Raw genomic sequence first — 124,892 nt, 5'->3', positions numbered from 1 at the left:
GTGCCCAGTGCTATCATCAGGCAGAACTACGAATGTGCTTTCCATCGTTTTCATACAGTGATTCCAGAACCGTTATCCACACAGCTCCACTTCTCACACATACGACGTACTTCACGGATTACACAGCATGTTCACCATGCCCCTCATCCGCTTCTCCCAGCAGCCTTGTGTGATCCCTTGGGTATGCTTCCTCATACTGAGGTTTGAAACCAAAATTTTCCCAAGAACATCCAGCTAGTGTTAGAACCAGGATATGAGGGCTTCTGATTCTAGAACCGGTATTTGTGCCACTATTCCACATGGGCCCCTCCAGGGATTTCTGGCTGATCTGAAAATGCAGACAGCAAATCCGTCTCTCTACAGTCCTGGGGTTCCCTATAGACAAGAAGTCAAACTTCTAACAGAAAGCTTATACTTATTTGGAAGGCTACCTGGGATATTTCTTTTAAGTTAGTTTGTTCATGTTTTGGAAAGATTGTTCCAATGGCAATGTGGGGCATGAAGTGTAGAAAGGATTCCATGATGAGACAGAGAAACAATTCGGTGGCTCTTACAGCCGTTCAAATGAGGCATGAGGTGCAACCATAATGGACAGAGGGAAAATGCATTGGAAAGAAATGCAAAATGAAGTCCACTCAGACCCAGGATGGAAAAAAGGGGATTAAGCATGATGGTGGTTTCTAGTTTGAAAGACTGATGAACAAGGATGTCATTAACTACTGCAGAGTGGTATCTGGGGCCTGGGTGCACCAGTTTGTTTAACCATTCACCTGCTGAGCAGTCTCTGGGCTGTTTCCAGTTCCTAGCCTTTATAAATAATGCTGCGATGAACAGATACATATAGGCTTTTGTGTGAACATAAGTCCTCATTTCTCTGGGATAACAGCCCATGAATGTGAATGCTGCCTCCTATGGCAATTGCACATTTAGCTTTTTAAGAAATTGTCAAGCTGTTTTCCAGAATGGCCCTACCATCTTCCATTCCCACCAGCCAAGTGTGAGTGATCCCGTTTCCCTGCATCCTCACCAGCATTGGTCTTGTTACTACTTTTTATTTTAGACATTCTGATAGGTGTATAGTGACGTGGCTTTAGTGTGCATTTTTCTGATGGCTCATGATGTTGCACATCTTTTCGTGTGCTTATATGTTATCTGAAATGTCTCTTCAGGTCTCCTATTCATTTTCAAACTAGATGATTTGGTTTCACTGCTGAATTTGGATAGTTCTTTATATATTATAGATATGAGTCCTTTATCAGACATGTGGTTTGCAAATAGTTTCTCCCAGTCTCTAGCTCCTCTTTTCATCTTTATTTTGTATTTCACGTTTTAATCCATGATCTATTTTGAGTTAATTTTTGTACGAGGTATGAGGTTTAGATCAGAGTTCAGGTTTTTTTTCGTATGAATAATCAGGTAGTCAGTAACTTTTTTTAAGAGACAAGGTCTCACTCTGTCACCCAGGCTGGAATGCAATGACAAGATCAGAGCTCACTGCAGCCTCGACTCCTGGGCTCAAGTTATCCTCCTGCCTCAGCCTCCTGGAGTAGCTGGCACCACAGGCAGGTGCCACGGTGACCAGTTCATTTTTTTAGTTTTTGTAGAGACAGGGTCTTGAGCCATGTTACCCAGGCTGGTCTGGAACTCCTAGGCTCAAGTCCTCATCCCACTTATATGGGGCCAGGCAGTGACACATGCCTGTAATCACAGCACTTTGGGAGGATGAAGCAGGAGAATCACTTGAACCCAGGATTCCAGACCAGCCTGAGCAACAGAGGAAGGCCCTGTCTCTGCAAACATTTTAAACATTAGCTGGGCATGGTGTTGTACACCTGTGGTCCCAGCTACTTGGGAGGCTGAGGTGGGAGGATCTCTCGAGCCTATGAGGCTGAGGCTGCAGTGAGCCATGATCGGACCACTACACTCCAGCCTGGGAGAAAGTCAGACGCTGTCTCCAAAAAAAAAAAAAAAAAAAAAAAAAAAAAAAAAAAAAAAATCCTAGGGCATCACCCATATTAAAGACAGGTATTGTCTTTTTCAAATTTAATTACTGTTATATAATGGACATGTAAAATGTCCAGTTTGAAAGTTTGAAAATATATAACTCTAAGTATTCTTACCTTAAAATTCTGATTCCTACCTAAGATATTGCATACTGTTTACATAAGTATCACAATGCCTGGACAACGACTAAAAATGTGTAAGAGTAAGAATAATGAGCATGTATGCCTATTAAGGTATATTTCCCCCTTATTACATAAAAAAGTCATCACTGCAAACCCCTATGACCGTATCGAAAGTAAACCTACAGTTTTACTTCTCTATATTATAAAATGCAAGGTTAAAACTCGAATACTAAACATTTCCTGAAGCCAAGGGTAGTTTACTTAAAATAAATGCCTAGGGTCTATATCAAAAATATGAAAAAGCTAGCTACTTCATAGCCATTCCAATCTAAGTTCAGGTTTTTTTAATTGACACATAATTGTGTACTGTACATATGTATGGAGTACACAGAGTGATGTTATAATACATGTAATGTATGTGATCAGCATAATTAGCATATCCACCATCTTAAACATTTATCATTTCTTTCTGTTGGTAACTTTCAATACCCTTCCTCCAATTATCTGGAACTATATATTCTTTTTTTTTTTTTTTTTTTTGAGACAAAGTCTTGCTCTGTTGCCCAGGCTACAGGGCAGTGGTGTGATCTCAGCTCACTGCAACATCTCCTTCCCAGGTTCAAGCTATTCTCCTGCCTCGGCCTCCCTGGTAGCTGGGATTACAGGCACCCACCACTATGCCCAGCTAATTTTTGTATTTTTAGTAGAGACGGGGTTTCACCATGTTGGCCAGACTGGTCTCAAACTCCTGACCTCAGGTGATCCACCCACCTCAGCCTCCCAAAGTGCTAGGATTACAGGCATGAGCCACCGCGCCCAGCCTGAAACTACATGTTCTTGTTGACTATAGTCATCCTATGTTATAGAACACTAGAACTTATTCCTATCCAGCTATAATTTTGTATCCTTTAACAAATTTCTCCCTATCTTCCTCTTCACCCACCCTTCTCACCCTCTAGGATCCTCTGTCTACTTTCAACTTCAATGAGATCCACTCTTTTTTGCCTTCCACATAAGAGAACATGTGCTGTGTAACTTCCTGTCCCTGGCTTATTTCATAATATCTTCCAGTTCCATCCATGTTGCTGAGAATAACAGGACTTCATCCTGTGTTATGGCTGAATAGTACTCCATTGTGTATAAACACCACATTTTCTCTATCCATCATCTGCTGTTGGACACCGAGGCTGATTCCATATCTTGGCTATGGTGAACAGTGCTGGAGGAAACATAGAGGTGCGGATGCCCCTCTGACACTGATTTCCTTTTCTTTGGGTATCTACACTGTAGTGGGACTGCTGGATCACACTGTAATTTCATTTGCAGTTTTCTGAGGAACCTCCATACTGTTTGCCATAGTGGGTGCCCTAACTTACTCTTACTCTTTTTCTTTTTTCTCTTCGAGACAGAGTCTCACTGTGGCCCAGGCTGGAATACAGTGGTGCAATCTCGGCTTGCTTGCTGTAGCAGCCGCCTCCCGGGTTCCAGTGGTTCTCATGCCTCAGCCTCCTGAGTAGCTGGGATTACGGGCACCCGCCACTACACCTGGCGAATTTTTGTATTTTTTAGTAGAGATGGGGTTTCACCACGTTGGCCAGGCTGGTCTTGAACTCCTGGGCTCAAGTGACCCGCCCACCTCAGCCGCCCAACAGTGCTGGGATTACAGGTATGATCCACCGCTCCCAGCTAATTTTTGTGTTTTTAGTAGAGACGGGGTTTCACCATGTTGGTCAGGCTGGTTTCCAACTCCTGATATCAGGTGATCTGCCCGCCTTGGCCTCCCAAAGTGCTGGGATGTCAGCGTGTGCCCCACGCCCAGCCAGCTGCTCTAGTGTACACCCCCCTACAGTGTGTAAGAGCTCCTTTGTCTCCATATCCTCGCCAGCACTTGTTACTTTTTGTCTTTTTGATAATACTCATCCTAACAGGTGAGATGATACCTCACTGCGGTTTTGATTTGCATTTCTCTGATTATAAGTGATGCTGAGCATTTTTTTCACATATTTTTTGGCCATTTGTATGTCTTCTTTAAAGAAATGTCTGCTCGATTGGGTGTGGTGACACAAACCTGTAAGCCCAGCACTTAGAACGCTAAGGCAGGAGGACAGCTTGAGCCTTGACCAGCCTGGGCAGCATAGCAAAACCCTAGCTCAAAAAAAAAAAAAAAAAAAGGAAGAAGAAAAAAGAAATATCTGTGTCTGTTCAGCTATTTGACCTCCAAAAACTAAGAGCCCATTTTGGAATCTAACAACCTGCCTGATTCAGAGACAATCTGTGTTTGGTTCTACTCTGCTACTTCTTATGTGACTTTGGGAAGTTCCCTTAGCCACTTTGAGCTCAATTTTCTCAACATTAACCAAGAATAAGTACCACCTGCCTCTGCTGGTTAACGCTGAGGACTGAAAGGAGAACCTCCACAACGCCACATGACAATGCCGCCTGGCGAAAGCCCCTCAATGCGGGACTGGTAGGATCATCTGAAGCTAAGTACAACTTTCCTTTCCACTGTCCCAGGCTCACTCTGCATACGATTAGCAAGGAATAGAGAATAAAGGAAACAGAAATAATTGCTTAATTTTTAATAAGAAATTTTTAAAAAGCTGAGGTGGTGGAAAAATAGGAGGGAGAGGAGGGGAAGGAAAAGCAGTCGGTCACAAGTTTTAGTCCAGGGCTCATACCTGGCCTCCTCACTCAGGCAATCACCAGTCCCCACCCCCTGGGGAGGGGTACTTTCTCGGCTGGCTTCACCCACATGGAAGGCACTGCCACAGGTGTTCAGAAACCAGGAGCACCTTGAAATGGGCAATGTGCTTTGGGTAGGAGACCTACGATTTCCCCAAAGAAACCACGGCATAAAAGTGACCCACATAGGAGGTTCCAAGGGCTGTAAATACTTGGTGGCAAAAACTGATGTCATACCTGCTGTACAGGAGACACACACCCAAATTAAACTTGCCAAAATACCAGAGAAAAAAATACAGCAGACATCCAGTGCCATTCTGTTACAGAAATATTTATATCCCAAAGCCAGGGACCTCTCTGAAACACTGTGTTTATTTCCACGTTTCATGGAAGATGTTTGAGTGCGCTCACGTGTGTGTCAACAAACTTCCAGTCCCTGCTCTAAACCCTGTGGCTCCTCAGCAAAACCCAAAAACAAATATCAGTTTTCCTTCCAAATGAGAAGTTTCCTGACTTAGCGAAACCAGCATCAAATCCACTTATTATGAGATAGCTGATTACAGGCGAAGCCCTCTAGTCCCAGGATGACTCCCCTCCTGCAGGAGCGGGAAGGATGGGCATAGCACTGGCCTGCCAGACCACATCTCCAGGCAGTTTGAAACCATTGCTGCTCAGGTGAACCATGATAAAAATCAAAACCAAGTATCTCTGAAAAGTGTACATGTCAAGAACCAGACCTCGGACCAGACTCAGCAGAAATGGATGTTGCAAGGTTTGTTCAGAGACCTCCTCTCCATGCCCCCTTTCCCCGGGACCTCCCTCCTTGCACTAGGGGCCCAGGGCCAATGGACCTCTCCCTTATCTCTAGCCTAGTGCATTTTCAGGAACAGCTCCCAGACTCTACCAGACCCTGAAATGTATTCACTGAATGCACTATTTCTTCAAATGATCATAAATCATTTGACTACAACAATTGTTTTAAAAGCGTTCTCTCTCTCTCTCTCTCTCTCTCTCTCTCTCTCTCTCTCTCTCTCTCGGGAATTCTGTCATGAGTTTGAGCAAGCAGCTTTGCTTGTCTCTACTGCAATTCTATCATTTGCAACATGTTAACAATTACTGTGTTCACCCATAGCATTGTTGTAAAAAGCCTTAAGACCCACTTCATGTAGCCTGCCTGGAGCACAGACGCTGTCACATAGTAAATGCCCACTGAAGGTGAGTTATCTGTAGCTATTATTACCCGCCACTCCAGCGAACAAAAGGAGTCGATCAGGTCTCATCATATCACCATGAAAGGATGTCCATGTAGACTGCGCAGTGGGAGTAGGGGGACTCAGTGTTTATCAGGTACTATTTTGTTTTTTACAAAGTGTACATATATATTTGTAGGTACACTGGAAAAGATCTGGAAGGAAATACACCCAGTGTTAATAGTGACTACCCCAAAGACACATTCATCCAAACACACAACAGAAAAACACTATCTTTCTGTCTTCCATATCATTTGAACTATTTTCAATAAGTAACTATGGCTTTTGTAAAGTTTTTGAAAGGAATTTATTGCAATTTTTTCTGGAGAAACAAGCAGGAGCATGAAAAAGGTGGAAACAGAAGGTAAAATGGAATGAGACTCAATGGAATTGAGTCCAAGCCAGGCTCAGCAGGCACACAAACCACGCGCCTCTCACTACAACTCAACACCAGCTCTCTCTTCTCTTGGTCCAATGGCCCAAGACTTAGAGATAAAATGTTTATTGTGATCACATCAATCACACCAAGGAGCTTGGAACCACCCTTTCAAACTCCTCTGGTTCTGTGTACCTGCCCGGGGCTGTTAGTTTTTCTCCTGTGTCTTTGCTGGACTGTAATCCCCTAGTGGTGGAAATGCACCCTGACACTTAGCCATCATCCCCACAACACTCAGCACCGCATAGAGACCAGGGCAGTGATGTCCACTCGGACTGTGATTCCACTTATAAAGCAAAGGACCAGGGACCAGATGCGACTTGTCTTTGGTAACTCACCAGCTGTGGCTTGAACCAGAACAAAGCCAGGTCTCCTGATGCCCAGAAAAGAGCTAGTGCCTGTCCCACTAGAAACGCGGTAAAAATGTTTTGCTTACTGTGAAAAGATGCACTACTGGAGAAGATGGGTGCAACTTCTCATGGAGGCATTCAGCCCAGATCACCAGGAAACAGAGCTGCCGGATGAGACACTCGGCCCAGATCACCAGGAAACAGGGCTGCCGGATGAGACACTCGGCCCAGATCACCAGGAAACAGGGCTGCCGGATGAGACACTCGGTCCAGGTCATTAGGAAACAGGGCTACCCGATGAGACACTCGGCCCAGGTCACCAGGAAACAGGGCTGCTGTAAGAGACACTCGGCCCAGGTCACCAGGAAACAGGGCTGCTGGATGAGACACTAAGCCAGTCCACTGGAAAGGAAATCTGGCTGGACAGTGGAGGGAAATTCACACAGCCCAGTGGCAGCAACAACATGAACAAAAAATACCTGACTGGAAAGCCATAGCCTGGCTAGCAAATTCGAAACAGAGCCACAATCCTAGCAGCACACATCACTGCAACACAGGGCTTCAGTCAGTGTGCGCACACTTTAAGTAGAAATGTAAAATGTCCATGTTTTATGGAACAAGGGGGCTATTTGTGTGTGTGTGATGTCAAAGAAAACAGCTGAGAAGAAACTGTTGGCAAGGAAATAGAAATAGGCGCCCTTACACATTGACAGTGAGATAACGGTATGGCCCTAACAGAAGGGAATCCAGTAACACCCATCAACATTTAAAATGCGCAGAACCCTGGATCCCACAATTCCATTTCTAGCAATGCATCCTATGAACATATTCACGCAAATATGCAAGAATTATGTACAACTCAGCATTGATTAATCCAAACGGTTGGGAACAACCTAAATACTTACCGGTGGACAACCGTGTTTATCTTATGCCAACATCTGTGTTTTTAAAAACAAGACACATAGGCTGGGCACAGTGGCTCACTCGTGTAATCCCAGCACTTTGAGAGGCTGAGGCAGGTGGATCACTAGGCCAAGATATCCAGACCATCCTTGTCAACATGGTGAAACACCGTCTCTACTCAAAATACAAACATTATCTGGGCATGGTGGAGCACACCTGTAGTCCCAGCTACTCAGGAGGTTGACACAGGAGAATCGCTTGAACCCGGGAGGCGGAGGTTGCAGTGAGCCGAGATCACGCCAGCCTGGTGACAGAGCAAGCCTCTGCCTTGGAAAAACAAACAAACAAAAACTGGCAAGAGTGGTCACAGAGCAGTGATGGGAGTAGGACTACCTTTCACTCTCCAGGACCTTTTGAATGTCGCTCATATTACGTATTCAAAATATATGACTATAGCAAATATTTTCAAAGTAACTATGAAAAACTGGGAGAATAATAATATCTAACACACAGGAGTGCTGTATAATTAAAGGATGAAAAACATTAAGCACTATCAGAGTTCAAAGGAAGAAGGATTAATTCTAGCTTGGATGTCACAGCGGGGATCATGTAAAGGAAGCGAGTATTTCAAGTCTTGAAGGATGGAGAAGATTTAAAGAGGCAGAAGTGTGGAGACGATGTCCCAGATGGAGATAAGAACATAGGCGAAGACGATGACCCAGATGGAGATAAGAACATAGGCGAAGACGATGAAGAGATGAGAAGGTACAAATTCTAAGTGCAGCTCTCAGGCTGGGCTTCAGAACAGGGCTTAGGAAACAAGCTGGAGTGCAAGGCTCATGGCGGGAATGGAAACACTGAAACCCAAACTTGCATATCACGACCTGATCATGAGCCTTGAATGCCAAGCCAGGGAACCCGTCCTTGATCTTAACAATGAAAAATCACTTGGCCGGGTGTGGTGGCTCAAGCCTGTAATCCGGTGCTTTGAGAGGCTGAGGCGAGAGGACTGCTTCAGGCCAGGAGTTTGAAACCACTCTGGACAACACGGCAAGACTCTATCCTTACAAAAAATTTAAAAATTAGCTAGGCAGGATAGCACACCTGTAGTCCCAGCTACTCAGGAGGCTGAGGGGGGAGGATCACTTGAGCCCAGGAATTTAGGGTTACAGTGAGCTGTCATGGCACGCCTGCATTCCAGCCTGAGCAACAGAGGAAGGGCATGTCTCAAAAATCAAATAAAATGAAATAAAATCACTACAAGTTTGTATAGACATAAAGTATAAAATCATACCCTATATGATTTAATCCAGATATATAATATAAATTAGAGGGGGAGAAGAGAAATTAGGAAGCTATTATAAGAAAACAAGACACAACTAAGACACGAGCAAAGGCCCTGGGCTCACAGCGCTGTCTTTATATAAAGGAATGAACTACCACGTTTATTTTCATGGCATCACCAACTTAGATACAGGATACAGTATTCTGGAACCATCTCTGTATCAGTCAAATCAGATGGCCATAATACCGTAGGCAAATACCATAAAAAACACCATAGGCTATGTGGTTTAAACATTAGTTTATTTCTCACAGCTCTGGAGGCTGGAAGTCCAAGATCAAAGTGTTGGCCAACTCAGTTCCCGGACAGGGACCTCTCCCTGGCTTGCAGACAGCCACCTTTCTTCTTGTTTCCTCACACCAGGGCAGTGGGAGCTCTCTGCTTTCTCCTCTATTTTTTTTTTTTTTTTTTTTTTTGAGACAGAGTCTTGCTCTGTCACCAGGCTAGAGTGCAGTGGCACAATCTCAGCTCACTGCAACCTCCAACCCTCTGGTTCAAGCAACTCTGCCTCAGCCTCCCGAGTAGCTGGGATTACAGGCACGTGCCACCACACCCAACTAATTTTTGTATTTTTAGTAGAAACACGGTTTCAGGATGGTCTCAATCTCCTGACCTCGTGATCTGCCCACTTCAGCTTCCCAAAGTGCTGGGATTACAGGTGTGAGCCACCACACCTGGCCTGGTTTCTAATCCTGTCAGACCAGGGCTCATGCTCATGACCTCATCTAACCCTAATCACCTCCCAAAGGTCCTACCCCCTAATACCATCACACTGGCAGTTAGGGCTCCAGTACAAGAATCTGGGGGAGACATAAACATTCAGTTTATAACAATGTCTTTTCAATCCTGTTGAAAAAAACAACCAAATGAGTAGGCGACAAAGTACCTTATATGTAAACAAGTCGGGACTTTTCATATTTCTGCTAACACATTAAGGTCAATTTAAAATGTCTGATAACAAGAGTCAGAAGCAGAGATAAATGAAAGTTAGTTACTCTGCATTTTAGGCCCACATTGAGCTGTCTTTCAATGACATTGTGGTACAAGGAACACTGCTTTCTATTCCTGGTTTTGTCACCAAAAAAGCTGGAACATTTCCCTGTATTTCCATTTATCTCTAAAATCACTGGGCTGACCTAGCAGACCTCCAAGGTCCCTTCCATTCATAAATTCCACAAATAACTTCCTACCAACAGATACTACACAAATAAACCACACTGACGAAGGGGAAAGCTAACACTAGCAAACAATGAGATGCACACAAGACAAAACGTATAGAGAAGTGGATCAACCACAAACTGGTGGACGATGAGCCGGCGGTGGATGAAAACACATTCCCTATCGATGGACAGACAGGCAAGGGCGCCGAGGTAGTATTGTTGAAGATTTCCTATTTTAAACCTTCAAGATAAATGGCCCAATTGTTTATATTCATTCTGATTAAATGTGAATGTGAAAACTTCCTCCAGGGGACACAGACATCTAAAAAGTTCCCAGTGTATCCAATTTGTCATTTGATATTTTTACTGACAAGAAAAATGAGGGACTGAATATACAAACAGACCATGCCTGATCATATGTAGAAAGACAGAACTCAGACCACAACCTGTAGCTGCCCACCCAGGAAACCAATCCCCTATCTACAATAAACAGCCAGGAGGCCAGCCAGGCTAGCACTTCAGACAGGAAGCCAGACTGCTCTCTCTCCACAACCCAGAAACTAAGAAACGACTCTGTCCTAGGTGGCCAGGACTTGACTCAAAACTAACAGCCACCCTAATTTTGGCCCCTGTTTCCAGTTAGGATCATTCAGAGAAAGCCAAATATGCCCCTAATCAACCAAGGACACTCCGCTTCTGCACAGCCGCCTCCAGCCCTCACAACAGCCTCCACTGGGAGCTGTTCTTTTCCATCCTGAAGCTTCCCCACTCCTCATCCGCCACTCACTTGCATATCAGTCTGTGCCACACGCAAGTGATGGTGCCAACTCCCTTGCCACAGCAGTTCTGAGAAAGTCGCCTCTGCCTGTCTCATGTGGGCAGCCTTCCTTTATTTCCCCCAAAAAACAAGTCTTAAATGAGGGGCTTCTCTCTATATGGCCACGCTATACAATTCAGAAGCCCAGCATGGCAGATTCCAAGCCTGGAAAGACCATACACCCCTCAGGTCCTCTTTCCACAAAACACAGCTTCCTTAAGTTCTTCAGTCACTCCCACCAACCAGGGAAGGAACCACGTGTTATGGAAAGATCAAGGGCCTTGACGTCAAACTTCTGGGTTCATCAAGTATTTCATCTTTCCACTTTAGAAATTACATGGCCTCGGCCAGGCGTGGTGGCTCACACCTGTAATCCCAGCACTTGGGGAGGCTGAGTCGGGTGGTTCAACCGAGGTTGGGAGTTCAAGACCAGCCTAACCAACATGGAAAAACTCCATCCCTACTAAAAATACAAAATCAGCCTGGCATGGTGGTGCATTCCTGTCATCCCAGCTACTCGGGAGACTGAGGCAGGAGAACCACTTGAACCTGGGAAGTAGAGGTTGTGGTGAACCGAGATCACGCCATTGCACTCCAGCCTGGGCAAGAGCAAAACTGAGTCTCAAAAAAATAAAAATAAAAATAAAAATAAAAAATTGACGTGACCTTGAACAATTTTCTTAACTTCTTTAAGCCTCTATCTTCATCTCCAATAAAATAATTTTACCTCCAAGATTGCATTAAATGGAATCCCACAGGAAAAACAGCTGACAAATTTAGGGGCCCAACAGCTGAGCACTCTTACTGTCGCCCCACTTTACTCCAAGAGAGAAGCGGAAGATGTCCAGAAAAAGCCTGTTGATCCCTACACCTCAGCATCCTGTGTTCACACAAGGCGCAGTGACATCCAGACTTACCGGGGTCACCCAAATACAAGACATGGTTTGATTTTTCAACTTAGGTACACATGGCTTCTAACGTTCACCATATATGATCCACAATTTAGAAGAGATTTTCCTACACTACCCCGTGGTTCTATTTTAGCAGACTTAGATGTGCCATAATAGCTCACTCTCTTAAGCCCTCTTCAGTATCAAAAACAAAACTTTAATCTGTAACACAGTTATCAGCAGTGAAAGTGGAAAAGGTACCTATGAGTCAAAATGACCCTCTGCCCCGCCCCACCCTACAAAAAGCTGTTCAGGAGGATTTGGGCTGCTTATGAGAATGCTGTCTGTATTCCCAGGGACAGACAAATGCCTACCCTGGTTAGAAGCTGCGCTGCTCAGCCTCCGGGCTAGAAAGCTCCCCACGCCCTCTACCCAAGGAGAAGAGAAACAAATGGGGTGGCCAGGCTCCAGGATGTGGACTGTTTAGTGTGGTTTCTGCAGTCCAGGTCACCGCCATGGGTGAAGGTCTTCCTTCCTTCTTTTCCACCCAAGTGGCCAAGGTCCTACGGCTGCTGTGGGGCCTCTTCCCTATGAGTCAGCCTAGCCATTGTTCTTCTTCTTTTTATTTTTGAGACGGAGTCTCACTCTGTCACCCAAGCTGGAGTGCAGTGGCGTAATCTTAGCTCACTGCCACCTCTACCAACCGTGTTCAAGCAATTCTCCTGCCTCAGCCTCCCAAGTACCTGGGATTACAGGCACCTGCCACCACGCCCAGCTAATTTTTATATTTTTAGTAGAGACGGAGTTTCAACTTGTTGGTCAGGCTGCTGTCGAACTCACGACCTCAGGTGATCCACCTGCCTCGGCCTCTCAAAGTACTGGGATTACAGGCATGAGCCACGGCATCTGGCCGAGTCAGCCCAGCCATCCTGACTTTTTGTTCTGGTAAAATTACTGTCTTCCACGTCTACCTTCCAAGTAGCTAAATCAGAGATCTGGCGCTTGGAGCAGGCTTGAAGAATCCCCGTTTTTGGTCCTCAAGGGGTCCTACCAGGGTCTGGGACAATTCCAAGACTTGTGTTCTTAAAGAGGAAAGAAACCTCACATACATGGCTCTCGCAGAGCTCAGGCAGAGCTCAGGCAAGGCTTGGGAGGCGGCCCTAAGGTTTGGGTGTGCCATCTATGATAACAGATAAGAGATCTGAAGCCAGCTGTCTGGGTTCAAACCTCAATTCCAACAGCACCGGCTGTGTGATGTTAGACGACGTCCCCAGCCTCTCTGTGGTTCAGTTTCCTCACTGTAAAAGGGCCACAATAGAGCTGCTCTAAAAATTAAGTCAATTGGTGCATATAAGGTATTCAGAACAATGCTTGGTACATGGGGGAGTTCAATAGACACGTATTGAACAGAGTAACTTAGCAATTAGTAAATATACTCATGCAGGCCAGGCGCGGTGGCTTATGCCTGTAATTCCAAAACTTTGCGAGGTTGAGGCGAGAAGGTCACTTGAGCCCAGGAGTTTGAGACTAGCATGGGCAACACAGCAATATTCCATCTCTAAAACTGTGTGTAACATACATGTCTATATACACTCAAATGTTCACAGTGTATTTATAGTATACAAAATAGCTGGAATACAGAGTTAACTATTCACAATGGTTACTTCTAGAGAAGGCGGAATGCAAATTTCAGCTTTTTACCCCACATATATATTCTTGTATCATCTGAAATATTTAAGCAAATTGTATGTATAAATTTGCCCCGAAACACATAGCAGAATAATGTAGTTTTGACTCAAAAATCTTCATATCATGATGGAATTGTCCTGTGAAAGTAAAGTTATAGAGATGAAAAGCCTGCCTCCAGCCGAAATGCTCGTTCATATGACCTATATGACACAAACCAATGCAGACGCCCCAATCCTTTCCCCACTGTCATAAGAATTTTTCAGTGAACTGCATTCCCCTTTACAAACTAGATGATAGTTCGAGTTACCAGGCAAGAACGTGGATCCAGTTCTGCTTTTTCAAAGCCCAATGTTCCTCCCATAATAGCAATGCATTCTTCAACCGGTCAACTGCCCCCAACACCTGAGCTCTCTGTTGTACACAACTCAACGAGGCCTGGGAGAAAGCAGGTGCAAATTTCACTTACTCAGTAACAAAACATCCCACCTGATTCCTCTGCTGGGCTAGTTCTCAAGTCATCTTTTTCTAAGCTTTCATTCGGCTCTACCACACGTACCTAGGCTGGGTAAAACACTTTACCAAGTTTTTTTTTTCGAGACGGAGTTTCACTCGGTCGCCCACGCTGGAGTGCAGTGACGTCATCTCGGCTCAGAAGCCAGCGCCCGGGTCCATGCAGTCCCCTCCGCGGCAGACGCGGGGAGCCGGGGAGCAGTGGGGACCGGCCCCCACCCGTAGGGCGACCGGGACCCCCGCGCAGGTCCACGCGGTATCGCAGCAGGCGCGAAGCCCCCGGTGCCACCCGAGGCCGAGACAAAGCCCAGGCGCAAGGACCTCAGATCCCGACTTCCGACCCTGCGGAATCCAACTCGGAGCCGCCACGCCCGGCGTAAAGAACCCCGCCCGGTCCGCAGACCCCGTCACCCGGTCTCACCTCAGGCCGCCGGCTCACAGCGCCCGGTCCTCGCCGCGGCGCCTGGGCCGACTGGAGCGCAGCTGAGCAGCCTACAGAGCGGAGGCAGCCTCAACAATGGAGTCCCGGGGCGGGGCCGCCGCCGCCGCTTCAGCGCGTGTTCCCCGCTCAGGATCCGGCTCGGAGCAAGGAGCTGCAGCTGGCGCGGGGCTGCGGCCGGGACACACACCCTGCAGGTGCACACGGCCCCGCCCGCCGCCCGCCACCCCGCCCCCAGCGGAGGCGGGCGCCCAGGGCCCGCCCCCCGGCCAACGGAGAGCGAGCTGCACGGAGAGGGCGGGGCCTGGGGGAACAAATGGAGGTTGGGCGGGAAGGCGCTGGGACTGGGCGTAGCGGGTCCCGCGGGAGGACTGGACCCAAGAGCTGACCGGATCCTGGCCTTCTAGAAGACCCAGCTCAACGTCCACCTGCAGTCTGCTCTACAGGACGCGCTCATCTCAAGCCCAGAACTCAGGCTTTTAGGGCAGAGAGCGAGAGACAGGCTTGCTTTACAAAAAGGGAAACTGAGGTCCAAGGAATAGGATTGCCTGCTACCGGAAGTCACGTAGTCCCATTCACTCGTTCACCTTGTCATTCAGCAAATATTTGGAAGCACGTATGGTGGGCGTTAGGACTGAAGAAGGGCCGGGCGCGGTGGCTCGCGCCTGTAATCCCAGTACTTTGTGGGGCCGAGGCAGGTGGATCACTTGAGGCCAGGAGTTCGAAACCAGCCTGGCCAACAAGATGAAACCCCATCTCTGCTAAAAATACAAAAACTTAGCCGATCGTGGTGGCGTGTACCTGTGGTCCCGCTACTGGGAAAGCTGAGGCAGGAGAATCGTTTGAACCCGGGAGGTGGAGGTTGCAGTGAGCTTAGATCGTGCCACTGCATGTGCTCCAGCCTGGGCGACAGAGTGAGACTCTGTCTCCAAAAAAAAAAATTAATAGATGGGAAGTAGAAGCGAACTTAGGCCTTCCCTGAAGGAGCTCGGCCAAGGAGTACCTGAAATATCTCTGCATCTCTTTAAGGTCTGATAAAGGAACCAGGAACAAGCACTAATCACTTCCCTTTCCTGCCTCAGAGCTTTCATGTGCTTGCTGTTCCCCACCCGAAATGCCAAGTACCAATGGTATTTATTTATTTATAGAAATGGGGTCTCCCTATGTTGCCCAGGGTGGTCTCAAACTCCTGGCCTCAAGCTATCCTCTCGTCTCAGCCTCCCCAAGTGTTGGGATTACAGGCATGCACCACTGTCCCCAGCCCTGATCGTCTTTAAAACCTCTTTCCTCATCTTATTTGAGATTCCTGCTTCATGTGCCCCCACACCCTTGGTTTTTCTGTACCTCCATAGCTGCTCTGCCCAACTTGTATATGTCTGGGCTCAGGTCAAATGCCCTTCCATTTGCAGTGGGCACTGCCACAGGAAATCTCATGCCCTTCCGGGCTTCACAAACCATCCACATGCTCTGCTGCCAGCCAGAGACATCCATCCCAGTCAGATGCCCAGCCCCGACCTTTCCCAAAGCCCCAGTTGGACACAGGGAAGCATCTCCAATTTTCCGCGGGCCAAAACAGAGTGCTTTATTAGTGCCCTAACCTGCTCATCCACATTCTTGTGATTCTCTGTAAACAGCCCCTCCATCCACCCAGCTGCTCAGGTGAAAATCTCAAATCCTCCTCCAGTCCTTCCTCCCCGAACCTCTCATGCAGCCCTCTGCCTTCCTAGGACACTGAGCACCCCTCACTCCCAGCACCAGCTGGGGTGCTGTCTGAGTCGCTGCCACCCACTTGGCATGAAGTGTGACCTCTCGCCCGGTGTGGTGGCTTACGCCTGTAGTCACAGCACTTTGGGAGGTTGTGGCGGGCAGATCGGTTGAGGCCAGGAGACTGGGACCAGCCTGGTCAATACAGTGAAACTAAAATACAACAATTAGCCAGGCATGGTAATGCGTGCCCATCGTCCCAGCTACCCTACCCAGGAGGCTGAGGCAGGAAAATTGCTTGAACCTGGGAGGCAGTGGTTGCAGTGAGCCAACATCACACCACTGCATTCCAGGCTGGGCAACAGAGTGAGACTCTGTTGCAAGTTAAAAAAAAACAAAAAACAAAAAAACCCAAAAAAACACACACCAAAAAACCACAAAAAAACAAAAAAAACAAAAAACGAAGAAGAAGGAGAAGTGTGACCTCTCTGAGGCAAGGCAGTGTCCCACTCTGATTCACTTCCATGTGCAAAACAGGACCTGCACCCTGAAGGCACTCACTCAGGGAGGCTGCTGGGATGGGTGGATGCACAGTTAAGGTCTTCATGGTGTCTGGGGCTGACCCCATCCCCATCGCTTTTCCCACAGACACCTGTACACTCATCACTCCCACACTCGCACCCACCACTGAAAGCCTGGCCCCTAATCTGATTTGCCTAACAAGCTCCCCAGATGAACAACACATGCTTCCCTACCTCTCCCCTGCTAGGACCCCACCGTGTTCTGGGATGTACTCAGGGATCAGGAGAACAGAACCTCAGGGAGTGAAAGGACATTCCAGGGTGCAGGCCTCTGCATCCCCCTCCATGCCCTCACCCCTGCCTGACACACCCTCACCCCTGTACCTGGCCAGCTCCTACCAACCCTTAAATTCTCACCAAGTTCAGTGGTGGCAGCCACACCCTAAAGTGACTGACTTCCCAATAACCTATGCCCTTGCATAGTCTTCCTGACCTTGGGTACGAGCAAAACCGGTGACTGGCTTCTAACCCATAGAGCCTGGCAAAAGCAATGCGATGTCACTGTCACAGTGCATCACCTTCGCACACTAGAGAGGAAGGTTCCGCCTGCAGGCGCTCCAGGAAGGAGATGCTGTGCTGAGAAAGGACCTTTGGAGGGGCCCCCGTAGGCAAGGAAGCAAAAAGCTGGGCCCTTGCCAAGCGGGTCTGAGGAAATGAATTCTGTCAGTAACCTCAGTGGACCTGGAAATGGATTCTGCCCTGGTGGAGCCTCAGATGAGGATGCCTCCCAGCTGCTTAGCGTGAGATCCCAAGCACAGGACCCGCTAAAATATGCTCAACTCCTAGCTTTCCAAAATTGGCTTAAAGGTGTGTGTTGTTTTAAGCTTCTCAGTTTTTAGTTATTGCCTACAAAAGTGTTAAAATGTGAGACAATAACTTAGGTCCCCTCCCCATCACACGCATTCTTCTTTCTGGCATTCATCACAATTCTACTTATTGATTTAAAATCTCCCTCTTGACTGGGTGCAGTGGCTCAGGAGTTCCAGACCAGCCTGGCCAACATGGTGAAACCCCATCTCTACTAAAAATACAAAAATTAGCTAGACGTGGTGGTGCAATCCTGTAATCCCAGCTACTCTGAAGGCTGAGGCAGGAGAATTGCTTGAATCCAGGAGGCAGAGGTTGCAGTGAGCCGAGATTACACCATTGCACTCCAGCCTGAGTGACAAGAACAAAACTCTGTCTCAAAAAAAAAAAAAAAAATTGTCTCTTGCCACTAGCATGAAGGTCCCATGAGAATAAAAATGGAAACTCTTGCTCATAACAGTGTCCCAAATGCCCAGCACGGTGTAGTTCTAGGGCAGTGGGTCGATGGTGGACACTGCTGGTTGGAGGACCCAGCTGGCCCTCCCAGCTGCCTTCTCCCTGGTCAGTTCCATTATAGAGAACAGAATAGTTTCTTGCCTTTCCAGAGTCCCTCTTAGTGGGGATCGGCCAAGTGACATTGTCTTGCCCCGGGAGACATAATTGGAAGTTGGCTGAAAGGTTTCTAGCCGTGGTGTGCTGGGGTGATTTGAACCAGGACATGAGAGCTGACCATCCATTGTTCAGGAATTCTGCAAGTTGATTGTTCAACACATTCAGTACGTAAAAATATCAAATAATATGAACTCGCAAATTAAAAAATGCATTAGACCAGATGCAGTGGCCCACGTCTAACACATTGGAAGCCTGAGGCAGGAAGATCACTTGAGCCCAGGGGTTCAAGACCAGCTTAGGCAAAAAAGGAAGACCCTGTCTCCACAAAAAATTATAAAATTAGCTACGCATGGTGGTTTGTGCATCCAATCCTAGCCACTCAGGAGGCTGACGTGGGAGGATCCCTTGAGCCATCTGTTCAAGGCTCCAATGAGCTATGATAGTGCCACTGCACTCCAGCCTGGGTGACAGAGCCAGACCCTATCTCAGAAATAAACATATTTCATATATTAATAAATTTATAATAAATGTATATTTATATACACATTTATGTATTGTAATTATATATTTAGACATAAATACATATTTCTTGCTTTATTTATTTATTTATTTATTTTGAGACGGAGTTTAACCCTTGTCGCCCAGGCTGGAGTGCAATGACGCAATCTGAGCTCACCGTAACCTCCACCTCCGGGGTTCAAGTGATTTTCCTGCCTCAGTCTCCTGAGTAGCTGGGATTACAGGCACGCACCACCACACCTGGCTAATTTTTGTATCTTTAGTAGAGATGGGGTTTCTCCATGTTCTCAGGCTAGTCTCAAACTCCTGACCTCAGGTGATCTGCCCATCTCGGCCTCCCAAATTGCTGGGACTACAGGTGTAAGCCACTGTGCCTAGTCTATATGATATATTTATATATTATAATTATGTATATTAATTTTATATAATTATATATAAATATACAAACTTCCTTGCCTTCTCTTGTTTCTACCTACAGTCAGTCCCATGACTTCAAATACTATCTACATGTAATAATTATAAATGTATATTATATATATACATATATATATTTTTTTTTTTTTTTTGAGACGGAGTCTCGCCCTGTCGCCAGGCTGGAGTACAATGGTGCAGTCTCAGATCACTGCAACCTCTGACTCCCGGGTTCAAGCGATTCTCCTGCCTCAGCCTCCCAAGTAGCTGGGCTTATAGGCACCCACTACCACGTCCAACTAATTTTTGTATTTTTAGTAGAGACAGGGTTTTGCCATGTTGGCTAGGTTGGTTTTGAACTCCTGACCTTAATTGATCTCCCGCCTCGGCCTCCTAAAGTGCTGGGAATACAGGCGTGGGCCACCTTGGCCAAAATATTTTTCTGTTTACAAGCATTTTACATGAGAGGAAAGTGGAGAATAAATCATCTGACACTTTACTGTAAAAGAAATCTTTGTGCCTCTCTTCTTTTCATCTTTCCTAAGTCTACATATTACCAAAATGTCTTTAGGTTGAGGTCCCTCCGTGAAAACTTTACAGGGTGTTGTGTCCTCAGCCACCCTCCTGTCTTTCTCTAGTCCTGGAATTTTAAAACTGTCTGGGGATGACCCAGGATACCCACAGTGGCCATGTCTATTGGAGGGTCTAGTGACTATCAGCCCCGGGGTCATCTCATCGCCAAGGACAGCCTGAGGTAGGGGGTAGAGTCACTCAGGGGAGCAGCTGGATGCTCTTGGCCTTGGAGGAATCTCTTGGTATAGTTTTATCTAAAATGGTGACCCCTTGGGATTATTAAAATTTTAGGACATTAAAATGAATGGACAATTCAACGTAATGTCATTAAAGTTAGGTCATTAAAACTGTTCCTCCAGCAGGAGCTTTTATTCCTCGGAGACACATTGATGGTCTGCCAATGGGATACTGATATTGAGAGGAAAAGGTAGAAATGATTTCTGCTCTCTAGATTGTCTCAGACTTGTGAAGAGAGAAAAACTGTCCCAAAGGACAAGGAAAACCCACCCCAGAGAGGATGTGCAACAACCTGAACATGAAAATGCACTGAAGGAGCACAGGAGGACAAAGAGCAGTGCCAGTGCCTCCTACGTGGTCACTGAGCACTTTACTGAACAGGATGGGTGTCCCGAGGGATAGAATGGCTGCCGTGACACTTAGAAAGCTCTGTGTTGGAGTCAGCACTGCCTCTCCCTGAGTTTGTTACCTTGAAAAGGCTTGTCCGCTTATTTGTGTTTCAGTTTTTCATTGACTGTAAGATACATTTTATCAGTACAGCTTGAAAGATAAACATACTATTTCCAAAGAGGCAAGGTAAAATGGTGTATTTTATTTGCTAAAAATTCGTATTTATTTCTTCCCCGGAGTGAGTGTAGTAAGTTTTAAAGGTCTGTTCTTTTTAAGGGTAATTTCAAATGGAATTGTAGGACTTAGCTTTATCAATGTTACTGGTGAAATAAAAGGGTGATAGATAAATTGATGATTTACAAAGATTCACCAAAATGTCAGTTTCCCTCTTGTAGCATGGTGAAGAATTAATGACAGTGAACACATCTGTATCCTCTTATCTGGATATTCGAGGGTTTTGTTTTGTTTTGTTTTGTTTTGTTTTTGGAGACACTGTCTTGCTCTGTAGCCCGGCTGAAGTGCAGTGGCGCCATCTGTGCTTACTGCAACCGCCGCCTCCCGGGTTCAAGTGATTCTCCTATGTCAGCCTCCCGAGTAACTGGGATTATAGGCACCCACTACCACACCCAGCTAATTTTTGTATTTTTAGTAAACAGGGGGTTTTAGGCCTGACACAGTGGCTCAGGTCTGTAATCCCAGCCCTTTGGGAGGCCAAGGTGGGCCGATCATGAGGTCAGGAGTTCCAGAGCAGCCTGACCAACATGGTGAAACCCTGTCTCTACAAAATATACAAAAAAATTAGCTGAGCCTGGTGGCAGGCATCTGTAATCCCAGCTACTCGGGAGGCTGAGGCAAGAGAATTGCTTGAACCCGGGAGGTGGAGGTTGCAGTGAGCCAAGATGTTGCCACTGCACCCCAGCCCAAGCAACAATGTGAGACTCCGTCTCAAAAAACAAACAAACAAACAACAGAAAGACGGGGTTTTGATATGTTGGCCAGGCTGATCTCAACCTCCTGACCTCAGGTGATCTCCCTCCTCAGCCTCCCAAGCTGCTGGGATTACAGGCAAGAGCCACCATGCCCTGCCCATTGTATTTTCTTTTTATTCCCTAAATTTTAATATGTTTGAGTTTGTCTGTTCCTTTATCACCGTTTTCTTACATAAAAGAAATTCTGCCTAATCCTTCATAAAAAAAATCTTCCTGTAACTTCTGAAAGTGTTCTGGTTTTATCTTTCATATTTGAATGTATAATAAGTTGATTATGGCTCACGGAATAGAGAAGAATGCAATGCATTTTCCCAAGTAGATGCCAGCCTGGTTTGCCTCATATTTTAAAGTGCATGTGATTTCTTTTTCTATTCTACGGTGCCTACTCTATCATTCCTTAACTTTCCATATAAATGCTGGGTCATTAAGACTTTCTTTTCCCTTGGTCTGCTTGCTCATCTCTCTGCTAATACTGTGCTGTCCTGAATATTTTCGTTTGAAAATCTTAGAAGTATGTTAGACAAGCCATCACTCTTTTTTTACATGGCTAAAAATCATTAGACATTTGTCATTTTTACTACGTGTGAAAAAGTAGTTTTTCTTGCCTAAAAACAACCTGATTTGGGAATTTATGTGATTTCATAGGAATAGCATCTGGAAGTGATGACATTAATGTCATTTTAAAAAACGTGTGTCGTATTTCCTCTTATTCTTTTCTGCCTTGACATTGTGCAATAGAAATTTTTAAAATTGTTCTATTAGTATTGTCAAATATCAATTATTGGTTTTATTTACTACTCAATTAAATTTAACGAGCCTACTCTGTCTTGGTGTAATCACATGGAATGGGCTCAACTCCCCAGTTAACAAGTGACAGCACGTGTAAAATATTGTCTACCAGGGAAACTCATTGAACACTTAGTGTTCAGACAGTGTTTTGGTGTCTGGTTCCCTAAGCACCACTGCAGTGACACAAAATAATAGACCTTCAGCAGAAAAAGTTTTGGCAAATACATTGCATAAGCCATTTACATGCAGTGAGTCATTCTTATTAGGGTTGGTGGAATCCCTTTCAAAATGTAAGTTACTAATACAAAGATGGAACTTTGCCAGCAGACGTTTTTAAGAATAAGTAGTCTCAGGACTGATAATATTAACTCCCTTATGCACATCAGGTAGGACTTTATTATGACAGATACTAGAAATGTACAAAGTGAAGTTAAAAGGTAACTCCTCGCAGCACATCTTACTCCCTGGATTCTCTAATAAGATGGGTGTTTCTACTTTGCTGTTGCCTTTTTGAATAGTTAGATTCTAGCATTAGTACTGCTGTATGGGAGGGAGTATGTGTGAACAGAGTAAGAGTTCTGACAATCAAGGCACAAAATAAATGCTTGGAAATTTTAGAATCATGCAAACAGCTTATGGATTGAGTACAGATTCCCAGTGCTGTCAGTCTCACCCATCCTTCTATCCCCATGTGTGGAATGTTCTAGGACTCCATGGCTTTTGAGGATGTGGCTGTGAACTGTACCCAGGAGGAATGGGCTTTGCTAGATTCTTCTCAGAAGATTCTCTGCAGAGAAGTGATGCAGGAAACCTGCAGGAACCCGGTTTCTGTAGCTGAGAATGACAAAACATTTCACTTAATTACAGAAGTATTTCCCTATCATCAGTGCTATTTGTGATTTGGAATGTGGCAAGGGAATGATTTGGTGAAGAAATCAGGCATGGGCACTGTGTACAATGAACATTAAATCTAGTAATGTTTCTATAGTTTGTAATAATTCATGATAATTTTGTGGGTCTGTATTTTAGGAAACAAATGGAAAGACCAGAATATTGAAGATCACTTCGAAAAACCTGGGAAAGAGATAAGATAACTTGCACTGAGAAGAGGAAATAAAGTCCTCTGAAGGAATCTTAGCTTGTCATGAACTTAAAAACAAGCAATCAAAACAAATGAGAGTCACTTGAAATTTATTTCTTTTTAGAAAAATTTCACCCGAAATGCAATGTACTTCAGCGTAGCAGTCAGTGTTTGGAAAACAGTTTACTTGAAAATAGTACTACAAAATTGTGTACATGAATGTTACTAATTTGGTCATAGCCATGCAAGTGATAGCTGTGTTTTCAGTAGTAACCCATTTACTTTCAAATAATTCAGTCATGGCAAAAAAAAAAAAAAAGCATTTTCCTTGGTATTGGTAGCAGTGTAAGTCCAAGACCTATTAGTAAGTAGAAAGTTATTAAACCAAGCAATAATTATGTGCTTTACATTTGTTTTTACAGAAATCATATGATACAGAGACTGTGTGAAAGCAAAGACGGTAGTCAGTATGGACTGTTGTCAGCCAAATTCCAATGCTTGATCTGAATGAGAACATTTCTGCTGGATTAAAACAATGTGAATGAAGTATTTGTGGAAAAGTCTTTGTACGTCATTCTCTCCTTAATAGGCACATCTTAGCTCACTCAGGATACAAACCATATGGAGAGAAGCACTATAAATGTGAACAGTGTGGGAAACTCTTCGTTTCTGTTCCAGGTGTTAGAAGACACATGATAATGCACAGTGGAAATCCAGTTATAAATGTACGATATGTGGGAAAGCTTTTTATTTTCTCAATTCATTTGAAAGATATCAGAGAACTCACACAGGAGAAAAACCCTATAAATGTAAACAATGTGGTAAAGCGTTCACTGTTTCCGGTTGTTGTCTAATACATGAACGAACTCACACTAGAGAGAAACCCTACGAATGTAAGGAATGTGGAAAACATTCAGATTTTCTTGTTCTTTTAAGACGCGTGAAAGGACTCACACTGGAGAAAGACCCTATAAATGTACCAAATGTGATAAAGCCTTCAGCTGTTCCACTTCCCTTCGTGACCATGGAAGCATTCATAGTGGAGAGAGACCCTATGAATGTAAACAATGTGGCAAAGTCTTTAGTCATTTGAGTTCCCTTTGTAACCATAGAAGTACTCATACTGGAGAGAAAGCCTATGAATGTAAACCATGTGACCAAGCCTTCAGTCGTATCAGTTCCCTTCACCTCCACGAAAGAATTCATACTGGAGAAAAATCCTATGAATGTAAGAGATGCGGTAAAGCCTACATTCGTTCCAGTCATCTTACTCGCCATGAAAGAAGTCATGATATAGAGGCTGGGTGTAGTGACTCAGCCTATAATCCCAGCACTTTGGGAGGCCAAGGAATGTGTATTGCTTGAGCCCAGGAGTTCATAAGCAGCCCGGATTAAAACAGCGTGAAACAACCTGGGCATCAAGGTGAAACCCTGTCTCTAGAAAAAATAAAATAATGCCAGGCACGGGGGCTAACACCAGTTACTCGGGAGACTGAGGCAGGAGAATGGCGCGAACCCAGGAGGCAGAGCTTGCAGTGAGCCGAGATCGCACCAGTGCACACCAGCTTGGGCGTCAGAGCGAGACTCCGTCTCAAAACAAATAAATAAAAATAATTAGCTGGGCATGGTGGCACATTTCAGTTGTCTTAGTTCTTTTTCAAGGACATAAAAAGCAACGTTGGGTTGGGGAAAGCCCTGTGCATGCGGATCACGAGGTCAGGAGATCGAAACCATCCTGGCCAACATGGTGAAACCTCGTCTCTACTAAAAATACAAAAAGTAGCTGGGTGTGGTAGCATATGGTTGTAATCCCAGCTTCTCAGGAGGCTGAGGCAGGAGAATCACTTGAACTCAGGAGGCGGAGGTTTCAGTGAGTCGAGACTGTGCCACTGCACTCCAGCTTGGCGACAGAGTGAGAATCCATCTCAAAATAAACAAACAAATAAATAAAGCCCCTTGAATGTAAGAAATGTGGTAAAACATTTACTCTTTCCCATTCCCTCATAAACATGAAAAGGCTAACACTGCAGAGAAACCTTAAGAATGTAGGAAATGTGGCCAAGCCTTCAGATTTTCCTGTTTTTGAAGATTTGGGAGGACTCAGAGTGGAGAAAAGCCTTTTGAATCTAAATTTATGGTAAGGCCTTCTGTTGTGTTAGTTCCATTTGAAGACATCAGCTCATTCCTGAGAAAAACCCTATGAATGTCCAGAATCTGGGAATGTTTCATTTCTCTCATCCTCACTCAAGGACAAATGAAAATGCACACTATAGCTGGCTGGACCTTGTAAATACAAGAACGTACACAGGATTAAAACTCTAATAGTTTAGAAACTGCAAGAATATTTTCAGTTTTCACATTTACTTGAAACGTCATGTGAAAACTGCCACAGGAAAGAAGTTCTATAAGTGAAGCTTTTCTAATTTGGAAAGCCTGATGCAAATTAGTTATCGTGTAGTGCTTGAAAAAATGTATGAAATGTTACACAAGTTACAAGTATATTGTTTTTTCCGTGACTCATTCTTAAAGAGTCTTGAGAATGCATTTCACCTTGTTTTGCAGGGAAACCTTGAGGTGAGAGTTTTGTAAATGCTCTTTAAGCAGTAGTACTTGAGTTTCATAGATAATGATATTAAGTTTGTTGGTAGAATTTTTGTCTATTCATTTGATAATGTGCTGGATTCATGGTTGAATTTTGATGTTTTTCTAACATGGAGGTAAGTTTAATTTTTTTGTTTCATTATTATCTTTTTTTTGAGATGGAGTCTCACTCTGTTGCCCAGGTTGGAGTGCAGTGGTGCGATCTCAGCTCACTGCAACCTCCACCTCCTGGGTTTAAGCGATTCTCCGGTCTCAGCCTCCTGAGTACCTGGGACTACAAGCGCCCACCACTACGTCCAGCTAATTCTTTGTATTTTTAGTGGAGACAGGGTTTCGCCATGTTGGCTAGGCTGGTCTTGAACTCCTGACCTCATGATTTGCCCTCCTCGGCCGCCCAACATGCTGGGATTACAAGCATGAGCCACCACACCTGGCCAGGTAAGTTTCATTTGTATGTATTGCCCTGTGATTAATGGACCAGTGAATAATGATTGTCAATTGTTGGGATAGTCTTACTAGCCTCATTTGGAAAATTTTGATTATCCCTTGTTCATTATACACATTCCACCTTTCCTTGTTAAAGGAAAAACTACTCTTGATGTAAAGATGTTTATTTTTTGCTAATACTGAGTTGGTATTAATTCCTAAGTACGTAAAGTTTACCATAGAGTATCATCTTGTGAGTTCTTTGCATCTGTTGCCCTTTATTCTTTATTATTTCTGTCTGTTATTTGGATCGTTCACTTTGAATGAAGGAGAGAGGACTGTGATAGGAGGATATGTTGTAACCAATCTGAGGGAGGAAGCATTCAGTCTCTCAGTCACATATGATAGCGTTGGGCTTTTCATCGATGCCTTTGGTATTGTAGTAGATCGTATTACACCATTAAGGTATGATGGTTTATATATTGTATTTTAGAGTATTACAGTCTTACCAGTCAGTGTCACATGATTCAGTTCCCTACCAGCCAACAGACAAACCAATCACGTACTCCTGTAGGAACAAAGGAACATCCTCGGCCTGGCGCGGTGGCTCACACCAGTAATCCCAGCACTTAGGGAGACCGAGGCGGGTGAATCACGAGGTCAGGAGATCGAGACCATCCTGGCTAACACGGTGAAACCCCGTCGCTACTAAAAATACAAAAAATTAGCCGCGCGTGGTGGTGGGTGCCTGTAGTCCCAGCTTCTAGGGAGGCTGAGGCAGGAGAAGGGCATGAACCCGGGAGACGGAGCTTGCAGCGAGCCGAGATCACACCACTGCACTCCAGCAAGGGTGATAGAGCGAGATTCTGTCTCAAAAAAAAAAAAAAAAGGAAATTCCTCACTTTTTTAATGTGATACCACTCTCTGCTCCCAAGTTAATCCCTGTTTGGGCCTGTGGGAACTTACACCATTCTCCTATATGTAATTAATAACTGATGTCTGGTTTTTCTGTTTAGTAGGAGATGTTATGTGTGTAACGGTGCCAGTAAAAGTAGGGTGCGAATTCCTTCCTCACCAGTGGGGTGCATGAGACGGTATTGAAACAATTGACAACACAAATGGAATGGACCAGCCCTCATGAAGGACACCTGCTCAACTTGACCTACCTGCTGTCGGCTGATGGTTCCGTAACACATCAGCAGTCACCTGAGTCAGAACCGTGAGCTGATGATGGGCCTTCCGTTTGGTCTGCACAGTGTTTTGTTTTCTTCAGGTGTTGTCATCTTCTCCCACACTAAAACGCTCTCATCTCCTAGACATGAATGTTTAATTCCACCCCAGCATGACATTTGACCTGTGCTTAGCAGGCGGTTTTGAGGCCCTGGCTTATTAATGCACGGAAGCACAGCACATAAGCCGACACTTATGTCCTAATTAGCAAGAATCCCGCTGTATCTCTGTAGTCCCTGCATCTACTCTGGTCACCATCTCTGTATGCTGAGGGCAGCCATGTGAACATTATTAATTATTGTACACTCCAATCAATAGTTATTATGTAGGCAGAAGTAGTGGCCTTGTTTGTTTCTTGTGCTGCTGCTCCCCTTGCCGCTGTCCCCTACACCCTCCTGATCAGGTGTACATCCATGGTGCCTCATGGTTCAGTCACTGATGAGTAATGAAAATGGGAAGAAAGAGTTTGATATTAGCCACTATCGAAGCATATGAAGAAGCATCTCAGCTGCTTGCATTGAAAAATTCCTAGCCAGTGTGTGGGCTTTTCTTATCACTGCTGCTTATCAGCATGTCAAAAGTTGAATCTTCGGACTGCAAGTCTTGCTGGCCTTAGACATAATGGCCTTACTGCATGTGGAGCTAACCCCAGGAAGATGGAGTCACAGTCTCTGGAGGATTAGGTGGTCTCCTCCAATGTGGCTTGATGGGCTCTTGAACTCTTTCCTGTAACTATACAGAGAGTCTACACTGCCAGCGATCGTGTGCCTCAACTCTGTAGATGTAGAAATTAAAAATATTCAAAATATTCTGAAACAGTTTCCATTGAAAGGAAAGAGAAAAGCAGTCAGGTGCCACGCTCTGGTCAAGAGAACTAGTAGATGGCTCACAAGAACACTCTGTCGCTACTGTCTGTGCCTCTGTCACAACAAATATCCTGATCCTTCAGTTTGAAGGGTGCAGGGCCATTTTCCTCCCTTTCCTACTGGTAGTTCTCAAGATAACTGTATGATATGCTGGGAATGCAATATCCTGATAATCAGGTGACACTGGTCAGAACAGCCCAGGCTCTGTTAGAGTCCCTGCTTGAAACAGAACGGCCTTTAACGCTTGTGTCCAGCAAACCACATCGTAGGAGAAAACCCAAGATGAGCTGCTTTCTGGGGTCCCTCAGTTGTAGTGCAAGTGAAGCATTTACAGTCAAAACTCCATCCATCTGCTCTGGATAGCCTTCCTGATCTTGTGGTAGCGGTTCATATTGAATCCTGGACTTCTGTTGTCTTTTGTTTGCTATTTGTAAGTAAAAAATTCACTTCATGGAATTTATGTATGAATGTGTTTGGTCTCATTGTACTCAGAAAAGTTGGTAGCCATTGCACAGTGAACCCGCTTCATAATTGGTGAAAACACCTATGGCCCCCTTGTGCCACAGCAAGGAGGTTAATTCAGCCAAACATAAACTTCATGTTCGAAAAACCCTGTAGCACAATTATTACCATGTGGGAGGCCTTTAACAATGGTGATGCTGATTTGAAGAACTCTGAAAGAAGAAATTTACACAAATGGATTGGGTACACAGGAGTCCCTCCTAACTTAAAGCAAATCTTGCTCCCCTCTGCCTAAAAAGAGTGGAGAGGCCAAGCACGGTGGCTCAGGCCTGTAATCCGAGTACTCTGGGAGGCTGAGGGGGGGCAGATCACAAGGTCAGGGGTTCAAGACCAGCCTGACCAACATGGGGAAGCCACATCTCTATTAAAAATACAAATATTAGCCACGCATGGTGGTGGGCACCTGTAATCCCAGTCACTTGGGAGGCTGATGCAGGAGAATTGCTGGAACTTGGGAGGTGGAGGTTGAAGTGAGTCAAGACCATGCACTGCACTCCAGCCTGGGTGACAGGGCAAGACTCCGTCTCAGGGGGAAAAAAAAAGTGGATAAGAACTGAAACAGGTTTAAAATTTCACCTAATTGGAAATACAAAGTTTACAAAAATAATATTTCAAATAAAATGCTAAATGAGTGCTCATTGAATTTTATGCCTCCACAAAGTAGGTTGTGAATTAACTTCCACATCTGTTGAAAGCCACCAAAGTTGGGCAGCCTCCGTGTCTGAAATTCACATGTGGCTCAAATAAGAATTATACCTGGGGATACCCCAAAGTTTAAATATGGTATCCACTGTGATATTATGAGGAATTACTGTACATAAAACAGATTGTCTTCCCTTAAATCTGAAAATAATATTATCTTGCCTAAATTCTCCAAAACGCATCGCTCTGTAGTATCCTATAGAGGACATAGGTTTCCTGACCAATGAGCAGTAAAAGTAAGTGTGTGCGACTCACCTATGTTCGTATCAAAATGGAAATCCCCGAATCCCACCAGTTAGAACAACATGACAGAATGTCAGATTTTTGGAATACATAGGTTTTCTGTAAGGTTATTAGGTACTGATTCCATTTTTAAAATAGATATCAATATATTTAGATGACCTATTTCTCCTGTGTTTTAATATCAATAGGTTGTGTCTTTTAATTCATTCAGTTGGTCTAAGTTATAACTTTGTGGGTTATGGAAATTGTAATATTCTTTATTATTTTATCATCCATGGGCTTTCTAATATAAAGGCCTCTTTTAATTCTTCTATTATTAGGTTGGTGCCAAAGTAATTGTGGTTTTGGACCGTGAATTTTAAATTTTTATAATTAGACTGCAACATATCTTTATTAATCAAAATAGAACCCATTACAATGGACTGGGCACAGTGGCTCACGCCTGTAATCCCAGCACTTTGGGAGGCTGAGGCGGGCGGATCAGGAGGTCAGGAGTTTGAGACCAGCCTGACCAACATGGTGAAATCCCCTCTCTACTAAAAATACAAAAAGTAGCCGGGCGCGGTGGCATGTGCCTGTAATCCCAGCTACTCAAGAGGCTGAGGCAGGAGAATCTCTTGAACCCAGGAGGCAGAGGTTACAGTGAGCTGAGATTGCACCTTTGCACTCTGGCCTGGGCGACAGAGTGAGACTAGGTCTTTAAAAAAAACAAAAACAAAAACAAAAAGAAACCATTACATTGAACACATTTTTGCCAAAGAGAAATAAACTTGTTTATTCCATGCTTTCAGGGTTCGATGAACTCTTGGAAAGCATTTTCTGCACCCTGCTGGTTGTGTAAGTGTTTTCCCTGCAAAAAGTTGTCAAGATGCTTAAAGAAGTGGTAGTTGGTTGGCGAGAGGTCAGATGAATATCGCAGATGAGACAAAACTTCACAGCCCAGTTTATTCAACTTTTGAAGTCCTGGTTGTATGACATGTGGTCACGCGTTGTGGAGAACCGGTCCCTTCATATTGACCAGTGCCAGCTCCAGGTGCTGCAGTTTTCCATGCATCGCATCGATTAACTTGGCATACTTCTCAGATGTAATGATTTTACCAGGATTCAAAAAGTGTAGTGGATCAGAAGACCGGCAGCTGACCACCAAACCGTGACCATGACCTTTTTTTGGTACAAGTTTGACTTTGGGAAGTGGTTTGGAGCTTCTTCTCAGTCCAATCAGTGAGCTGGCTGTTGGATGAAATCCACTTTTCGTGGCATGTCACAATCTGATCAAGAAATGGTTCAATGTTGTTTCATAGAACAAGAGAAGATGACACTTCAAAAGGATGATTTTTAAAATATTTGCTCAGCTCATGAGGCACCCACTTATCAAGATTTTTCAGCTTTCCAATTGGCTTCAAAAGCTGGATAACCATACAATGGTCGACATTCAGTTCTTCGCCAACTTCTCGGGTATGTGTAAGAGGATCGAATTCAGTGGTTGCTCTCAATTGGTCGTTATCAACTTCTGGCCCAGAGCCTGGGGCTGAGGCTGCCATGACCACCCTGTTCTCTTCCTTCTGGGGTCCCCAGGAAGCTCCCAGGACTGAATGATCCCCATAAAACACAGTGTACAGGATGGGAGGGCTGGAGGTCAATTACGCCCAACACCTACCACCACAACCAAGAGGCCCCCATAGAGGTTAGCCCTGAGCTGTGTGTCCCTGTGGGATGCAGGCTCCCACGGATACCTCAGGGGATGAGCATGGGTCCTCCTGGCTGACAGAACCTGGTGGGCACTGAGTGTGTGGGGCCTGTGTAGGTAGGTTGGACAGCACTGGGCCTAGCCAGGGAGCCAGGGACTGGTGTGGCCAATGTGGGCAACAATATGTTGCCAGAACCGAAACTACAGTGCAATCAGCCCAGCTGGTAGGGAGAAGGAGGCCTGCCTGCCTAGCAGGACCATCCACCCCTGTACTGGCCCCAAGTCCAGACTGCCTGCCTGTACTGGACATTGCCTGGTCCAGGAGGCCTGGGCATGATGGTCAGGTGGTGTGTCCCTGGGTTCCAGGCCTTGGTGGTCCCTTGGGAGCCGAGCATCCTCTGGGCAGGAGGAGGGCCCGCGGTCCACTGTTTGCATCGGCCCCTGGGGATATGCCCCCACCCCAGCTCCTCAGTGCACATGGGGACGTGGCCAGGGCTCCTCACCTGCTCTGTGGCTCCAGCTCTGAGCAGCTCATTGGGTGACTCTGACAGCTTCCTCCCCAAAGCTTGGGTCCTCATCTGTGGGAATGGGGTGTCCCAGGCCCCCTGCAGGCAGGAACCCACCCCCAGCGCCTCTGGTGGGCCCTCCTGGGCTTTCTTACCTACTGGCTTGTGAGACCCGGTTGTCCAAACTTGGTGTCCTATTTTTATTTTGGCCTTTTTGTTAGTGTGTGTTTTCTGTAACTACTGCTGTGTAGATCTTCTATTTGAGTTTTAGGTAGAGAATCTTGCCCACCCAGAGGTCCCCCACCCCAGAGAGCCTTCACTTCTCCCCCCACCGGGCTGGCCCTGCCTGTGCTCCACTTGGTGTGAATGTTGAGTGTGATGGATCCACACGGCTGCTTGACCCTGCATCTCCCTTCTTCTTGCTGAGGCCCGTTCTGTTCTCTCTTTCTCCACCTGAACTGCACTTGAAGCCAAGACGAAGGATGAGAAGTGGTTGCTACGAAGGACCCTCCTGCAGCGAATCTGCTGTGAGGAGGCCGCGCTGGCCCAGCCTGTCATTTTCTTCTGTAAGCTCATTCCAGAGGTCGGCAAGGGGCGGCCTGTCCCTGCCTGCTTTTGTCGCCTGTGAATCAAGAATGGATTTTACATTTCCAACTGGTTGAACAAATAAAAAAATAACACTTCATGACACTGAGAAGTTTCCATGTCTATAAGTAAAGTTTGATGGGGGTGCAGTCATGCCCATCTCTTCACAGGCCACCTGCAGAAGGCTGCTGTTGTGCAGCCATGGCAGAGTTGCATCCTTGAGGCAAAGGTCAGTTGGCAAAGCTGAAAATACTGACTCCTAGCTCTTTAGGGAAACAGTTTCCAGTCCCTGGTTTAAGGGTTGTGTGGCAGAACCCCAGGATCTTGGTCAGCTTGTTCCTCACTCAGGGCCTGCTGTGGCCTTCGCTAGTATGTCTGCAAAGTCTGTGTGTTATGGTGCCTCTCATGGGGCGTTGAGCTCTGTCGTGCTAGATTTCAGGGTATCTGCCTCATAGTCACCTGTCTCACCAACAGAGACCCTGTGGCCAGATTGAAACTAGTAGAAACTGTTGGTCTTTGGCAGCAAGGATACCTTAGAGCTGAGCTTCCACCCACCCTGAGGTGGTCCCATGGCACTCAATGTCTGGGTCAAGTTTGGGGCAGGGCTGGTGTCCTGAACTGCCCTGCGATGTAGATCGTAATAGCCAGTGGGGAGAGGGGGATGCTAGTACTCCCCATATCGTGGGGAGTGCCTCACTCCCTGCGATGTGGATCGTAATAGCCAATTACTCCCCCCTGCAATGTGTGTCCATTCTTAGCAGTCTCTTTTTTTCAGGATATTACGAACAATTTCAAAGGTTGTGTGTAAACAGCCTGCGATAGGAGAACGAATACCATCCTCTGCACCTCCGGATATTAGGAACCATATCACACAATGAGTGTACACTTTTTGGGAGATTTGGGATAATGTCGTCCTGTGTTTCCCTGAATATTTGGAGAAATATCACAGGGTGGCAGTATAGCCACTACTTCTTGGCTGGAACATCATACTTTACCTACTGGAAATTAGGAGCAGTATCACAGACTGGGTGTCAAGCCACTGTCATACTGGAAGTAATATCATGCTCTCCCCCACAAGTCATGAGGAACAATATCACAGCGGGTGTGTACCTTCTCTGGTAGTGGGAGTAGTATCATCATCTCTTCCTTTAGATGACAGGAATAATATCACAGGGTGGGTGTACAATCTGTGTGTTTTCGGAAGCAATGTCATTCTCTCTTCTTCTAGGTTTTACTACTCATATCACAGGTGGGGTGTACACTCCTTGTTATATTGGATGGAATCTCATCCTCTTTCAACCTGTAACTTTAGAACAATATTCCATGGGGTGTGTCCATCCCTTCAATATTGGTACTAATACCATCTTCTCCTTTCCTGGATATGAGAAACAATATCACAGGAGGGTGTACACCCCTTGCAATGTCGGTAGTAATATCACCTCTCCCCTGTTGTTATTGAGGACAAAATCCCAGGGTGGCTGTACGGTTCCTACTTTATTGGGAGTAATATCAACCACTCACCCCCTGGATATCAGGAACCATATCAGACAAGAGGTGTCCACCCCCTTCGATATTGTCAGCCATATCATCTTCTTCCCGTCTGCATATTAGGAATGATACCCCGGCGCTGGGGGCGGTGTACACCCTCTGCGATATTGAAAGTAAAATCAGCCTCTTTCCCGCTAGATATTAGGAACTATATCACAGGTGTGTGTGCACCTTCTGGGATATTGGTAGTACTCTCAGCCTCCACCTCGCTGCATATTAGGAACAATATACGGGGTGCAGGGTGGTTACATGTCCTGCAATGTTGAGAGTAATATTCTTCCCTTTCCCCTGTACATTAGGAACTACATAACAGGGGTCTGGATGCCTTCTGCGATATTGGGATTAATGTTATCCTCTCCCCAACTGAATGTCAAAAACAATATCACAAAAGGGTGTACACCCTCTGCGATATGGCCAGTAACATCATCGTATCTACCTTTGGATACTAGAAACAACATCACAGAGGGTGTGTATACTCCCCTGCGATATTGGGCATAATGTTATCCTCTCTTCCCCTGGATATTAGGAATGATATCCCTGGTGGTGGGATGTGGAGTACATTAAGAACAACATCACTGGGTGGGTGTACACCCCCTGCGATATTGGGTGTAGTATCATCCTCTCTTCCGGATATTAAGAACAATAACACAGGAGGGGTGTACAGCCCCAGCCCCTGCGTTATTGGGAGCAATAGCATCTTCTCCCTCTCTCGATATAAGGAACAATATCCCAAGGTTGGTGTACATCCCCTGGGATATTGGGCGTAATGTCATCATCTCCCAAAGTGGATATTGGGCGTAGTGTCACAGGGGGGTGTACGCCTTCTTCGATATTGGGAGTAATATCATCCTCTCCCCTCAGGATCATAGGCAAAATATTGAAGGGGTTTCACCACTCCTGTGATATGGTCAGTAATATCATCCTCTCCCCACCCAGATGTTAGGAACTATATTACAGGCGGTTGTACACTTCTTGTGATATTGGGAGTCATATCATCCTCTCTCACTCAGGATATAAGGAACAAGATACTGAAGGGATGGACACCCACTGTGATAGTTTCAATAATGTCATCCTCTATCCCCTGGCTATTAGGAATAACATCATAGAGGGGTGTACACTTTCTTCAATATTGGGAATAATATCATCCTCTCCCAGCTGGATATCAGGAACAAGTCTATTAATTATTAATATTAATAAATATAGTAAAAATTAATAGCAATCATCGATATTAATAATCACAATATAGTATAAATTAATACCGGTAAAAAATATTAACGATTAGTATAACCATCATAATATCACTATTAACAATAAAATGATGTCAGCAATTAATGTTACTTAAATCAACACTAAGTGATGTAGGTAATAAAATAATAATTAATATTAAGAACTAATAATATTGTTAAAAGACATTAATATTACTAATTATTTTCAAGCGTCCATAATCATATATTTAAAATAATTATCCATAATTAATAATGGTATCCTATTAATAGTGTCATTGATAGTTATTAAAATTGACATAGATGTTTAATAATTAATCATATTATTACTCCTAATACTGCAGGGGGTGTACACCTACCTGTGATGTTGTTCCTAATATCCAGGGACGGAGAGCATGATTTTAGTTTTAATATCATAGTAGGTGTGCACTCACCCTGTGCCACTGATGCTAATATCTAGGGGGTAGAATATGACATGACTCCCAACATAGCAATGAATGGAAAGCCACCCAGTGATATTGCTCTTAATATTCACGGAAGAAGCCTATGATATTACTCCCAATATCGCAGGGAGGGTACAGCTCTTCTGTAATATGGTTCCTAGTATCCAGAAGGGGAGAGGATGATAATAATTCCAGTATCGCAGGCTGTGTTCACCCGCCCTGTGATATTGTTATTTATATCCTGGAAGGGAGAGGATGATATGACTCCCCGTAGAGCAGGAGGCGTACACCCAGCCTGGGATATTGTTCCTAATATCCATGGAGAGGAGAGGCTGATATTACTTCCAATATGGCAGAGGACGTACATCCACCCTGTGATATTCTTCTTAATATTCCAAGGCCGAGAGGTTGATATTACTCCCAGTATCGCAGACACTGTACACCTCCGTGTGATACTCTTCCTGATATCCAGAACAGGAGAAGATGGTTTTAATGCCCATATCGCAGGAGGTGAACACCCACTCTGTGATATCTTTCCTAGTATGCAGGGGGAGAGAGGATAATATTATTCCCAATATTGCAGAAGATGTACACATGTCCACCCATGATATTGTCCTTAATAATCCAAGGCACAGATGATGATGTTACTCCCAATATCACAGAAAGTGTACACCCCCCAGTGATGTTGTTCCTATGATCCAGGATGGGAGAGGATGATATTACTTTGAATATCGCATGGAGTGTACACGCCCCTGGTGATACTGTTCCTAATTTCCACCAGGGAGAGGATGATACTACTCCCAATATCACAGGGATTAAAAACATGGGGGTATACAGTGTCTGTGATACTAGGAGTAATATCAACCTCTCGGCCTTGGAATATAAAGAAGAATATCACAGGGTGGATGTACACCCCCTGCCACATTGGGAGTAATATCCTCTCCCTTCCAAGATATTAATAACAATGTCACAGGGCCGGTGAACACAGCCTGCAACACTGGAATTATTATCATCCTCTCCCCCTCCGGATATTAAGAATCATAACACAGAAGAGCTGTACCCTCCCTGCGATACTGGGAGTAATATCATACGCATATTCCGTGAATATTAGGAGCTATATCACCGGGTGGCTATCTATTCATTGCTATGTTGGGAGTCATGTCATACTCTACTACACTGAATATTAGTGTAGCATCACAGGGTGAGTGTACACTTATTGCGATATTAAAACTAAAACCATGCTCTCCCTCTCTGATATTAGGAAAGACATCACAGGTAGCTGTATACACACTGCAGTATTAAGAGTAATAATATGATTAATTATTAAACATCAATGACTGATTTTAACAATTATTGATGATACTAATAATTAATAGGATACCATTACTAATTATGGATAATTATTTTAACTATATGATTATTCATGCTTAAAATTATTAATATTAATGTCACTTAGCAATGCTAGTAGTTCATAAAATTAATCATTATTTTATAACCAACATCACTTAGTATTGACTTAAGTAACATTAATTGCTGATATCATTATTTAATTACTAACAGTGATATTGCTATTAATTATTAATACTAATCGTTAACATTTTTAACCAGTATTAATTTTTACTATCTTTATTGTGATTATTATTATCGATGATTTCTATTAATTTCTATTATATTTAATAATAATAATAATAATAATTAACAGACTTGTTCCTGATATCGAGCTGCGGGAGGACGATGTCAGGTGGGGAAGCTTCGTGCAGGTTCCCCATGACAGGGGGGAAAGCAACGGAATCCAAATACTGGTCCTTACTTGGGAAGCCAAGAAGGCCACTGGGAGGATGGGAAGGTTGGCACATGAGGGAAGGTGCAGAGGCGGAAAGGGCATAAGAGTTCCATTTATTTATCACAAAACACAGAACAGGACTGGGCCAGAGACTGAATTCTTCCTGTCTGCTGGGGAAAACCGGATACACGGCCTGAACTTTTTCTCTTCTGCAGGCAACAAGACCCGCAGAGGAAGGCTCCCTTCCAGACCTTTTCTGGGAAACCTTTGGAGAAGCCGCTGCCAAATCGAAAAGAATCCATGGAATCTTGGATTTATCTGAGGGTGAGTGTCACCATGGGTCCCTGTTCTTTGCTCCACTAGGTCACTCTGGTTGATTTTCTTTCAGGTTCTCGTGTGTGTGAGGGGATCGGGGAACCCTTCTTCCCTGCCTTCTTGGGGTCAGGGACTCCACGATCCTTCCAGATCCATTTGATTCCAGGTGAAGGCATCTGAAGATGCCATATTTCCTGTTGCTTTCTCTCTGTGCAATGATGGCAAGCCTGTCAACAACATTTTCCTAGCGGCGTGAGGAAATTAGTCCCTCAGGGGCCCCAAACATGGAGGAGGCTCACCCTAGGAACATGCATGTTTTCAGAAAAGGCGTCCTGGGAACCCTTGAGCCACCAACCTGCCTTCAGAAGGGTATTAGTCCGTCCCACTTCATGGAAGGCTGAGTGGAGGCACTTTGATCCAGTGAATGCCCAAGACACAGTCTTTAGAAAAATGGTATTCTTAGATCATAGCTCAAGAGTGCATTTTTCATGGGTCTTGTCCCGATCAGCACTCACGTTAAGGATCTGTCCCTACTTCCAAGGACCGCCTGTCCATACCGTATTAAGAATTTCCTGCTGTGTGCACCTTGTCTTTGGATGTGGTAGATTTCCATATTGGCTCGATGCTGACGAACTTCTAACGTGTGTGGTCTCCTTTCTTTCAGGTTGTAAGCAGGCCAATGCCGGTCCACACAACCAATAAGAGGCCACGCGTGGACCCTGCCCTCACTGATGGCTCAGCTACGAAAATGTCTGACACGGTATCCGTCTTGGCTTCACTGTCTCCCCTCAGAAAAGCCAGTCCGAGCTCCTCGTCAAGTCTCCGACCAAAGGAACGACAGACAGGGGCTGTGGCCGACATCCCTCAGCCTGGAGTCAGGCAGCAGGGCCCGGAGCCTCTCGTCGTGGTGAAGCCGACACACAGCAGGCCTCAGGGTGGCAGTCGAGAAGTTCCCCAGGCTGCCTCCAAGCCCCATGGCCTGATCCGGGTCATCAGCCCCCAGGCACAAGACAAACGTGCTGCGGTGACCTCACAGCCCTGCCCACCAGCCGACACACACAGCTTGGGCCTCGGCTCCAATCTCAGTTTCAGGCCAGGAGCCAAGAGAGCTGCCCAGACTCCGACTCAGGCTTGCCTGAACTTCCCCAAGAAACTGAGAATGGGTTCCTTCCAGATGCCCGAAAATGCCCTCCAGGGAGGTGAGCTGGGGGTCCCGGAGACTCTCCAACCTCCGCCAGCTGCAACCGAACTCAGACAAAGTCCGTCGCCCCAGATGAGCAGGGGGACACCCGCCCAGGTGCCCAGCACCAACCGGCAGCCTCTGCACAGCAGACATTGCCTGCCTACTGCCCAGGCCTGCACCATGTCCCATCACCCAGCGGCCAGCCATGATGGGGCCCAGCCTCTCAGAATGCTCTTCTGGAGACTGGAAAACGGATGGTGGAGCTCCAGCCTCGTGACAGCTCCCTCGTTTCCCTCTCCTGAGAAGCCGGGAGCCTTCCTCGCTCACAGCCCTCATGTCTCAGAGAAGTCTGAGGCTCCCTGTGTTGCTGTCCCCCTGAGTGTCCTCTATGAGTACCTTCAGGTTTCCTCCTCCTCAGAGAACAGCGATTCTGACCTGGAGTGAGACTACAGGTGGCCAGGGCTCCATTGCATCCAGCTCCCGTGATTTGGAGGGGTCTGTGGGACTGAGGAGCACAGAGCAGAGAGCAGACTGTGTGTGGTGACTCCCGAGCTCCCCGGCTGTGGTGCTTCTGTGGATGTTGGAGCCCAGGCCAGGCAGGGACCAGATGCAGAGACTCTGCCTCATCAAATTCTGGTGAGGGACATTGCAGTTCGCCGGGATCTCCAGAAACCCGCCACCAGAAGCTTCTGTGCCAGTGATTCGTTGCCTCAGAAACTGGGTGACGGTGACGCGCGGGATTCAGACTTCCGCTTTGATGTCAGTAGGAAACCGGGGAATGACTGTGTGTTTGCTCTCTAGATGACTGAATCAGGGAACAGTTAGGGAACCCTGAGAGATGCAGGCCTTCAGCTGTGCCCCGCCCTGACAGCAGTGTTTTGGACGCTGTGAAGCGTTCTGCGCAATGCGTTCTTGGGGTGTTTCCTCAGCCTCGAAAATTGGGCTCTGGAATGCCATTAGAAATAGGTGTGTTTAATTTGTTTTGAAGTGAATAAAATTCTCAAAAAAGATGACGTACTCTCTTTTGACTTTCATTCCGTGTTTGTGTGTAACTGATTTTCCAAGGGCTTGAAAATTTCTTGACTTGTCAGCAATCGAAGTCATTATGTCTCCGAAACAGAGTTGATTGAAGGGACCACAGGTCTTCGCAGGACCTGTGACTTCTTAAACATCCACACGGGCAAGAGAACCTCAGCCCCACTCTACCAACACGCACCTAGTCAAATTCTGCCAAGTGAATCTCACGCACGCTAACACGTGGGGAGGGTTGCTTGCACCACGAGTCCCCAATTGGCTCACGGCGATGCCACGTGTCGGGTTTCACACGTGTGTGTTGCACCGCAGTCCATTTCACAGTGGTAGAATAAATGTATTGGCTTTCTGTCGGTTTGTTGGAGGCAAAAACCTGTGATGTTCTTGGTTTTTGGTGGGAGAGTTTCACTCTGGAAAAGAAAATATTCTGAAAATGGAGGTTGTCCTAGACTGTATTTCAAGGTGAGTCTACTTGATGCCAGTGAAGCATATTTTGGCATATAATACATATGGTTGTATTATATTTTGTCTATTACTATTACCTCATTTTAAAAAACCATTTTGTGAAAAATGTCAGAGTTAGATATACCAATGTTAAATTTCTGATCACGTGTCCAGAAGCACTGGAAAATGCGGCCTAGAATGCAAAATTCCCAGCCACTTCTTTGTTGAACTCTCTGCAGAGCGGCATTACATCCAGGGGTTTTCAAGGTGCACTAGTGTGGCATGAGCTGGTCTTTGGCTTCCTGTTGTAGTTGGAATCGTGCAGATTGTTTAGGGGTGGTGTCTGCTTGTCCCATCTTTCCAAGTCATCATTAACCTTTCCTCAGCACCCACGTGGACTCAGAACTTACCTAGAGTCACAGGCAGGTCTGGGAAGCTGCCCTTGATCCTTTGTGCAGTCCATGATGGTTCCATGCCTCTGATCCGCTGGGGCACATTCTGCAGAGGGATGGGCTGGCATAAGCTGTCCCTGCCTTTCTGAAAATCATGGAGATTCCTGGTACCTGAAGCCACATAGAAATATCTGTGGAGTCTCAGGCAGGCCATGGATGCCATTCACAGACTCCTGTTCTTCCACTTAATGGCAGCAAGAGTGATTCCTGAATTTTCTAATTGACGTCAAAACATTTTGGTGACTTTGTTGTGTCAATGACCACTCCTGTTTCTGTGGCATCCAGTTCACCTGTAAGGTTTTTGGGGATTATGTGGAAATTCGTGCATTTTTTCAGAGCCTCACTTCATCCTGGATGCTCTCAGGCATGCACAAGCAGATTCCTGCCTTGGTGGCATCTTGGAGCATTGCAGGAGACCCCTTAGGTCTAGGAGGCACTAGGAGGTCCATCAGGAATTGGGAGGGCATGTGTCTGCCCATCTGTAGTGTGAACTTCTATTCACCTTCAGAATGCAGATTCTTCCTGAACTAATAAATTATCTTCATCTTGGTGTAAGTAGCCACAAAAGAATAATTCATACTAAGTCCATTAATAAAAATAACTGAAAATCAACAATGAAGTTAATAATGACAATGTTAATTATTATAATATTGATAGTAATAATAAAACAAAGGCATTAGAGATTAGAGATTCCCTTAAGTGAAGGACAATGTGAAGATATAGGGATACATGAGTTGTTTGGACTCAGAGTCCAATGAAACATGTTCCTCAAAGGCAAAGACAAGAAGCATAAGGAAAATATAAAGTTCATGGATGACCACCTGGGCTACTTTGGAACCCATGTGGGAAAACTGCAGGCAAAGTGTACCTTGTCCTGGGACTGCCCACCACCCAGCCCCCACTCACCTTCATGAGGTAGGACAGCAGGATAACGGGGAAGGAGTCCATGCAAGGGATGCAAGATTTGTGTCACACCTGACTCAAAGAAGCACTGCTTATGACAGATGTTTATCTCCTAACACTGTGGCACCTCTAACTACCTGGCTGCATGTCTGCCACCTGTTCTTCTTAGGTCACAGGAGGGACAGACATTACTGTCCACCCATCTGTATGCAGCGCCATTGGAGGACGTTATCCTTGTTGCTTCCTCTTTGGAAAGGGGCAACACACATGGCAGATGCCATTCTCTGTCTCTTTGGAAAACTTTGCCAGCACATTTAAGGTTTTCTTCAGCCACAGAAAGCCACCTGCTTCAAAGTCTCACCCTCCACAAGTGGCAAGCACACAATTATTCATGGAGGCAAGGGATGCATAGACTTTGCCATTTGATTCAATTGGGACAAATAGGGGAGGCCTTCTTAGCTGAACAGCTCTGTCTGTGCGGCCAGTTGACAAAGTCAGGCTGCGTTGCCATTAGACTTGTCCCTTTGCACAGAAGGCTTCCCTCTAATCCTTTCCACAGATGTGGATCCTGACATTACTTCCTAATAAACATCCTGCACACTAAACTTCATCTATATCCAGCTCCCTGGGAACCAAACCTGTGACAAAAGTGAAAAGTTTCTAGGGAAAATATGGTTTCCTTATCAGACAGGGATCAAATTCTGCTGAGCTAGAACATAAGGTAAAGTCTGATGCCATCTCATGATTTTTTTTATTAGGACATTACCACTGCCAGCAAAAAATATGTGCATCAATTCATGGGGACAAAAATCATATTGGAGTGGGATGAGGTTGTTGTGAGTTGAGGAGAAATTTTGACGAATGAACTTTACTCTCAGTTGAGTTCAGGAGAGGAGATGAAGATGAAAACAGCTGGAAATAAAAGATGTCCAAAAATATTTTTCTGGTTTTTTAAAAATCAAATTTCAGGTTGGGAGACACTATGTTTAAATTCTAAAAGGATGTAGCATACTGAGAGGAAATAACAATAGATAAATTGTCCTTTTTGTAAATAATACACTTTATGGTACGACAGGAGACCAAGGGACACAACACAAATTTGGACTTAAAGAAACTAAGAGACATTCTCGATACTCAGCTGTTATGGCAGAGATGCCGGAATGATGGATGTCCATGTAGCAGTATTTTTTTTTTTAGACATAATCTTGATCTATAACCAGGCTGGGGTGCAATAGTGTGATCTCAGCTCACTGCAACCTCCGCCTCCTTGGTTCAAGAAATCGTCCTGCCTCAGCCTCCCAAGTAGCTGGGACTACTTGCGCACCACCACACTCAGCTAATTTTTGTATTTTTAGTAGAGATGTGGTTTCACCATGTTGGCTAGGATGGTCTCGATCTCCTGATCTTGTGATCTGCACCCCTTGGCCTCCCAAAGGGTTGGGATTAGAGGTATGAGCCACTATGCCCGGCCCATGTAGCAGTACTTTTGAACTTAATGGCTGAAAGTATCCACCTCCAAACTTATGTATTATATTCGCAAAAGAGTACAAACCATGTAATGAATTTTAAGGGGAAGACAAGCCTGTGGGAATTCAACAGCCATGGCAACGTTTTGAACTTCTTTTTATTAAACATATAAGAAGTAAGTGAAGTTCAAGACCTAACAGAATTGCCAGGAATTATTTGAAGAATTACCAAGATGACTTAGACACTATGAAATCCTTACGATGCCCTCTGGTGGAGTTTCCTCCTGGAGCCAGTGATTTTAAGCCAGAGGCAAATGTCTCTGCAGGCATAAGAATTCGACCCAAATGTACTCTTCAATTTTAAATGAGATGACAATAAAATTGTCTCCTATATAGTAACAACTTTTTTTTTTCTTTCAGACAGAGTCTTTTTCTGTTGCCTAGGCTGGAGTGGAATGGGGCACTCTTGGCTCACTGCAATCTCTGCCTCCTGGGTTCAAGTGATTTTCCCACCTCATCCTCCTAAGTAGCTGGGATTATAAGCTTGTGCCACCATGTCTGACTGATTTTTGTATCAGCAAAATTATTTCTGGGGTGGAGAGTTAGGGACCTTTATTCTCCCACATCCAAAAACGTGTTCTCCAAATGATCTGTCAATAGAAATAACTGATACATATATTTGCTAACCTATCTTTTTCTGTCTTTAAATTCAGAACTAGAGTGTGGAAAAGTTATATTAAGAAGGTTTTCTCAATTTTCAACACAAGTGATGGGCTAGGCACTATTCTAGGTGCTACAGATACACATTCACATACCCACAATGGTTTTGCCTTATTACCTCCTACATTCTAATAATGCACCAAAAGAAAAGTATAGATTAGCTTTTTGTTTTTTTGAGATGAAGGTTAATTCTATCACCCAGGATGGAATGCAGAGGCAGGATCTCAGCTCACTGCAACCTCTGCCTCCTGGGTTCAAGCGATTCTCCTGCCTCAGCCTCCTGAGTAGCTGGGATTACAGGCATGTGCCACCATGCCCAGAAAACTTTTGTATTTTTCAGAAAGACGGCTTTCATTATGTTGGCCAGGCTGGTCTCAAACCCCTGGTCTCAAGTGATCCCTGCACCTCGACCTTCCAAAGTGCTGGGATTATAAGCATGAGCCATAGTGCCCAGCCAAAGAGAATAGCTTTAAATAGAAAGCATGAAAACAAAAGAAACGTATGTCCATCAATTTTATACTGTATTTGGCCAGGTGCAGAAGACCTACTTGTAGTATTGTAAGGGAATAAGGTCAGTTCAGATCTAATTGTTTGGACAAGTCACCAGAAACCAAAAGTTGGAGGAGTTGTATCTTTTGAGGTGGGTTGCACAGGCAAGCAGCAAGTTGCTATCTCTCCAAAGTCCTAAACTGTTCTATGTCTCCTACTGTGGAAAAATGCATCTTCTACTTGATTTCAAATTATATAGGAAAACGCTTAATAAAGCTAATAAGGGCTACATTCTTGGGACACAGCTAGACCACACATATACTGAATCTTGATTCTGGAAACACATCTTGTTCAATGTAATTGGATTTTCATGACAACAAAAATGTAACCCTGACACAATATTGGAGAGTCAAAAGGAAAGGACATTTTGGATTGAATTTTTTTTATTTTAAAAAATGTCCTTGAGTTCTATTAACAATAGCTAAAATCTGGGAACAACTCAAATGTCTACTGAGAGGAAATCGATAAACAAATTATACGCATATTATAGAGTAATATTGGGCAATAAAGGGGGATGATCAACTCTATTAATCACCATCTTAGATCAATATAATCTTTCTCACCCTGAGTGGGGAAAGCTAAGCTAAAAAGTGTCCTATAATATAAATAAATGTGCACAAAATTCTAGAACAGACAAACCTAATATAAGCTAAAAAAAATTCAGAAAAGCCAGGTACAGTGGCTCATGCCTGTTATGCCAGCACTTTGTGAGGTGGGTGGATCACATGAGCTCAGGATTTTGAGACCAGACTGGCCAACATGCTGAAGCTACTCCGTCTTTACCAAAAATACAAAAATTAGCCCAGTATGGTATTGTGTGCAGGAACAGAAAACCAAATACTACATATTCACCGTTATAAGTGAGAGCTAAACATTGGGTTATACATTGCTTACCTCTCACTTATATGGAAACAATAGACACCGGAGATTCTTAGAGGAAGGAGGGAGGGTTGGGTACAAGGCCTTAAAAACTGTCTATTGGGTATTATGTTCACTACGTGTGTGATGAGATCATTCATACTCTAAACCTCAGCGTCACACAAGACATCCATGGAACAAACCTGCACATGTATCCTCTGTGTATAAAATTAAAATTAAAAAACTAAAATGAACTAACAGATATGAGTAGGAATTTCTCAAAAGAAGAGATACAAATGGACGACATATATATAAACAATTCTTACCCTCTCTAGTCATCACGGGAATGCAAATGAAAACTACCATGAAATATCACCTCACACCTGTTAGAATAACTATTATCAAAAAGATGGATGATAACAAGTGTTGGTAAGGATGTGGAGAAAAGGGAGCCTTTGTATACTGGTGGTGGGAATGTAAATTAGTATGGCCATCTTGGAAAATAGTATGGAGGTTTCTCAAAAAATTAACAATAAAAATACCATTTTGTTCCAGCAATCCCACTTATTTTTTATATATATATAACATATAATATATATATGAAGTCATTGAAATCATTATGTGAAAGAGATATCTGCACTCATATGTTCCTTTCAGCTCTGTTCACAATAATCAAGATATATGAAGAAGACACACATGTTATCATTCATTCATGGATGGATGAATTAACGTTTTATATATATATGTATGTACAATGGAATATTATTCAGTATTATATAATAATGAAACCCTGTCATTTGTGACAGCATCGGTGGATCTGAAGGGCATGAAGTCATGTGAAATAAACCAAACACAGAATGACAAATATTGTATGATTTCACTTGTATTTGAAATCTCAAATAAACTCAGAAGCAGAGAGTTGACTGGAGGTTGCCAGGAGCTGTGGTGCAGGTAAATGAGTAGGTGTGATTATAGTACGAAGTTTTAGATATACAAACATAAATAAGTTCAGGAGGTCTAATCTACAGCATAGTGCTTATAGTTATGAATGCTGTATTGCATTCTTAAAATATAATAGGAGGGTGAATTTTATGTTAATTATTCTTACTAATAGAAATAATAATTAGAATGGGAGGGAGAACTTCAGGAGGTGATGATTATGTTTATAATCTTGATGGTAGTGATGCTTTCACAATGTATCCTTATCTTCAAACTCACTGAGATATACACATTAAATAGGTACAGCTTTTTGAATGTAATCATATTTCAACAAAGTGTTTTTAAGGGAGATTGGTTAAAAAATTTAAAAAGGAAGGGTAGATGTTCCTTTGCCCTTCTCCCACACCTTTTTTCTTCCTGCTGTCTAGAATTCAGAAATAATAGTTGGGAATTTAGCAGCCAATCTAGGGTATTTTCTAAAGTATACCAGAGCAGATACCTGGAAGGGACCTGCATCCCTAATGATATTAGAAAGTATCTGTACTAACCCTGAATGGTGTAACTACAGGTTAATTTTAAGTGACAAAGAAATCAACTTCTGTCTTGTTTAAGCAACTTCATTCAGGCATTGATTTTATAAACATGTAGAGAATACATACTCCTTATGAGCAGAAACAATGTTTATAAATAAAACAATGGTGATAAATAAAAGAAAATAAAAAGCCTTGAAAAAAAGTGGTTTAATAGCTATACATAGTTATTTTGTTGAAAGATTCTGCTGCTAATATTATTCAATATTTTTGTATGCTGGTGCAAGTAAGGAAATTTACATTGTCTAATAAAAATTATTTATCAATTTATAAAACAGTAAACATTTCATAGAATGGGGCTAAGAATCTGCATTGCAAAATAACTTTCAGTTGATTTTATGCACAGTAATTATTGAGAATCCCAACAGCTCTGGACCTACATAGGTGCTATCAAGACTTAAGGAAGAACATTTTCCTGACTCTATCCACACCTCCAGTTAGTAACAGATCTAGAGATTCAGAACTCAAATCCAGACCTCCTGCTTCCATGTGCAGTGGCCTTTCACTGTCCTGTTTCGCTTCACTTGTTGAAGAGGATTTGAGAATAAATGACCACATGATTCAACTCTCTCCTCAGCTCTGAGGAATATAGCCCTGTCCTGGCAAACAAGAAGCTCACACAGTAGTAGAGGAGGCAAATAGACATTCACTAATCTAGCATACAAGCAGTAGGTACTGTACCATAAACAAGGCACTGTGGGGGTTCAGACCAGGAGCAAAGCAGGGATTAGCAGGGCTAGTAAAGTCTGGGAAGTGTTCACTAACAAAATATCTAATCATTAACTAAACCAAATGGTTTCTCAACATGGCCTAATTAATTGTAACTTAATATAAATGGTTGGTTGTTCATAAACCTTAACCTTTTGCCAAAATATTTGTAGCTTATGTTCCCATTTAACAAGGTTTTCTGGTCAAAACTGTGCACCCACATCTTTCTAATGAACTTAGTGTCCAATAAAACATGGACTTTCAGTCATCCCATGAAGGTGATTTTGCGTGCATCATACATCTCTGTCTGTGAATATGCCTAATGAGGTATGGAAGGACATTTATTATCCAAACAAAGACACTCCACTGGTGCTAGAGAGCTACAGACGGAAGTTTTTTCTGCCTACTGGAAATAAAGGCAAACTTTCTTCTTCCTTCAGCAGTGAGGATTGCTGTCCTCCTCTTTATCATTCTCTCTCTCTCTTTTTTTTGAATGGGCAAAACTCTACCAAATAACAAGATAAACTTTGTGTAAGCCTTGGTAAGAGCAGAGTGTCTGACACCTTATGGTGCTATAATGCTCAAAGCAAAAGCAAAATCACCTATGACCAGAAAAGGGAGTCACAGGAAATCTAGAAGACTTATTGGCCGAGAGACCTGAAGCCTCATAGTTCATTAGCTCTCCAGAAGAACTCTCATGTGAAATGAAGTCAGTGGTGGTTCAAGTGCTTGAAACCCTCATTACTCTACCTCTAAATGTGAATTAATTAGGCAAGTTTACTAGCAGTTACTAGATCTCAAAAGCAAGAGAATCAGGCATTATTCTACTAAATATTGGTCTCCATAACTCCTCTATTTTCTTTAGGAAAAGTTAGTTAGCCTAAGACATTTGGCATAAGGCCTATGCCAAAGCTATGTTGGAGTCAGCCAGGAAGGATTCCTGGGGGTCTCCTTGAAAATATTACAGTAATCGAAGAAATCTTCAACCTATTGCCCCTCAGTACTGTTGGTCCCTTGTACTTGATTTTTCCCCTTAAGTTTTATTCCAATTTCTAACATTACCATTCCCTCTTCCTTCTCAGCAACTAGTCCTTCAAAGTAGAACTTAAACAATGACCAGACATGGCCCTGCAACAGAGCATATCCTTCTACATTTAGCATGCAATCATGAATCACAGGTATAAGAACCCTTGAACAGACGTGGTTTTGGTGACTACATGTAGGACTTACTGCTTTTACCCAAGAAGAGGATCAGACATCCTAAGTAGCTCAGAAATTTTTCTGGAGCTCTTGAATGTGTAGAGGCAAGAAAGATTAAGCAACCTGTTGCCTTACATGAGGCATACTATCTTCTTATGTTTTCTTTTGAATTCAGGATTTCAAGGTTGGGAAGGAGTGGGAAAGTAGCCATGGACATGTGAGAATGTGGATGATCCTTTTACATAGTCAGGAATGGTCAAATTCTATGCTTTATGTTGTTTGCTAAAAGACACTTTCCAAAGCTTTCAACAGAAAATGTAATGGCACACATGCCTATTCTTGGTGAACCCAGACTTTTTGTCTAGTCTGTGATAGTCAATTTTGAAGGACTGCTTAGGGTAATGAATCCTTCAAGTTGTAAAGATGAAGAGCAGTTTTTGGACAATTCCCATTTTGCTGTAGGAAAACTAATCTGGAAGAAGTAAAAGGGAGAGATTGAAGTGGGAGAGAACGGAGGTGGAAAATGAGTTCAGTTGATCAAATATTTGTTAAGCACCCACTGTATGTCGGGCCCTTACAAGGAAGCAAGCAAAGAACAAAAGCATGTGACGGCCTTGCTCCTAAGAAGCTAGAGACCAGTAACTTGGATTGCTATAGAGCAGAAAAACGTCCACAAGCCCCTACAATACAGCACTGGCATAGGATGAAGAAGAAGTTTCTTTCTATGAGATCAATAGCATACAACCAAATAAGAAAGTCAAAAGTTACACAAAGTTCAAAAACCTAAGGCACCAACCTTTAAGAGATCTGAGTGTTGGTGGTGACTTTGGAAGGAAAGTTATTATTAGGATTATTTTAGTACTAAGAGTTTTGAGCTGTCTATCCAATATTTTCATCTGCACCTCTGCTTTGGTAATACTGTGTGTATGTGTGCGTGTGTGCGTGTGTGTGTACGTGTGCCTTTTCATGTGTTTGAAATATATTATCTATCCCACACTCCACATTGGTTTGGGGGTTAATTACATACAGGCTGATCTGAATCTATACTCTTAGGAACGGGGTTAAGCTACTCTACCACATTGTGAAGAGTTGATATGTAAGAGACTCTGAACATCTTATAAATTATCTTTAAAATGTTTCCTTTTTCGTGAAGGGAAGAATAAGTATTTGTAAACAAATGCAAAAATTTCTTTAACTAAATGAAAGAACAGTTAGTTAACCTTGTTGTGATTAGCAGAGAGGATAGCTGCAGACACTATAAAATCACTCAGCAACAAGATTTGACAAAACGTTAAAGATGGCTCTATTTTTCCTGTTTTATACAGGAAAATATTAAGGCCCTGGGAATTGAAGTACTTTTCCCAACAGTGGAGTAAATGTCAGAGTCAAGGCTGTGTTTTACATCTCGGTTTCCCCACACATCCCACCCTATGGTTCTGTTGTGCTGTTCCTTTGTGTGACTCCTCAAAGCCTGGTTAAAGGTGATACCGTATCAAATTGTATTAACTCAGTAGCACAAAACACCAGGGAATTGATTTATAAGAGTATTAGCCTTGTGGCATTACTGAAGACCCATCTGATTAGTAGTTATCGAGTAGTCACCCTGGCTAAATATATGGGTTTGATTTTTAATTTTGAAAATGAAAAATATTTTAAAATCTATGTCTTACATCCATATCCCCAGGAAATTTTAATCAAGTTTTAAAACTTCCAAATTTAGATAAACTCATGTTTTTTGTTGTTTTAATTTTCACTCAATGAAAATAGAAAAAAAACTAATTGGATAGAACAGCACAGCAGAAGCATTACTTATCGCCAAAAATGGGATGCAACAAGACTGAAGAAGAAAATGCAGGACAGTGCTTAAAAAAGCAGTCTAATGAAAAGTGGGGTCTCCTCAGGGTGTCCTTAGGTAGACATTGCAGCAGAACTGCAAAGTTTTCTTTAGAAGGCTAGGGAAGAGAGGAGGAAACAGAGAAGGGGCAAGAGTGGAAAATAGAATGAGGCTCAGAATACCAAGCGTTAGTGCTGTCCCTATCACCTTCCTCACTTGATCACTGGGTGATCTTGGGCAAGTTTCTTCCTTTCCCTCAGCTCATTTCCTCATCTGGAAGGTAAGTCACTAGACAAGATAGTCTTTGATGTTCATTGTAACTCTAACTGATCTTCCCCAGGCAAATAGCTGGGAAAGACACTGTGCCCACAATATGCAAGACACAAGGTTTACAAGCAAAGAACAAATCAAAACAAAAGATGATTTAAAACCCCTAATGTCACTTGAATTCTTACAAATAAGCAATGGTACATCATACTTTTACAAAGTCCTTCTGTGATTTCATTTTTAAAATCATTTCAAGTTTTATTTTACTTCATATTAAGATAATGGGAGATAAAGTGTTACATGGGTTCATGCAGGAATATATGTAAGAGACACAAAAATCCACAATAGGTAATTGTTATGTTAGTAGTTCCCTTTACTGAGGGGGAGCAGACAAAAGAATGTTAGAAAAAGCTTCATAAAGTGGATTATATAGAAAGTGCTTTAAAAGAATTTGGTATTTTATTGAGTGGGAAAGAGAAATACGAGGAGTTATTGTTCAAGGGTTAAAGCTATGCAAAATGAGTCAATTACAGAGATAGGCTCTAAAACATAGTACCTATAGTTATTACTGAGGTATTTTGTATTTAACAATTTGTTAAGAAGGTCGATCTTAGGGGTTCTGACAACAACAACAACAACAATAAAGGGACATAGGAAACATTTGGAGGTGATGGATATATTATTACCTGGATATTGGTTGTGGTAACAAGAGTAATATCTATGTGCAAATTTGCCAAACTGTATGCATTAATTATGTACAGTGTTTGTATAACAATTTTACTTCAGTTCCTACTATATTACCTGGCAAACAATACTTTATACTTAAAGTAAGAGCAATGATTATTGCATGTGCATGTTGAAAATAATAAAGAAAGCAGGTGACAGTAAGACATCCTGAGTCTTTTGGAAATAAATAGCATTCACCTGCTTTCTCATCCATTGAGATATCACCACATTTATGTACTTGTGTGTCCCTGGAAGTTTCTTGTGGGAGATTTAGTTATTCTCTTTTCGTTAGGCTCTACTAACCAAGAACAAATCACAGACTCAGACAGCATCATAAAAAGGCCCAGACCCACGATGTCCAGAGACTCCAGGCTCAACCCACATTGATGCTGGCCCTTCAGCCATGAGACTCCATTTGCTTCTTCTTATTCTCCTTCTTTTTTCAATTCTTTTATCCCCAGGTAAGTTGGTAGCTGATTACTACAAGGTTCTGCAGATTAGAAGGCTATATCCCTGGCCAGACAAGATCCTAGAATCAGTCCTGTGGGTTCAAGAACCTAATATTTACAGCTTCACTAGGACAATAATAGGGAAAAATAGAAAAGAGACTCATTTAGCAGTAGTTCCTGTTGATAAGATTCCATCCATGTTTTTTGATCTAGTGAGTGGATATAATAATGGATGCTGCTGAAATTCAATCCTGTCAGATCAAACTGCCTACATATAAATTTCCATGTCCCACCAAGGCATCTCAAGATACAAAGTAAGAATACAACAGAATGTGACCTCAATGAGATGTCTTTGCGGGAACTGGAAATTTATATGCAGGCAGTTAGACCTGACAGGATTGAATTTCAGCAGCATTTATTATTATATTTGCAGAGGTTGCAGTGAGACAAGATCGCGCCATTGCACTCCAGCCTAGGCGACAGAGTGAGACTCCAGAGAGAGAGAGAGAGAGAGAGAGAGAGAGAGAGAGAGAGAGAGAGAGAGAGAGAGAGAAGGAAGGAAGGGAGGGAGGGAGGGAGAGAGGAAGGAAGGAAGGAAGGAAGGAAGGAAGGAAGGAAGGAAGGAAGGAAGGAAGGAAGGAGAGAGAAAGAAAGAAAGATAAAGAAAGGAAAGAAAGAAAGAAAGAAAGAAAGAAAGAAAGAAAGAAAGAAAGAAAGAAAGAAAGAAAAAGAAAAAGAAAGAAAGAAAGGAAAGACAAGCAAGCAAGCAAGCAAGCAAGCAAGCATTAGTGAGGGAGAGCGAGTGAGAGTGAGTGTGTTTGGGCCCCTACTGATGATGCTAAACTATCACAAGCCCACACTCAGCCTTTCAACATTTGCTGGAGATTCACTTGTTTCCTTGTTATCTCCACCAAGGGCAGCTTCCTCCTGCTTCTGCTGCTGCAACTCAGCTAGGCACAAAGCATCTGTGGATCCGTTCTTTTTTCAGCAGGGCTTCATCACTCTGAATTTAAGTTAATTAGCTTTTTTTGAGACCTCAGTTCTGTGTTTTAAAATGAAATCTATGATCTATAGATTATCCAGCTTATTCTCTTTGTCAGGGCAAGAGTATTTTTCTATAACTTTCTAAATTCTAAACAAAAGTAAAAGTTCACTTCTTTTCAGAATCCCCACGTGTCAGAAAGTGTTACTATTATCATCAGTTTAGTGATATTTGTGGAATACCAAGTTGACTCTAATATCAGCTTTTGGGTTAAATTCTTTCTTTCTGATATGTAGCCTTTGAAATTTTATTTGCTGCAGATCTCTTGGTAGTGAACAATTTTCATTTTTATCTGTCAATTTCATATTGTGATTTTTGATCTGGAAAGACAGCATTACTGAGTACCCAATTCTATATTAACAGTTATTTGCTCTCAACATTTGTTGATACTAGTTTACTCATTTTTAGTTTTTGCTTTACTATAATAATCAGATAAATATTATTTCATTATAAATTATCCTTTTTTCAATGTTTGTATGGTCTGGTGTTTGGTTTTAATGTTTTATAATTTAACTAAAGTGAGTTTATTTTTATATCATCTGTTAGAAATATATTCTTTGAATCAATGGATTTATACCTTTTCTTAATTTCTTTTTGAGAATCTCTTGAAATGGTGAATCCTTTTACACTTCTCTCCCCCCATATTTGAATGAAATAAATGTTAGACCTTGTGTTTCCATGTTACATTCTGGGTATATCATTTAAACATTTTTTTCTTCACTAGTTATCCTCTTACCTGTGTGTAATATATCATTAATAACTTGCATTTATTTTTAAATTATTTTTTGTTTCAGACCTGCCTTTTTTTTTTTTTTTTTTTTTTTTTTGGAGATGGAGTCTCGTTCTGTTGTCCAGGCTGGAGTGCAGTGGTGCGATCTTGGCTCACTGCAACCTCCACCTCCCGGGTTCAAGCGATTCTTCTATCTCAGCCTCCTGAGTAGCTGGGACTACAGGCACCTGCCACCATGCTCGGCTAATTTTTATATATATATTTTTTAGTAGAGACAAGATTTCACCATCTTGGGCATGCTGGTCTTGAACTCCTGACCTCGTGATCCACCCATCTTAGCCTCCCAAAATGCTGGGATTACAGGCATGAGTCACCACGCCCAGCCAGACCTGCCTGTTTTTTCTATCATCTATATTGTTTTACTATTGTTTTTACATCTTTGTAATAGTAGATTGTTTCTTTAAACAATTGATACATACCTGCTTAATTATTTCTCCACATTGACGATTTCAATACATCTAGTTTTAAAGGGTTTAGATATGCTATTCATTTCATTAACTTTTATTCGTGGTGTCTTGCTTACCTGATCATTTTTAATACTGAACTCATTGTTCATCCTTAACCTGACATCATTTTATGGCCTGAAATGAGAATGCTATTATCCAGACTTCCTCTGTGAAGCTGACTCAATGCTTTAACTCAATATAGAAGTTTCAGCATTAACAAACTGGAACTTCTGATGGCCCAAGGGTCAGTAGTACCATCATTAGCATTACTGATCATAGCAGATCTTCCCAGAAGATCTGGGAAACCCTCACCCACCTCCATCAGCTATCCAATACAAAGTGCCCACTGCTCAAGCTCCAGTTCACAGACTATTTTTGTGTTTGAAAGAGGAGATATTTTAAGAACTTGCCTAACCATTTTCAGGGATAGAAATGTTTCAAAGAGATCCTCTACTATATATATGTTCTATAGCAGCAGTCACTTGAGAGCAGCTCACTTGCAGTCATGGCCAAAAGCCTAAATCTTTCTTTCATTCTAGTCACACCTATTTTGTATCTTTTGGGGATATCTCAGATTCAGATGCATTCATAGTATTCTATGATTTGCGACACTACTATAGATTCTTCAAAATGTTACAACATTCCAATGGTATGTTGGGAGGTATAGAAGGAGAGGAAAAACAATGGGCTCAAATGTCCTCTGACTTCTCTTCTTACAATATGTTTCATTGTTCAAAACTTTTAGAACTATATTAATACAGCATTGACAGTGGGCATTCTTCTTTTCCTTCTGACTTTAATAGGATTGAAGGAAGGGTTTTGCTATGAAATTGTTATATGGGTTGTATTCAGATAAATTTTGACTTTATAAAGCCAATATTCCCCTCATTATTTTTAAATGCTTACCAGGATTCACAGTATTATTTTCAGTTCTCCCTGTTTAAAGGCATATTTAAATAACTTGATGACTTGGGTATAGTATATATGTTACTCTGCTACAGAAACAGAAAAACCACCACCATATTATATTCTAAGATACTTGGTACACCAATTGCACCATCTTTTTTTATCTAAGACATTCAATTCTTCCACAGGTGGGAGCACATGAATTAGCATCATTTACTACTCGTAGCTTTCACTACAGACTTTCAGACTTATGGTGCCCAAAAGAAATAGAATACTTCTAGCTGGGTTTAAAAGCTACAAATAAACATAGGAAATATACACTATTTTGAAAGTATCACTTGAGTGTTATGCATGTATTTCAATATTATATTGCTAATTTTAATTGTTCAAAGTTAAAGAGCTTCAACCTCCCCCTCATGCATTCCTGAATCACCCATTATTCCCACACATACATTGTTTGATACAGCATAAACCTAAGTAAATAAAGATGTGGCAAAATGAAAAAAATAAAATAATGTTATACCATTCTCATCTGTGAATCGCATCAGTAGACAAATGTGAATAAAAGTAATGTGATTATAATTTTAAAAATCATATTTAATAGGATCCATTTATTATTAAATGAACATTAGGCTACTTAATGAATAATAAATCTTTGACACAATGAAAACTCTTAATGCAGAGTGAGACCAAAATGAAAGTAATAACTGTTTTTCTCCTAACCCTTGCTTTAGTTGGTCTTTCCACCAGACTGTCACTTTAAGGATATTATAATAGCACAAAGCCACCAGATTTACCATTAGAGAGATCTTCATTAAATTATCTTTGTTGTAATAAAGGTTATCTGGAGGAAATACTGGTCTGGACACAATAATAAATGTCAAGCTTTCTAATATTTTCCACTTTTAGACACAAATTGAAAGGATCATTTATAATGTCAAAAATATACTTTTTTCTAACTAATCTATCCTATGACTAAGACGCTATTAGCAATTAAAGTAGATAGAGCAAATCTAAATGTGGAGAGAAAAAGTAATTTCCACTTGTTTGAACAGATGAAAGCACGAATAAATTGAAAGCCTGAAATATTAGCTTGGGGGAACAAAATCACTCGGGGGAGCAAAAGCAGGATATACCAGCCTTTAACTCTACACTTTCCCCAAGAAAAAATTTATAGATAGCTATGTACAAACCAAAATAGCGCTGGGAGGGTTCAAGAGACCACTTAAGAAACTATAGCAACACAGTGAAGCCAAAAAAAAAAAAAAAAAAAAAAAAGAGAGAGAGAGTGAAAGAAAAAAAAAACCAAAAAAACCAAAAACGAATAGTCATATAGAAAAAACAACTCCTGAAATCAGCATACCTGAGACAGCAGAAACATCTTTTTTGGCTAGGAACGAAAAAAGCAGAAAGGGACTATCAGTATCAGCCACAAGGTGGAACCACTATGGCCCTCAGTAACCCTCTCTGGCAGAAGACACTGGCATTTTTGCCCTGCAGTAAGCAACAGCCATTTCTGAGAGAAAATCCAGAGGAAAAGATGAAGATGTACCATCCCCGCCCACATCCCTTTTCCCCCACCAAAAATACCGTGACTGTTGTGCCAAACCAGGATCGGAACTACTACCTTTCTTAATCTGCATGTGTCCCTGACATATGAGCAGCAACCATTTCAAAAGCTCCCACATAGAAATGCTCATACTAAATTTATTCTGTTACTTAAGAGTGTTTATGGATTTACATTCCATTTGTGGACTATCTCACTGGATCTTCTTTCCTGCAGTAAGAGGTGGTTTGGGTGCTGCTGAAGGTCATTGTCTCAATTTGTCTGGTGTTTGCAGAAGAGATGTCTGCAAAGTAGTAGAAGATCAAATTGGTGCCTGCCGAAGAAGGATGAAGTGCTGTAGAGCATGGTGGATTCTAATGCCAATTCCAACACCACTTATCATGTCAGATTATCAAGAACCCCTTAAACCTAAGTTGAAATGAAACTGATGTAAAATAAAAATACATCAAAAGTGAAGTTATTTGCATCTAAGAATATTGAAATATACATATTAAGTACTTCCATCTTGATAACCATCTTGTGTTTTCACTTATCAACATAAATGAATAAATACTAATTTCAAATATACCCAATACTATTCCTTTGTGAGTCATTAACAGATCTTAACAAAACCTTTAAAAATGAGAAAACTGTTACTTTTGTTTTCCAAGATGGTGGATTGAAGGCATTGTTAGCCTGCCTCTTGCACTTGGAAAGACAAAATGGTGTGTAGAGATTCACACTGAACTTTCTTTCAAGAAGCAACACAGGAACTTAACAGGAAAATTGAAATAAGCCACAGACCATTTGAAAGAAGCAGCAGGATGCAGCTTACACCATAAGCTAGGCAGAAAATTTTGAGTTTCCAGGGTGTGAGAGGGGGATAAACTGACTGTAAGATATACACTTCCATTGGGAAACCTATCAATCTAGGCCATGGGGGAAGGCCTTAATCGTACTCAGGGCTGGAGTTGATTCAGTGAAGAGTGACGAGTATATGAGGAGTGGCATTGGGATGTGCTTTGAGTCTCCAGCACGTTCCCAGTTTCTGGCAGGATGGAGGGAAGCCATTTCTGATTCTACCTCAGAGAGGACCTCCCAGAAGTCTGCCAGCTAACTCAAATGGTGGTCACAGGTTGAGAGAACCTCCCAACTGAAATGTTTGATATAATTTTCTGTGGGGACAAACTCCCCAGGCCAGAACTGAGAGGTGAGTGGGACGTGTGATGCAGCAGCAAGCACAGGAGCTGGATGCCCCTGCTCTGCAGGTGGATCAGGAGGGGTTTGGCCTGAAGGCTGCAGTTACTGTCTCAATAGGAGAGGCTTATGGTATGGGTCAGTTTTGAGCTCTGAGTTTAGACTTCTTGAAACTTAGCTAACTACTCCCAGTGGAACACTGTGGGTGTGAGACCTGCCTCGCCAAGGATGTGGGAGCTGGATGGGGCTTACTGCCAAGCTGCTACTCCCCATTCTTCATATGGACTCTCCTTGTACAGAGGCAGAGGCAGCTTCACTTCTCTCTGGAAAATTACCCCAGTGGCCTAAGAACTGCCTTCCAATTCCCACTGGAGCCACTGCTTGTCCCACACGTAGAGAGCCAGAGCATCACTTTACCTGACCTAGTTTCCACTTGGTTTTGCTCAACCACCTACCCTGGTAGATTAACACAAATAACAGAAGAAACTTTTAGAAGCCCTTTGGCTCTACCCGTTCCCTGAGACACCAGAGTACCTCCCATGGGTAACATAAGGCAAGTCCAAATCTCACCACTACCACCACAGCTGGCAGTCTTTTGCAAGCACCACCTCCTGGCTGAAGGCCAACTGACACAGTCCATTAGAGCATCTTGAATTCAGAACATACAATGTCATGACAGGCCGGGGAGCCTCCTCTGCCCTAATTTGGCTCTCTATCACACATTCACACACACACACACACACACGTCACACACACACATCAACCTACTGGCAAACCGAGGTAAACACACACACACACACACACACACACACCTGCTCAATTCAGGCCATTATCCCTGATGAACATCGATGCAAAAATTCTCAGTAAAATACTGGCAAACCGAATCCAGCAGCACATCAAAAAGCTTATCCACCACGATCAAGTGGGCTGCATCTTTGGGGTGAAAGGCTGATTCAACATACACAAATCAATAAATGTAATTGATCACATAAACAGAACCAAAGGCAAACACCAGACAATTATTTTGATACACGCAAAAATGCCTCTGATAAAATTCAACATCCCTTCCTGTTAAAAACTCTCAATAAACTACGTATTGATGGAACATACCTTAAAATAATAAGAGCTATTTCATACAGCCAATATCATAAAGAATAGGCAAAAGCTGGAAGCATTCCATTTGAAAACCGGTACAAGACAAGGAAGCCCTCTGTAACCACTTCTATTCAACATAGTATTGGAAGTTCTTGCCAGGGCAATCAGGCAATAGAAAGAAATAAAGGGTATTCCAATAGGAAGAGAGAAAGTCAACTTGTCTCTGTTTGCAGATGGCATGACTTCCTATTTAGAAAACCCCATCATCTCAACTGAAAAACTTCTTGAACTGATAAGCAACTTCACCAAGGTCTCAAGATACAAAATCATTGTGCAAAAATCACAAGCATTCCATTACACCAACAATAGTCAAGCAGAGAGCCAAATCAACAATGAACTCCCGTTCACAATTGCTACAAAGAGAGTAAAATACCTAGGAATACAACTAGGAGTACAACGGATGTGAAGGACCTCTTCAAGGACAAATGCAAACCACTGCTCAAGGTAATAAGAGAGGACACAGACGAATGGAAAAACATTCCATCCTCATGAATAGGAAGAATCAATATTGTGAAAATGGCCATACTGCCCAAACATTATAGATTCAATGCTATACCCATCAAAATACCGTTGACATTTTTCACAGAATTAGAAAGAACTATTTGAAATGTCATATGGAATCAAAGAATACCCCATATAGCCAAGACAATCATAAACAAAAATCACAAAGCTGGAGGCATTACGCTAACTTCAAACTGTACTAGAAGGCTACGGTACCAAAACAGCAGGCTACTGTTGCCAAAACAGACATATAGACCAATGGAGCAGAGCAAAGACCTCAGAAATAACACCACACATCTATGACCACCTGATCTTTGACAAACCTGACAAAAACAAGCAAGGGAGAAAGGATCTCCTATTCAGTAAATGATGCTGGGAAAACTGGCTTGCCATATACAGAAAACCAAAACTTGACCCCTTCCTTACACCTTATACAATAATTAACTCAAGCTGGATTAAAGATTTAAATGTAAAATCCAAAACCATAAAAACCCTAGAAGAAAACCTAGGCAATATCATTCAGGACACAGGCAAGGACAAAGATTTCATGACAAAAATGTCAAAAGCAATTGCAACAAAAGCCAAAATTGGCAAATGAGATCTAATTAAACTAAAGACCTTCTGCACAGCAAAGAAACTATCATCAGCATGAGCAATCAACCTAAAGGATGGGAGAAAATTATTGCAACCTACCCATCTGACAAAGGTCTAATAATAAAAATTGACAAGGAACTTAAACATATTTACAAGCAAAAAAAAAACAAACAACCCCATCAAAAGTGAGCAAAGGATATGAACAGAAACTTATCAAAAGAAGACATTTATCTAACCAACAAATATATTTTTTAACAGCTCAACAATACTGATCATCAGAGAAGTGAAAATCAAAACTACAATGAGATACCATCTCACACCCATCAGAATGGTGATTATTAAAAAGTTAAGAAACAATAGATGCTGGTGAGGCTGAGAAGAAAGAGGAATGCTTTTACACTGTTGGGGAAACTGTAAATTCGTTCAACCATTGTGGAAGACAGTATGGTGATTCCTCAAGGATCTAGAACCAGAAACACCATTTGACCCAGTAATCCCATTAGTGGCTATATGCCCAAAGGAATAGAAATCATTCCACTATAAAGACACATGCACATGTAAGTTTATTGCAGCACTATATACAATAGCAAAGACATGAAACCAACCCAAATGCGCTTCAGTGCTAGACTGGATAAAGAACATGTGGTACCTATACACCATAAAATACTATGCAGTCATAAAAAGGAATGAGATCATGTCTTTTGCAGGCACATGGATGAAGCCATCATACTGAGCAAACTAACACAGTAACCAAAAAATCAAACACCGCATGTTCTCACTAATAACTGAAAGTTGAACATTGAGAAAACAAGGACACAGTGAGGGGAACAACACACAACACGGCCCGCTGGGGACTGGGGGTGAGGGAAGAGAACTTAGAGGATGAGTCAATAGGTGCAACAAACCATCATGGCAAAGGATACCTATATAACAAACCTGTACGTCCTGCACATGTATCCCGTATTTTTTAAATTTAAAAACAGGAAATACTTATGTACATACATACATACATACATACATACACACACACTTTCTTCCCGGATCTTCATTCCTGGTAAGCCAAGGAACCTGGAGAAACACCAGAATTCTGTCCCTCTGAAAATGCAGGACAGGTCTACCTTCATCAGCATAAAATTTTGGACCAAATGTGGTAACTGCAGGTCCACCCCACAATGAGTAACTGAAAATTGAGGCAGTATTTCAGATCCAAAAAAACTGATGAAGCAATTCGTGACACATTTGGGTTGTTTTTGCCTTTTCCTACTATGAAGAATGCTAGTAGGAAGAAGGAAGAACGGTGTACAAATATCTGTTTGATTCTCTGCTTTCAGAATCCTTTGTTTGTTTGTGTGTTTGTTTGTTCTTTCTTGAGACAGGACATCCCTCCAGTCAGCCAGGCTTTTCCAGTCTGTAATTTTTGTTCTTTCCTTTTGTCAAGTTTTAGAAGATTTTATTTAATTTCTATTGAATTTTAAGGCATTTTTAGATGTGTATTAAAACATTATCTCACATGCTGTGTGTTACATTTCATTTATTTTCATCGTCCCTTTTTTATTTTATTATTTTATTTTATTATAGTTTATATCCTAGGGAATATATGCACAAAGTGCAGGTTTGTTACATATGTATACATGTGCCATGTTGGTGTGCTGCACCCATTAACTCGTCATATACATTAGGCGTATCTCCTAATGCTATCCTTCCCTCCTCCCCGCACCCCACAACAGGCCCTGGTGTGTGATATTCCCCTTCCTGTGTCCAGGTGTTCTCATTGTTCAATTCCCATCCATGAGTGAGAACATGTGGTGTTTGGTTTTCTGTTCTTGCAGTAGTTTGCTGAGAATGATGGTTTCCAGCTGCATCCATGTCCCTACAAAGGACATGAACTCATCCTTTTTTATGGCTGCATAGTACTCCCTGGTGTATATGCGCCACATTTTCTTAATCCAGTCTATCATTGATGAACATTTGGGATGGTTCCAAGTCTTTACTGTTGTGAATAGTGACGCAATAAACATATGTGTGCATGTCTTTATAGCAGCATGATTTATAATCCTTTGGGGATATAGCCAGTAATGGGATGTCTGGGTCAAATGGTATTTCTAGTTCTAGATCCTTAAGGAATTGCCATGCTGTTTTCCACAATGGTTGAACTAGTTGATAGTTGACAGTTCCACCAACGGTGTAAAAGTGTTCCTATTTCTCCACATCCTCTCCAGCACCTGTTGTTTCCTGACTTTTTAGGATCACCATTCTAACTGGTGTGAGACGGTATCTCATTATGGTCTTGATTTGCATTTCTTTGATGGCTAGTGATGATGAGCATTTTTTCATGTGTCTGTTGACTGCATAAATGTCTTCTTTTGAGAAGTGTCTGTTCATATCCTTTGCCCACTTTTTGATGGGATTTTTTTTTTTTTTTTTTCTTGTAAATTTCTTTGAGTTCTTTGTAGGTTCTGGATATTAGCCCTTTGTCAGATGAGTAGATTGCAAAAATTTTCTCCCATTCTGTAGGTTGCCTGTTTATTCTGATGGTAGTTTCTTCTGCTGTGCAGAAGCTCTTTAGTTTAATTAGATCCCATTTGTCAATTTTGGCTTTTGTTGCCATTGCTTTTGTTATTTTAGACATGAAGTCCTTGCCCATGCTTGTGTCCTGAATGGTATCGCCTAGGTTTTCTTCTAGGGTTTTTATGGTTTTAGGTCTAACATTTAAGTCTCTAATGCATCTTGAATTAATTTTTGTATAAGGTGTAAGGAAAGGATACAGTTTCAGCTTTCTACTTATGGCTAGCCACTTTTCCCAGCAGTATTTATTAAATAGGGAATCCTTTCTCCATTTCTTGTTTTTGTCAGATTTGTCAAAGATCAGATAGTTGTAGAAGTGTGGTATTATTTCTGAGGGCTCTGTTCTGTTCCATTGGTCTATAGCTCTGTTTTGGTACCAGTACCATGCTGTTTTGGTTACTGTAGACTTGTAGTATAGTTTGAAGTCAGGTAGTGTGATGACTCCAGCTTTGTTCTTTTGACTTAGGATTGTCTTGGCAATGTGGACTCTTTTTTGGTTCCATATGAACTTTAAAGTAGTTTTTTCCAATTCTGTGAAGAAAGTCACTGGTAGCTTAATGGGGATGGCATTGAATCTATAAATTACCTTGCACAGTATGGCCATTTTCACTATATTGATTCTTGATTCTTCCTATCCATGAGCATGGAATGTATGGAATGTTCTCCCATTTGTTTCTGTCCTCTTTTATTTCATTCAGCAGTGGTTTGTAGTTCTCCTTGAAGAGGTCCTTCACATCCCTTGTAAGTTAGATTCCTAGATATTTTATTCTCTTTGAAGCAATTGTGAATGGGAGTTCACTTATGATTTGGTTCTCTGTTTGTCTGTCATTGGTGTATAAGAATGCTTGTGATTTTTGCAAATTGATTTTGTATCCTGAGACTTTGCTGAAGTTGCTTATCAGCTTAAGGAGATTTTGGGCTGAGAGGATGAGGTTTTCTAAATATACAATCATGTCATCTGCAAACAGGGACAATTTGACTTCCTCTTTTCCTAATTGAATACCCTTTATTTCTTTCTCTTGCCTGGTTGCCCTGGCCAGAAGTTCAACACTATGTTGAATAGGAGTGGTGAAAGAGGGCATCCCTGTCTTGTGCTAGCTTTCAAGGGGAATGCTTCCAGTTTTTGCTTATTCAATATGATATAGGCTGTGGGTTTGTCATAAATAGCTCTTATTATTTTGAGATATGTTCCATCAATTCTGAATTTATTAAGTTTTTAGCATGAAGAGCTGTTGAATTTTGTCAAAGGCCTTTTCTGCATCTATTGAGATAATCATGTGGTTTTTGTCTTTGGTTCTGTTTATATGCTGGATTACGTTTATTGATTTGTGTATGTTGAACCAGTCTTGCATCCCAGGGATGAAGCCCACTTGATCATGGTGGATAAGCTCTTTGAAGTGCTGTGGATTTTGTTTACCAGTATTTTATTGAGGATTTTTGCATGGATGTTCATCAGGGATATTGGTCTAAAATTCTCTTTTTTTTGTTGTGTCTCTGCCGGGCTTTGGTATCAGGATGGTGTTGGCCTTATAAAATGAGTTAGGGAGGATTCCCTCTTTTTCTATTGATTAGAATAGTTTCAGAAGGAATGGTACCAGCTCCTCCTTGCACCTCTGGTAGAATTCGGCTATGAATCTTTCTGGTCCTGGACTTTTTTGTTGGTAGGCTATTAATTATTGCCTCAATTTCAGAGCCTGTTATTGGTCTATTCAGGGATTCAACTTCTTCCTGGTTTAGTCTTGGGAGAATGTATGTGTCCAGGAATTTATCCATTTACTCTAGGTTTTCTAGCTTATTTATGTAGAGGTGTTTTTAATATTCTCTGATGGTACTTTGTATTTCTGTGGGGTCAGTGGTGATATCCCCTTTATCATTTTTTATTGCATCTATTTGATTCTTCTCTCTTTTCTTCTTTATTAGTCTTGCTAGCTGCCTATCAATTTTGTTAATCTTTTCAAAAAATCAGCTTCTGGATTCATTGACTTTTTGAAGGGTTTTTTGTGTCTCTGTCTCCTTCAGTTCTGCTCTGATCTTAGTTATTTCTTACCTTCTGCTAGCTTTTGAATGTGTTTGCTCTTGCTTCTCTAGTTCTTTTAGTTGTGATATTAGGATGTCAATTTTAGATCTTTCCTGCTTTCTCTTGTGAGAATTTAGTGCTATAAATTTCCCTCTACACACTGCTTTAAATGTGTCCAGAGATTCTGGTATGATGTATCTTTGTTCTCATTGGTTTCAAAGAACATCTTTATTTCTGCCTTCATTTCGTTATGTAACCAGTAGTCATTCAGGAGCAGGTTGTTTAGTTTCCATTTAGTTGAGCAGTTTTGATTTAGTTTCTTAATCCTGAGTTCTTGTTTGATTGTACTGTGGTCTGAGAGACAGTTTGTTATAGTTTCTGTTCTTTTATATTTCCTGAGGAGTGCTTTACTTCGAACTATGTGGTCAATTTTGGAATAAGTGAGATATGGTGTTGAGAAGAATGTATATTCTGTTGGTTTGGGGTAGAGAGTTCTGTAGATGTCTATTAGGTCTGCTTGGTGCAGAGCTGGGTTCAATTCCTGTATATCCTTAACTTTCTGTCTCGTTGATCTGTCTAATGTTGACAGTGGGGTATTAAAGTCTCCCATTATCATTGTGTGGGAATCTAAGTCTCTTTGTAAGTCTCTAAGGACTTGCTTTATGAATCTGGGTGCTCCTGAATTGGGTGTATATATATTTTGGATAGTTAGCTCTTCCTGTTGAATTGATCCCTTTACGATTGTGTAATGGCCTTCTTTGTCTCTTTTGATCTTTCTTGGTTTAAACTCTGTTTTATCAGCGACTAGGATTGCAACCCCTGCCATTTTTTGTTTTCCATTTGCTTGGTAGATCTTCCTCCATCCCTTTATTTTGAGCCTATGTGTGTCTCTGCACATGAGATGGGTCTCCTGAATACAGCAAACTGGTGGGTCTTGTCACCACCAGGCCTGCCCTATAAGAGCTCCTGACTCTTTATCCAACTTGCCAGTCTGTGTCTTTTAATTGGAACATTTAGCCCATTTACATTTAGGTTAATATTGTTACATGTGAACTTGATCCTGTCATTATGATGTTGGCTGGTTATTTTGCTCATTAGTTGATGCAGTTTCTTCCTAGCATCGATGGTCTTTACATTTTGGCATGTTTTTGCAATGGCTGGTATGGGTTGTTCATTTCCATGTTTAGTGCTTCCTTCAGGAGCTCTTGTAGGGCAGGCCTGGTGGTGACAAAATCTCTCAGCATTTGCTTGTCTGTAAAGATTTTATTTCTCCCTCACTTATGAAACTTAATTTGTCTGGATATGAAATTCTGGGTTGAAAATTCTTTTCTTTAAGAATGTTGAATATTGCCCCACCCCTCCCTTCTGGCTTGTAGAGTTTCTGCCGAGAAATCCACTGTTAGTCTAATGGGCTTCCCTTTGTGGGTAACCCGACCTTTCTTTCTGGCTGCCCTTAACATTTTTTCCTTCTTTTCAACTTTGGTGAATCTGACAATTATGTGTCTTGGAGTTGCTCATCTAGAGGAGTATCTTTGTGGCGTTCTCTGTATTTCCTGAATTTGAATGTCAGCCTGCCTTGCTAGGTTGGGGGAGTTCTCCTGGATGATATCCTGCAGAATGTTTTCCAACTTGGTTCCATTCTCCACTTCACTTTCAGGTACACAAATCAGACGTAGATTTTGCCTTTTCCCATATTCCCATATTTCTTGGAGGCTTTGTTCATTTCTTTTTACTCTTTTTTCTCTAAACTTCTCTTCTCACTTCATTTTATTCATTTGATCTTCAATCACTGACGCCCTTTCTTCCAGTTGACCGAGTCGGTTACTGAAGCTTGCGCATTTGTCATGTAGTTCTTGTGTCATGGTTTTCAGCTCTCTCAGGTCATTTAAGGACTTCTTTACATTGGTTATTCTAGTTAGCCATTCAGGAAATCTTTTTCCAAGGTTTTTAGCTTCTTTGCTATGGGTTCGAACTTCCTCCTTTAGCTCGGAGAAGTTTGATCGTCTGAAGCCTTCTTCTCTCAACTCGTCAAAGTCATTCTCTGTTCAGCTTTGTTCCATTGCTGGAGAGGAGCTGCATTCCTTTGGAGGGGGAGTGTTGCTCAGATTTTTAGAATTTTCAGTTTTTCTGCACTTCTTTTTCCCCATCTTTGTGGTTTTATCTACCTTTGGTCTTTGATGATGTTGATGTACAGATGGGGTTTTGGTGTGGATGTCCTTTCTGTTTGTTTGTTAGCTTTCTTTCTAATAGTCATGACCCTCAGCTACAGGTCTGTTGGAGTTTGCTCAAGGTCCACTCCAGACCCTGTTTGCCTAGGTGGCAGCAGTGGAGGCTGCAGAAGAGTGAATATTGCTGAACAGCAAATGTTTCTGCCTGATTATTCCTCTGGAAGCTTCGTCTCAGAGGGGTACCTGGTTGTGTGAGATGTGAGGTGTCAATCTTACCCTAGTGGGGGTGTCTCCCAGTTAGGCTACTCCAGGGTCAGGGACCCACTTGAGCAGGCAGTCTGTCTGTTCTCAGATCTCAAACACCATGCTGGGAGAACCACTACTCTCTTCAAAGCTGTCAGACAGGGACATTTAAATCTGCAGAGGTTTCTGCTGCCTTTTGTTTGGCTATGCCCTCTCCCCAGAGGTGGAGTCTACAGAGACAGGCAGGCCTCTTTGAGCTGTGGTGGGCTCCACCCAGATTGAGCTTCCCCACCACTTTGTTTACCTACTCAAGCCTCAGCAATGGCAAGCGCCCCTCCTCCAGCCTTGCAGCCTCCTTGCAGTTAGATCTTGGACTACTGTGCTAGCAATGAGGGAGGCTCTGTGGGCCTGGGACTCTCCAAGCCAGATGCGGGATATAATCTCCTGGTGTGACATTTGCTGAGACCCTTGATAAAGGACAGTGTTAGCGTGGGAGTAACCCAATTTTCCAGGTGCTGCGTATCACGGTTTCCCTTGGCTAGGAAAGGGAATTCCCTTCCCCCTTGCACTTCCTGGGTGAGGTGATGCCTCGCCCTGCTTCGGTTGTTGCTCTGTGTGCTGCATTCACTGTCCTGCCCCCACTGTCCAACAAGCCCCAGTGAGATGAACCCGGTACCTCAGTTGGAAATGCAGAAATCACCCGTCTCCTGTGTTGCTCACGCTGGGAGCTGGAGGCTGGATCTGTTCCTATTCGGCCATCTCGGAACTGCCTCTCATCGCTCCTTTAATGAACAAAAGGTTTTAGCTTAGATATCTTCCTGTTTGTCAAGTTTTTCTGATTTTGACTTTTCAAAATATGCTGTCATATACAAGAAACCCTTGGATATAAAATTCCATGAATATTTCTCTTTTCTTGCAGTCATCACTTCGGTGGATGTCATCAATTAATCTCTGGGTTATAGCATGTTTTCCTGAAAGTGTTCTGCAGTCTATTTTGGGCATTGAGAATTTCAGCAAACTTAAGTGAATATTTCTACAAATTGAAGCATAGTCCCTTTTGATGCTTTATTATTTGCATATATTGCTTCCACAAGACCATTTCATGCAAAGACTTGTCTTGTCCCCACAGCCAGATCATTGCAACATGATATAGAATCAATTGGTCAAAAATGGGAAGGTTATCTCTGGAATGTCTATTTGACTCCATTGATCTCTCCATTTTAATTAAGACACAATATGCTGTGTTAATTACATAACATCGCTGCACATTCTCAAATCAGAAAGTGTAGTTCCAACTTCTTGTCGTTCAATCGCGGAAAGAATGATCTTATCTCCCAGATGCACATGCTTGGAAGTACTTCTCAACACACACACACACACTCTCACATCCAGACACAAAGATACAAATACACACACAGACACAAACTGTTTAATACGTACACAATTGTTAACTGGCATTGTTTTACATGAAATAAGGCAAATGTGTAGCCACTGTCCTAACTCAGTTCCACTCCTATCATATTTGCCCATAACACTGATTAGTAAATCTGATTCAACTGTTCTATAATCACAATTTAAGCTGTGTCCATTAAATTCCCTGAGGAATGCAAAAGGATACAACCTAAGACACAAAACTTAATTGACTGCTGATATTTCATTGTTAAATTGGGTAATTGATGGGTAAATGTAGTGGAACCGGTAGGTGGGCATTAGTTATATAAGGGGTGAAACAGCAAGATACTTCATTATTAAAAGGTATTTGAAAGAAATTGAAACACAGGAGTGTGTGCATTCAGCTGAAATAATATTAGAAAACCCGGAAATAAATCTCACTTGGGGTGTTAAAAAATTGCATTAGAGGAGATTATGGGTCAATCGTCCAACTGTGCAAACTGGATCTTGGAAGCAGGATCCCTTTCCTGCAATGAGACTTGTTTATTGGTGGTGGTGTTTCAGTGGAAACGATTTTAGAGAATGGCCCCTTCCTTTTGTGTATCTGCTGATTAGATTTCATGGCTGATTAGATTTCATGGGAAATCTGGGGTTTTAAACTCTATTTAAATGTTAACATAATTCATTCAAATGACAAAAAATCAACAGGTTCTTTGATGTGGAATCATCACAGATCCCTTTCTTCTTAGGTACAGTTATTAAAGTTGACCTCCCAGAGTGAAACAATTATGGAGAATGGCCCCTTCCTTTAGTGTATTTGCTGATTAGATTTAATGGTACATTTATCATTAGGTATAGTGATCAAAGTTGACCTACCCAAGAGTAGAGATGTCCAGGACAGAACTCAGGACTCTGTAGAATCACAGAATCTTGGATGCAACACTGTTCAAGCACATAAATATGCTCATTCAGAGTGTTTCGGTGTGACATGTGTGTGAATTGCAGTGTAATGAGCATGACACGCTGACAGGTTATCAAGTGGACTCACCTCAAAATCAGTTATGGGCATTACAGAACACTGATGCCAAGTTCCCGGATCCAGAGGAAAGAAACTCCAGCATCCTGTGTAAAGCCACGGCATCTGGATTTCTCATGCTTCTGGGGATCATGCTCCTGAAAATAGTGACTCCTTCCTCCTTGTGGAGCATCTTTCTCAGCAGCGCTCATTTCTTCTTCCAGGACTCTGTCCAACAGAAAGGGGAAGCCTTCTGATAGAGCACACCTGACCCATGAAAAGAAAAGGGAAAGAAAGGAGGCCAAAGGTCACACTCTCCTCATTCCACCATCCTCCCTAAAATCATCCTGATTTCATGGGCCCTGAGACCGGGGATGCTTCTGTACACCTCGAGGTCTTGCCACCTGGCCTAAATTCTATTCTCTTTCTCATTATCTGAAAAATTTTAAGAAAATCCCTAGAGCCAGGATCTTTATTCCTAGTAAGCCAAAAGTCCCAAAGAAACACCCAAATTCTGTCCCTCTTAGTTTGGGAAACAAGTCTACCTTCATCAGCATGACATTTTCCACCAAATGTGGTAACTGCAAGTCCACCACACAATGCTTAACTGGAATTGGAAGCAACATCTCAGACGATGAAAAATATATGCAACAATCCCTAAGACAAATGGTTTATTTTTCCCTTTCTTACTAAAACAACCGCCAGTTTTAACAACGGTATGCAAATCTCTTTTAGACGCCCTGCTTTTAAATCTCTATGTTTCCTCCTGAGACATGGACTCACTCCCATCACCCAGGCATTTACAGTGTTTAATTCTGGTTATATGCTATTCTCAAATTTACAACTATTTATTTCATCTCTCTCAAATGTTGATCCATTATCACATACGTATTAAAATATTATCTCCCATGCTGTGTGATATGTTGTTTTTATATTCATCCTTTCTTAAATGAACCAAAGGTTTTAGTTGGATTAAACTGTGATTAGTCAAGTTTTCTGATTTCATGATTTCTTAAATTGCGGTCATATGACCTCAATCGCTGGAAATAGAATGTCATGAGTATTTCTCTTTACTTGCAATCATAAATACGGGGAATGTCATCAATTGGTATGTCGGTGATTGCATGATTTCCTGAAAGTCTTTCACAGTCTAATTTGGGCACTGAGTATTTCGTCTAAGTTCAGTGCATGTTTCCAATACTTGATGCTTTATGATTTCGGTATATAGCTTCCACAAGAGCATTTCCTGCAAAGACATGCCTTGGTCCCCACTGGTAAGTCATTTCACTTGAACACAGAATCAATAGGCTGAACATGGAAAGGTTATCGCTAGAATACTTATTAGACTGCACGGATTTCTTCTTTGATATTAAGGAAACAAATACACTATGTTATTAACTGTACTTCATTGATGATTCTCAAGTCAGAAAGTACAGGTCTGACTTCCTGTCCTTCAATGCCTGAAAGGATGATCGTAACTGCCAAAAGCACATAGTTAGAAGCACATCGCAGCTCAAACACACACACACCCAGACATATAAACAAAAACAAAGAAACACTCACATGGGCATGATTCCGCATGCCCACAAGTTCATGCAAGCAAACACATACACACAAACACACACATTGTTTTGTAAGGACAGAATTATTCCCTACCACTGTTTTAAGTAAACTAACGCATTCCCCAGGAGTTTTAAGTGAACTCCCTGGGGAATACAAGGGGACATACCCTATGACTCATTCTTTAACTGAGCGCTGATATTGGATTGGTGGACCGCGTACCTGATGGGTGGGTGGGGTGTTCGCGGTAGGCGGGGGTGAGTTATATAAGGGCTGATGCAGCCAGATGGCGCGTCATTTGAAGACTCTCTCGGAAGAGATAGCGTGTTTCTGCAACGTGTGGTCCCAGCAGAAAAAGCTTGTGATCCTTGCTCCTGGCGACACGGAGGCCGATTCACTCCACTTGGGAGGTGAGTGGCAGTTCAACCACTTTTCAAAACTCATATCTTCTCGGCCAGAAGCAGCTTTTGCTGAAATTCAGCGGACTTCTCTACCTGAGAAGTCACCACTGTCATCTGAGACCCAAGTCAACCTCTGTGATGATTTGGCTCCTGTGGCAAGACAGCCTGCCCCCAGAAAGAAGCTTCCTCTCAGTAGCAGGAGACCTGCTGCGGTGGGGGCTGGGCTCCAGAATATGGGAAATACTTGCTACTTGAATGCTTCCCTGCAGTGCCTGACATACACACCGCCCCTTGCCAACTACATGCTGTCCCAGGAGCACTCTCAACTTTGTCAGCGTCACAAGTGCTGCATGCTGTGTACGATGGAAGCTCACATTACATGGGCCCTCCACTGTCCTGGCCACGTCATCCAGCCCTCACAGGCATTGGCTGCTGGCTTCCATCGAGGCAAGCAGGAAGATGCCCATGAGTTTCTGATGTTCATTGTGGATGCCATGAAAAAGGCATGCCTTCCCGGGCACAAGCAGGTAGATCATGACTCTGAGGACACCACCCTCATCCCCCAGATATTTGGAGGCTGCTGGAGATCTCAAATCAAGTGTCTCCACTGCCAGGGCGTTTCGGACACCTTTGACCCTTACCTGGACATCGCCCTGGATATCCAGGCAGCTCAGAGTGTGAAGCAAGCTTTGGAACAGGTGGTGAAGCCCGAAGAACTCAATGGAGAGAATGCCTATCATTGTGGTCTTTGTCTGCAGAAGGCGCCTGCCTCTAAGACGTTCACTCTGCACACTTCTGCCAAGGTCCTCATCCTTGTATTGAAGAGATTCTCCGATGTCACAGGCAACAAACTTGCCAAGAATGTGCAATACCCTGAGTGCCTTGATATGCAGCCATACATGTCTCAGCAGAACACAGGACCTCTAGTCTATGTCCTCTATGCTGTGCTGGTCCACGCTGGGTGGAGTTGTCACAACGGACATTACCTCTCTTATGTCAAAGCTCCAGGAGGCCAGTGGTATAAAATGGATGACACCGAGGTCACAGCCTGTAGCATCGCTTCTGTCCTGAGTCAACAGGCCTATGTCCTCTTTTACATCCAGAAGAGTGAACTGGAAAGATGCAGTGAGAGTGTGTCAATAGGCAGGGAACCAGGAGCCCTTGGCGCTGAACACAAAGACAGGCGAGCAACGCAAGGAGAGCTCCAGAGAGAACCCTGCCTCCAGGTACCCGACTTGGAGGAGCACTTGGTGGAAAGAGCCACACAGGAAAGCACCTTAGACCACTGGAAGTTCCTCCAAGAACAAAACAAAACCAAGCCTGACTTCAACGTCAGAAAAGTCGAATGTACCCTGCCTCCCAACGTGCTTGTGATTCATCCATCAAAATACAAGGGTGGGATGAACAACCGTCATCCTGAACAGCAAAGCTCCCTGCTGAACCTCTCTTCAAGGAACCTGACACCTCAGGAGTCCATGAACACTGACACACTCACTTCTCTGCAAGGGAGGACCAGGAGATCCAAAGGGAGGAACAAACACAGCAAGAGGGCTCTGTTTGTGTGCCAGTGATCTCAGGAAAAGTCTCCACCCAAACGCAGGAGTGCATGCGCACACACACTGACACACACACACACATACACGTACACACACACACCCCCACGAGGGGGTTCATGCACGCACACACACACACCATCATATCACATACACAGTCAATCCGACATAAAGTGATGAGGAGCCCAGGTTTCTGTCTACACAAGAGGGACAACTGGATAGTGATGGCTGCGTTTCAGGATGAGCCCAGACATGGCAAACATCGAGTTTTGCAGTCGTGAGTCTTCTGAACCTGTGGAGGCAGTGTCTGTGTGTTTGTGTTCATGGTAGATGACATTCAGTGTGAATTTCTGAATATGACATATTGCGGTGTAGTATTGCGTGTGAGGTTATTGCAGGGGACGGGGTTGACTATTTTCTCTTGGGGTGTGTTTCATTCGTCAGTTGTTGGTGAGCACCAGAAGTTGAAATGTTGCGAACGTGGGACTTCTGTGGATCCTTCTCCCTACCTTGAGTAGTGGAAACTGGGACGCATTTGAAGAGAGGAAGGGTGTTCTTCTTTTGAACCTGCCTCGCCGTTTTTACATTGCTTGTTGAATGGACCTCAGGAGCCCTAGGACTTGTGCCCTTGGTGGAACCCACAGAATGCTGGAGACAGACAGACAGACACACTTGCCTATTGAATGCTGTCCATTTCCAATGAATTGAAGCAGAAAATCATCCCACTGGTATGTGAGTCATTTGGAAGTAAGTCGTATTGATAATAAAGGAAATCAAACACAGGAGCGTGTGTGTATTCAACTAAAATAAAATCAGCAAGTACTGAAATAAATCTCATTTGGTGTGTATCAAAATGGCATTTGGGAGATTCCGGGTCAATCGTCCAATATAACCTCAGTAGAGATTATATTGAGAAATAAAGTTGATATTTACATTTTTATTTTTAATTCCATTTTCACTGACATTTTTAAATCCCTTCACAATTCGCGTTTGTCTCAAAGGTATTTAAATTTAGAAATCATATCAAGTGAGGTTGGTGCCACAATGGCCGAATAGGAACAGCTCCAGCCACCAGCTGCCAGCGTGAACAACACAGAAGATGGGTGATTTCTGCATTTCCAATTGAGGTACCGGGTTCATCTCACTGGGGCATGTTGGACAGTTGGTGCAGGACAGTGGGCGCAGCCCAACGAGTGAGAGCCGAAGCAGGGCAAGGCATCACGTCACCTAAGAAGTGCAAGGGGGAAGGGAATTCCTTTTCCTAGTGAAGGGAAACTGTGACACAGAACACTGGAAAATTGGGTCACTCCCACCCAATACTGTGCTTTACCAAGGGTCTTAGCAAACAACACACCAGGAGATTATATCCCATGCCTGGCTCAGAGGGTCCCAGGCCCACAGAGCCTCTATCATTGCTAGCACAGCAGTCTGAGATCTAACTGCAAGGCGGCAGTGAGGCTGGGGGAGGGGTGCCCACCATTGCTGAGGCTTAAGTAGGTAAACAAAGCAGCCAGGAAGCTCGAACTGGGTGGAGCCCACTGAAGCTCAAGGAGGCCTGCCTGTCTCTGTAGACTCCACCTCTGGGGACAGGGCATAGCTAAACAAAAAGCAGCAGAAACCTCTGCAGATGTAAATGTCCCTGTCTGACAGCTTCGAAGAGAGTAGTGATTCTCCCAGCATGGAGGTTGGGATCTGAGAACTGACAGACTACCTGCTCAAGTGGGTCCCTGACCCCCGAGTAGCCTAACTGGAGAGCCTAACTGGGAGTAGCCTACCTGGAGTGGACCTCAAGCAAACTCCAACAGACCTGAAGCTGAGGGTCCTGACTGTTAGAAGGAAAACTAACAAACAGAAAGGACATCCACACCAAAACCTCATCCATACATCAACATCATCAAAGACCAAAGGTAGATAAAACCACAAAGAGGGGGAAAAAGCAGTGCAGAAAAGCTCAAAATTCAAAAAATCAGAGCACCTCTCCCCATCCAAAGGAACGCAGCTCCTCACCAGCAATAGAACAAAGCTGGATGGAGAATGACTTTGACAAGTTGAGAGAGGAAGGCTTCAGTTGATCAAATTTCTCAGAACTAAAGGAGGAACTATGAACCCAGCACAAAGAAACTAACAACCTTGAAAAAAGATTTGACGAATGGGTAACTAGAATAACCAATGCAGAGAAGTCCATAAACGACGTGATAGAGATGAAAACCATGACACAGGAACTACACGACAAATGCACAAGCTTCAGCAACCGACTTGATCAACTGGAAGAAAGAGTATCAGAGATTGAAGATCAAATGAATCAAATGAAGCAAGAAGAGAAATTTAAAGAAGAAAGAGTAAAAAGAAATCAACAAAGCCTCCAAGAAATATGGGATTATGTGAAAAGACCAAATCTACATCTGATTGGTGTACCTGAAAGTGATGGGGAGAATGGAACCAAGTTGGAAAATACTCTGCAGGATATCATCCAGGAGAACTTCCCTAACCCAGCAAGGCAGGCCAACATTCAAATTCGGGAAATACAGAGGATGCCACAAAGATACTCCTCTAGAAGAGCAACTCCAAAACACATAATTGTCAGATTCACCAAAGTTGAAAAGAAGGAAAAAATGTTAAGGGCAGCCAGAAAGAAAGGTTACATTACCCACAAAGGGAAGCCCATCAGACTAACAGCAGATATCTTGGCAGAAACTCTACAAGCCAGAAGAGAGTGGGGGCTGATTGTCAACATTCTTAAAGAATTTTCAAACCAGAATATCATATCCAGTCAACTAAGTTTCATAAGTGAAGGAGAAATAAAATCCTTTACAGACAAGCAAATGCTGAGAGATTCTGACACCACCAGGCCTGCCCTACAAGAGTTCCTGAAGGAAGTACTAAACATGGAAAGGAACAAACAGTACTAGCCATTGCAAAAAGATGCCAACATGTAAAGACCATCGATGCTAGGAAGAAACTGCATCAACTAACGAGCAAAATAACCAACTAACATCATAATGACAGGATCAAGTTCACACATAACAATATTAACTTTAAATGTAAATGGGTTAAATGCTCCAATTAAAAGACACAGACTGGCAAGTTGGATAAAGAGTCAAGACCCATCGGTTTGCTGTATTTAGGAGACCCATCTCACGTGCAGAGACACACATAGGCTCAAAATAAAGGGATGGAAGAAGATCTACCAAGCAAATGGAAAACAAAAAAATGGCAGGGGTTACAATCCTAGTCTCTGATAATACAGACATTAAACCAAAAAGATCAAAAGAGACAAAGAAGGTCATTACATAATGATAAAAGTATCAATTCAACAAGAAGAGTTAACTATCCTAAATATATATGCACCCAATACACGAGCGTCCAGATTCATAAAACAAGGCCTTAGAGACTTACAAAGAGAGTTAGACTTCCACACAATAATAGTGGGAGAATTCAACACCCCACTGTCAACATTGGACAGATCAACGAGACAGAAAGTTAATAAGGATATCCAGGAATTGAACTCAACTCTGCACCAAGCGGACCTAATAGACTTCTACAGAACTCTCCACCCCAAATCAACAGAATACACATTATTCTCAGCACCACATTGTACTTATTCCAAAATTGACCACATAGTTTGAAGTAAAGCACCCTTCAGCAAGTGTAAAAGAACAGAAATTATAACAAACTGTCTCTCAGACCACAGTGCAATCAAACAAGAATTCAGGATTAAGAAACTCAATCAAAACCACTCAACTACATGGAAACTGAACAACTTGCTCTTGAATGACTACTGGGTACATAACGAAATGAAGGCAGAAATAAAGATGTTCTTTGAAACCAATGAGAACAAAGATACAACATACCAGAATCTCTGGGACACATTTAAAGCAGTGTGTAGAGGAAAATTTATAGCACTAAATTCTCACAAGAGAAAGCAGGAAAGATCTAAAATTGACACCCTAACATCACAATTAAAAGAACTAGAGAAGCAAGAGCAAACACATTCAAAAGCTAGCAGAAGGCAAGAAATAACTAGGATCAGAGCAGAACTGAAGGAGACAGAGACACAAAAAACCCTTCAAAAAATCAATGAATCCAGAAGCTAGTTTTTTGAAAAGATCAACAAAATTGATAGACCGCTAGCAAGACTAATAAAGAAGAAAAGAGAGAAGAATCAAATAGATGCAATAAAAAATGATAAAGGGGATATCACCACTGACCCCACAGAAATACAAACTACCATCAGAGAATACTATAAAAACCTCTACGCAAATAAACTAGAAAACTTAGAAGAAATGGATACATTCCTGGACACATACACTCTGCCAAGACTAAACCAGGAAGAATTTGAATCCCTGAAGAGACCAATAGCAGGCTCTGAAATTGAGGTTATAATTAATAGCCTACTACCCAAAAAAAGTCCAGGACCAGAAAGATTCATAGCTGAATTCTACCAGAGGTACAAAGAGGAGCTGGTACCATTCCTTCTGAAACTATTCCGATCAATAGAAAAAGAGGGAATCCTCTCTAACTCATTTTATGAGGCCAGTATCATCCTGATACCAAAGCCTGGCAGAGACACACCAAAGCAAGAGAATTTTAGACCAATATGCCTGATGAACATTGACACAAAAATCCTCAATAAAATACTGGCTAACCGAATCCAGCAGCACATCAAAAAGCTTATCCACCATGATCAAGTGGGCTTCATCCCTGGGATGCAAGGCTGGTACAACATACTCGAATCAATAAACGTAATCCAACATATAAACAGAACCAAAGACAAAAACCACATGATTATCTCAATAGATACAGAAAAGGCCTTTGACAAAATTCAACAACCCTTCATGCTAAAAACTCTCAATAAATTCAGTATTGATGGAACGCATCTCAAAATAATAAGAGCTATTCATGACAAACCCACAGCCAGTATCATACTGAATGGGCAAAAACTGGAAGCATTCCCCTTAAAAACTGGCCCAAGACAGGGATGCCCTCTCTCACCACTCCTATTCAACATAGTGTTGGAAGTTCTGGCCATGGCAATCAGGCAAGAGAAAGAAATAAAGGGTATTTGATTAGGAAAAGAAGAAGTCAAACTGTCCCTGTTTGCAGATAACATGCTTGTCTATTTAGAAAACCCCATCGTCTCAGCCCAAAATCTCCTCAAACTGATAAGCAACTTTAGCAAAGTCTCAGGATACAAAATTAATGTGCAAAAATCACAAGCATTCTTATACACCAATAACAGACAAACAGAGAGCCAAATCATGAATGAACTCCATTAACAATTGCTTCAAAGAGAATAAAATACCCAGGAATCCAACTTACAACAGATGTGAAGGACCTCTTCAAGGAGAACTACAAACCACTGCTCAATGAAATAAAGGAGTACACAAACAAATGGAAGAACATTCCATGCTCATGAACAGGAAGAATCAATATTGTGAAAATGGCCATACTGCCCAAGGTAATTTATAGATTCAATGCCATCCCCATTAAGCTACCAATGACTTCCTTTACAGAATTGGAAAAAAACCACTTTAAAGTTCATATGGAACCAAAAAAGAGTCCGCATTGTCAAGACAATCCTAAGTCAAAAGAACAAAGCTGGAGGCATCACACTACCTGACTTAAAACTATACAGCAAGGCTACAGTAACCAAAACAGCATGGTACTGTTATGAAAACAGAGCTATAGACCAATGGAGCAGAACAGAGCCCTCAGAAATAATACCACACTTCTACAACCATCTGATTTTTGACAAACCTGACAAAAATAAGAAATGGGGAAAGTATTCCCTATTTAATAAATGCTGCTGGGAAAACTGGCTAGCCATAAATAAAGGCTGAAACTGGATCCCTTCCTTACTCCTTACACAAAAATTAATTCAAGAGGGATTAGAGACTTAAATGTTAGACCTAAAACCATAAAAACCCTAGAAGAAAACCTAGGCAATACCATTCAGGACATAGGCATGGGCAAGGACTTCATGTCTACAACACCAAAAGCAATGGCAACAAAAGCCAAAATAGACAAATGGGATCTAATTAAACTAAAGAGCTTCTGCACAGCAAAAGAAACTACCATCAGAGTGAACAGGCAACCTACAGAATGGGAGAAAATTGTGGCAATCTACTCGTCTGACAAAGGGCTAATATCCAGAACCTACAAAGAACCCAAACAAATTTACAAGAAAAAAACAAACAACCCCATCCAAAAGTGGGCAAAGGATAAGAATGGACACTTCTCAAAAGAAGACATTTATGCAGTCAACAGACACATGAAAAAATGCTCATCATCACTAGCCATCAGAGAAATGCAAATCAAAACCACAATAAGATACCACCTCACACCAGTTAGAATGGCAATCATTAAAAAGTCAGGAAACAACAGGTGCTGGAGAGGATGTGGAGAAATAGGAACACTTTTACACTGTTGGTGGGACTGTAAACTAGTTCAACCACTGTGGAAGACAGTGTGGCGATTCCTCAAGGATGCAGAACTTGAAATACCATTTGACCCAGCCATCCTATTACTGGGTATATCCCCAAAGGATTATAAATCATGCTGCTATAAAGACACATGCTCATGTATGTTTACTGCAGCACTATTCACAATAGCAAAGACTTGGAACCAACCCAAATGTCCATAATGACAGACTGGATTAAGAAAATGTGGCACATATACACCATGGAATACTATGCAGCCATAAAAAAGGATGAATTTGAGTCCTTTGTAGGGACATGGATGCAGCTGGAAACCATCATTCTCAGCAAACTATCACAAGAACAAAAAACCAAACACCGCATGTTCTCACTTATAGGTGGTAACTGAACAATGAGATCACTTGGACACAGTAAGGGGAACATCACACACTGGGGCCTGATGTAGGGTGGGGGGAGGGGGAAGGTATAGCATTAGGAGGTATACCTAATGTAAATGCCGAGTTAATGGATGCATCACACCAACATGGCACATGTATACATATGTAACAAACCTACACATTGTGCACATGTACCCTAGAACACAAAGTATAATAAAAAAAACATATCAAGTGTGAAATAAAGAAAATTATATAGAGAGAGGGAGAACAGAATCTATAAATATGCATATTTGTGAACATACATCCATATACATACATATGTGTGTGCATGCAGTAATTTTATTCTCCTAAAGCAATGCCTCTGCCTTCCACCCTCACTGTACATGTCCTAGTCCTGTGATGTCCCTAGAACTGAGCACCTGATTTCCTTTTCTGCCTCCCACATGAACAGGGAATAGAAATGGAAACTACACTCTGTGGTTACTGTTGTGAAAATCCATGTCCCCCACAGGCTGGTTTGGCATCTTACATTCCAGTTCCCATTGTGAAAAAAGCAAGCAACAAACAAAAACTACAAAAGAAAAAATGAAATATTTGAAAGTCTAGAGCCACAGAGGTTCCGGATTCACCCACCACCCACAGTGACCTCCGCCGCCCTCCAGACCTGAAGGCAGTTGCGCCTGAACAGCCTGCCTCTTCACCATCCATGAAAAGAGGTGACCTTAAACTTCAATAGATTTTACTGTGTTCAAAAGGAAGCAGGTCAACATTCAAAGTCAGTGGTCTAGCAACTCTAAACTTTGGCCAGAAAGTATTGGAAACATTTAACGTGCAGTGGATGAAGCAGCCTGGCCCCACTGCACACAACACACTCGTGGGGACTCAAAGGAGGATACTCAAGATCCGCTGGGTGGAAGTGAGGACAGACCCAGAAACACAGGGGGTAGGGGGGTCAAACCAGGAAGACTCAGGCCCTGACCTCCTCCTAGGCCCTGCCCCTCCAGAACTTGCAGTTTTTCTGACCCAGAAGTGGATTTCACTGATGGAAAAGAAGTTCAGTATTTCTGGTCCAGCCCAGTAAGCTGCTCCCGTCGCCCAGCCTTCCACACCCCTGCAGACGTCACAATGCCTACTCCCACTAACCCCACAAGGTAGCTATGCATCGCCTAGAGACGGTCCTTGGCCTGCAACCCCGCGATGGGGTCCAGGGTCTGTGTCCATTTCTGGTTAAAATTGCTCTAAGGCTGGTCGCTGTCTTGGCCTTCCCTGCTTCCTCTCTGTTTACTTCTCCCCTCCTCACCCCATATGAAGCTTTTGCTCAGGAGATGGATTATCGCCCCTCTTCGAATATCAAGGACACCACCACGACACCGCACTGTCTCCTTGACCCTGGGATTCTGCAGACCTCAGTCTTCCTCTGAGGTCCCCTCACTCCCTACCTCATTTTTTCCATCCTTCTGGGGCCTGGGTCTGCTATACCTCAGGCTTCCTCTTCACAGTCACAGACGGAAGGAGCCCCCTTCATCCTTGGGCTCTGGCCACAGTTCACCTGCTGCAGGACACTCAGTGGCTTTCAGTAGTTCATCCAGACATCCAGATGGAAGTGGGATTTCCTGGAAGAAAAGCAGGACCCCAGAATTACACTGAATTCTAACACAAGAGCCCAGAGTCCCCTTCTGCATGGGACATTAAGCTGCAAACACTACATAGGCACTTAATGCTCAGCTGCCCTTTTAACATCTGGTCCAGTTGTGTCCCTCCTCCTTGGAATATCTCAGAAAATATATCTCCACATAGAGTTGTTTAAACGCATCATCCTATGTGATTCCAGACCATCGGGGGTACAATGGGTCCTCACCAGAACTTCCACTCTGCTTGGAAGACTTAGAAAATCCTGGGGCTGCTCAGAGGGTCAGATTCCCATTTCTGGGTTTCAGAAAAACTTCAGTCTTCCCCGGACAAGTGAGGAGACAGAAAATGTCTAGTCTCTGGCACATCTTTTGCAAGCAATGGCGGCTCCCAGGAATCAACACTATCAATGAATATATTTTTGAGACTCTGGTCAAAAGAAGAGTCATTCTGCAATTTCAGGTAGGATGGAGTGGTTTTGTGGCTCCTGAGGTGATTTTGAAAAGATCTGGACCCTCACAAGAACCATGGAGGACATTTCTGGCATTCAGACCAGGAGAAGTGACTGATGGACCTCCAGTGTTACTAGGAAAACTTTTTGTTGGACAGCTTTGCTTTGGCTTTCAGGCCTTCACATAGGTTGCTTAGATCATGGAAGTGCTTCTGCATTTCTGCATAGGCTCAGGATGCCTTCTCAAGTCGTCCCTGCAATTATGAGACAGTTTCTGTCTCCAGAGGTCACTTAGAATAACACAAGAGGCTTCACCTTCAAAGGGACACCAGACAATATAGCCGCAGTTCAGCCAAGATTATCTGTGTTTACATACCTGTAAAGTAACACTCCTAGTTACCTCCATTAACGTGGACATCTTTCATGAATAGAGAAACTCTAGTGATTGTTGTATAACAGCTGCCACAAAAATTAACCAATAAAAATAAATGATAAATGAAAAATATTTAATAATTATGATAGTGAATGCAATGACCTAAATAGTAAGAATTTTAATACTGGTGACAATATGAACATAAGGATACAAAAATCAATGTGGAGATTCTCCTAAATATATGAAAAGTTCACAAATTGGGTCCTCCTTGTGTAATTTGGAGTCAGAGTCAAAGAATTTCACTATGAAATGTGTTCCATGACGGCAAACATGAGAAACAGGTGAAAGGAAAGCAAGCCACAGGAGAGCATGGGCTAATAGGACCACTTGTGTGCAAACCTCTCTAGTCAAGGACTACCAGCCAGAGGTGAAGAGAGTTTGGCTTGTGTCTTGCCTACCACTGGGCACACAAAAGCTTTCAGTAGTGCAACCAGATGGCTGGTTTGGCCTGGCTCCCTGCAAAGAAGACATGTATCTCATCCCCACCAGCCCATCAGTCCTGGAACTCAGAATCCTACATGCATTAAACATGAAGCTCCAACTCCATAGCTGACTTCACCTCCTTACTGTCCTTCTGCCATCTGGTGTTTCAGGTGCTCTCCAGATCTGGACTTTGTGGCTCCCCTACCTTTATCAAGTGAAGTCAGGATGTATCATTCTCAGAGTTCTCCTGCCAGTCCAAGGTGAAACTCACCAATACAGGCATACCCTGGGTGGACTTCCTTGGAGTATTTAGAAAACAATCAGCTTGCTCGGGGGTGGTGTGAGCTCTAGGAGTAGAGTTACGGTTTCCCATGGAAACCTGAGAGGACTTAGAATAGTCCCAGAGGCCTAAGCAGTCCAATCTGCCCTGGAAACATCAGGAATGATATACTTGGTCTTCCTGAGGCTCCAAACTTTTTCTAAATAAACTCAGAGGTTACAGAACCATTTTTCTCTCAGGAACTGAAGTGGAGTTATTTGCCTTCTGCCAGCATCTCACTTTTCTTATTATCTAAGTTAGCTTTTGAGCCCAGAAGTAGATATTCCTTGTATTTGATTTACACAGGGAGCTTCCTAGAATGCCCATGCGTCTGGATACTTTCTGCATTCACTCAGGTATTCACAAAATGCTGCAGTTCTGCTGAAAATCTATGAGATGACCATTTGATCACCCGAGCAACTTTAGAATGTGTCTTCTATGGAAGCCCTGGAGCCTCCCTTCTGGTATTTCATCCATTGCTGGTACTGAGTACCCAGGGTGAAACCCTCCATCAGACATTGTCAGCAATTCCAGTATGGAGATGGCACTTACGTGATGGGGCTCAAGAATCAGATGGTAGAAGACCAGCCAGGAGGTGAAGTCTCAGTAGGCTTGGGGGCTTAATGTTCGATGCACACCAGACTTCTGAGACTCAGGAAGCGGGTGTGGATCTGTCTGCCCAGTGCTTCTCATCTACAGCCTGGACCAGCCATTTCTTGGGGCGAACTACTGAAAGCTTTTGTATGACCTGTGTCAGGCAGGACTCTGGCCAGACCCTTTTCCATAGTCCATTTGTAATATATTTCCACGTGGCACAGGCATCTCCACTTTTGCCCAAGCCCTCGTGTGGCTCAGAATTATTCTCCCTACTGCCACTCTTCTTTGCCATCATAGAAGATATTTCAAGATGCAGCCCCAAGCCTCTCCCTGTAATCAATAACATGAGGGCTCATATGGGAACAATGTCACAGGCTTACAGGAATATGCTCTTAAATATCTGCTTTTTTATTATTCTCTTCATTAAAATGACATTTATATCACACCATTGTGATTGCTATTAATGTTATTATTATGTGGGTACAGTTCTTTATCATGGATAGATTTGTGGTAGTTATTATGCAATGCTGAATAATATTTTTTATGTTCTGAAGACTGTTGAATTTGCTGAAGATGATTAAAAGACAACCTGAAAACATACATACCACAGCAACCCCAAGACTCCTACTGTACCAGCTGGTGTCCTGTAGAAGAATGGGCTTCCTGACTTATTCTTTTCTTTTTCGGGCAAGTACCTATTCATACCAGCATAGGAGATGGATGAAGTGCACCCTGGTCTTGCCATGGGCTCAGAAAGAATTCATACATATGCTTTATGTGCTAGGAACTCTATGTGTAGGCCTGTGAGCCCTAGAATGCACTTTCTTTCACCAACTAGTCCACCTAAAAGTTTTCCAAGTCAAATTCCCCCTCCGTGCTTGGATAGGTCATGAATGGCTTTCTGTTACTCACCTAAGATGAAGGGATACCGCTAAATCAGGTTTGTGGCCAAGAAACTTTTACCTGGAGTGGCAGGAGAGGGACTACCTGTTCACCAGAGTCTCTGCAACATTTTCTTTTTCTTCTTCTTCTTCTTTTTTTTTTTTTTTTTGATAGAGTCTCACACTGTCGCCCAGGCTGGAGTCCAGTGGCACAATCTTGGCTCACTGCAACCTCCGACTCCCAGGTTCAAGCGATTCTCCCGCCTCAGCCTCCTGAGTAGCTGGGTTACAGGTGCATGCCACCACGCCTGCCTAATTTTTGAATTTTTAGTAGAGACGGGGTTTCAGGCTGGTCTCAAACTCCTGGCCTCGAAATCTGCCCGCCTTGGCCTTCCAAAGTGCTGGTATTACAGGCATGAGCCACCGCACCCAGCCTCTGCAACATTTTCTAAGTCAGTACAGTAGTTCTTTGAGCCACTTTTTCAGTCAAAGAACTTGTGAAAAAGTCCTCCAAGAACTTGTGACCTTCTGGAAATTGTCAAAATCTCTACAGGTGTCCAGAGTCATACAGAGCTGTATTGCAAATCACTGACTGGGTTCCACCATTAGTAAAGCAAATGCAAAATATGCCATGCCCACCAAAAAGAACCCAGAAGCCATGGTATTTAGCTCTTTCCATCTTTCTTGCCTCCTGCAGGTGGGAGAGTACTGAGTATGATGCCCTCCTACAGCCTCTGGAGGACATGCCAGTGCCTAGAGGTACCAGTAGAGAGGGACCATGAAAGAGCAGATGACAGTCAGGTGGCTGGGAATGACATTGTCCTGGGGTTTTTTGCTTGTCATGAACTCTGCCGCTGGGCAACATGTACGGGTCTGGACACGTATCTTCTCTGGATCCCTGCCCCATCAGCCAGCTATCTTATCTCCTGAAAGCTGGTAGGTGTTGGTCAGCATGGTGTTGCAGGACCAGGGTTATATTAACATTCCCTCTTAGGCTGAAACAGCAGAAGTTAACACAGGAGTCCCCAGGTGTGCACATGCCAACCTCCAGATTGTTTTTCTTCTCGTTCTAGATGCTCATCCTTGCTTTCTGGGACTTGAAATAACCCTACACCACCAAATATTTATGCCTATTATCCACTTAGGGAAAACTCATATGTCCCAAGTCCATAGGGTTAGTATTATTATCAGTATTATAACCACTAGTGCTAGTATCATGATGATCATCATTCCTGTTAATATTCATCAATATTTTTATTAGTACCATTGTTAGTATGGATTTTTCATTATTGTACAGCAAGGAATATAGTTTATCCATTCACAAATGGTGTTCAGTTACTAAAGATGACCACAAGGCATGCTCTGCAGACATATACACACACAGCTGTCCTGGAGACCCAGCTTTGCCACCAATTGCTCTTTCATAAGATGAGCTCCCCCAATACCCACCAGTTTTTCAGGACTCGACCTGAGCTGGTTGGGCTAGACCTGGAAAAGTTTCCTATTCTCAGCTGTACCTGGAAAAATTTTAAAGACTCTTCCAAGGCCCAGTAATAGCTTTTGGCAGCTTCCAAGACCAGAGAGGGTTTCTTGGCCATTCAGAGCCATTCAAATATTCTAAGTAAACTCAAGGAACCAGAAACCCCACTTGCAGTCATGAAATACCAGTGAATGGCTTCTGTGAGTCTCTTCAAGTTTCTCAAAGATAACTGCCTGGAAAGGCTGGCCAGGAAGTCACCCAAACCCATCCCTCTGCAGGACGTTCTATGTCAGCCAGGGACCCAGTGAATTGCCATTGAACAGAAGGGTGGAACAGAGACAGCATGCCTGAGCTTCTGGAAACATTCTAAGTGCCCTTGTTGGCCCAGAAAAGACTGGTGCTGCCATACGAGGCACAGATATGGCAACCTAGCCACTCTAGGAACCACACAAGATTTAAAGGCTCCCAGGAAGTCCAGGAAGGGCAAACATGGCCTTTTAGAGCCATCAGATTTTATTCTAAGTCTACGTGGGAGACAGTGCACTTGGCTTCATAAAAACACCAGTGGAGGTGATATCGCTTGCCCCAGTATCCGGTCTTTTCCACCTCATCTCAGAGCCAGGCAGCCACCATTTCCCAAAGTTGCTGTGCAATGAAAGGGGAATATTCTAGGTGCTCTCCTGTGCCCACGAAATTCTGTGTCTGCACTAAAGGCAGGGGTTGTCCTCCGGAATGCTCTTCAGGAATCTGACAACACTAGTCAAGATTAGAGAAGTTCAATTCAACGTCATACAAAACCAATCACAAAAAAAAAAAAAAAGCATAGTGAGACAAAATGATGAACACACCTGCTAATAATCATGAATGACAATAACAACAATGATGATCTTAGTGATAATGCCACCAACACTGTTAATGGCAATAACAATAAACCTGAGGTAATGGGTGTTAGGGTCCCGATTCACTGATGTGAAGGATGGCGCCAATTTCTGGCCTTCCAGAAATAAAGGAAAAGTAAACACGTGAAGGAGGAGGAGGTGAACCTGGAGCTCCCGCCGGCCTCTGGGCGCTCCTTGGTGGAAGGAGAGGGACTTGGTCCTGAGCCTGCCCAGGATCCACCCGCACCAGAACTCGGGAGTCCCAGTCCCTGGATGGGCTCAGTCCCACCCAGGCCAGACGCCCCGGAGCCCCGGAGCCCGGGTCCTCCAGCCCTCGCTGCCGCCGCTCCTCGCGGAGCCCGGGCCCCCCGCGCCACCTCAACCTCAGCGCGGCTCTGCGAGGGCAGCGCCAAGGATGCTCCGGGCCCAGCGGGGGCATCCTGCCCCAACGGGATACTGACGCCCTGAGGGCGCGGAACAGCGCGGCCTGTGCAGGGCCCGCCATCTTGGGCCTTGCAAAAAGAGCTGCCTCTTCAACGCCCCCACCCGGAACCTCCCCAGAGGCCCCAGCCCCAAAGCCAGGGCGGCGGCGCCTTCCTCACCCTGGGTAAAGAAAACTCAGGTCCTCCCTGGAGACCCGGCTCGCCGCGGCAAGCAGACCGCGCATGCGCCCTGCATGGCCGGACCGATGGGTTTCATTGCCCTTTGCCGGCCATGAGGTGGCAGCACAGGACGTTTGGCCTTTACTGCTTAGCGGTGGACCTGAGTCTGAATCAATGAAATTCAGGTATGGATTATTCAATACCTTTCTTTTGGAAGATCAAATGGAAATTGAGTACGATATCTTGTGCTTTAATTAAAGAAGATGGGAATAAAGAAACAAATTCGAAAGTTAGTATACAAAAGTCGATTGATTCCCTCTATGTGAAGGGAAGAAGAGCTTGAATAAGAGAAGCATTCTGTGTTATGCTTTAATGCTGGAGAATTGCCACCATGCATTTGTCAAATCTCGTAGAATTTCACAGCACAAATAGTACATCTTAATGTGGCTCAGGACTACATAGAATGTCAGCCACAGTTTGAGGGTAAATTACATATTTAATTAAATAGATTAAACAATAAATAATGTTATGAGCTCTACCTGGACACAATCCTTGCCTCTCCAACCAGTTTGCCAAGGGCTCGAATTTCTTGCTCGTTATCCTCACACTTGACATAAACCCTGGCTGCTGAGTAAAATCAATCACTTGTGGAGATTTTTAAATATAATGATGTGTCAATTTCAACCATGGATAAGGCCATTTAGCCTTAGTAAGGCCTATCGTATTAAGATTGTACCAGTTTTGCAAGATTTCAAGTCATCATCCCACTTATTATTCAGGAAACGTTTTCTCTTGAGTTTTAGGTTCAGTACTGAGGCTCCTTGATGGACAATACATTTTCCAATTCTGAGGACAAGGCAGAGGAGGCCCCGTCTGTGAGAACTTTCATTTTGCTTCTGGAAAAGTACATTGAATCAAATATAGGAAAGGCTTGCATGGCGGCTGACAGGTTCGGCTGTTTTAGCATGCTGGTGTTTTACCTTCTGGACAGAAGTAAAAGGAACACAGCTGTGTCTGTCTCTGTGTAATAACTCAGGACTTACCTGAGTAAACTCTGGGGTGTCATTAGATGAACTGCTACCTCCACTTAGAGAGGCTTCAGGGACAAAATTTCAAGAGATTTCTGAGGGATAGAAGAGTAGGGCTGCCTTATTCTCTGATCCCAGGTAACTACTCAGAGACAGAGGCAAAGGCTGGGGACACCCAAATGCATATACTAGGTGTCTTTGATCCAGCCTCCGTTTCCTTGCTAAATCTATGCAATGACACGCTGAGAAATCTGGCAAGTGGGGCTGAAGATCCCTGATGTGTCAGTTCCAGGGTTGGATGGAAACAAGTGGTTTTAGTGGACATGGAAGTAAAGGGAGGTGAGCTGTGAGGAAAGCGCCGTTGAAGACTGGGGAGACTCAGAAGTTGGGGTAGAATCTCGACCCATAATCCGAGGAGTGCAGATGCAAATCAATTTGTTAGGGCTGCATAAATGAAAGAAGGACTTTACCAACACACTAAGTTTTTCCAACAACCGATTGTATTCTTTGAATATTTGTAAGTATTGATATTTTGGAAATGTTTAATGAGATTTCATATATAATTCTGCATTCAATTTATGCCCAGGTCACTTTGCTATTATACGTTTATGTGCTGCATTTTTATGAATAGACATTTTCTCAAATTTCTGAATTATTTTGCCAAACTATGTGTTAAGAGTTTTTTCTAGAGGTCCACCTTCTTGACTCACTTTTCTGATGAGAAACCTATCAGGTTTCTCCATAGTGATTTTCAATTTTAATAGCTCCTCAATGTGAGAAACTTAATGTTAACTAAGAAATGAATTACCCCTAAAGAATCTTCTCCTTTCAAGATGCTAACCGTGTTTTGTCCAGTGTGAAATCTCACATGTGCCACAAGCGTTACTCTGTGAAGAAAGGATTTCTCTTGATTTTTCAAGGCATAACTTCTCCAGTAAGAAGTGTTTGGTATTCCAAGAGAATTCATTGCCCTTGGAAAGACTTTCCCTTCTTATTTAGCTTATAAAGGATTTCCTCTCTTATTTTCCATTTTAGCAGCATTTTATCACTGTGTTTTCTTGTGAACATCAAGCCTAGTGCTTGGCTGAATGTTTATTCTCAGAAAATACAAATAAAGGGTTCATCCAAGTAAAGTTTTCTTATGTTATTTGACAACAAATTGCACATAAATACATTTTCACACTGAACGCAGAGCTAGAGATTCTCTACCTGAAAGTCCCACACGTTTTAAGTTATTAAAACTGTTGCTGAAGACTTTTAGTTTATTATGTTGACAGTTTCAGCTCTCTCGTGTCATTTATGATCAGATCACTAACAAGCCTTTGGCACATATATGTCGTACAATTTCTCTTCCATATGAATTTATTGATGTGGACTGAAGAATAAAGGTAACTGAAGTAACGTCCATGTTGATTATAGTAATTCTTCAAAATGTGAGTCCTTTGGCATGTTTAGATGTTACAACTGCAGCTGAAGTCTCTTCCATATTCCTTACATTCGTCATTCCTAACACCATGTCATCTAAAGTCAGAATATGTTCTGAAGACATTTATCATTTTCTCTCCAGGGTGAATTTTCTGATGTTATTTAAGATTAGTACACTGACTGAAGGCTTTCCCACATAAATGGCATTCATATGGCTTTTCTCCAGTGCGTGTTCTCTCATATCATCTAAGGTCAGAAGATAGACTGAAGGCTTTCCCACATAGAAGACAAGCATGTGGTTTCTCTTCAGTGTGAATTCTTGTGTGTCCTCTAAAGCCAGAGGTTTGACTGAAGACCTTCCCACTTTTATCACATTCATAACGCTTTTATCCAAGGTGAGTTCTCTCATGTCTTCGAAGATTAAAGGTTTGAATAAAGCCTTTCCCACACTGATGACACTTCTACAGTCTCTCTCCCGTGTGAGTTTTCTCATGTCTTCTAAGGTGAGAACACTGAGTGAAGGATTTTCCACATAGATGACATGCATATGGCCTCTCTCCAGTGTGAGTCATGTGCCATCTAAGGTGAAAGTAATTAGTATAGGCCTTTTCACATATATTACATTGATATGATTTACCTTTAGTATGAATTTGTTTATGTGGTTTAAAGAACAACTGATTACTAAGGGATTTTCCACACTGTTTGCTGATGTAGGGTTTCTTTCCACTCTGAGTTAACAAACGCTGAGTCATTGTGGAACTGTGAGTGCAATCTTCTCCCAAATCATTACATTCAAAGGGATCCTCCAGAATGAGAGAGTTCTCCTTTAGGGACAAAGATTAAAAGCTCTTAATGATTTACCAACATACATCTATACATTCATTTCACCACCTTTGAATTCTAGACCAACTATTCAGTGGTAGAGCCCAGTTGAAATCTTTCCAATGTCACTTGTGTGAAAGGAAATTAAATTTTGGCACCCCAAACTCATTGAACCAAAGGGAAAAATCGAGCTGGGAACAGGGTCACACAAACCTGCCTCCTCCTTCTGGTTCCTAAATAGTATGGCTACAAGATGAAAAGCTACATGCCTCCCCCATATTTTGCCCACAAGGAAATTCCTCATGAGCTGTTAAAGTTACACCATGGCAATGCAAACTGACAGCTTGTCTTTATAGGCACAGTCATCCCCAGTTCACCAGACACAAATGCATATCCGATTGTTTCCCTGCCCCATTTTGCCTATGTTGTCTTATATAAAATGCAGCTCTCCTGCATTATTCCTCTGCCTCATTTGTTTATGTCATCTTATGTAAAAAAAATCCAGATTCACTGAGCCAGAAAAATGCATGAATATTTTTTTCTACGCACCTTTTACATGAAAATTGTGTACTTCTCAATATCCCACCCTTTCCCCCTTTAAATTTAGAGAAAATCATCTTTGGAGAAAGGTATACACCTGTCCCCCAGGTACATGTCCTTAACTCTGGCAAATAAATCTCCTAAAATGATTGGGACTTGTCTCGTCACTTTTCTCGATTGACACTTGCGTACACATTGTCTCCTGCAGACACAGATATTTTCTCTTTTGTAAGATCCCAACTGCAGAGTTATTCCATTGATTGTGATGATATCAATATCTTTCAAAGTCTGAACATGAGCAATGTATATGCACTTGTTCTATTTTAAAGATCTCATGTTATGGTTTAGAACACAGGTCACTTTATTCACTGAATTCAAACTATCAAATTTTTTTTTGCTTAGAAAGCCCTTAATGCCAGCCTAATTACGCTCAGGTGACTGTGCGTCATTACTAACTTAACCCATTACCAGGTCTTTAACTTAGATGACTGGTGTACACAGCTATAAAACTCACCATTGTCATACCGGTGGATGCGGCTTTTCTGATAGGATGCATGAATATCGTGTGTTTTTTCTTAAGGGCACTTTCCTTGTCTGAAATAATTGAAAAATAAATTGTTACCTTGGTATTATGGTAATAAAATTGTTTGAAAAACCCCAAGGCCCTTTTACTTTTTTTCAAAAATTGACACTTAGATGTGGCAAATGTGTCAAATGAAGAAAATACTTCAATAGAAGAAACAGATTGTACAGCGTCAGCAATTAGAAAAGTGCTTTAAAATTAAAATGTGAAAAGAGATAAAATGGAGATGAGATATCAGGCAGGTAAATAGAGGGATAGTCTTCACAGGGGTATCGGGAAAAGGGTCAGCATGTGACAGTTTAACCCCAACAGGTACATGAATTATCCTTTTCCCGAAAGTAAAAGAAAAGGCAAGAGGACACAAGAGTAGCATCTGACATATGAACAAAATGATAATAACATCTAAGGAATTCTGCTCCAGTAGCTTAACCTACATTTTAGAAATTACCACTCATTTAATAAAACTGCTAATTAATATTTGACTGATATTATTCATTGACAAAGCACTTCCTCCTGTTAGAGCACAGGACCTTGTTCCTTACCCAGATTCTGGCCTTGGAGAAATTCTCTTCCTTCCCACCAGAGCTCTTTTCCTTGCTCCAGCTGCAAAGTTATATAGGATTTGCTTATCTGTACCCTGTTAGTGGAAACAGTACATGTGTTTTGAGTTCACTGTCAATAAATGTGCATTATCACCAACTGTAAGGCAGGCTACTGAGGAAGAATAAAAACAGTGAAGGTCAGCTCAGGCCACAAGACCTAGAACACAGAAAACTCCCCAGGATTTTTCTGACCCAACGTGAGACTAGAAAATAAATCCAAACAAAAGGTCCATCAGGAAAAGGAAATTCAAAACAGTCAGGACCTATGAATGCTGAGTCCATGCCTAAGTTCCAAGACACAATGCATAATACACAGTCTTTTCAGAAAGAGATTAATTAAACCTCTGCACAGTATGTTTATTATTATTCTCATGCAGAACAAAAAAAACATTCGATTTACAAAAATAATTGGTGTTCTATACAGAAAAGATATTGCTATTGTTTTCACTAATTGGTCTCAGCCTAAGCATAGCGACTGAAGCAGAAGAGTTATTTAGAAAATATTTAATTTAATACATTGAAAATATTCATTAAGTTCCTAGGTCTGTTCTGAGTATTAGAGACTGAGTACCAAGGAAACCATGAAATCCCTGTCAAGATTACATTCTAATTGCGTGACACACTAAATAAAACAAAATAAAATAAAATAAAATAAAATAAAATAAAGATATTTCTTTAGACAGATTTAGAGAGCTCAAATTTTTTTCAGATAAGATCTGTGAGAGAATCAGAGAAGAGATTAGAGTGAGATATGGGGAAGCTGTTCCAACACTTATCGAATGAATGAGTCAATGTGTGTCCACATACGTATGTGAATGTTGAGGGACTCACCGAGGGACACCAGGTGACACACGTTTTCCAGCATTACATCTCTGTACAGCTTTCTCTTGGATGTGTCCATCATGGCCCACTCTTCCTGGGTGAAGTCAATAGCTACATCTTCAAAATTCACTTTGTTCTAAAACATCACAGACATTTTAGTTTGGACAGAGAATCCCTTTTAATGTCCAGAAGAGGAAGGCTGAAATGACATAGGTAGGAGCTGGGTATGCAGAACACTCAGTGTTTTAGGTTCCAGCCAGTTCATTCTCAATACTAAGCTGGTATCTGCCTTTCAAATTCACTCACAGAGACATACCCACTCTTACTCCATTAAACTTTCCTATGAAGAAATATAGCATGAGATGTGGCATAATATAGCCCAGATATTTTTTAGTAATGTGTTAATCACCTGTACATAACTGATTATAAAATTTTCACTTGAACCTTCATAAATAAAACAAATTTACCATGAATTTCAAGTAAATTACAGATTTGTCACAAGGCAAATAACCATGATTTACTACTTTTTAAACACGACCGTGATTAAATGAATTATTTCTCTAGATAAAACACAGGTTTCTCCCCAATCAAATGGTTAAAAGACCTATTGTGTGTTTTGAATAATCTAAAGAAGTAATAGAAAACATGTTTCCTAGCTAGCAAATATTTATTAAATACAGGTCATTGGTCCCTTATTCATTAAAAAATTAGAAAGTGATGAACCAGACTCCAGCATTCTTCAGAACTGAACAAGTTTTACACAGAATATAGGATTCAATTCATACATATAGTCACTCTAATGTTATGCAATTCAGGTGTTCATGACAAGGCTTAAAGACAGTCCAGCCGCACAAGACAAGACCGCTGAGGCTGCTATACTGAGGAAGTCTTAGTCTGATGATTCCTGTGATATGAAGCCTCCTGTTCTCAACTTTCTCTGATCAACCCAAACATCAGTTATCACTGCCTCTCTTTTAACTTTACCTTGTCACTTGGCTTGTTCAAGGATAAAAAGGCCTCTTTACTGTTTTGTTTTTTTCTAACCAGCCCTTATAGAGCATTTCCACAGAACCCTAAATTGTACTATATCTACTATATTCCTCTCCTGAGTGTGCAACCATAATTAAGTAATTGTATTTCTTATATGTTACTTTCAGTTACCAGAAGGCAAAAATGTTAATTATCAAAAGGCAAAACGAATGGGGATAAGAATAATAATGACTTCTTTAGTTGTCCTTTTGCAAAGTTTTTAAAAGCATAAATATATTTTATCAAACTCTCCTTTTTCCTCAACACTGTGCAGCTCTTGCCCAAGGCCTATCACACGGGATTTATTGAACTCAGCTGCTAGAACATCAGCCTCATTATTGGGCTGTGATCTTCTACTCTTCACGCATCTCTATTGCCTGCATTCATCACCATCCTAAGTCTATGTCAGCCAACGGGACAGTTAATGGGTCAATTATTTCCCTATGAGGTTATAGGATGGATAGAAGAAAAAGAAATACATAAATGAGACCTCCATGTCATTTCTTGTAAATAGCCTGCATAGGGGCTGGAATAAAGTAGTGTAATATTAGAAATTATATTGATAATTTAGGAATCATTGACACATGATACCCAACCTAGAGTCCTGAGAAAACTTAATTGGAGGCCAGATACCTGAAAGTCTCCTGATTGCATTTGGAACACCCAGCCAGGGTGGATTTTGCATCATAAAAACAAACAAAAAAAGAATAAAAATGAAACACCCATGCAAACTGGAGAAAACTGCCCATTTGCCAGCAATATGGGTATAATTACAGTACAAAGAGCCATCCCCCACTCACTAGTGAATGCATTGTCAAGAACTCAGTTTCTCTCTGTCTTCTGGATTTCCACTTGCAGACGCTTCAGGCACTAAGAAAAGCTGAGGTTGGAGAAAGAACACGTGAGACACCAGCCTTGTACATAATTTTCAGACCAACCTGTGATGAAAAGCCAGACCTTCACTGAAGGGTGACACCACCTGCACCACAGCCTGACCAACAGTCACAAACACACAGAGGCCTCTCCTCTTTTCCCATGGTCAAAATTAGGAAGCCTATGACTGTGGTTTCTGACAAAGAAGGAACACAGATATCTTATGAATGAGAGCATCAAAAGCACTGGGTTTTGTATGTGAATTGACACAAGTCCAGATATTCAATTCCCTCACTGATTTTAAAATACAGGGATTCCTGACTCCGCCGACATGTGGAATATGATTTCCACCTGTAGATAAACACTGTGGGATTTCTCAGATTTTATTATCCCAGCTTTATGCCCTAGCAATGTTTCTCCAACACCAATCACAGCCTTCTGAAACCTTACTCCACTTTTACTTTCTCTCAATTTTGACTTTTGTATTTCCCCTTGGAACTCAGAAATCAATCAAGTAAGAATCTGTTTTAGGGTCAAGTGCGGTTGCTCTCGCCTGTAATCCCTGTACTTTGGGAGGCCAAAGCAGGTGGATCACCTGAGGTCAGGAGTTCGAGACCAGCCTGGCCAAAATGGTGAAACTCCATTTCTACTAAAAATACACAAATTAGCTGGGCATGGTGGTGTTTGCCTGTAATCCCAGCTACTCAGGAGGCTGAAGCAGGAGAATTGCTTGAACCCAGGAGGCAATTACAGTGAGCCGAGATCCTAACACTGCACTCCAGCCAGGGCGACAGAGCAAGACTCTGTATCACACAGACACACACACACACACACACACACACACACACACACACACACAAAATCTGTTTTAGGATGGGGATAATCAACTCAGGAATTTATTTCACTTGGAGGGTCAACACTCCCATCCTGCTGATCTAGCCCTTAAAATCCCCCGCATCAGAAATTCGCAGCAGTACCCTGCGTCATGGTGTTTTTGTCCTGTGTATACAGTCACAATCCTCTAGGATGCTCAGAAAATACAAAATGCCTTAGGGCTGAGAGAAATTTAGCAGCTCAATCTGATATTTTACTAAGGTGGTATCTAAAATTCTTGCAATCATGGTTTATATTAGTCTTTGTTAGTTGCAATATCTCTGATTATCAGGATACATATTTGCTGAGAAATACTGATGTTCATGTGTATATTCATACATAGATATGTAGGTATATAGATGGATATGTTTATATGAACGCATGTGTTTGAGACGGGGGAAAACATGCATGTATTATTTCCCTGCTAAAAATATAAAAATAATGAAATATATTTTATGTACAAATGATAATTATGTGTCATAAACAAAAAATTAACTGACCTATTTGTACATGAAATCCAGGAAAAATAAAAAGGGTAGCTTTGTATTAATTGTGACATTGTGCTTACAGATATACACAAATTTCCTTATTTAACCCTTATAATAACCCTGCTGATTATAGTTTATTTACCAGTTTAATAAATGATCAACAGAGTTTGACAAATATGACAAAATTACAAAACTAGAAAATGACACAGGAATACTTTTAATTATATTCTGCCTTGTCACTGCCTCTTCTTGCTTTTTTACAAAATTACTCCCCTAACCAAGGTTCTCGATGATTCTGGGGACTCCAGGATTTAGACCCCAGTTCCCAAACTTCACTGTGTCTATTTTTACTGCCACATTTTAGTGCACATTTACAGACTTCAACAAGCACTTTTCAATATCAACTTTTTTCTTATTCCTTGGACTATTTCCTACATCTGTTCATCAAGACTCCAGTAACATATGACCCCATCTGCCTGTCCCTTCCATGAATGTACCTGACAGTACATGTATTATGTAGTCTATAATTCAAGCAGAACAGATATTCCTTCAAAACAATAAGGTATAGAGAATGCCTACAAAGCTTCAGTGAAACCAGCTGTAACCCTTAATACTATTACCATGTAAACTCTTCCTCGAATATCAAAATAAGATTTGGACTTTAGAGAATATCTGTGTGTGATTATAACCCAAACATGAACTAAAAGTAATTTCAATGGTCATATACAGACTGTGCCAGGGACAAAAAAGGACAAATATTATAAGAAAATTAAAGCACACTTATTTCCTAAAGGACTCTTGTGTGGAATCTATAAAAACTATTTCAAGATATAGAGATTAAATATATTTCAAAACACATACATACACAAGCAATCTTTAGGAGAAATTTTTTAAAACTTATGTTATGAGTCTAAAATTTTCATTAATTCATGGAAAAAATGTATTGACAAACTTCTCACCAGAGCAGGAATAACAACTTACATATTTGGTGACTTCAAGATAAGAGCCTGCACAGCTTAGTATCTCCCTCCAGATCTCTCTCTCTCTCTCTCTCCTTTTTTGTTTTTTTTTTTTTTTTTTTTCTTTTTTGTTTTTTGACAGAGTTTTGCTTTTGTTGCCCAGGCTGGAGTGCAATGGTGAAATCTCAGCTCACTGCAACCTCCACCTCCCAGGTTCAAGCTATTTTCCTGCCTCAGCCTTCCAAGTAGCTGGGATGACAGGCATGCGCCACCTCGCTTGGATAATTTTGTATTTTCAGTCGAGACGGGGTTTCTCCATTTTGGTCAGGCTGGTCTGGAATTCCTGACCTCAGGTAATCCACCTGCCTCAGCCTCTCAAAGTGCTGGGATTACAGGCGTGAGCCACAGCGCCCGGCCCAGATCTCTTAAAAAGTCATGAGGAAGGAGCCATTCTGCATCCTCAATATTCCCTTAATATTTTAAGGACACTCATAACAACTAAGAGGCAGACTTGTGACTTCCTAGCCCTTTCAGGGCTATTTAAGCACACCTTAGTGAAGTATTAGGAATGCAGTATTAGGTCTCAAGTTCCTGGACACCAAAACCATGTTCTCCAACAGATCTTCAGTAAAAATAGCTGATGTCTATATTCTTTTGCCTGTCCTTTCCCTTCCTTTTAATTCAGAACTGCGGTCTTGAAAAGTGCTATTATTTAGTAGGTTCTCTCAATTCTCAACACCAGCACTATACAGTGTTGAGTAACATCTCAGGTGCTAGGGAAACAGCAGCCGATATTCTAGCAATGCACAAATAGAAAAGCAAAGATCACCACAGAGTAAAAGAGAATAGATTTTTTAAAAGTATGAAACCAAAACGAATATATATCAGATTACACTTTAAATGGAAAATCCTATTATCTTGACTGGATTGCAAGTCAAAACCTGTCATGGCTTCCAACATCCAATATATTCAAAGCAGTTCAGGAATGGTGAAAGTGGAATGGAATTTAAAATTATTCTAAGGTTGCATGTGTGAAAGCACCATGCCCTGAAACAAAATATTTATTTTTAAAGCGCATAATGACCACTTCATACAAAGTTTGTGTAACAAGAGAGAGAAAAAAATCTCACATTTTTAAAAAAGGAGTATGCAACATATTTACATATAATAAAATAAAATTAAACTAAAATAACAACAATGAAAGACACAATCTGACCTCTGAAAATCAAGGGAGAAATCTCTTTTAAATAAACTTGGCACAATTTTTAAAGTAAATTATGAAAAATAATAATACCTGAATATAGTATGTAAAAGTACCAACACAATAAAGCTAAAACAATATCCATGGAAAAATTATTTGCTGTAGATTACTTTTAAAAAATGATCTAAGGACTTTCCTGAAGAAGGTAAATGAATGAAATTTAAAAATTGCCTGAGAAAAATCGGTGAAAGGAAATGAATATAGAGAAGCAGAATATAATTTAACTATAAAGCACACAAATAGAATTTAAAAATAAGGCCGCGTGCAGTGGCTCATACCTGTAATCCCAGCACTTTGGGAGGTGGAGGCAGGCGGATCACCTGAGGTCAGGAGTTTGAGACCAGCCTGACCAACATGGAGAAACCCCGTCTCTACTAAAAATAGGAAAAAAAAAAAAAAAAAAAAAACTGGCGGGCGTGGTGGCACATGCCTGTAATCCCAGCTACTAGGGAAGCTTAGGCAGGAGAATCGCTTGAACCTGGGAGACGGAGGTTGCAGTGAGCTGAGATCATGCCATTGCACTCCAACCTGGGCAACAAGAGCAAAACTCTGTCTCAAAGAAATAAAAAATAAAAATAAAATAAAAATAAGTGGCAGCCAACATGCCCAACATGATTTTCTGTGATGAAAGGAATTCTCTGTATCTACATTGTCCAATGCAGTAACTACCACACATATGTAGTCACAAAATTTCTACTTTGGCCACAAATTTGGCTATTACTACTAAGGATATGCCATTTAGTTATTTAATTATAATTAATTTACAGTTTATAGCCACATGTGACTAGTAGTTACTCTATTGGTCAGTGCAGATCTAGAATCTTGGAGAAGGCAGTTAAAATAATGAGATATGGTCAAAACAAAAATGGAAAAGGTGCACAAATAGTGAACACAGAATATGAGAATGTGAAGTAACAAGTCGCACAGTAAAATTTAATAATGAGATGCTGCCTTGATGGGACACATGTCTAATGATATTCAAGGCTTGTCTTGTTACAGGTAGAAGAGCAGGAGCAGGGCAGGAGAGGGCTCTTCCCCTACCCAATAGAAATGTCAGGTGATGGTCTGTTAATGATCACTTTGCCTCTAAAAATGACAATTAGGCAGCACTAGAGAGAGGCCATTTCCTGGTGGTCTACACCTGTTAACATCAAAAATGTTAACTAAATGCAGACCCCAGGAAGAAGCAACTTCTTGGGCATTTATGTTAAGAGACAAAAATGGCAAAGCGTAATCTTCTGGGGACACACTCCACTGGAAAAGGAAAGAAAACTTCAGATGGACATGCACATAACTCCCTAAACGCACCGTGCATGCTCAATTCCAAAGGGTAAGGAAAGCAATGTGCATGCCGGAAACTCTCCCTAAAGGAAGAATCATGGGAAAGGGGCAAGCCCATCCCAGGATCAAGGTTAAAGGCTCTTCTCTTTTCTCTCTTGGACCTTCAGGCATCCACTTGGGTCTCTTCCAAGAGAATTTTCCTTTCCTTTCTGTTCTAAAGCCTTTTTAAATAAACTTCCACTCCTGCTCTGAAACTTAGCCTCTTTTTCCGCTGTATGCCCCTCAGTCGAATACTTTCTTCTGAGGAGGCAAGGACTGAAGTTGCTTATGGACCCATGCAGATATGCTGCCAGTAACTCGAATCTCTTCTACTGGTAACAGTGTCATTGTAAGGGAATGAGACCAGTTCACATCTCAGTGCTCAGAGAACTCACTAAAAATAAAAAATTGGAGGATGCTGTGAACTTATCTACCTTCCAAGGCAAGTCCCACAAGCAAGAAGCAAGACTCTCTTCCCCCACGGTCTTAAACTCTTCTGATGCTCCTTCTCTGGGAAAACGCATCCTCTGATTGGCTTCCCCTTATATAGGAAAAAACAATTAATGAACCTAATCAGCACTACATTCCAAGAGACATGCCCTGATTGCACAGATACTGAACCTCATCAAAACTTCATTCTGGAGACACACCCGGGTCAATTTGATTGGATTTTTGAGACAACTACTAAAAACCCCACATCAACTTGGAAACCAAAGAGTTAAGGCTATTTTGAAGGAAAAATAGGAAGATTCATTCCTTTTTTCATTCATAAGTACTTTTTTATTTTATTTTATTTTTTTTGAGATGCAGTCTTGCTCTGTCGCCCAGGCTAGAGCGCAGTGGTGCGATCTCTGCTCTCTGCAAGCTCCGCCTCCGAGGTTCATGCCATTCTCCTGCCTCAGCCTCCCGAGTAGCTGGGACTACAGGCGCCCGACACCACGTCCGGCTATTTTTTTGTATTTTTTTTAGTAGAGACGGAGTTTCACCCGTGTTAGCCGGGGTGGTCTCGATCTCCTGACCTCGTGATCCGCCCACCTCGGCCTCCCAAAGTGCTGAGATTACAGGCGTGGGCCACCGCATCCGGCCTTATAAGTACTTTTGAGTGTATTATATGTACTAGAAAGCATTCGCAGTCATGGGGTACAGCAAGAAACCAGACAAACTCGAGTCTTATGGAGACTCTATATTCTAAAATTATTTGGAAGTAAACTGGACTTGAAAACAAATGGAAAGTGAATAGATCTAAAAAGTTTCAATATTCATGATGATGTAAAAAAATAAAATATATTGCAGAAATGAAGTCAGGAAGTGTTAGGGGGCATATGGTACTTTTAAGGCCATTGGTATCCTCTGAAATTCAAGCAGGCTGAATACATTTGCATAACTAAAAGGAAAGCAGATGCTAATAGAAGACAATGAAGAAAGAGCCTGAAAGACATTTCAGAGACCTTGGCTGGTGGCAGCCCCTCCCTTCAAAGGTCTGGAGGCCTATAAGGGAAGACTGGTTTTGTGGGCTGGGCCTAGGGCTGCACCACCCAGGGCAAGCGCAGGACAGTGCTCACAGCATTCTACCTCCCAACCACTCCAGCTCCAGCCAAGGCTAAAAAGGCCCCAGACACAGTTTGGATCACTGCTTTGAGGGTGCAAGCCATAAGCCTTGGCAATTTCCATGGGATATTAGACCTGCAGTTGCACAAAGTACAGGAGTGTGCTGCTGATAAAGACATATCCGAGACTGGGCAATTTACAAAAGAAAGAAGTTTCATTGGACTTACAGTTCCACATGGCTGGGGGGAGGCAGAAGGCGAAAGGAATTTCTTACATCACAGGAGGCAAGTGAGAGAATGAGAGCCAAGCAAAACTGGTTTCGCCTCATCAAACCATCAGAACTCGTAAGACTTATTCACTACCACGAGAACGATATGGGAGAAACTGCCCCCATGATTCAATTATTTCCCACTGGGAACCCTCACAACATGTGGGAATTGTGGGAGTACAATTTGAGGTGAGATTTGTGGGGGGACACAGAGCCATACCGTATCAGAAGCCTTCACCTGGATTTCAAAAGATGTATGGAAAAGCCTGTATGTCCAGTAGAAGCCTGCTGGGGTGGAGACCTCATGGCAAATGTCTACTATAGCAGTGCAGAGGGAGAATATGGGATAGGAGCCCCCACAGAGTCCCCCACTGGGGCACTGCCTAGTGGAGCTCTGAGAAGACGGCCACCATCCTCCAGACCCCAGAATGATAGATCCACTGACAGCTTGCACCCTGAGCCTGGAAAAACTGCAGGCACTCAACGCTAGCCCTTGACAGCAGCCATGGGGACTGACCCTTGTATCCAAAAGAAAATAATTGTTCTACCATAAAGACATGTGCACTCATATATTTATTATAGCATTATTTGCAATAGCAAAGACATGAATATTTTCTCTATCATTGGATAGAGAAAATGTAGTATATGTACACCATGGAATACTATGCAACCATTAAAAAATTATGTCCTTTGCACCAACATGGATGCAGCTAGAGACCATTATTCTAAAATAATGCAGGAAGAAAAAACCAAATACCATACGTTCTTAGTTATAAGTAAGAACAAAGCGCTGATTACACATGGATGTAAAGATGGGAACAACGGATACTGGGGACTGCAAGAAGGGGAAGGGAAGGTGGGGACCAAGACCTGAAAAACATATACACCATGAAATACTATGTTTTCTACCTGGGTTACAAGATCATTCATACTCCAAGCCTCAGCATCACACAATGTGCCAATGTAAAACCCTGCACATGCATTCACTGAATCTAAAATAAAAGTTGAAATTTTTTTTAAATAGGTGAAGATCTGAATAGACGTTTCCCAGAAGAAGAGATGCAAATGGCCAACAAATATATGACAAAATTCTTACCATCTCTAATTGTCAGGGGGATGCATATAAAAACCACCATGAAATGTCACCTGACACCTCTTAGAATAGCTGTTATCGAAAAGATGAATAGCAAGTATTAGTGAGGAGGTGGACAAAAGATAACCCTTGTATACTTGTGGTGGAAATGCAAACTACTATGGCCATTTTGGATAATAGTATGAAGGTTTCTCAAAAAATTTTTAAATAAAACTACCTGCTGATGAGGCTGTTGAGATATAGGAACACTTTTACACTGTTGGTGGAATGTAAATTAGTTCAACCATTGTGGAAGACAGTATGGTGATTCCTGAAAGACCTAGAACCAGAAATATCACTTGACCCAGCAATCTCATTACTGTGTATCAACCCAAAGGAATATAAATCATTCTGTTATAAAGATACGTGTACACACATATTCACTGCAGCACTAGTCACAATAGCAAAGACATGAAATCAACCCAAAGGTCCATCAATGATAGACTGGATAAAGAAAATGTGGTACATATACACCATGAAATACTATGCAGCCATAAAAGGGAATGAGATCATGTCCTTTGCAGGACATAGATGGAGCTGGAAGCCATTATCCTCAGCAAACTAACCCGGGAACAGAAAATCAAACACTGCATGCTCTCACTTACAAGTGGAAGCAGAACAATGAGAACATATGAATACTGAGAGGGGAACAACACACATTGGGGCCTGTTGGGAGGCAGGTGGAGGGAGAGTATCAGGATAAATGGGCAATACATATATGCATTGGAATATTATTCAGTGTTACATAATAATGAAATCATGTCATTTGTGACAACATGGGTGGACTTCGAGGGCATTATGTTATATGAAATAGGCCAGCCACAGAATGACAATTACTATATGATTTCACTTGCATTTGAAATCTAAAATAGACAAACTCACAAAAGCAGAGAGGAGAATGGTGGTTGCCAGGGGCCCTGGTGCAGGGGAAATGGGTAGATGTGGTTAGAGCACAAAGTTTCAGATATACCATAGAAGTAAGTTCTGGAGGTCTCATTTACAGCATAGTGCTTAGAGCTAAGAATACTGTATTGCACACTTAAAATTTGCTAAAAGGGTGGATTTTGTGTTCTTACTAAAATTTCTTACCAGTAATAATAATAATAATGGGGGGCGACTTTAGGAGGTGAAGGATATGTTTCTAATCTTAAGGGTAGTGGTGTTCATGATGTATACTTATCCCCAGACTCACTGAGATGCATACCTTAAACATGTACAGCTTTTTAAATGTAATCATAGCTCAACAAATTGGGTTAAAAAAATAAAAAGAGGGGGTTGGTTAAAAAATTTAAAAGGAGGGTTAGATGTCCCCTTGTTTTTCTCTCTTGGCTATTTTCTTTCCTGTTGCCTGGAATTAAAAAATGATAGGTGGGCATTTAGCTGCCAAACTGGAGCCCCTTCTAAAGTACAGCAGAGCAGACAGCTGGAAGGGGCCTGCGTCCCTAATGAATTTGGCAAGCATCTGTACCAGCCATGATAGGTGTAACTATAGATTTAAGTGAGAAAGAAATAAACTTCTGCCTTGTTTAAGCCACTTTGTTCAGACATTAATTTCATATGCATATAGAGAATATATGCTCCTTATGAGTAGGAAAAATGTTTATGCCATATGGTCATAATGGCTGTTCAGCAATGTAGGATGATGCTGATTATGATGACAATGATAACAAACAGCATGAAATAATAAGTAATGAAAAAAAGTGGTTTAATAGTTGTATATGGTTACTTTATTTAAAGATTCTGCTGCTAATATCATTCAATGTATTTGTATGCCGGTGGGAGTTTTATCAGATGTAGACTAAGAAAGTTTACATTATTTAATGAAAAATACTAGATCAATTTTAAAAAACAGTAAAAATATCATGAGATGGAACTAAGCATCTGTATTACAAAGCAACTGTCCCAGTTGATTTTATGCATAATAATGATTGAGAATCCCCTGATCTAGATCCAAGAGATCTCAACCTTTATAGGTGCTATCAAGGAAGCACCTAAGGAAGACAATTTTCCTGACTATATCCATACCTCCAGTTAGTAATAGATCTAGAGATCTAGAACCCAAATCCAGACCTCCTGCTTCCATGTGCAGTGGTCTTTCACTGTTCTGTTTTGTTCCACTTGGTGAAGAGGATTTGAGAATAAATGGCCGCATGATTGAACTCCCTCCTCTGCTCTGAGGAATATAACCTTGTCCTAGCAAGCAAGAAGCTCATACAGTAGTGGAAGAGGCAAATATACATTCACTAATCTAACATACAAGGCAGTAAGCACTGTAACATCAACAAAGCACTTTGGGGTTTCAGACCAGGAGCAAGTGGGGTGATTAATTCTTAGCAGGGCTAGTAAAGTCTGGGAAGTGTTCACTAACAAAATGTCTGGTCATTAACGAAAGCAACTGGTTTCTCAACACAGTCTAATTTATTGTAACAATATAAATGGTTGTTTGTTCATAAACTTTCATCTTTTGCCAAAATGTTTGTAGCTTATGTTCCCATTTAACAAGGTTTTCTGGCCAAAACTGTGCATCCACATCAGTGCTCCCATAAAAGCAATTGTGCATGCATAGAACACCTCTATCTATGAATATCCCCAATGAGGTACAGAAAGGCTCTTCTTATCCAAACAGAGACATTCCACTGGTGCTAGAGAGCCACAGACGGAAGTTTTCTCTGCCTCCTAGAAATGAAGCCAAACTTTCTTCTTTCTTCAGCCATGAGGATTCCTGTCCTCCTCTTCACCATTTTCTTCTTTATGAGCCAAGTTCTACCAGGTAATAAAATAAACTTGGTAAGAATGGAGCGCCTAACACCTTACAGGGATTCAGAGAAATCACCATCATCTATGACCAGATAGGGGATCTCATAGGAAATCTGGAAGACACATCAGTCTCTGGCTCCCTGGTTAGGCCCAGTTCTGTCCAACCCACCTGTACAGGCCACACACAGCCAGTGCCCACCAGGTCCTGTCAGCCACGAGGACCAGTGCTCATCTCCTGAAGTATCCGTGGGAGCCTGCATCCCACAGGGACCCACATCTCGGGGCCAACCTCTATGGGGGCCTCTTGGTTATGGTGGCGGGGGAGGGTAGTTGACCTCCAGCCCTCCCATTCTGGCCACTGTATTTTGTGGGGATCATTCAGTCCTGGAAACTTCCTGGGGACCCCAGAAGGTAGAGAACAGGGTGGTCATGGCAGCCTCAGCTCCAGGCTCTGGGCCAGAAGTTGATAACGACCAATTGAGAGCAACCACTGAATTCGATCCTCTTACAGATACACGAGAAGTTGGCGAAAAACTGAATGTCGACCATTCTATGGTCATCCAGCATTTGAAGCCAATTGGAAAGCTGAAAAATCTTGATAAGTGGGTGCCTCATGAGCTGACCAAATATTTTAAAAATCATCCTTTTGAAGTGTCGTCTTCTCTTATTCTATGAAACAACAATGAACCATTTCTCGATGAGATTGTGACATGTCACGAAAAGTGGATTTTATACAACAGCCAGCTCACTGGTTGGACTGAGAAGAAGCTCCAAACCACTTCCCAAAGTCAAACTTGTATCAAAAAAAGGTCATGGTCACGGTTTGGTGGTCAGCTGCCGGTCTTCTGATCCACTACACTTTTTGAATCCTGGTGAAATCATTACATCTGAGAAGTATGCCAAGTTAATTGATGAGATGCATGGAAAACTGCAGCACCTGGAGCTGGCACTGGTCAACATGAAGGGCCCAGTTCTCCACAATGCGTGACCACCTGTCATACAACCAGGACTTCAAAAGTTGAATAAACTGGGCTATGAAGTTTTGTCTCATCTGCCATATTCATCTGAACCCTCGCCAACCAACTACCACTTCTTTAAGCATCTTGACAACTTTTTGCAGGGAAAACACTTACACAACCAGCAGGGTGAAGAAAATGCTTTCCAAGAGTTCATCGAACCCTGAAAGCACGGAATAAACAAGCTTATTTCTCATTGGCAAAAATGTGTTCAATGTAATGGTTTCTTTTTTTATTTTTTAAGACCTAGTCTCACCCTGTCGCCCAGGCCAGAGTGCAAAGGTGCAATCTTGGCTCACTGCAACCTCTGCCTCCTGGGTTCAAGAGATTCTCCTGCCTCAGCCTCTTGAGTAGCTGGCATTACAGGCACTTGCCACCACACTGGCTACTTTTTGTATTTTTAGTAGAGACGGGATTTCACCACGTTGGTCAGGCTGGTCTCAAACTCCTGACCTCCTGATTCACCCGACGCAGTCTCCCACAGTGCTGGGATTACATGTGTAAGCCACTGTGCCCAGTCCATTGTAATGGGTTCTATTTTGATTAATAAACGTGTTGCAGCCTAGTTATAAAAATTTAAAATTCACGGTCCAAAACCACAATTACTTTGGCACCAACCTAATAATAGAAGAATTAAAAGAGGCCTTTATATTAGAGAGCCCATGGATGATAAAATAATAAAGAATATTACAATCTCCATAACCCACAAACTTGGTAAATTAGACCAACTGGATGAATTAAAAGGCACAATCTATTAATACTAAAACATAGGAGAAATAGGTAATCTAAAAATATTGATATCTACTTTAAAAATGGAATCAATACCTAATAACCTTACAGAAAACCTATATATTCCAAGATCCTGACATTCTGTCATGTTATTCTAACTGGTGGGATTCGGGGATTTCCATTTTGATAAGAACATAGGTGAGTCGCACACACTTACTTTTACTGCTCATTGGTCAGGAAACCTATGTCCACTATAGGATACTGCAGAGCGATGCGTTTTGGAGAATTTAGGCAAGATAATATGATTTACAGAGTTAAAGGAAGGCAACTTGTTTTATGTACAATAATTCCTCATAATATCACAGGGGATACCATATTTAAACTTTGGGGTATCCCCAGGTATAATTCTTATTTGAGCCACATGTGAATTTCAGACATGCAGGCTTCTCAACTTTTGTGGCTTTCAAGAGATGTGGAAGTTAATTCACAACCTACTTTGTGGAGGCATAAAATTCAATGAGCACTCATTTAGCATTTTATTTTAAATATTATTTTTGTAAACTTTGCATTTCCAATTAGGTGAAATTTTAAACCTGTTTCAGTTCTTATCCACTTTTTTTTTTTTCCCCTGAGACGGAGTCTTGCCCGCTCACCCAGACTGGAGTGCAGTGTCATGGTCTTGACTCACTTCAACCTCCACCTCCCAGGTTCAAGCAATTCTCCTGCCTCAGCCTCCCAAGTAGCTGGGATTACAGGTGCCCACCACCACGCCCGGCTAATTTTTGTATTTTTAGTAGAGATGTGGCTTCCCCATGTTGGTCAGGGTGGTCTTGAACCCCTGATCTTGTGATCTGCCCACCTCGGCCTCCCAAAGTGCTCGGATTACAGGCCTGAGCCACCGTGCCTGCCCTCTCCACTCTTTATGCAGAGGGGAGTAAGGTTTGCTTTAAGTTAGGAGGGACTCCCGTGTACCCAACCCATTTGTGTAAATTTCTTCTTTCAGAGTTCTTCAAATCAGCATCACCATTGTTAAAGGCCTCCCACATGGTCATAATTGTGCTACAGGGTTTTACGAACATGAAGTTTATGTTTGGCTGAATTAACCTCCTTGCTGTGGCACAAGGGGGGCGATAGGTGTTTTCACCAATTATGAAGCGAGTTCACTGTGTAATGGCTACCAACTTTCCTGAGTACAATGAGACCAAACACATTCATACATAAATTCCATAAAGTGAATTTATTACTTACAAATAGCAAACAAAAGACAACAGAAGCCTAGGATTCAATATGAACCGCTACCACAAGATCAGGAAGGCTATCCAGAGCAGATGGATGGAGTTTTGACTGTAAATGCTTCACTTGCACTACAACTGAGGGACCCCAGAAAGCAGCCCACCTTGGGTTTTCTCCCACGATGTGGTTTGCTGGACACAAACGTTAAAGGCCACTCTGTTTTGAGCAGGGACTCTAACAGAGCCTGGGCTGTTCTGACCAATGTCACCAGATTATCAGGATATTGCATTCCCAGCATATCATACAGTTATCTTGAGAACTACCAGTAAGAAAGGGAGGAAAATGGCCCTGCACCCTTCAAACTGAAGGATCAGGATATTTGTTGTGACAGAGGCACAGACAGTAGCGACAGAGTGTTCTTGCGAGCCATCTACTAGCTCTCTTGAACCATGAGGCACCATGGATGTACACCTCATCAGGAGGGTGTAGGGGACAGCGGCAAGGGGAGCAGCAGCACAAGAAACAAACAAGGCCACTACTTCTGCCTACATAATTACTATTGTCTTGGAGTGTACAGTAGTTAATAATGTTCACATGACTGCCCTAAGCATACAGAGATGGTGACCAGAGTAGATGCAGGGACTACAGAGATACAGCCTGATTTTTGCTAATTAGGACTTAAGTGTCGGTTTATGTGCTGTGCTTCTGTGCATTAATAGTCCAGGGCCTCAAAACTGCCTGTTAAGCACAGGCCAAATGTCATGCTGGGGTGCAATTAAACATTCATGTCTAGGAGATGAGAGCATTTTAGTGTGGGAGAAGATGACAACACCTGAAGACCACAAAACACTGAGCAGAACAAAGGGAAGGCCCATCGTCAGCTCATGGTTCTGACTCAGGTGACTGCTGATGTGTTACGGAACCATCAGCCGACAGCAGGTAGGTCAAGTTGAGCAGGTGTCCTGCATGAGGGCTGGTCCATTCCACTCGTGTTGCATTGCCAATTGTTTCAATAGCGTCTCATGTACCCCACTGGTGAGGAAGGAATGACACCCTAAGTTTACTGGCACCGTTAAACACATAATATCTATTACTAAACAGATAAGCCAGACATCAGTTATTAATTACATACAGAAAGATGGCATAAGCTCCCACAGGCCCAAACAGGGATTAACTTGGGAGCAGGGAGTGGTATCACATTAAAAAAGTGAGGATGTTCCTTTTTTTTTTTCCTTTTTTTTGAGACAGAATCTCGCTCTATCACCCTTGCTGGGGTGCAGTGGTGTGATCTCGGCTCACTGCAAGCTCCGTCTCCCATGTTCATGCCATTCTCCTGCCTCAGCCTCCCTAGAAGCTGGGACTACAGGTGCCCACCACCATGCGTGGCTGATTTTTTGTAGTTTTAGTAGAGACGGGGTTTCACCGTGTTAGCCAGGATGGTCTCAATCTCCTGACCTCGTGATCCCCCCGCCTCGACCTCCCTAAGTGCTGGGATTACAGGCGTGAGTCACTGTGCCCGGCCGAGGATGTTCCTTTGTTCCTACAGGAGTACGTGATTGGTTTGTCTGTTGGCTGGTAGGGAACTGAATCATGTGACACTGACTGGTAAGACTGTAATACTCTAAAATACAATATATAAACTATCATACCTTAATGGTGTAATACGATCTACTACAATACCAAAGACATCGATGAAAAGCCCAACGCTATCATATGTGACTGAGAGACTGAATGCTTCCTCCCTCAGATTGGTTACAACGTATAGTCCTATGACAGTCCTCTCTCCTTCATTCAAAGTGAACGATCCAAATAACAGACAGAAATAATAAAGAATAAAGGGCAACAGATGCAAAGAACTCACGAGATGATACTCCATGATAAACTTTATGTACTTAGGAATTAATACCAACTCAGTATTAGCAAAAAAGAAACATCTTTACATCAAGAGTAATTTTTCCTTTAATAAAGAAATGTGGAATGTGTATAATGAACAAGGCATAATCAAAGTTTACCAAATGAGGCTAGTAAGACTATCTCAACAATTCACAATCATTATTCACTGGTCCATTAATCACAGGGCAATACATACAAATGAAACTTACCTGGCCGGGCACGGTGGCTCATGTCTGTAATCCCAGCACATTAGGAGGCCGAGGCAGGCAAATCATGAAGTCAGGAGTTCAACACCAGCCTAGCCAACATGGCGAAACCCTGTCTCTACTAAAAATACAAAGAATTAGCTGGATGTAGTGGCGGGCGCTTGTAGTCTCAAGTACTCAGGAGGCTGAGGCAGGAGAATTGCTTAAACCTAGGAGGTGGAGGTTGCAGTGAGCCGAGATTGCACCACTGCACTCCAGCCTGGGCAACAGAGTGAGACTCCATCTCAAAAAAAGATAATAATGAAATAAAAAAATTGAACTTACCTACATATTAGAAAAACATCAAAATTCAACCATGAATCCAGCAAATTATCAAATGAATAGACAAAAATTCTACCAACAAACAATATCATTATCTATGAAACTCAAGTACTACTGCTTAAAGAGCATTTACAGAACTCTCACCTCAAGGTTTCCCTGCAAAACAACGTGAAATGCATACTCAAGACTCTTTAAGAATGAGTCACTGATAAAAACAATATACTTGTAACTTGTGTAACATTTCATACACTTTTTTCAAACACTGCACGATAATTAATTTGCATCAGGCTTTCCAAATTAGAAAAGCTTCACTTATAGAGCTTCTTTCTCATGGGAGTTTTCACATGACTTTTCAAGTAAATGGGAAAACTGAAAATATTCTTGCAGTTTCTAAACTATTAGAGTCTTAATCCTGTGTATGTTCTTGTATTTACAAGGTCCAGCCAGCTACAGTGTGCATTTTCATATGTCCTTGAGTGGGTATGAGAGAAATGAAACATTCCCACATTCTGGACATTCATAGGGTTTTTCTCAGGAATGAGCTGATGCCTTCAAATGGAACTAACACAACTGAAGGCCTTACCACGAATTTAAATTCAAAAGGCTTTTCTCCACTCTGAGTCCTCCCAAATCTTCGAAAACAGGAAAATCTGAAGGCTTGACCACATTTCCTACATTCTTAAGGTTTCTCTGCAGTGTGAGCCTTTTCATGGTTATGAGAGAATCGGAAAGAGTAAATGTTTTACCACATTTCTTACATTCAAGGGGCTTTATTTATTTATTTGTTTGTTTATTGATTTATTTATTTAGAGATGGAGTTTCACTCTGTCACCAGGCTGGAGTGCAGTGGCACAATCTTGGCTCACTGAAACCTCCGCCTCCTGGGTTCAAGTGATTCTCCTGCCTCAGCCTCCTGAGTAGCTGGGATTACAACCATATGCTACCACACCCAGCTACTCTTTGTATTTTTAGTAGAGACGAGGTTTCACCATGTTGGCCAGGATGGTCTCGATCTCCTGACCTCGTGATCTGCATGCGCAGGGCTTTCCCCCAACCCCCCGTTGCTTTTTATGTCCTTGAAAAAGAACTAAGACCACTGAAATGTGCCACCATGCCCAGCTAATTATATTTATTTATTTATTTATTTATTTATTTGTTTGTTTGTTTTGAGACGGAGTCTCGCTGTGTCGCCCAGGCTGGAGTGCACTGGTGCGATCTCGGCTCACTGCAAGCTCCGCCTCCCAGGTTCACGCCATTCTCCTGCCTCAGCCTCCCGAGTAGCTGGCGTGAGCCACTGCGCCTGGCATTTTTTTATTTTTTGTAGAGACAGGGTTTCACCATGATGCCCAGGTTGTTTCACATTGTTTTAATCCAGACTGGTTATAAACTCCTGGGCTCAAGCAATACACATTCCTTGGCCTCCCAAAGTGCTGGGATTATAGGCTTGAGCCACCGTGCCCGGCCATCATGACTTCTTTCATGGCGAGTAAGGTGGCTGGAACGAATGTAGGCTTTACCGCATCTCTGACATTCATATAGTTTTTCTTCAGTATGAATTCTTTCATGGAGGTGAAGGGAACTGAGGCGACTGAAGGCTTGGTCACATGGTTTACATTCATAGGCTTTCTCTCTAGTATGAGTGCTTCTATGGTTACAAAGGGAACTCAAAGAACTAAAGGCTTTGCCACATTGTTTACGTTCATAGGGTCTCTCTCCAGTATGAATGCCTCCATGGTCACGAACGGAAGTGGAACAGCTGAAGGCTTTATCACATTTGGTACATGTATAGCGTCTTTCTCCCGTGTGAGTCCTGTCATGCGTCTTAAAGGAACAAGAAAATCTCAATGATTTTCCACATTCCTTACATTCGTAGGGTTTCTCTCTAGTGTGAGTTCGTTCATGTGTTAGACAACAACCGGAAACAGTGAATGCTTTACCACATTGTTTACATTTATAGGGTTTTTCTCCTGTGTGAGTTCTCTGATGTCTTTCAACTGAATTGAGAAAATAAAAAGCTTTCCCACATATCGTACATGTATAACTGGACTTCCACTGTGCATTATCAGGTGTCTTCTAACACCTGGAACAGAAACGAAGAGTTTCCCACACTGTTCACATTTATAGTGCTTCTCTCCATATGGTTTGTATCCTGAGTGAGCTAGGATGTGCCTATTAAGGAGGGAATGACGCACAAAGACTTTTCCACAAATACTTCATTCACATTGTTTTAATCCAGGAGAAATGCTCTCATTCAGATCAAGCTTTGGAATTTGGTTGACAACTGTCCATACTGACTACCTTCTCTGCATTCACACAGTCTCTGTATCATATGATTTCTGTAAAAAAAAAAAAAGACAAGCACATTATTATTGGTTGGTTTAATAACTTTCTACTTATTAATAGGTCTTTGACTTACACTGCTACCAATACCAAGGAAAATGCTTTTTTATTTTTTATTTTTTATTTTTTATTTTTTTGCCATGACTGAATTATTTGAAAGTAAATGGGTTACTACTGAAAACACAACTACCACCAGCATGGCTATGACCAAATTAGTAACATTCATGTACACAATTTTGTAGTACTATTTTCAAGTAAACTGTTTTCCAAACACTGACTGCTACACTGAAGTACGTTACATTTTGGGTGAAATTTTTCTAAAAAGAAATAAATTTCAAGTGACTCTCATTTGTTTTGATCGCTTGTTTTTAAGTTCATGACAAGCTAAGATTCCTTTAGAGGACTTTATTTCCTCTTCTCAGTGCAAATTATCTTATATCTTTCCCAGGTTTTTCAAAGTGATCTTCAATATTCTGGTCTTTCCATTTGTTTCCTAAAATACAGACCCACATTATTATCACAAATTATTACAAACTATAGAAACATTACTAGATTTAATGTTCATTGTACACAGTGCCCATGCCTGATTTCTTCACCAAATCATTCCCTTGCCACATTCCAAATCACAAATAGCACTGATGATAGGGAAATAGTTCTGTAATTAAGTGAAATGTGTTGTCATTCTCACCTACAGAAGCCAGGTTCCTGCAAGTTTCCTGCATCACTTCTCTGCAGAGAAACTTCTGAGAAGAATCTAGCAAAGCCCATTGCTCCTGGGTAAAGTTCACAGCCACATCCTCAAAAGCCACGGAGTCCTAGAACATCCCACACATGTGGATAGAAGGATGGGTGGGACTGACAGCACTGGGAATCTATAGTCAATCCATAAGCTGTTTACATGATTCTAAAATTTCCAAGCATTTATTCTGTGACTTGATTGTCACAACTCTTACTCTGTTCACACATACTCCCTCCCACACAGCAGTACTAATGCTAGAATTGAACTATTCAAAAAGGCAACAGCAAAGTAGAAACACCCATCTTATTAGAGAATCCAGGGAGTAAGATGTGCTGCTAGGAGCTACCTTTTAACTTCACTTTGTACATTTCTAGTATCTGTCATAATAAAGTCCTACCTGATGTGCATAAGCGAGTTAATATTATCAGTCCTGAGACTACTTATTCTTAAAAACGTCTGCTCACAAAGTTCCATCTTTGTTTGTATTAGTAACTTACATTTTGAAAGGGATTCCACCAACCCAAGTAATAAGAATGACTCACTGCATCTAAATGGCTTATGCAATATATTTGCCAAAACTTTTTCTGCTGAAGGTCCATTATTTTGTGTCACTGCAGTGGTGCTTAGGGAACCAGACACCAAAACACAGTCTGAACACTAAGTGTTCAATGAGTTTCCCTGGTATACAATATTTTACACGTGCTGTCACTTGTTAACTGAGGAGTTGAGCCCATGCCATGTGATTACACCAAGACAGAATAGGCTGATTAAATTTAACTGAGTAGTAAATTAAACCAATAATTGATATTTGGTAATACTAATGCCACAATTTTAAAAATTTCTATTGCACAATATCAAGGTAGAAAAGAATAAGAGGAAATGCGACATATGTTTTTTAAAGTGACATTTATATCACCACTTCCAGATATTATTCCTATGAAATCACATAAATTCCCAACTCAGGTTGTTTTTAGGCAAGAAAAACTACTTTTTCTTACGTAGTAAAAATGACAAATGTCTAATGATTTTTAGTCATCTAAAAAAAGACTGATGGCTTGTCTAACATATTTCTAAGATTTTCAAACGAAAATATTCAGGACAGCACAGTATTAGCAGAGAGATGAGTAATCAGATCAAAGGGAAAAAAAAGTGTTAATGACCCAGCATTCATATGGAAAGTTGATGAATGATAGAGTAGGCACTATAGAAGAGAAAAAGAAATCACATGCATTTTAAAATACGAGACAAACCAGGCTGGCATCTACTTGGGAAAATGCATTGCATTCTTCTCTATTCCATGAACCATAATCAGCTTATTATATATTCAAATATGAAAGATAAAACCAGAACACTTTCAGAAGTCACAGGAAGATTTTTTTTTTTTTTACGAAGGATTATGCAGAATTTCTTTTATGTAAGAAAACAGTAATAAAGGAACAGACAAACTCAAACATATTAAAATTTAGGGAATAAAAAGAAAATAGAGTAGGCAGGGCATGGTGGCTCACGCCTGTAATCCCAGCAGCTTGGGAGGCTGAGGAGGGTGATCACCTGCGGTCAGGAGTTTGAGACCAGCCTGACCAACATATCAAAACCCTGTCGTTTTGTTGTTTGTTTGTTTGTTTGTTTGTTTTTTGAGATGGAGTCTCACATTGTCGCTTGGGCTGGGGTGCAGTGGCAACATCTTGGCTCACTGCAACCTCCACCTCCCAGGTTCAAGAAATTCTCTTGCCTCAGCCTCCCGAGTAGCTGGGATTACAGGTGCCTGCCACCAGATTCAGCTAATTTTTTTGTATTTTTAATAGAGACAGGGTTTCATCATGTTGTTCAGGCTGCTGTGGAACTCCTGACCTCATGATCCGCCCACCTTGGCCTCCCAAAGTGCTGGGATTACAGACCTGAGCCACTGTGCCAGACCTAATACCCCGTGATTACTAAAAATACAAAAATTAGCTGGGTGTGGTGGTGGGTGCCTAAAATCCCAGTTAATCGGGAGGCTGACACAGGAGAATCACTTGAACCTGGGAGGCGGAGGTTGCAGTAAGCAGAGATGGCGCCGTTGCACTCTAGTTGGGCTACAGAGCAAGACAGTGTCTCCAAAAAAACAAAAAACAAAAAACAAAAAACAAAACCCTCAGATATCCAGAGAAGAGGATACAGATGTGTCCACTGTCATTAATTCTTCACCATGCTACAAGAGGGAAACTGACATTTTGGTGAATCTTTGTAAATCATCAATTATCACACTTTTATTTCACCGGTAGCATTGACAAAGCTACGTCCTACAATTCCATTTGAAATTACCCTTGAAAAGAACAGACCTTTAAAACTTACTACACTTACTCAGGGGAAGAAATAAATACGAATTTTTAGCAAATAAAATACATCATTTTACTTTGCCTCTTTGGAAATAGTATGTTTATCTTTCAAGCTGTACAGGTAAAATGTATCTTACAGTCAATGAAAAACTGAAACTCAAATCAGCGGACAAGCCTTTTCAAGGTAACAAATTCAGGGAGAGGCAGTGCAGACTCCAACACAGACCTTTCTAAGTGTCACGGCAGGCCATTCTATCCTTCGGGATACCCATCCTGTTCAGTAAAGTACTCAGTGACCACCTAGGAGGCACTGGCACTGCTCTTTGTCCTCCTGTGTGCCTTAAGTGCATTTTCATGTTCAGGTTGTTGCACGTCCTCTCTGGGGTGGGTTTTCCTTGTCCTTTGGGACAGTTTTTCTCTCTTCACAAGTCTGAGACAATCTAGAGAGCAGAAATCATTTCTGCCTTTTCCTCTCAATATCAGCATCCCATTGGCAGACCATCAAAGTGTCTCCGAGGAATAAAAACTCCGGCTGGAGGAACAGTTTTAATGACCTAGCTTTAATGACATTACATTGTATTGTCCATTAATTTTAATGTCCTAAAATTTTAATAACCCTAATGGGTCACCATTTTAGATGAAACTATACCAGGAGATTCCTCTAAGGCCAAGAGCATCCAGCTACTCCCCTGAGAGACTCTACCCCCTACCTCAGGCTGTCCTTGGCGATGAGATGACCCCGGGGCTGATAGTCACTAGACCCTCCAATAGACATGGCCACGGTGGGTATCCTGGGTCATCCCCAGACAGTTCTAAAATACCAGGACTAGGAAAAGACAGGAGGGTGGCTGAGAACACAGCACCCTGTAAAGTTTTCACGTGGGGACCTCAACCTAAAGACATTTTGGTAATATGTACACTTAGGAAAGATGAAAAGAAGAGAGGCACAAAGATTTTTTTTACAGTAGAGTGTCAGATGATTTATTCTCCTCTTTCCTCTCCTGTAAAGTGCTTGGAAACAGAAAAATATTTTGGCCAAGGTGGTTCGTGCCTGTATTCCCAGCACTTTACGAGGCCGAGGTGGGAGATAAATTAAAGTCAGGAGTTCGAAACCCACCTAGCCAACATGGCAAAACCCTGTCTCTACTAAAAATACAAAAATTAGCTGGACGTGGTGCTGGAAGCCTATACGCCCAGCTACTTGGGAAGCTGAGGCAGGAGAATCGCTTGAACCCGGGAGTCAGAGGTTGCAGTGATCTGAGACTGCATCATTGCACTCCAGCCTGGCTACAGGGTGAGACTCCGTCTCAAAAATATATATATATATATATAAATATACATTTAAAATTATTACATGTAGATAGTATTTGAAGTCATGGGACTGACTGTAGGTAGAAACAAGAGAAGGCAAGGAAAGTTTTTATATTTATATTTATGTATAATTATATAAAATTAATATACATAATTATAAAATATAAATATATCATAATATATCATATAGGCTGGGCACAGTGGCTTACACCTGTAATCCCAGCAATTTGGGAGGCCGAGGTGGGCAGATCACTTGAGGTCAGGAGTTCGAGACTAGCCTGACCAACATGGAGAAACCCCATCTCTACTAAAGATACAAAAATTAGCCAGGCATGGTGGTGCGTGCGTGTAATCCCAGCTACTCAGGAGACTGAGACAGGAAAATCACTTGAACCCGGAAGGTAGAGGTTGTGGTGAGCCCAGATTGCGTCATTGCACTCCAGCCTGGGTGACAAGGGTTAAACTCCGTCTCAAAATAAATGAATAAATAAAACAAGAAATATATATTTACGTCTAAATATATAATTGTAATACATAAATGTATATATAAATATACATTTATTATAAATTTATTGATATATGAAATATGGTTATTTCTGAGATAGTCTCTGGCTCTGTCACCCAGGCTGGAGTGCAGTGGCACTATCATAGCTCATTGGAGCCTTGAACAGATGGCTCAAGCGATCCTCCCACCTCAGCCTCCTGAGTGGCTAGGATTGCATGCACACACCACCATACCTAGCTAATTTTAAAATTTTTTGTGGAGACAGGGTCTTCCTTTTTTGCCTAAGCTGGTCTTGAACTCCTGGGCTCAAGTGATCTTCCTGCCTCAGGCTTCCAATGTGTTAGACGTGGGCCACTGCATCTGGTCTAATGCATTTTTTAATTTGCGAGTTTATATTATTTGATATTTTGAAGTATTGAATGTGTTGAACAACCAACTTAGCAGAATTCCTGAACAATGGATGGTCAGCTCTCATGTCCTGGTTCAAATCGCCCCAGCACACCATAGCCAGAAACCTTTCAGCCAACTTCCACTTATGTGTCCCGGGGCAAGACAATGTCACTTGGCCGATCCCCACTAAGAGGGACTCCAGAAAGGCAAGAAACTATTCTGTTCTCTATAATGGAACCTGACCAGGGAGAAGGCAGCTGGGAGGGCCAGCTGGGTCCTCCAACCAGCAGCGTCCACCATAGACCCACTGCCCTAGAACTACACCGTGCTGGGCATTTGGGGCACTGTTATGAGAAAGAGTTTCCATTTTTCTTCTCATGGGACCTTTATGCTAGTGGCAAGAGACAATTTTTTTTTTGAGAGAGAGAGTTTTGTTCTTGTCACTCAGGCTGGAGTGCAATGGTGTCATCTCGGCTCGCGGCAACCTCTGCCTCCTGGATTCAAGCAATTCTCCTGCCTCAGCCTTCAGAGTAGCTGGGATTACAGGATTGCACCACCACGTCTAGCTAATTTTTGTATTTTTAGTAGAGATGGGGTTTCACCATGTTGGCCAGGCTGGTCTGGAACTCCTGAGCCCCTGCACCCAGTCAAGAGGGAGATTTTCAATCAATAAGTAGAATTGTGATGAATGCCAGAAAGAAGAATGTATGTGATAGGGAAGGGACCTAAGTTATTGTCTCATATTTTAACACTTTTGTAGGCAATAACTAAAAACTTAGAAGCTTAAAACAACACACAGTTTTAAGCCAATTTTGGCAAACTAGGAGTTGAGCACATTTTAGTGGGTCCTGTGTTTGGGATCTCACGCTAAGCAGCTGGGCTGCATCCTCATCTGAGGCTCCACCAGGGCAGAATCCATTTCCTGGGACCCGGTTGGCAAGGGCCCAGCTTTTTGCTTCCTTGCCTACGGGGCCCCTCTAAAGGTCTTTTCTCAGCACATTATCTCCCTCCGGCAGCGCCTGCAGGCGGAACATTTCTCTCAAGTGTGAGAAGGTGACGCACTGTGACAGTGACATCCGATTGCTTTTGCCAGGCTCTATGGATTAGAAGCCAGTCACCGGTTTTGCTCGTACCCAAGGTCAGGAAGACTATACAAGGGCATAGGTTATTGGGGGGTCAGCCACTTTAGGGTGTGGCTGCCACCACAGAACTTTGTGAGAATTTAAGGGTTGGTAGGAGCTGGCCAGGTACAGGGGTGTGGGTGTGTCAGGCAGGAGTGAGGGCATGGAGGGGGATGCAGAGGCCTGCACCCTGGAATGTCCTTTCACTCCCTGAGGTTTTGTTCTCCTGATCCCTGAGTACATCCCAGAACACGGTGGGGCCCTAGCAGGGGAGAGGTAGGGAAGCATGTGTTGTTCATCTGGGGAGCTTGTTAGGCAAATCAGATTAGGGGCCAGGCTTTCAGTGGTGGGTGCGAGCGTGGGAGTGATGAGTGTTCAGGTGTGTGTGGGAAGAGCGATGGGGATGGGGTCAGCCCCAGCCACCATGAAGACATTAACCGTGCATCCACCCATCCCAGCAGCATCCCTGAGTGAGTGCCTTCAGGGTGCAGGTCCTGTTTTACACAGGTCCCAGTAGCTGGGACCACAAGTATGCGCCACCACGATCGACTAAGTTTTTGTATTTTTAGCAGAGAAGGGGTTTCATCTTGTTGGCCAGGCTGGTTTCGAACTCCTGGCCTCAAGTGATCCACCTGCCTCGGCCCCACAAAGTACTGGGATTACAGGCGCGAGCCACCCCGCCCGGCCCTACTTCACTCCTAAAGCCCACCATACGTGCTTGCAAATGTTTGCTGAATCACAAAGTGAACGAGTGAATGGGACTACGTGACTTCGGGCAGCAGGCAATCCTATTCCTTGGACCTCAGTTTCACTTTTTGTAAAGCAAGCCTGTCTCTCGCTCTCTGCCCTAAAAGCCTGAGTTCTGGGCTTGAGATGAGTGCGTCCTGTAGAGCAGACTGCAGGTGGACATTGAGCTGGGTCTTCTAGGAGGCCAGGATCCGGCCAGCTCTTGGGTCCGGTCCTCCCGCGGAACCCTGTACGCCCAATCGCAGCGCCGCCCCGCCCAGCCTCCATTTGTTCCCCTAGGCCCCGCCCTCTCCGCGCGGCTCGCTCCGCATTGGCCGGGGGGCGGGCCCAGGGCGCCAGGCTCCGCTGGAGGCGGTGCGGCGGGCGGCAGGCGGGGCCCTGTTCCCCAGTGTAGTGTGTGTTCCGGCCGCAGCCTCGCGCCAGCTGCAGCTCCTTGATCCGAGCCGGATCCTGAGCGTGGAACACGGGCTGAACCCGCGGCAGCGGCCCCGCCCCGGCACTCCATTGTTGAGGCTGCCGCGGCTCTGTCGGCTGCTCAGCTGCGCTCCAGTCGGCGCAGGCGCCGCGGCTAGGAGCGAGCACTCGGAGGCGGCGGTCTGAGGTGAAAACGGGTAACGAGGTCTCTGGACCGGGCGGCGGTCTCTGCCCCGGGCGTGGCGGCTCAGAACTGGGCTCCGCAGGGTCCGAGGTCGGGATCCGGGGTCCTTGCGCCTGGGCTTTGTCTCGGCCTCGGGTGGCATCGGGGGCTTCGCCCCTGCTACGATACCACGTGGGCCCGCGCGGGGGTCCCGGTCGCCCTGCCGGTAGGGGCCGGTCCCCACTGCTCCCCGGCTCCCCGCGTCTGCCGCGGAGGGGGCTGCATGGATCCGGGTGCTGGCTTCTGAGCCGAGATGACGTCACTGCACTCCAGCGTGGGCGACCGAGTGAAACTCTGTCTCGGAAAAAAAAAACCTGGCCAAGTGTTTTACCCAGCCTAGGTACGTGTGGTAGAGCCGAATGAAAGCTTAGAAAAAGATGACTTGAGAACTAGCCCAGCAGAGGAATCAGGCGGGATGTGTTGTTACTAAGTGAAATTTGCACCTGTTTTCTCCCAGACCTCGTTAAGTTGTGTACAACAGAGAGCTCAGGTGTTGGGGGCAGTTGACCGGTTGAAGAATGCATTGCTATTATGTGAGGAACACTGGCCTTTGAAAAAGCAGAACTGGATCCACGTTCTTGCCTGGTAACTCTAACTATCATCTAGTTTGTAAAGGGGAATGCAGTTCACTGAAAAATTCTTATGACAGTGGGGAAAGGATTGGGGTGTCTGCATTGGTTTGTGTAATATAGGTCATATGAAAGAGCTTTTAGGCTGGAGAGAGACTTTTCACCTCTCTAACTTTACTTTCACAGGACAATTCCATCATGATTTGAAGATTTTTGAGTGAAAACTACATTGTTCTGCTATGTGTTTCGGGGCAAATTTATACATACAATTTGCTTAAATATTTCAGGTGATACAAGAATATATGTGTGGGGTAAAAAGCTGAAATTTGCATTCCCCCTTCTCTAGAAGTAACCATTGTGAATAGTTAAGTCTGTTTTCCAGCTATTTTGTATACTATAAATACACTGTGAACATTTGAGTGTATATAGACATGTATGTTACACACAGTTTTAGAGATGGATTATTGCTCTGTTGCCCATGCTAGTCTCAAACTCCTGGGCTCAAGTGACCCTCTCGCCTCAGCCTCCCAAAGTTTTGGAATAACAGGCATGAGCCACCGCACCTGGCCTGCATGAGTATATTTAGTAATTGCTAAGTTACTCTGTTCAGTACGTGTCTATTGAAGTCCCCCATGTACCAAGCATTGTTCTGAATACCTTATATGCACCAATTGACTTAATTTTTAGAGCAGCTCTCTTATTGTGGCCCTTTTACAGTGAGGAAACTGAACCACAGAGAGGCTGGGGACGTCGTCTAACATCACACAGCCGGTGCTGTTGGAATTGAGGTTTGAACCCAGACAGCTGGCTTCAGATCTCTTATCTGTTATCGTAGATGGCACACCCAAACATTAGGGCCGCCTCCCAAGCCTTGCCTGAGCTCTGCCTGAGCTCTGCGAGAGCCGTGTATGTGAGGTTTCTTTCCTCTTTAAGAACACAAGTCTTGGAATTGCCCCAGACCCTGGTAGGACCTCTTGAGGACCAAAAACAGGGATTCTTCAAGCCTGCCCCAAGGGCTAGATCTCTGATTTAGCTACTTGGAAGGTAGATGTAGAAGAGAGTAATTTTACCAGAACAAAAAGTCAGGATGGCTGGGCTGACTCGGCCAGATGCAGTGGCTCATGCCTGTAATCCCAGCACTTTGGGAGGCCGAGACAGGTGGATCACCTGAGGTCGGGAGTTCGAGAGCAGCCTGACCAACAAGTTGAAACTATGTCTCTACTGAAAATATGAAAATTAGCTGGGCTTTTTGGCGGGTGCCTGTAATCCCAGGTACTTGGGAGGCTGAGGCAAGAGAACTGCCTGAACCCGGGATGCAGAGGTGGCAGTGAGCTAAGAATATGCCACTGCACTCCAGCTTGGGTGACAGAGCGAGACTTCGTCTCAAAAAAACAGAAGGAAGGGGAAGGGGAATGCCTAGGCTGAGTCATAGGGAAGAGGCTCTACAGCAGCCGTAGGACCTTGGCCACTTGGGTGGAAAAGAAAGAAGGAAGAGCTTCACCCATGGCGGTGACCTGGACCGCAGAAACCACACTAAACAGTCCACATCCTGGAGCCTGGCCACCCCATTTGCTTCTCTTCTTGGGTAGAGGGCGTGGGGAGCTTTCTAGCCCGGAGGCTGAGCAGCGCAGCTTCTAACCAGGGTAGGCGTTTGTCTGTCCCTGGGAATACAGACAGCATTCTCATAAGCAGCCCAAATCCTCCTGAACAGCTTTTTGTAGGGTGCGGCGGGGTGGGGCAGAGGGTCATTTTGACTCGTAGGTACCTTTTCCACTTTCACTGCTGATAACTGTGTTACAGATTAAAGTTTTGTTTTTGACACTGAAGAGGGCTTAAGAGAGTGAGCTATTATGGCACATCTAAGTCTGCTAAAATAGAACCACGGGGTAGTGTAGGAAAATCTCTTCTAAATTATGGATCATATATGGTGAACGTTAGAAGCCATGTGTACCTAAGTTGAAAAATCAAACCATGTCTTGTATTTGGGTGACCCCGGTAAGTCTGGATGTCACTGCGCCTTGTGTGAACACAGGATGCTGAGGTGTAGGGATCAACAGGCTTTTTCTGGACATCTTGCGCTTGTCCCTTGGGGTAAAGTGGGGCGGCAGTAGCAGCGCACAGCTGTTGGGCCCCTGATATATGTCAGCTGGTTTACATGTGGGATTCCATTTAATGCAATCTTGGAGGTAAAATTATGTTATTGAAGATGAAGATAGAGGCTTAGAGAAGTTAAGAAAATTGTTCAAGGTCACATCATTTGTTTTGTTTCGTTTTGTTTTTGAGATAGTTTTGCTCTTCTTGCCCAGGCTGGAGTGCAATGTTGCGATCTCGGCTCACCACAACCTCTGCTTCCCAGGTTCAGGTGATTCTCCTGCCTCAGTCTCCCGAGTAGCTGGGATGACAGACATGCGCCACCATACCAGGCTGATTTTGTATTTTTAGTAAGGATGAGGTTTTTCCATGTTGGTTACGCTGGCCTTGAACTCGCAACTTTGGGTGATCCACCCGACTCAGCCTCCCCAAGTGCTGGGATTACAGATGCGAACCACCACGCCTGGCCAAGGCCATGTAATTTCTTAAGTTGAAAGATGAAGTACTGGAT

At 42.6% G+C, this 124,892-nt stretch overlaps 2 protein-coding genes, 1 long non-coding RNA gene and 1 pseudogene across 3 annotated transcripts; 2 read left to right on the top strand and 2 right to left on the bottom strand.

The window, feature by feature from the left end:
* Positions 1–22,570: 22,570 nt before the first annotated feature.
* LOC135967345 (uncharacterized) lies at positions 22,571–87,952 on the bottom strand. The gene is made up of 4 exons (XR_010581366.2): positions 87,886–87,952; positions 81,632–81,805; positions 69,898–70,131; positions 22,571–23,040 (listed from the first exon to the last, which is right to left on the bottom strand). It is a non-coding gene; the product is annotated as an uncharacterized lncRNA (long non-coding RNA).
* LOC107130548 (beta-defensin 109) lies at positions 51,457–58,460 on the top strand. Its single transcript, XM_065529917.1, has 2 exons — positions 51,457–52,299; positions 57,255–58,460. The coding sequence occupies exons 1-2, from the start codon at positions 52,242–52,244 to the stop codon at positions 57,458–57,460; spliced, it is 264 nt and encodes an 87-aa protein (XP_065385989.1). The 5' UTR covers positions 51,457–52,241; the 3' UTR covers positions 57,461–58,460.
* LOC141408702 (ubiquitin carboxyl-terminal hydrolase 17-like) lies at positions 71,815–73,396 on the top strand. Its single transcript, XM_074018068.1, has one exon. The coding sequence runs from the start codon at positions 72,059–72,061 to the stop codon at positions 73,394–73,396; it is 1,338 nt and encodes a 445-aa protein (XP_073874169.1). The 5' UTR covers positions 71,815–72,058.
* A 2,448-nt stretch (positions 87,953–90,400) lies between the features above and the next one.
* On the bottom strand, positions 90,401–95,548 carry LOC135967543 (putative zinc finger protein 705B; annotated as a pseudogene).
* Positions 95,549–124,892: the final 29,344 nt, after the last annotated feature.

This window comes from Macaca fascicularis, chromosome 15, assembly GCF_037993035.2.
Source record: "Macaca fascicularis isolate 582-1 chromosome 15, T2T-MFA8v1.1".
Taxonomy (NCBI): domain Eukaryota; kingdom Metazoa; phylum Chordata; class Mammalia; order Primates; family Cercopithecidae; genus Macaca; species Macaca fascicularis.
This window is presented reverse-complemented; position numbering and strand designations above follow the sequence as displayed.

Bases quoted from the DNA above. Each gene is read 5' to 3' on its own strand.
- LOC107130548 (XM_065529917.1), top strand. From the start codon at position 52,242: ATGAGACTCCATTTGCTTCTTCTTATTCTCCTTCTTTTTTCAATTCTT. The intron at 52,300-57,254 runs GTAAGTTGGTAG...TCTTTCCTGCAG, and splicing joins TTCAATTCTTTTATCCCCAG to TAAGAGGTGGTTTGGGTGCT.
- LOC141408702 (XM_074018068.1), top strand. From the start codon at position 72,059: ATGGGAAATACTTGCTACTTGAATGCTTCCCTGCAGTGCCTGACATAC.